We start from the raw sequence: 138,855 nt of genomic DNA, 5'->3' as shown, positions 1-138,855 counted from the left end.
TTAATTTCACGACATCCGTTACAATGGCAACAATGCCCAAAACGCAACTTCGACCATTGTAGGGGAACCTGACGGCGCAAACAAGACTAGTCTGGCGGGAGTGGGACTAACCCATTTCGGAGACTTGATCGTGTTTGACGATCCTTTAACTTCTGACAACAGCCTCCGGTCTCCACCTGTTGGCCGAGCACAAGGGTTTTACTTGTATAACGATAGAAATCAACCAGCATCATGGCATGCATTCTCCATGGTTTTCAACTCCACAAAATGTAACGGCATTATCACCTTTGCTGGCTTGAATGTTATACTAACCAAAACCAGGCATATTCCTGTAATTGGTGGGACTGGAGACTTTTTCATGCACAGAGGGATAGCAAGTTTTACTACTGATGCTGTTGAAGATTAGGTGTACTTCAGGCTTCGTATCAAATTAAATCGATTCGAGTTTCCTAAAGTTAATGTAAAACTACACCACTGCCAAAATTTTCTCCCACTTGTCTGGATTGGAAAATTTGTAGCATGAACGAAGTCTTGTTTGTAAAATGAGGAAATCGGCATATTGGAGATTTTTATGTTGTAATTTGAAGTAGTGGAAAGATTGAAAAAGAAAACCATGGTACAAAATAGTTAAGATAAATTTTTAGAAATGAATATACAATGAAATTAGATTATAAAGGTTAGTTTTCTTTTTCTTTAATTAAATTGATAGTGATTTCGGTTTATAAATTATAAATTTTTAGAAATTCACATTAATATTATAATCTTACGTTTAAATCATGAACTATTTCATTGTATTTTAGTGCATGAATTTGCTCTGTCGAGGATCCAGTGAAAACGAACAAACTACATATATCCCAAGAACAGGTCCATGAATCTCATCTTCTCAGTCTCGACAGGAGGGAATCGATCGTCTGCTCTATATCTTTTCGTCGATGCAATTATTAATGTTCTATTTCTTTACTTAGCTCTACCTCATCACGAAGCAAGTTTCCGTCATACTTCGGATACATGTAGGCGTGCTTCTGGTTCACTGGTTAATTGATTTATTCTTCTGTTAAAATAGATTGAATGATGCAAAACAAGATAAAGAGAGTTCTTCAACATTTATATGCATGATTCTTGGATATCGCCGTACCGGCATATACATTTGAGCTGATCATTGTATTATTCGATATATAGTTAGGCTCGTACATGTTTTTATGTGATTTTTGTTATCGTCTTAATTCGGAGCTTCTGTTTTCATTCGCCAATCCGAAAATATTTCGACATTAGGTAGTAGGAATGGAAGATGACATATATGATACATAGATGGTTGTGATTCATCAGATTTTTTTATTTTTTTTTTTGATTAACTCTTTGCATGTTATAAAATCAGTTCTTAAAGCAGGTAAAAATTCCCAAAAATTTGCACCATCAAACACAGTTTAAACTACCTGAAATGGTTAAAGAATACAGATTCAGCTAATCCTTATAATGTGCATCCAACATTAGAAAACCATATATGTAACAAAGAGCAATTGAGTGGTGAAATTAATACTCTCCTACCATCTCCTTCTATTTAAAAGCCCCACGTTTCACCACCAAAACACCTACACAAAGCAAATAGAAACAACACTCACAAACCAATGGCACCATACTCTGTCATACTCATATGCATAACCCTCAGCCTCCTAGCTGGTAGCTCAGCCACCCAAGACCCCTATCGGTTCCATGTGCACCGCCCATGCAAAAAAATGGTTGTATACTATCACGAAATCCGTTACAATGGCAGCAATGCCCAAAACGCAACTGCAACCATTGTAGGCGAACCTGACGGGGCAAACAAGACTAGTCTTGCTGGACCAATCCGTTTTGGAGACTTGATTGCGTTCGACGATCCTCTGACGGATGACAACAACCTCCGGTCTCCACCAGTTGGCCGAGCACAAGGGTTTTACGTGTATAGCAATACAAAACAACCAGCATCATGCATTGCATTCTCCATGGTTTTTAACTACACAAAATATAAGGGATTCTTACCTTTGCTGGATTGAATATGATACTAACCCCAACCAGGCACATTTCGGTAATTGGAGGGACTGACGACTTTTTCATGCACAGAGGAATAGCAAGTTTTACTACTGATGCTGTTGAAGCAGAGGTGTATTTCAGGCTTCGTATCGAAATAAAGCTGTACGAGTGATGGAAGCTCTTGAATCCATAGGCCATGTATGGCCCCCTGGATGGGATTATGATGCATACATATACATGTACACGTCCATTATTGCATAAAACCTAGTACTCTGTACAAGGAATTAAATATAAGCTTCAAGCTTCGATTTTTATGTCAAGTAATGAGCATATATATGGACTGTCTATTTGTAAAATCATTAATATAAATGAATAAATTACGTGTGCAACCGCATAGATGTAAAGCTTAAAAGGGCCCGCAGAACAAAAATTGAAAGCTAGCTATCTCCGTGATAAACAAAAGTTCCCAATAATCAACTCCGGTCGAGGCTTTATAAGATCTTGGACAGTGGGACAGGCCAGGTGCAAACCAGTTTTACTCCATTTTCACATTAAAAATTTCACATTTTATTTATAATTTTTCTGTAAGTTTTATCCCCAGACGTAATTTTCCCTGACTAAGCTGGTATATGTGCTCTGCACCAGAATTTTCTTGAAAAGGAGAATTTTAAAAATAAGCAGAGAGAATCAAGGACAGTGAGACATGGCCATAGACATCATCCAGTTTCAAGATTTGACAGAGATTGGGAGATGGCTATTTGATTTGCCTGGTGATATTAGACTTGCCTAAAATATTGGTATGGGAAAATTACTATTTAATTCATTATCTTTAATATTACAAATATTAAAATCTATAATTTTGCTACCAATTAGGCATTTTTTAAAAATAATTAAATATATAATAATAAAAATTTTATATACGTACATTAAATTTTTTTAGCTATATCAATATAAATATATGTTCAAATTTGAAACTACTAAATCAGTATTTAAATAAATTTATGTCATGAAGCACCTTGATTTCAAGGTGATGAAATCAATATAATTAATTCAATTATATAATTTAGTTCCGAATCATTATTTTTTTAAATTTTAGATTATATTACGTCTTACACCAATTTTAAGGAAAATATATCATAAATATGTAAAAAGTATTTAGAAATTGGTATAAATGAATAATAATTTAAGATAAAAATGACTATATTTATTGTTTTGCTTATTAAAAAATATAACAACAATTTTAATATTTTAAATTTCGGTGTATAAAATGTATTATATGTTTTTACGATAAATTATCAGGGTCTTCAACATGGGTTAGCTGGAAAAGAAAAAGTGTTTTATTGCAAATTAATGTCATTAAAATTGATTGAAGACATATAACACCTATGCATCAATTCGATTGTTTAAATTTCAACGCACGCCAGTACACAGAACAATGCCAAATCACGCTTAGATGGATACTTTGAAATATCGATGATATCATCCAAAAATTGGACATCACGGATTATGCAAAACTTTCCCAAAAAGGAACATTTTGTCTAATGGTGCTTACTGAGCCAGCAAAAGAATAGTGAGTGACACGTCGTCGCCTATGCAGAATTACACAAGCGGCACATACCCGTATAGGTGGCACATGATGACGAGCTAAGTTAAACTCCGTGGGTAAACGAATAGAAAAATAGCTCGCCAAATGAAAATTTTACTGATTGAAACAGATACTAATTAAATATCTGTCAAAGAACATATTGATAAAAGAAAATGGTTAACAAAAGATTTTAATTTGGTGGCAAAATCATTTTTTTTTAATTTCAAATTTAAAATTGTATCAATTCAACCATCAAAATAATAAAGCCAAAGTAAGTGTTTACCCTTAAGACTCAAGTCTCGAAAAAAGTGGATAAAGTTGAGGCATTTAATAACAGAGATGCTTCGGCATTTTTGGTGTGATATATGACAATATTTGTGACAAGACACAGTTCATAAATGGCTAAAACGACACCTTGACATTCCGAAGAATAAAAACTTGGATAAAACCAAAACAAATCACAACACAGTCCCCATCAACCTACACATATTCCAAAACCAAGTCTTAAATCCATAAAAGGTCGCAAGATCTCAACTCCAGTTTGTTTCCATCACACTTCCCTCCTCTAGTCAAATGACTCATCATCGTCATCTGGCAACGGCTGACTAGCAGCTTGAGCAAGCTCAGCTTCATGTCTGCAAAAACAAAACAAAAAATTTACAAATCAAAATACATCTTCATGAAAGAGTTTAAATTCACAATTCAGATCATTTAGTCATGCCACTGGATTAGGTTTTATGTGGATGTGTATGGAACTTTAGCCATGTATGGCCGGGTGTGAGAAAGAGAGATACTTACAGTTGCTGTGCAGCGATATCAATGTGAACTTCTGGCGGAGCAAGAGCAGGTGACTCGACAAAATGCAAACTAACATCGCTGCAAACAGAAACAAAGCAAACAATCCAATTCTTTAAAATAAATACAAATATTAAATTAGATGATAAAGCGAAATGCATGGTTTCTCGAAAATATTAATGTGTACACACCCACCCTGCAAGTTTTCTGGCGAGATACAGGAAGGGCTTCTCAAAATTATAATTACTCTTGGCTGATATTTCATAATACTGTAGATTCTTTTTCCTGTGGAAGGTAACCTGCTTTGCCTTGACCTGTCTGTTCTTAACATCAACCTTGTTTCCGCAAAGCACTATTGGAATATTCTCACAAACCCTGAATATGGATAGCAGAAAATGTAATATGTTATTATGCCATCAGAAATTTTAAATCCAAACATCACACACAACTTAAATAAAGAATACAACATACCGACAAAGATCACGGTGCCATGTTGGGACATTTTTGTATGTAAGTCGAGCTGTTACATCAAACATAATGATGGCACACTGTCCATGGATGCTACAACAGTCCAACAGCACAATATAAGCATCATTTTCGGATATTAAAACAGTAAGCCAAAGACAAGACAAACAGCGATAGCGTACTCAAGGAAGTCTAAAGTATATCCACATCCAACCAAGTTGAGTTAACGAAATGGACCTTTGTTTTTTCTCATCAACCAAAGTTACTCACAATACACCATCATTTGAAACCCATAAAGAATCATTTATATTTATATTGATAATATCATAAATCTCTACACATATATGGGAAGAATACATAAGACAACCTATCACGAAGAAGCACACGATTCAAGAAGGTGTCAGCCATGAATTCTATCAAGACACTAATTTCGCCTTTAATCAAAATCATCTCTAGAGTCGTCAATTAAATATTTCTAACACAATCATTCCTTCCCAAAATTTATCCAAATACTGAGCAGCAAAATCACAAGAATCATAGCAACTACAGTGACAGTTCATAAGATCAAAAAACAAAATTCACTTACTAGTATCCATCCCTCAGGCCACCAAATTTCTCCTGTCCGGCTGTGTCCCAGCAGTAAAATCTGATTTTCCCGCAGTTAGTATGGAAATCTAGTGGATGAACTTCCACACCAATGGTAGCTGCACAAAAACAGAGGCTCTTTAGAAAACAATCATACAGAAAAGAGTATTCTGAAACGGGTGCGAAAGAGAATACATCCAAATGAAACTTACGCTCATATTTCTTCTCGAATTCTCCAGTCAAATGCCTCTTCACGAAGGTGGTTTTCCCTACACCAGTAAAAGAAATTTATAAAACCAAAATGGCCAAGTTGCAGAAAGAATCCTTAATCATGTGCTCTTTTTTCTAGAGCAATTTCCTTTACTCCAAACTCAGAAACAATCATAAGACAGTAAACTCGAGGTTATAAGATTGATAGTAGACAAGAAATTACAAGAATTTTAACATAGCTCTATCAAAATTACTAAACTAAGGCGTGTAGAACTGCATAAATGATAGAACAGACAATTGAGTACGAAATTAACCATAAAGCAAAATGCAATTGTCATCACAAACCCTACCACCCCCTAATTATTAAATCAATTATTTTGTCCAAGGCTTGAGCCAGTCTAACATTTTAATCAAAAAGTAAAAGTGGAAAAAACTAAACCTAAATCCGAACTAAATACTACCGATACACCTTCGAACATATAACATGAGTTGCCGAAATCATCATAAATCTTTTATCGATGAAATAAACATAGCAATAATCACATAGTCGGCTAAATAAACACGCAAAAACAAGAATCAACATTTGAATAAACCTAAAAATTACCAGTGCCACCATCGCCGACAATTACGAGCTTGAAGCTCGGGTAATCAACAGTTTGTTGGTTCGGTAAAGCCTGAACAATACCAAAACGGGAAAAAAAAAAAGAAGATAAGAAGAATCAAATTAAAACAAATACAAATCTGCTGCACGGATCTAAGAATGAACATTTACCATGTGGTTTTGCTGCGGTTTTGAACAAAAGATGATACTCGAGAGAGAAGGTAAGCGTAAAATCTGCGAATGGTGCGTTTGTAAGCGCGCGTATATATATGGATTCGGAAGCCCTAATGCGGAGTAGATTTTTGAATTTGTGCTAAACCGAGTAGCTTTAAGCTGACGCGATGATCTGAGCCGTTGGATCACAAATTGTAGCGGTGTCACATGCTTGTCGCGTGTTCGGGGTGGGGTGACACGTCTTTCTTGAAGTGGGCTTAATACTTGGGCCACATAGCCCCATTAAAGAAACAAGTTACGGGCCAATAAACAACTCTAACAAAGCCCATAAACAAAACTGTGGTGACCTAAATCAATAATTGTTTCTACTTATGAAAGTAATCATGAAATTTTAAAATTTTACATATTGTTTTTTTCTTAAAAGAGGTTGACATACGACAATACTGCTCTAATTTTGAAATAAGGATAAATAAGTGTCCTTGAAAGAATATTGAATTATTAAATTTGCTCATGATTAATTGATATCAACCTTGAATTGATACGTGCAGTCTGCCTTTGATTTTTACTTTCTTTTTCTTTTGTTTTTGTTTTTTTCATGTAAACGAGATAAGCTTGTGATTCATCCCAAAGTTCATCTAAACGTAACAGAAGTATGCAAACATAAAATTCGAAGAAATTTACGTTGAGTTGGAATTTGAAATGTGGAAAGTAAACAATAGTGTAAAAAAGTACATCCAAATTTATTTAACTTAAATAGTAGCATGTTACATATGATATTTCAAAGCACACTCTTCATACATAGTATAGAAGTAGGAAGCAAAATAACAAAAACTCTTTGCACTTCCCCTCACACGATGTTTAGTATGGTACTTTAACCAAATTTCACTCAAAACTAGCTTAGAATCGCCTCAGATTGGGAACGCTAGCCAACTTCACATCATCCACAACAGGGCCACAAAGGGAAGCATAGTCGGTGCTCCTCGTGTGATAGTACGTGCTGAAAAACATGACTCGAGTCTGAGTAGCTCTAGCCACGAATCTTAGAACAGCCCTCTTGTACCCGCCTCTTCCCTTGGACTCGTATGGGACTTTTAGTGTCTCCCTGCCCGCAAAGGCCTCCACTATCATGGATCCCTCGCAGGAATTGCTGGCGTCCCCGACCGCGAATGTGAGCTCGTATGTTTGGCCAACGACGGTTCGGACGTCTTGCCCTATGGCACTTTCTCTTCCCCCGATCAGCTCGATGGCTCGTTTGCCGTGTGGGACGGAGAAGTGAGCCGAGTCTATGTATTTGACAGCTTTCAGGGAATCGACTTTCCAAGCTGGAAGAGCAGAGTGATCATCTTCAGTGATTGGAGGTATAAGGACTCCACTACTTATGTTGGGAAACATGTACGCACCTTCTTCAAAATCTCCGTTTCTTATTAGATTGTCTGCAAGAACGAGTACAAAAGGTCAGCAAATTCTGTATGGTGCTGAGATATGAAATGTGCAGTAGCTGAACCAGACTACAAACTAAGTATACCTTTGGTAGCTTGAGGAGTCTTCAAAAGCCGGATAGCAATCGAATCAATCAAAGGCCCGCAAGCCGGATCCTCTTCTCTCCCGGGATTATGAAGTAGTATCTCAGTCACATCGAACACTGCGCGAAATGCAAACGCGTACAAGTCCCAACCGTTGCTACTATACAAAGTTTGGATTGGTATGACTTCAGAGTCTGGTGCCACCGACACGTTTAGTCTCTCGTCTTGAGCACAAGTCCGAGCAGCACTAAGCGTTATCGCATAAGATGCTCCTTTGGTAACATTTATGAGTTGCTTGATCGACGCCTCGTTGCCTAGCCGTACGGCTGCATACCCCTCAGGAACGACTAGCAGCATGTCGCCTTGTTTTTGCCCGGCTTTTACGTACTCGACGAAGCCCGAAATGTGCCATTTCGGGATGGCGTGGGGTTTCAGTACCACTGTTCCTTTGAGGTCTGAGGGGTTGGGAGGCTGCTCAAAGTTGCCATTTTGTAGTGATCCTGCATTTTGTGCATGTTGACATAGGTTCAAATTACAATATAACAAGATTTAAATTTATTTGATCATTATAATTAATACATTTGCCAGCAGAAAATGGATAGGACCATCTACATATGTGTGCTGGTGGTAGACCCACAGATGTGGAGGCCATTTAATGCACTTTAAAGTGGTAGAATCAGCGTCTAAAGAATTTAGAAAAATAACATTAAAATAAATTAGACGACTCCTTCAACAAAATTTACACACAGTATCCTTGCTCAAAAACAAATTAACAAGAGAGTATATTGCCTTTTCAGCGCACAGTAAGGAACATTTGTCTTGTCTTTTAATTAAAACTCAAACTGATCAGGATTGAAAATGTTTTCTCATCAATGCATATCTCAAACCATCATGCCAACAGTTACAAACTCATTATGACGATTTAAATTTTAAATTTGTATCAGAATCTAGGCATTAATACACTACTCTACGCCCAAAATTACATTCTGAAAAGATGCAAGCAAGAGGAGCGCCATTGGAAGGCAGTCGAACATGCTTGGGGAGCTTACCGTCGGTGAAGGCATCGGCAATTCTGCAAGTGAACAAACAAAACAACACCAAAAAGACAGTGAAAATGAGCCTCATTCCCTGAATTTGAAGTGAGAATTGATAGAAGAATTTATGGCTTTATTCCTTGTAGTTCAAAATGGGATTTGAGTGAAGGGGCTACTTATACATGCCAATGGGAGTAAAAAAAAATTGGGCAGAAAAAATTACGGCCCTTGAATATATCCCTGCAGGCACTGCCTGCAAGGGTAGGATGGAATAATCCGTAAATGACCTTGGTTTTGGTGTTTAATAATTAGTAGTGTAAATTTATGATCGGACGGTTCTTGATTGATCATAAATAATGCAAGCTTCACATGGGATCATTTAATGCCCACATTCCCCTCCCCTCCCCTCCCATTTGTGTCTTGTTTTGTTTTTAGAATGTTTATCTATAACTTATAAATTATTTATTTATATATGATATTTGAAGGGATGACTATCTTACTCATGATTAATATTTTTTCTAATTAGTTTGGTTTATATTCAAATAGTATAATATTGTAGTTGTAAAAAATTTATGAAGAGTTATACTAACGTTTGAATGGATTATATTTATATGAGGAGCATATCATAATTTTAAAATTTAAGAGATTAAAGCACAGTTGAAATGTTGAAATAAAAAAAAAACAAAATTATAACATGTACATCATATAAAGGTAATTTTGGAAGAAAAAAGACAGTGTTAATTTTTGTATATTATATTGTTTGGTTGGTGTGATATTATAAGTAAATAATAATATAATATATAGTACGAGTGATTATAAAATGAAAGGTAATGATAATTAAGATATTGTGATAAATTATATGATGTTTGATGTGATTTTAAATTTTTTGATTATTTTTTAAATTATATTATGATTACTTAAATGCGCTCATCATATATTATTTAGTAATATATTCTTAACAAAGTTGAATAAATAAATAAAATTTTTAGAATTAATTTATTTAAAATAGTTATAAATAAAATTAAAATATTGTATTAATTATTAAATTTTCACTTATTTCAATTTCTAAAAACAACTAAAAAAATCAATTAGTATTATAGAAATTAATTAAAATTTAATAATAACAAAAATATGCACTTATTGTGATAATTAAAATAGTAATACAAATTTGAAAATTAAATAACGATTAGTAAAAATATAATATCACGATTAAAAATAATAATATAATAATAATAATTAAAATATGATTAATGATAATTAAATTAGTTATAATATTAATCAAATTATAAATAATATTTAAATATTACTAAATTTGTTGAATTTACAATTATTTTAAACGGTAAGATACTAAATGAAAATATAAATTAATCAAACATCATATATTCTCCTATCATACAATCATCAACAAGATTATAATAATGCCTACAGTGCGAGTCGGGTGTGGGCTGAATAAGCCTATCACAATCTTTAATCATGAACACCAAACACATGATAAGTAAATGATTAAAAATCAATAATCTCTAGTATATACATCAAACAATGCATATATATTTATGTTCTAAATGAAATCTAAATCATTTTATTATCTATATAAATAAATGTATCCATCATCTTATCTTTCGAATCAAATGATCGTTCATCTTGTTACTTAGTGATTATATTTAGATTTACATGTTACGCTACTGATTTTCGGTTATAATTATTCGAATTTTTTGTAAAAAAAAATTAGACCATGAAACATCTTCCATGTACAAAATGATCAAAGGCACGTGCTGTTTGATTCTCCTTTGAATTTAGTCAATGATATACCCATGAATCACTCTTCATGGACGATGTTGAAATCAGGATAAAATGAGATTTCATATTTGAAAAAAAAATGCATACCCTTTTAATATAAAATAAAAAATAATTAAAATACTGTTTTAGTCGATTTTAATGTAGTTCGTCGGGAGCAAGACTACATGTACAACGAATAATTATACATCATTTTGTATACCACAAAAAATTCAATACAAAAATATTATTTATCAAATCTCAAGATCATTAAATAAAAAATATCGTGAAATAATATCAAAATTTTAATATATAACTTATGTAAATATCATTATATAATATTTAGTATTATTACACTGTCGGTACCAAATTTTGTGACCAAGTAAATTAATGGATTACGAAATGCCAAGATACGCAATCAGTGCTTGCACATGTATTATCACACTATCGAGGGACAAAGGGGCAACCCCGTAGAAATTACATGGATCAATCATGGAAATCAACATGCGACACATTGTCTATTTTCAAGAAATTAGTATCGTAATTAAATTTTAAACACGTAAACGTTCATTATTTATTTTTTTTAAAAAAATTATATTATTTATTTTTATCAATAGAAAGAAAATGAACAAAATCAACTTTTTAAAACATTTTTTGCTTCATGAGATGGATGACAAGTAATTTATGAAATGTAAATGATAAATCATTATGTATATATACATATATAGTAAAGATAATGATTCATAATTTTAATAATTTGTCGAACGTGAATCAAACGTTGAATGAAACAAATATGTATAATCAATTAATATCCCATCTTTCACATCAGATGATGTCTAAGTGTTTTATTGATGGTCTAACATCATTTTCAGTAGGCAGCCAAACATGGCGCAAGAGCTGGAGACCTCGTTAACCGAAATGGGCCCACTACATGGACCAGATGTGTAGGTTCTATTACACCTAATAAGAACTTTGGATCATTAATTGTTCTTGGGCCTGAATTCACGTGGGCCATGTAATTAATGATATGGATATGAAAGAATATCAGCAAATTTTTTTTATACCGAAATTAGATAAAATTATAAAAAAAACATGAAAAAATAAATACACATTACGCAGTTTTTTTTTTTTTTTTATAAACTAGATATGTAATATTATGAATCAAACGTTTGTCGTTTTATCAAAATTAAAACCGAATCTTATGAAGTTGTATAGAACATATACATCCATATTCCATATATCCAGAATAGCACCTGAAAAATTATTGATAGTGAGGAGAATTTTTTTTGACAAAATGCGAATCTACTCAGGCATAGAAATTAAACATGAATAGCATGTAAAATTATAACTGCATGTTCTGCTGCTGTGACATTATCCTATATTTATGAGACATTCAAGAAACAAAATGCAAGTTGATGTATCAACAGAGGAAACACTTGTTAAATCATAGTATCATGCAATCACATGGGATGTCCACAAATAGAATACTACCAATGATGATAAGAGTCGAATACAAAAAATTGGTTAAAGTTAAGAACAATTATGCTATCAAATATTGAACAAAAACAGACTTACTGAATTGTAAATAACACAAATTTGTTTTTGGATATTCGAAAATTTGAATTACTCATATGTCACCCATTTTTCCTCGTAGAAGGATTTCACTAAAAGACTTTGATAATTACAACACTTTGAAATAACTCACTTCAGCAAGACTTACGACAATGTCTAATTGAAATTCTTAGTATATCGGATTCTTAAACAATTTGAATATTAAGACTTCTGCCTCGCAATTATAATGATTTCTCGAAATAAATTCTAAGAACGAATTGATCCTTAATGATCATATTACGAAGTGTCAGCGTGTGCTTTCAAAAATTTTGTTGAACTCGAAGAACTTTCTTAGACAAATTACAAATAGAATTGTTGAAGCCAAGAGAGATCTTAAGCATGCCGACTGATTTATTTATAGGTATCCCATATAATGATCTTCTTTTCGAATTTTGAAATCCGTTACAAATACATATCCCATTGTACCATGTCATCGTCATTTCCGAAAAATAGTACATTCGGGTATTTCGCATGTACTCTGATATTCAACAGATTTAAAAAAAACTGCTATGCGAGATCTTATTCAATCATCAGCTGGGCTCTGCTATTCAGAAATGATTAGCAGATGTTCGTGTAATGTCCGTTGTTTAGACTAACTGATCTGCTGAGGTATACTGTTCTATTACTTGTTCTTTGATCGACTCAGCTTCCTTCAACGACCCTTTATTTCAGCTCGACTTCTATCAGTGATCCTTTGTCGTCGAATAATTCACTGACATTTTCATTAGGCAATAATATGACTGATTAACGGTCTTGCTCTGGAAACATATCTACACAATCAGGCTTTGTTTTCAATTTAGTTCGGCTAGGTTCTGTAGTTATCAATTGAATCAGTAGTCTTATTAAATCATCAAAACATAATTGTTCTAACAAATTCATTATAATTATTTGTATTCGTTCATATTACTAATTATTAGTTATTTTTATTCATGAAATATTAATAGGAGACTTACTTCATTCATTATACTCATGAATATCCATCCAAAATAGTTATTGTGCGAAACTTATGTGGCGTTCTTAAAATAACAAAGGAATGAATGAATCGATAACAAAAATAACAAGTTTAGTCAAACATAATAGTAAAATTAGATTGGGTTGTTTCAAATTAATCAAAAATCATTTTAATTCCATCCGTTTGAATCCGTTATTGAACTAGTTTAGAATTGGTTTTGTACAGCTATATTGGATAACATGCATATACAATATAAATAAAAAAATAAATAAATAAATATATATATATATATATATATAATTAATAAATAAACTAAAAATTGAGAGGAGATTTAAATCTAATTTCCTATTTCTTTATATACATAATAGTTTCATAAAATATTGATTCCAATTCGGTCTCAATTCGTTTCAATTTGATTTAACCAATTTTAATTTATTTTAGTTTTGGATTTAGTTACACTAAGTTCCACTCCGGAACCGATAATTCGGTAGCGTCGTTCAAGTTTGTTTCCTTCTGTTTTTTTTTTTTAAATAAAAAACCAAGATTAGACTTTACTTAGTAAACTAGCGTTTAAAGATCCTCCGAAGAAGCTCATCATAAGGAATTCCGCCATCTGGACGTACGGGACTACCGAAAGGAAACTCGTGATTTGCCGCAAAAGAAGCACAAGAAAAAGTACCCGATGAGGCTGTCTCACTGGAAAACACATCGTCCAACTGTACAAAAATCAGAGAAAGAGAGACAGACTCAATAGCGAAGAGTCCACAACAACAAAAAACAGCCACGGAAATGGAACAGAAACCATTATATCATTGATAAGACAAAGAAACATAAGAAGGTGGCCAAGAAGCGGATTCGTTCGTGTGGGCAGAATGAAGCACATGTTTGGCAAAAAGCCAATATTAAATGGCTCCATGTGTGGAACGAGAGAGATAGATGATGAAATCGAATTAGTCTCGAAAGATGAGAAATATTCTGATGCCATTTCGAGGGGCATTCTTCCTTCTCTCGGCGCTCACAGCAATCGCAAGGTCAAGCTTCGTCGCTTCATTGTCTCCCCTTTCGATCCTCGTTACAGGTACGCGGTACGCCGACTCGATATGTTTTGGAGATCGGCACGCATGTGTGTTATTTTGCATGCAGTTTTTTTTAAAAAAATTTTAAAGTTTTGGGAAATAGCAAATAATTTTTAGTGGTTCGTGTCATCTTCTGTGTTTGATTTTGCATGCATATTTGGTCGTGGACCAAGATTTTTTAAATGGATTCTTTATTTTTTATAATAATTATGTGATCACGTTCTTGGTTCAGTTTTCTGTATCATAAAGATGATGATTTGATTGCAGTTTCTGGGAAAATCTTGAATGGTGACTTGCTAATTAAATTCAGCTTAATGGTTAATTTTTGTTTGTATGCACGTGTGTGTTTGTTATCAATAATCAAGATTTAATGCAGCTTGATTTTTACAGTCTTAAGTTTGTAAAAAATCTTTGGCCCTATAGGTGCAGACCCTGAATTGGTTAAGGTCAGGCTAGTGAACCAAGTTTTCTAAAAAATATTACTCATAAGACATAATATTGGACATGATGATATTGTTTAATCTGTTCGATCTTTTCAGAGCTTGGGACTCCTATCTAGTGCTATTGGTCTTCTACACAGCATGGGTGTCCCCGTTTGAATTTGGTTTCATTAGAAGACCTAGAGGGCTTCTCGCCATTACAGACAACATCGTAAACTCATTTTTCTTCATCGACATTGTCCTTACATTCTTTGTCGCTTACCTCGACAAAGAAACATTTCTTTTAATCGACGACCAAAAGCTAATTGCCTTGAGATACTCAAGAACCTGGCTGGTGTTTGATTTGATCTCCACTATACCTTCTGAACTTGCTCGGAAAATTTTACCCTCTACGACGGAAACATATGGATACTTTAGTATGCTTCGCCTCTGGCGTCTCAGACGAGTCAGTGCAATGTTCAAGAGGTACTATATTTACATGTTGCAAAGTTCATTTGGTTAAAATGAAAGTTAATATATGATATAGGCAAATTTGTTGATATGATCTAATTTTGTCTCTGCAGATTGGAGAAAGACAAAAACTACAACTATTTCATGATTCGAATCTTGAAGCTTACTTGGGTAAGAATCTTAAAAGGCAGGTGGTTGCTTCACTTATCGAATATAAACTTAATTGATCGAGTGTATGTGCTTTGTGTAGGTCACTATTTTTGCGGTTCATTTCGCCGGTTGCATCTTCTATTTTATTGCTGATAGGTACCATGATCCACAGAAGACTTGGATTGCACTTTTCATGGAAAATTTTCACGAATCCCCGATATGGGATCGCTATGTTATGTCTATATACTGGTCTATAGTTACCGTCACAACTACAGGCTATGGCGATTTTCATCCCGTGAACAAGGATGAAATGATATTCGACATTTTCTTTATGCTATTCAATCTCGGGTTGACTGCCTATATCATTGGAAACATGACCAATTTGATCGTTCAATCAACCTTCAGAACCAGAAAATTCGTAAGTTCACTCTTGTGTCGATTTAAAATCTTTTATCCAACTACTTCCACCGAATGGTGTAGTCCAACTTCTTTTGCAGAGAGAAACTATAAATGCAGCCTCAGGATTTGCGAAAAGGAACCAACTGCCTCCTCGACTGCAAGATCAGATGCTTGCACACTTGAGCCTCAGGTTCAGAACTGATTCAGAAGGGCTGCAGCAGCAAGAGACTATGGATGCTCTCCCGAAAGCTCTTCGTTCGAGTATATCACATTTTCTGTTTTACAGTCTTGTCGATAAAGTGTACTTGTTCCATGGGGTATCTAGCGACCTGCTCTTTCAACTGGTACAGATTGGTGTTCTTGTTATCCATTCGATTATAAATAGCCTCGTATAAAATAGATCTTCTTGATGGTCTTAACTCTGAAATATTGTAGGTCACGGAGATGAAGGCCGAATATTATCCGCCTAGGGAAGATATAATTTTGCAAAATGAAGCTCCTACTGATCTATATATTCTGGTTAGCGGTGCAGTGGTAAGACCAAATCGAGCTCTCTCGGTGTGAGCATATATCAATCAGGCAATTATATTCGCATTTTTCAGCAACAATCTAATACTGTGTTTACGGTGATATAGGATCTTATCACGCATACAAATAGAACAGAACAGGTAAACTAATACCATTTCCTTACATCAGATTTCTATAAGGTGGTATAAACATAAAATTGATCAGAACAAATGCTTTTCTATGACTCGTTAAGGAAGTTGGGGAGTTGAAGACTGGAGATGTATGCGGTGAAATTGGTGTTCTTAGCTGTAGGCCACAACTTTTTACGGTTCGTACGAAACGATTGAGCCAGCTTCTGCGGTTGAGTCGTAACGCACTTTTGAACATTCTTCAAGCTAATGTTGCAGATGGGACAATAATCATGAACAATGTACTTCAGGTACTTTGAAAAAAAAAAATTGCATTTCGCTACTTAAAGTTATTTCTTGGTCGCCCTTTGTTCCATATTGTCATTATTAGATGAGTAAGTCCCGGAACAATTTTTCGTCGACTACATGTATAAAACATATCGTATTAAATTTCTCCAATATAAAAATCAAAATTTTATACATTTTCGAAATTTCATAAATCAACAATACCATGAGATATGTTGAAACTGATATGGGTTACTTGGTTAAGTGGTGTGCTTACACCACCACACAAAAATTATAGCCACTAACAATGATGCGTTGAAATCTTTTAAGTCGTGTATAGGCAAAATGTCATATTTCGATCTTTAATTTGTCTTCGAGAACAACGGTTGGAAGTATAGCTATCAACCATAATGGATCTCTTCTTAATGGCTTTGAAATAATTCATCGAATTTCTTTGCAGAATCTGAAAGAAAGGCAAGACCCTCTGATGCAGTCGATTTTGATAGACACTGAGCACATGCTTGCTCATGGGAGAATGGACATGCCACTCAGCTTATGCTTTGCAGCCGCCAGAGGAGATGATTTATTATTGCAACATTTGCTGAGACGAGGCATGGATCCCAATGAATTAGACAACAACGGTCTCAGTGCTTTGGTACGAGATATCTTCGTTACGCATTGTTTTATGTTTTAAGTGTCGTAATTGATAGCATCTTCGTGTTCAACTTTCAGCATATTGCCGCATCGAAAGGAAGTCTAGAATGCGTGCTTCTGCTTTTAGATTACGGAGCGGACCCTAACAGAAGAGGTACCAATGTGAGAGGCTACATGATTTTACATGAAAAATATTCAATATTATAACTAAAGAGAAGAATTATCTTGTGTAGATTCCGAAGGAAATGTCCCATTATGGGATGCAATCTTGGGGAAGCACGAGTCTGTGATAAAACTTCTGGTAGACAATGGGGCAACGTTAAATTCTGGCGACGTTGCTCATTTTGCATGCTACGCTGTCGAGCAAAACAACATACAGCTACTAAATGAAATAATAAAGTTTGGAGGAGATGTCACATTGCTTAATAGCTTGGGAACCACAGCTCTTCATACAGCTATATCTGAAGAAAATGTCGAAGTCGTGAAGTTTTTGATGGAAAAGGGAGTCGACATAGACAAACCAGACGTCCATGGATGGACTCCTCGAGCCTTGGCCGATTACCAAGGTCATGAAGAGATCAAAGCCTTTCTTCAAACCAGGAAAGAGCCTGAAAACCAAAACACACAACAGAAAAATGGGAGTTTCCCATCTCAGTCCAGGGACGTGCCTTACCTTAAAAAGCACTCAAGCGAACCTAGCATGCCTCCTTTGAGTCCAGAAGAGAGAACTTCATATTCCAGATACGTGAGATTTTCTAACAGCTTTGCGAGGCGCAGGGCGACCACTTTCCAGAATTCGCTTGCAGGGATCATCACAGCTGGCTCTAGACAAAATGCAGGTGAATTTTTACTAAAGTCGATTTGCTGTAAACTCCTTATTAGAAGTTATTTGTGATAATACTAACCATGCAACTCAAATATTTTTAAATCATATAACATCCCAAACAACTTTATAACATAGTGGCGGCCACATAAGACAGATAATGTGGCAATTTGTGATGAAAAAACGAATCATTTATGTTGTTCACATGTTTTCTTGTATCATGAACAGGAGCAAATTTGATGTTTCAACCTCGTGTCAATGTTGCTCCACCTCAGCACGAGGCAAGAGTCGTTGTTAGCTATCCACAAAGGGGTGATGCAGCTGGAATGCTGATACTTTTGCCTAAATCTGTGGATGAGCTACTCGATTTTGGGTACCAGAAGTTCGGTATTCGTCCCAACAAAATCACGACGAAAGACGGAGCATTGGTCGAGGACTTGGCTGTAATCCGAGATGGCGATCATCTGGTTTTGGCTAGCTCTGACATTGTTGTGAAGTTCTAAGGTGAATGCAACCAGGGCGGAGCCATGATCATCAGTGTGAACAACAATATACTATAATTAATAAAGCAAAAAAAAAAAAAAATCGGTTAATCAACACCCATAAATAATGTTTCTTAAGGTTCAAAAACAAGCTACACAAGATCAAAAGCAACTGTTAGTTGATGGAAAACGTCAAAAAAATGAAGCAAAACAAAACGTACAAATCTGCAAACAAAACAAAATCTGATTATAAATACAAACTCTATGGTCGAAAATATACATGAAATCATTCTCGATCGCAAAAAAGAAACAAAATTTAAAACAATTGAATAATCGATGAACATTGAATGAAAAACGAACCTCAAATCTGATGAAATCATGGATTTTGTAAGAAATATGGAAGAGGAAATAATAGATAATATGAATTAGAATTACTATTAATCAAAGCATATGAATTATGTGACTCATGAGAAAAAAACTATACAAAATGTTACATACTATCTATATGTGTATTAATATCAAGTAACAATTTAAAATATGAATCTTAAAGAATTTGGGTCTATAAATTATCAAGGAAAAAAAATTTGTTGTTTTTTGAGTTTAGTGTGGGGAATTATTAGTCATGCAATGTTAGAAGATAAAAATTTTAAAAAAAACTATCTAAAAATTATAATATTATATATGTATATACTTATGGGCCTCAACGGGCCGCCCATAAATGCAATTACGATTATATTCGGATGTACATCTTGTGTATTATATAGATCCCAACGAAGAATCTTGAAACTAGATTTAAAGTTGGTTCGCAAAATTTTGATAGATTTTTGTACGTGAATTTTTTTACATGCTACTCGTATATCAAAATCCAGGCACACTCATGGTTATATTTCACACTTTTCTGTCAGATTCAACGGTCCCAATGCATTTGAAATCGTGAGATCCATGTTTTAACATGTAAAACCCCGACCTTGAACGCACTATCTCCATTGGTCTGAGTCGCATCAATCCTCTTCGACACATAAAAACATTGTATTCTCTGGGCTACATACTTAAAATGAGTAAAGTCTAAAACATCTAGTGTTTTTCTTTATATACTATGATCGAATTTTAACATTTACATTCCCGTGCATTATGAGATTTTTCATTGAAATACGTGCTTTATTTAACTTTGGGGTGCACATGCTCGACGCTGCTCAAAATAGTAACATGGCACGTTCCTCTATGTTCACCAGATGATGTTGAAACCAATATATTGGCCATGTTCCTACATCATTGCCACTACCCGAGTATCTCGAGACGATCACTGACTTTGGGACCTTAAGAATATCCTAGCACAAGTAAAATTAAGGAGTTCATTTTTATTCTCATAAATAATCTTAATATTCACTTTAAAGAATTTTTTTTTCATTTGCGGGATAATTGATTTACTTGAACGTCAGAGTGGCCACACCAGAAATCATTTTGATGCCCCACTAACCCCACTAACGTTTCTTGTTTACAAGTGTGCGGACCATCCAACTCCAATTCATCATACCCCGTCACAAGCATTCACAGGGAAGAACCCACCCACCTCACATAGTTTTTTCAGGTCACATCATTGGCGCCGCATCTGGGAAGTCAGATGTGTAGACGTAGATATGATTTATACTCGAAAATCATCTTAAGGGAATCCCTCTATAAGAGATACCACAGACTCAAGGGTCCCATTGAGTAATCTGCCAACTACAGGTCCCCACAACAAACCATCATTGTTGCTCTTGAAATGTTGGACTAGTGGAATGCGGAAGTTGTTCAGGAGGCCGTGACAGGGAAATTACCCAAAGAAAAGCTACGAGCGGGAGAATGAGGAATATGAAGACGAATCACATCCTTAAGAAAAGTCCAAAAAGAAGGGTGTTCTTAGGTGGGCTCAAAGGACCATGGATGCAGAATTAGAAGAATTGAGAAAGAAGGTGAAGAAATTAGAGAGAGAATCCTGCTCTTCCAAGACTTACCGAACCAAGTTAAGGGGATGTTCTTTCTGTGCCCAGATAGTACATGAGCCCTTGCCCATTCACTACAAGTCAGCCAAGATAAGAGATTATGATGGAAATACGGGTCCCGATAAGCATTTGACCTAGTTTGAAAATATGTTCATGTTGCATTGTTACGAAGACAAGATCAAGTTTAAAGCTTTTCTTACCACACTGGTGGATTCAACCCAACGCTAGTTTGAGAAGCTTGAACCTCATAGCATCCATTCTTTTGAAGATTTCGAGATCAGATTCTTGCATCACTTCAGTAACAGGAAGAAGTATAAGAAGAATGACTTCAGTCTATTTGAGGTAAAGTAGATCGAGGACATAGGGGAAACCCTATGGGGCATTTCTCCAAGTATACGCCATTCAAGGTCTCGGGAGATCGAACCATACACACGTGCGATGAGGACAGGATGCCTCGAAGCCCTCACGACCCCAACATGAATAACAGAAGAAAAAGAAATTTTGTGCATACCACCAAGAATGCGCATGATACTAGAGAGCTCATTCCAGACCGATCTCGACCGAGGTCGGTCTTTTAATGAAAAAGGACTGGGGACTACCGTGGGTACCCCATAGCCCAAGCCCCGTCTTTCCCTCCTGCGCCCATGGTTTCCAGTCAAGACAAGGAGTTCGGGATGACTCCTCCCAAGGAGACATAGTTCGAGAAGAGAAGGATCGGTGAGAGTCACCTACCTTGGGCGTGATTAATATGATCTTGGGGGATAAACCAATGGGGATTCTAACTGGGCTCGAAAGGCTTGGAGTCGGAGAGAAAGTTTGGAGTGGATGGTTCTGCTCGGAGAAGGACCGGTGATTAGCTTTGACCTCGAGATTGATCAGTTGGTGTATTCCACCTTGAGGTATGAGCTCCTTTGTTTTATGAATGCTTATCAGGGATATCGTCAAATTCCATTGCTAAGTCTTGTTTCATCTCTAATCTTGATGATACATTCTCGACTATACGGGAGTATGGGGTGAAACTGAACCCGGGGAAGTGTACCTTCGGGATCAAGAGTATGAAGAAAATATAGAAGTTACAAAGGAGATGATTTCCACAAAATCTATCTGGGAGGTGCACAAAAATTTATGTCAAAATAAGTTATATTAGAAATTATAATGAAAACTATTTTATATACAATGAAGGTTATACACATGCACAAAAATTTTCGTGAGACGGTGTCTTGAGTCAATTTTGTGAGATATATATTTTATTTGAGTCACTCATGAAAAAATATCTCTTTATGCCAAAAAATTACTTGTTATTGTAAATATGAGCATGATTGACCCGTATCATGAATAAAAATCCGTGCGACCATCTCACAAAAGACGTATTTCATTATATGTTAATTTTGAGATTATAAAATTATCTAATATACGCCGATAAAAAGATCTTCTCATTCAGATACTTTTTTAATTTTAAAAGTAACGTGTAATCATATATACGTATGAGTTTCAACGTAGATAAGTTTTTTTCTCTGTTTTAACTAAAACTTTTTGTACTGATATCGAAAGTAGTCGACAAAATAAAACCGAATTTCCAAACTTATCCGAACCAAAATCCTAAATTAAATCAGTTAGACCCGTAATCGCACGGACAAATATCAAGCTAGGACTACATCCAAAGCACGGATCCAAACAGCTCGTTAGCTGTTCGTGGAAAGAGTAAGTAGCACTCGATTCCCTTGTCATATGCTTCTTCTTCAATGGAATTCAATTTTGTTTGTTAGGTATTGAAACTTGTAGATCAGAAGAATGTCAGGTAAAGGAGCGAAGGGATTGTTGACGGGGAAGACCCCAGCTTCCAAAGACAAGGACAAGGACAAAAAGAGGCCAATTTCTCGCTCTTCTCGCGCTGGACTTCAGGTTTCTTTAGTATTTTTCTCTGTTTGGAGGAATGATTTCCGATCTTACCTTTTGCTCTGAGTATTGATTTTTTTTTTTCATTTTCTTTTGGGTTTTTGATTTTATGCATTTTTCGTTGTGATTCCTTATTTGTTGGGGGATTCTAGAGGCTTTTCTTTGGGTAGTTTGTCGTTTCTTTCTGTACAATCTGCTTGGTCAACCGTTTTTTCGGTTATTTATGTTGTTCTTGCGTAGAGGATTCTCTGTGCAGATTGTAGTTTGTGTATCTAATAGAAATTGGAAGTGAAGTAAACATTTTTTTGAATTAGGTGTACCGTAGTGTATCATAAAAAATCAATTCTTCGTTTCTCAACTCGTGTTAAGGATTGTGATTAAAGTTCATGTTTTTTTATTGGGTTTAATAATAGATGGTTTCAAAATGATTTTGCTAGAGCACGAACTTCTCTAATTTATTCATGTTATCCAAACATTGTATGGAAAAAATTTACTGCACGCGGCATGTTTTGATGGAGTGTACTAAATATGTGAGGTGTTGCATACATATTCTCGATCTTAAAAGTGTATTTTTTAAAGACGGTAGACAATCAGACAAGACTGCTGTACATGTCATTAAGTTGAGGCCTGTGGAGAACCAGCAGCGTTGAGTAATTTTTCTTTAGAAATAATGAATTACTCGAGAACGTTGTGGTTGTCCTTTGAAACCACATGGTTTAATAATCACTGCATTTTTTTAATAGTAAAGAGGCTAAAATAAAGATAAAGATTTCATTTTTTCCCCCTATGTAATTTTTCGGTTACATTTGTTGTAGAATCGAAAATAGATTTTCTTGGTTTGATCGATTCATGATGTAAACTTAGTAGATTCTCTTTTACTCCATTTCAATCATGTAGTTCCCTGTTGGACGGATTCACCGACTCCTGAAGGAGCGAGCTACTGCTCACGGACGTGTGGGCGCTACAGCAGCTGTGTATTCCGCAGCGATTTTAGAGTATCTAACCGCTGAGGTGTTGGAGTTAGCTGGCAATGCAAGCAAGGACTTGAAAGTGAAGCGTATTACACCCAGGCATTTGCAGCTGGCTATACGTGGTGATGAGGAACTTGATACTCTTATCAAAGGAACAATAGCTGGTGGTGGTGTGATTCCACATATACACAAGTCACTCATCAACAAGTCCTCCAAGGAGTAGGATTCTATTGTTTTCTTGTTCTTGAGTAAGCTAGAGTGGCTAACAAATGCTGTGGATTTGAGGACTTGGCTTAGAATGTCTACACATCTGTTTAATTTGTTGCATGTTGAACTGGGATTCAGAAATTTGTTTCTGTCCTAGAGCTTCAGGGAAGCACACTCATGCAACATGGAACATATCATTTGTCTAATAGATGTGTTGTGTTTATGACTTTGTTGCCAGTATCTACGTGTTCGTTGGATTGGAGGATGAGTACAATGTAACATGATTTGTATCGTTCAAAATGTGGCTTCGTTTGATTCATCCTTGTACTATCAATCCAAGAAATACAGGCAACACTAGTATAGTTAAATCGATTCCCAATCTTTAGGAAGATACATATGAAATAACTTAATCGGTTTCCCTATCTTTAAACAATCAGTACCCACCAGAGTTCATCCACAGGCCGTGAACAAAGAAAGAGAAAAAAATTGAAATTTACAACCAAAAGAAAAAAAAAACCCTGTATATTACAGTGGAGATTTTGGAACCTCCACAGGAAACTGGTGAGTCTCATAAATCCATGGTTCTCCATTCCTGATCCTTCCTTCGGCTTCTGCACAAGTTAATTCTTGCCACAGAGAGCTCCTAGAGATGTTACCAAACCGGTACAGAGCTATCCTTGACTGCATCTTGTGACACTCCAACAACTGAAAGCTCTTCTCCAGTTCATCCAGCACCACCTTCCGCCAGCAAGGATTCAGAAATGCTCGAAAGCCAGTTCAAATTCAGGGATATATGGCTTCATCTTCATCTTCAACTTCAACGCGGTTTTCAACGCCAAGTTTGCAAAGAGAGTTCCCATATGTGGAGCATAAAAGAAGCTAGAGTCATTATGTTTGTTTTCAAGGTATCACCAACCACTGCCATCAAATCTCTGAACTGTGCAACTCCAACACTCCCGCTGGGATCCTCCATTTGTGTTACGCAGGAGAAACACTTATTGTCCGAATACTTGGATCTTCAGTACTCTGATTTTTTATTGCCAGCAGAATCCCAACAATCCCCATATGAAATAATCCATTCACGACAACTGCAAATTTCTCATTCGGAGTAATACTCTCCATGCTGATTACTGGAGCACAAGCTTCTGGATGGACCTTGAAGTTCTTTAGCAAGATCAAAGGCGATTAAATTGGCACTACACACCATTCCACCAATACTCTAGCTTACAATGTTTTTCTTGAGCTTGTAATGATTTAAGATCACAACGCATAAAGAACACAATCCACAATCAAAACCCCAATGTCCTTGGGCTTAAGAGACTTTCTTCTCAAGAAGCGTTTCAATAGCACCACACAGAATAGTTTTTACTTCTTTTCTTCTGAGGTCATGCATGGATTTGGTGGAATTCGTAGCACATTCTCAGGAAGTTTAACTCAACTCACCAAGGTCAGACCTCCCAAGAATTTTCCCTCGGAAATCACGGATCACATAGGTAAATTAACTAGTCAAGGTCGACCTCAATGAAAACATGCCTAGGGCAGTTCATCACGTCATTTCACATGGCACACAGGACGAGGATAGAAAGTCGAGCACAAGATCACAGATATGAGAATGTGTTTGAGAAGGTAACATAACATACACGAAAATTTCCAGAGGCAATATAACCACCAAAGGCGCAAAAACAAGATCATTCCATGGGTTATGAGGTAACTGGATCCAAGCTTCACACACTTCAATTTGACAGATGGTTTGGAATCAGGTAACTTTCTTGAAGAAAATGGTGGAATCAGGGTGTGCTTGTGTTCAAGTCACTCGTATTCTCCACAACTTATTTTCGAAGTTCAAGAATATGATTTACTTTGATCTTGGGAACGACTTAAACATCAAACAATCGCAACATTAACGATAGAAAACATACAAATTCCACTCCCTGAATACCAGCTTGAATCTAACAGAGGGCGATTCTCCACTGTTATTTTAAATTTTACATTTTCTTTTGAAATTGTTACACTTTCGAGACAACAATTTTTAAATTTAAAGATTTAGACAAGAAAAAAGAAGTTCAGGAAAAAGTTAGTTTTACGGCTGCACTGTCAAAACCAAATCTTTGTCTAAAAAACTCAGCTTCCAACACTTCTCCTGTAGGAAACTGCAGCTCAAATCATGGAGCACAGGTCAAAATCGTTGTTTAAAGATGCGACTTTAGGAGTAATTGATACTGAAAAAACACGGCCACTAGTTTTCGTCTCCCCACCTTTCCTCTTATCCGAGGATTTCATAACAGCCGATGACCGAAATCCGAGATTAAAATACGATGGAAACGGTGTGCGTTGGCTCATCTCTGGTCTATGCACCCTCACACTCTTCCAAACCTTTAAGCCTACGCTTTCGAGCGTGCGCCGCCGATGTCCCTGACTTTCTTTCTGCCGACTGGTATTGTTCTTTCTTGTTTTTCGTTCACAATATAATAGGAGACGAAGTCTTGATCTGATTGTGAAATTGACGTTTTTTGAGTTGTGCATGCTTGTATTTTGTGTTTATATGTTAACCGGGATAATTTTGAAAATTTTCAATTGCGGATTGGATTTTGATTAGCGGGGTTTCATAGGTAGAACAATCTCTACTGACAAATCATATTTTTAGAATACTTTTTCATTTGGAGGAAGTCAATCGTCTAGTTACTCCAGCTCATCTGCTCCTTGCTTCTTTCTGGTCTACAATTACTAAGAGTCATTTCCATGTTCATTTGCAGGCTCGAGCCTCGTAGGAAAAGACCATTTGGGCCAAGATTGAGTGTAACATTTGAGCTGAAATCTTGGACAAGATATGTTTCATTACCTCTTCTTGTAGGAAGCTAATTGTGTTTCATTTTCCATGTTATAGTTTAGTGCCGAAGAAGCTGTCACATACCAGCTCGATGCTTTGATGTTCAATGACCAACCTCGGGCAGATTATGGCATTGAAATAATGCATAGGTTAATTCGTGAACTCTGATTCGTTGTTTATTTTGTCAAGTTGCACTTGGTTGGTAATCTCAAGTAATTTTTGTTATCGGTACTGTGATGTTAAATGCGGACAGCTTGCTGGATTTGATCCGTTTGAAGATCAACATTTTTGGCCCCTTCTTTGACTTAGGACAGGTGAGTCTGTATTTAGGCTTTGGCAATTTTAGCCCACATGTTATTTTCGTATTTTTAGTTACTTAGTGCTAAAGTCGGTACTGAATGGTACTTGCTTGAAATTAATAATAGATATATGTTATGTTAATTATATCTTCTGTAAAAACTGAAGGCGCTTTATAACTCTGGTTATTGGTGCAGTTTGAAAGATTCAGGCTGATCTTTCATCACTCGAGCTACAGAGTTTTACTTGTTCGCGTGGAAAGAAAGATCTTGAGCAGTTTAAACGTTAATGAGGTTACGTCCCTTCTGTGCACTGATCATAGCTACTCTGCGTATTAGCTTTCTTTATTCTTTGAACAATTAGCATATGCTATACAGAATTGCTGTAAGCAGCGAGTGTGGATACTAGGAGCTCGGCCTGAGGAAGAAGAAGTATTTCAATTTACGATGGTTCAGGTATGATTATGGCTCCTTTTTCATTGACTACATTTCTTCTTCAGATCTCTTTGCTGAGGTAGGAACATGGAGTATTTTTGTTATGTAAGTTGAAAATTGAGTTGGGATACAGATGTTTTAACACTTCAACTGATGGATGGTATTTTCGTTTATAGAGGATGGGTGGTTCTTGGGATGGTTATTGGCTAATTGAATCAGTCCTTCATGGTGGCATACTGAAACCATTTCTCGGAGATGGCAGGCCATTGTGATTGGGTCTACAGAGTTGATCTGTTTGTAAAGATACTGTTTTTCTTTGTACAGGAATATGATGTATTACAATAATTTACAACTTCTACGCGAATGAGGGTCCATGTCCTGAAATGGTGAACGTTATGGTCACTGGCATGTTCTTAAAGGTGCGCACTGCACAATAAATCCACGCTGCGTAAGATTTAGAGACCTTTCATTCAATACGACAACTGCCGATGCTTGGTGCTTATTGGGCACGGCTCTTATCTTACACACAATGATTAATATAAATATAGTATCTTCGTTGAACAGCAAATGTGTCCTTGAACAGTGTGAAAACCCCGTGGTGTGAATCCTGTAAGATTTCAAGCGACGTAACTTTGCTTGTGTAATGAGAGACATTTGGGTGGTTGTGCACGAGGAGGGGTGCTTTATTTTTCAAAAACCATTTTAGCAACCGTGCCAATACAAGGAAAGCAAAGAAGATTTCCATATGTGAACTTGATACATAAAAGCCATTTGCAGTTTAATTTTTTGAGTCTACAATCACGTAATTTAGATGTTGAAACTAAACCCGATGTGCTTTTTCTTTCTGTCTGGTTTGCGTCAGGAACATTATTCTAGTTAACTACTTAACCGTGCACATGTCATGAAAAAGTCATTTTGCCCAGAAAAGACGGAGCATTTTGCTTGAACCCATGATAAAACTCTGTTAAATAAGCACCTATACAACCTTGAAAGCTTCACACTACTAAAGCTGAAACATCTTACAAACTACCGACTTAATGGCTGAAGTGTCGTTTATCTGTAAACGAACTGTGATTAGTGCTAGACCAGTGCAACCAGGCAAGTTCGTCCCTCTATCAGTTTTGGACCGCATAATGGAACATAACAATATTCGAATTGTGTTCTATTACCAAATTCCAGTGGTAAGAAAAGTCGGAGAGCTGACTATGAAGCTTCGAGAATCGATATCAGAAATGTTGTCTTCGTTTCCTGTAGTTGTTGGGCGGCTTTTAAAGTCCCCTGAAGGGCGCTGGATGGTTAAATGCAATGATGCGGGGCTGAGAATGGTGGAAGCGAGGTCGAGAGTGACACTGGACGAGTGGCTGAGGAATGTGGATAGGGAGAAGGAGCTGAAGCTTGTTCATTGGGAGGAAATGTTTCACAAACCATATTTTTGGTCTACATTTTATGTTCAGGTAAAGAAACATCCGCTCCTGCCATTGCTTTTTGAGAGGCATATGACTCATAGAAACTGTTTACCCAAAAATCTATTCGAAATTATTGATTTTGAGACCGTAATTTAGATTTTTAATGTCTGCTTGTTTTGGAGATGGCCCAGATAACAGAATTCGAAACTGGAGGACTAGCAATTGGTTTGAGCTGTACACACCTTCTTTCTGATCCCAAATGTGCCACCATGTTGATAAAGGCTTGGGCTGACACAACATTGGGAGGAAAGATCATATCTCCACCCTCCTTCCAACCCTTGCCGCCCCGAAAACAAGAAGGCAACACCCCCAACCACCGGCCTTATTTTCAAATGATCAACCACTACAAATCAGTATTTGGGAAACCATATGCAGTATCTGATGTAAAACAAACTACCTTTACTCTAGAATTCAAACATGAAATGGTAAAGAGATTCATTGAGATGTCTGAAACAGCACTTAATGGACAGGAACAAGAGTTGAAACTAACACCCTTTGAGGTCTTGAGTGCTTTGTTTTGGACAAGTATCAGCAAGGCAAAGGGGATTAAGGGTTCCTTGATGGACATGAGTGTGAGCTTGGACGCACGACAAAAGCTTCAATTGGATAAAGGGTTCTTCGGAAATTGCACTGTGTATAACTTGGTGAAAGGAGATGGATTGAATGAAAACGAAGTGTCTAAAGCCGCAGCTGCTATAAAGGAAGTGGTCTCACAAGTAAATAAGGACAGAGTTATGGATTTGATAGAGTTCTTGGAGCAGGAAAACATTGAAAATCCTCCATGGATGACAGACTATCATCTGATTTGTGCAAATTTAGAGAATGCGGATCCATATTCTGCCATTTTTGAAGGTAATTCAAGCCCAGTTCGTGTTTCTTACTACCTTAATCCAGCTGTTGGACCGGGGCAAGTTCTGATCTTTCCATCCCCAGGAAGCGATGCCAATTTTGGCAGAGTAGTTATGGTCACACTTGAAGAAGACGAAGCTGAGAATGTTCTTAATGATGAATTAATCCAACAGTTTAGTCCAACCATATTGATGAGGTTGAGCGAAAATAAGTCCACGTGAACTGCAAGAAATGCATTCACATGTTCTAGCAAGACTTTGTAGAATGAATTACGACTGCTATCTTAATTTGAAAATATCTAAACAGAGATAATGTTTGTTATTACGTTTAATTTTTTAACATTTGAAATCTCAAGTTTTTATTTTAAGCATAAAACCCACATATCATTGAAAAGACATCAACTTCTCTTTTATAGCATAAATTTAAAAAGACGCAAGCAGAAGTTAAAAACATACCTACGAGTCCTTCAAAAATATTTTTAGTATTTTATGAGTGGAAAAAATGAAAGTATGTATTTAGATAAGATTTTTGTAAAACAAAACTGAAAAATACTTTTAAAAAATTGTTCTTCAGAAAACAATATAGATACGTTTTTTTATGTTTTATAATTAAAAATAATGATGAAAAATAACTACTTTTAAATTATAAAATGTTTTTATAAAATAGTTGTTCAAACATATATTTATTTTTAAAAAATATATTTTAAAACATTTTATAAAAAAATTTAAAAACATTTTAGAACAATATAATGTCAGTAAATTTGTATGGAACGATATATTTTTGCGTTTATGGGCTAGATCAGCTCACTTTAACAAAATGCTAGAGTAGGTCTCTTGTGATATGATCTCACGAGTCTTTCTCTGTGAGACGGATCAACCCTACCGATATTTACAATAAAAAATAATACTTTTAGTATAAAAAGTAATATTTTTTCATGGATGACCCAAATAACCGTGTAATCGTCTCACACAAATTTTTGCAAAGATGCTAATGCTCACATTTACTTTATGGATAAAATAAGTTCACTTTGTCGTAGGATATCCAGATATAAAGTACACAGATTTGCTTTATTTGACTAACATTAGTTCTAGAATATTATATTAGGACGATGACTTATCTCATATCCATTGAAGGACATATTTGCATATTATCACATTAATTCGAACATAAATATTTTTGTAAAACGATCTCATGGATCACAAAAAATCTAATGTGATAATCTCATTAGTTCGAATCAGTTAAACCATGTCATGAAAGATCTAATGTCGTTCGTTGGGGTATCATATTAGGTAAAGAGTACATAATTTGCAGATTGTCACATTAGTTCGAATAAGATAAATCATCTCATAAAACATGTACTCTTTACCTAATATGCCCCTAACGAAGACCACATATTTCATCATTGTAAAAGAAAATAGATCGACAAAAAGAAGAACAAAAAACACCTTAGCCCTTTTACTTTTTTTCAACAAAAAAATGGTTAACAAACCTCCCTGGAATAGCAAGGAGCATTTTTCAGTACAAAGCAAGTAATAGGCCACACCACAAACTCAGTTAACAGAAGCCCAAGATGGCGCATTTATGATAAAACCGTGCCCCAGATGGGGTAACCATCTACTTGAATAAATGGAAACATATTATCTCAGATGTCAAAAGGACAAAAATCCTCGTGAAAAAATAACATAAAACAGGAAAAATGACACGCAAAAGTAGAAAACCACAAAAGGATGTCTCGACGCCGCATATGTTACAGTTGTAAATTACATTCTCTCCCACGAACCAATTAAGGAGTAAATTTTAAAAAAAAAAAAAAAATTCTAGAGAAATTAGGAGGGAGAGAGAGAGAGAGAGAGAGAGGGGAAAAATGTTTTCTTCATCGTCAAGTCTTCTCTAAGCCATCCAAGAAGCTTTGCAATTCCTTCAACCCTTCCGCAGAAACGCTCCGATGAACTCTTCCGCGCGGAACAACCAAGTTTGGAGGTGGCTGTAGCTGGAAACACACGACGACCACTGCCAAATTATCTCCACTCCTTCTCTTCAAGGCCTCTTCCACAAGATCTTTGCCACACATCATTGGATCATTGTGTTCTTGTAGTTTTCTTCGAGCAAAATCAACAGCGTTTTGGCTCCTAAAAACGTCCCACAGGCCGTCACAGCCTATGATGAGGAACTCATCTTCTTTTGTTAACCTTGTGCTCATAAATTCAGGTTCTGCACTAAGGGGGCCACCATCTTGACGTTTTAATCCTTCCATATGCCAATCTCCCAAAGCACGAGAGACGTTTAGTTGTCCATTGAGATACCCATCGTAGATGTAGCCTCCAGAAGCTTCTATTCGCATTCTTTCATTGATGCAAATAGGTTTATGATCTCTTGACATCTCAATCGCTTTACCCCTACGACAAAGTACTGCCCGGCAATCTCCAGCATTTGCCACAACTAGAGAGCTGCCTCCATTTAATGGACAAAATAAGAATTGTTTACTACGTTCATCATTTAAAATGCAGGTATTCGGGTGTTTGCAAACAAAATTACTTGCAACTGCATTGAAATATAGTTTGATGAGCAAAAGGTTCTTGAATGTGAACTAACAAGTCACACAACAATACCATCCTCACGTTGCCTACTCCACTACTCACATTTATGTTTACAAGAGCATATCAACTCAAGATCAAGTTATTTATCCATCTTTGACCAGAGCTTTCAAGAATAGACCCATTAATCCATTATCCATACAAGGCTGAAACCTGATAGTAGAATGAGAGCATAAAATCCACAAATGGCAGAAGTATGACAATTTCCTTCAACTTATGAGTTTTAACGTAGATTACAAAATTTCCGAGAAAAAAAGGTGAATTCAAACACCACACAACAAGAATAATTTCAGCACAGTTTCATCGCTTATAAAACACAAATTCCTCATGTTGGGAACACTTAAACTTAACTAAATAAATTTACAAACTCATTCAGAAAGCAATCAAAAACAAAATGGAAACCATACTGAAGACTGTCAACTGGAGCATGCTACTCTAATCTCTTCCCACCCGACCTGACAAAATTTAAGAGTCTAGCATATATGGTGGCCAAGCCCAATATCTATGGGTTTCGCCTAATCAGAATCTGAGATGACATTGGTCATCGAGAGTCTCAGTACCTCATTCAAAGCCCAACCTGATGACTTGCTCATTCGGAGCCCGCGAAATGGAAACTTGCTTGGATGTTCACTGTTTACTTTTTGAGACCGGTAAATGATAAATTTGATCGTTAATTGTCAATTTGTCATGGATTTTAAATTTATGTTCAATTTTACTTCTCTTTGGAAATCATGTAACCTACACTACAGTTATGGAGTTACAATTTTTTTATGATTAACGAAATTATATATTGATATATGATAAGTCCTTGTTTTAGGGAGCTCAGCACAAAACCTGAATAATTGAGCTGGGTGTGAATTTTATAGGTGTGAGTTTTATAGGATCGAGATTGGGCCAAAGGTACTAATTTCCAAAACAGAGTAACTCTGTCTCACCAAAACCCTGATTTACAGGGTCAAAATACATGCCCGGCCACTTACTGTGGTGACCCGTAGGGCGTAGCCTACTTTGGAGCATTAGATAATGGGCAGATCTAGTAGTACAAATACCGCTATTGCTTTCCTCAAGGCTGAAGACTTACCAAACTGCCCCATCTTACATCTAATTCTTTTAACAGTTCCTTAACGACTTAACTCGAGAAATATAATAATATATTGTTTGCATTTTTAAACTAAACACTGGTTCATAAAGTTGCTCATGAGTTGCAAGAAGTATAACCTTCCAATGACAACAGCTGCCAAAGCAGTGGTGCCAGAAGCAAGATCAGCATCTAAAGTGCATGCTTCAGCAAAAGCAGTATCCGTCTGCAGAAAAGCTGATGCAATGACGCGCTCAATATCCAGAGGAAAATCTTCGTCCTCAGCAATGAATCTTGGTAAATGGTAGCAAGCAAAATCAGCAGCGTGCTTTCCTCCATGCCCATCAAAAACCTGATCCAACGAGCAATGAACTAAGCTATGAGTTGCGAGCTTTTAATATTGAAGAACGAAGAAAAATTTTTGGTTCTACAACTATCAATATCATTTCACATACCCACGTCACGTTGGAAACCTAAATAGTATACTAAAAATGTAATCATCCATGCAAAACCAAAAATCCCAAAAAGATCAATATCACGTGAATTCACGATTGTGATGCACTGCTCACTAGAATATATCCATCAACAGAAAGGGTAAGAATATGACGTGGATATTAGGTGTTAGAAGAGAGCAATTACCCCATAAAATGCCCTGGGCCTTTCATCACCATCATTTTGCCCATAATCATTCATCATATTGTCTGCACAGGCATACGAATCCTCCATGCTTGAGCGAGAACCAATGTCAGCCCACGCACCTGAGCGAAGTTGGGGAACAAATTCAGTCTCACCATCTTCTCCATTCAATGTCTGAACAATTGCAATATCTGAGGACCTGGTCATGACCTGCCAAAGCTCAAGTAAAAAACTATCATCCATCCAGTAAAAATAAAGAAACTCCAACATCAGATTTCAGATGAAGTGGAACAAATGCTTACGACATACAAGTAAGTTGAAGTCAAATTCATATAACATATATTTAATACAAGATAATCAACTAAATAATATTTTCCGATGCTCCAAATGTTGAATAGATTGAATACCAAAAAGAGAGAGATAGAGGTTACATCATAGTCAAGAAAGCACCGCACTTCTACTAGTGCATGCAATCAGTTCAAATAGCCAAATAGTCACATCTATTAAACAGTAATCAATGTGTAATAACTTTCACATGAATTTAAAGATTTTTTTATCACTTCCATGTGCAGAAAGAATTCCTTCCACAACCTTTTCCTATCAGTTTGGCAATGAACACATTCACTTACGTAAACATGGCGCATATATAATATCACCAACAAGTGAATATCTATGAGCAACAGACAAATTTGCAACCGTATTTGCTTTTTTCGGCATAACTGTATACAATAACAATGTTTCCATACCCTACCTTGTGCTAACCGACATCATGTGACACATTTAAGCCCTCTAATTTGACTTTAAAACCTCATTTCTGTTGTTTTCTGTCTTTGTTCTCACCTCAAACAAATCATTCAGCTCTAAGATATGTCATTTTACGTCCCATCCATTTCTCGTCCGTATATATATTATAAAAAAAAAAGATTACGATCAACTACACTCTTCCTCTACTCCAGAAAGCCAGCCACTCTAATAATCAGAAGTAACAAGGGGTTTAATTTTAGGATCAATCGCAGGAAACTTTTCAAATAAGCACGACTAACTACCAACTATCCTAAACAATCATCCATTTCTTCAATTCAGATGCAGCATGTGAACATAACAACAATAAAAGTGTAATCTGGGCATGAAGAACATACAACCAAATGCAGAACGTTGACGCACAAAACACCGGGGATGAACTTACCAAAGAGGGATGTCGAACCAGAGACGTTACACACGAAGACGGCGAGTCTACAGAGCTCAAACAGCGTCGGTATGGTGAACCCGACCCAAAGGCGTTGGGAATCGGCGGTCGTTCACCGCCGGAGGCGCCATTCTCTCTACTACCACTGACATTGTCGATAACAACTTTACTGCCCTCCATTATAAATCTCAACCATCACTACTCGAAGAAAATTCCAAGCTGTTGACTAGAAAACTGAAAAAACAATAGCCAATACCATTCCAACGGTGGGCTTGAGGTGATTCGACAGCTTAATTTGGGGATTAGGGTTGCAAATGAAACAGTGGGTAGATAGATACAGACTCGTGTGTGTATAGAAAAGGCGGAGATCTTCGACGGAGAGAGACGACGCGTAGAAATTTGGTTCAGTTTTTATATGCCGTTTGTTGAATTCCTATATACTGTTGGGATCCCTCAAACGTCGTCGTCTGTTTGTTACAATTGATGTGTGTTGGTTTTTATTTCCACGTGTTGACGTTCATTGTCACATTTTACTTGTACATATACATATACTAGTTAATCTACACACACTATACGTGTATACAGTTTTTTTTATCATTTTCAATGGACTAAAGTGAAATTTGACAAATTATAGAGGGACTACATTGATATTTGAATTGTTGAAATAAAAAAATAAAAATAAAAGTGTGTGTTGAAATTTAAAAAAAACAAAACAAAAAACAAAAATTTAATATTAATATCATATAAAGGTAAAGTTGGAAAAAAAAGTTGGTGTCTTTTAGGTGATTACTATCATGTCATCATCCTTAATAAAATAGAATAGAATACAATAGATATGTATCAACCATCTAAAAAAAAAATTCATATGTATTTGAAAACACTAAATACATTTGATAATTTTTAAAAAACGAAATTTGACAAAAATTATTCACTCAATTATCTATATACATATTCGGACGTTAATACTTTTTGTAGGATAAAACATAGTTATAATTTGAATCTCGAATTTGAAATATTATTTTAAAACGGAAAAAAAAATATAATTCTAATATTAATTACTGGTCAAATATGATCTAAAATTTAATTTATACTAATGTCATTTGCACTTCACACACACACACACACACGCACACACATATATATATATATAAATTTTTATATTAAGTAAATATCGTGTTATTTCAAAATTTTCGATTAATTAAATATTAACAAGTTGAGATAAAAATAAAATAATTTTAAAAAATAGATAAATTATAAATACGTTAATTATTTAAAAACATTAACATTATTAAAATATTGAAACATATTTATTTTCCAACTAATAAATTCTAAACAATTTAGTTGATTTATCATAATATTATATTATAATTGATAAAAAAAATTATAAAAATAATTTAATTTAATTTAATTTATATAAACAATAAAAAATAAAAATAAAATTGTGTAAATATTATATTATGAAAATGGAATAGGGACAGTGATAACACATCCGACGCTTTTAGCCCGTCTGAATACGAAATGCGGTTGCTCCAAATTGACACGGAACTCAACTTGGAGGATGTTAACAAATATATTCAATTAAGGAAGCAACAAAGTACACGCCAAGTAATTATTTTACCATATTTTATTCATGACATATGGGTTCTTAATATTATTTATATATTTTATTATTATTTTTAATTTTATCAAATAATATTAAACAATTAACACAAAATTATTTTTAATTTAAAAGAGTTGTTTGTTTAGATTTTTTTTCCATGTAAAATATGAAGTGACTTGAGAATGTTTTTAGTACGGTAACAAAAGTAATTATGAAATTAAATATTTTGGTATCCAGTAATGTAATTACTCTAAGATCTCACACTTAATAATATAATATAATATATATAAATATAATAATTTTTTATATTTTAAAACGTATTTCGAATTTTTATATAATAAATGTTTAAATAAATTAAATAAAAGAGCTTAAAAGATAAATATTGTGGATTAAAAAGAATATGGTCTGCTTTGAAAATAATATCATAAATAATACTGAAGCTGAATTCCAGTTTAATAAAATAATGGATATTTTTTGAGTATATGGAAACTATTAAATAAGTAATTATTTACTTTTTCGGCGATTTTTTTTAGCGATCAAATGTGTGGTCGTTCGTGTATGTAGGTGACATTTTATAATATAAGATATTTGTGTCATTGAATTGTTGGAGATTATATTTAGAATTTAGCTACTTTTGGTGGGATATTTTGGTGGGACAGTGTTCCTAAAACATTGTAATTGTTTATTATTAATAGAAGTGATTTATTATCGAACATATTTTCGATTTATTGTCTTGAATATCATAGCAAAATCTCTAATTTATTGGATGTAATTATAATTTTAATATGTATAAGCGTTATATATATACAAGATGATTAAATTATGAATAAAGAACTTAAATTAAGTATGTGATGAAATTAATTAAAGTATGAGATTTTTAATTAAAGTATCACTAATGCGGTGCTGAACATTATAAATGTGGCAGTCTTATTTGGATCGTCGATGTGGAGACATCTAGATGATGACATTTATATATAATGAAATTATGTAAGACTTGGATCAGAGCAATTTCATATTAAAATGTATTTCATAAAAAATTTCATTTTAATATGAAATTCTAATTAAATCATGATATGACCATATATGGACAAATCTTAATCATGAAATGATTATAGACTCAAGTTTATTTCAAAATGATTCTTAACATGCTTGTTTAAAATTTGCAATCGTGCACTGTGAATACTTGTTTTTTAGATTTATATTTGAAATGAATGACTGAAAATGTGAATTTACAAACGTGAAATTCATTCCTTCTCGTGGTAAATAGAAAGGCGGTTCTCTCTTCTTCTTCTTTTTGTGATTTTGGTCATATGTGTTATTAAATTTAAATTTTAGTATATTATCTTTTGATTTTTGGCAATATAATTCATTTTACTACGTGACACTGACATGACAACAATATATGCAGCAGACATGTGCAATGCTACATCGATTTCATTTTGCAAAAAAATCATTAAAATTGTCAATCATGCATGAAAAACTGAAAAATACAGGACAAAAACTGTATTAAGTTTCGTGCATCGTTTTTTGCCCGTTAATGATAAAAATAAAAATGGACACCCATTTTTTAATAGGGGGGAATTTTCATTATTCTATCACCTTAGAAAATCCAACAACACAATACAATCACACAACTAGGCATTCAATGAGGTTTGAGACATTAATTTGAGATGTAAGAGTGAACGACAAGTGATAGTACGTTGAATCACAAGACGAATGAAATGCATCTAAGGAAAATATTTAACTTTAGTCTATTATTTTTTTTTTATAATTTTTCTTGATTTATTGAAGAGATTCTTGAATATGTCTACATGTTTGATCATTTCATTATAAAAGTTATTGGTTGGCCCTGTAGATTGACAGATCTTGATTGAATTTATGTTTTGAATATTATTTTCTGTATTATTATTTTTTCTTAAAATTTATTTGTGTATTTCTGTTTTATTTTATTGATAACAATTTAAATGTTAAATTTATTCAAAATCTGGCAGTCGGATGAGGGAATTTTACATAAGATAGTAGGAAAACACAACATATGGTATGTATAGAGCTCATGAGGCTTACAATTTCTTTTCAGTTAACTGAAAAAAGAACCATATAACTTGATTAAATTATATTGATGCTTAGTTTCTAATAGCGATGTCGAAATTGACTTTAGAATAATAAGATTTACTCACTCTCTCCAGAGAAAGAATGAATAACACTTAAGGTTTATTGGTCTATAAATTGGAATATTTGATATTGGATCAATTAATATGATTTATATGAATGAAAATTGAGTGAAATCTTGTATCTATAACCCATCTCAAATAGTGTACACAAAGTCATCTTTGAAATCCACATTATTTAATCTATTTACTTTATTATAATCTTAAATCTTAATTTTTTAAATAAAATTGAGATTATTTTAATTATTGTACTTCATGTAAATCTAATTTTTAATCCTTATATGAATAGTATTATGTTAACCGTATATTAAAACTTGATATCGTACGGTTGCGAACGAAAATTGCAGGACAATGTACATGCGGTTCCCCCAACGACACGTCGCCGTGTTGACAATTTTGAGTGAGTCAATTGCTATGCGCGGGAGCTTCACAGGTACTCCAAAATACCCCACTATTATAAATACATTATGCTTAGCTACTTTTTGAGACATTTAGCACTTACATTCTACGAATTAAATAAGATATATATATTTATATATACGTCTTTGTATTTCATAATATATAGTATAATGTGGCGAAGTACGAAGGTAACAGGGTGGATCTGATGAATAAAACGAAGGTCTGATGATTAGAGCATTGTCGTCGACGGGGTCGAAAACCATGGGACGATCATGATATTAACCTAAAAATACATTTATTGGATAGGTACGGCTATCATAATATCTCACAGGTCAGTAGTTAAAATTTGTTTTTGGATTCAGTACGTTTTCCAAACATTGATATTTAGTAGCATACATGTTCGAATGGTTGAATGCGAGTTGATAATTTGGAGGAAGGTTTAAAAAGTCTATTGATTTTTCTTTCCCAAATATATCCATTGTAAAATGTGATAATCTCCATCAATAAATGCCACATCCTTCTGATTAGATTTGAAGTGGAATTCTTATCCCTTTTCAATTTCAAAAAATATAAGTTCTTATCTTAATTTGGTTTGAAAAATTCAATCTAAAATCTCCATTATAAAAACATTGATGTTCCGCTAGCATCCTCATGCAATAAAATGGGTGATGGCCGAAAAAACTAGTAATCACTAGTTGGCGTTCGATATATTCTGGATCCTACCATGGTTAATCCATCTATTTCTTTCTATTCCGACTATCTTTTTGTCAAGAAAACATTTTACTTTCCCTACAATTTCATCTACAAATGGAGAAGGTACTTGTTCACATAACTGAATTGCGTAACCAGACCAATCAAGTAATTGAATTCGAGGTCGAAAACCGGTATTTCCATCTCCGGGCCTCGCCACCGGGAAAGAAACGACATGTCAAATTATGGAAAGTACTACAAGCCTGCCGCAAGCACAACAGCCCAAAATGGAAGATACGATTTATGATGAATAAAGAGTTCTCCGGATTGGAAATCAACGCGAATCTACTATTAAATTATGCCAGAATCATTATCAAACTCGAAAGCGTCGGAGAGGGTACTCCGTATTTACCTTACTTGGAGGCTATCCCAGAAAAGCCCATCGACCGCTGGCTCCGTCTCAAGTTGTGATTTTTGTTCTTCTTATATATATATATATATATGTACATGTATATATATTTAATTTTGTATCCAGGTTGATTTTTTTAGTAGTTATTAAACAATAGAAGATTTTGCCATAAACATTTGTTTTCACCGATTATTGTACATGTGTATATTTGGCTTTGAATTGCGATTATTTTCCCTTATTTGAAGGTATATCGGGTGTCCGAGGGATAGGTATTGGGACAAACGATCTTCTTGTCGGATATGGCCAGACCCAACATTGACCAAAAATTTGAGGTATACATGTTTTTTTAGTTATTTGTAATGGCTCATTCTATGCTACACATATAAAACAAAAAATGCGGAATTTATCAGTATTTTTTTTGAATTCAGATGTTTATATGCATATCTTGTCTAAAAATACATGAAGAATAACATTCTAAATTAATATAACATAGACCAAACATAGTTGTACTATTGCCGATTCATTTTCACGAATACAACGGAAAAAAAAAATTAATTTAAATATAACTGACATCAATATATGTTTATATATTCTCATAGACCCAAAATATATTGGCCAAGATCAGGGTTGCGGAAGCTCAGTCGCCGCTGCAGCTGGTGGTTCCAGTTGCAAACCCAAGCTTATTTTATAACTCCGTACTTCAAAGGTACGGAGTTATAAAATAAAGCAAAGCACGGTAGAAATTTAAGTTGCCAATTGATGAATTTCGTGGTGGATATATATTTTCATTTACAACTAGATATTTATTATAATATCTTCGCACGCAAATTAAGCTAGCTAGCACTACATAATCAATGCTGCTGCTTCTTCTTCTGGGATGAAACGCAGGGAAAAGAAGGTGATATCATTACACATGAACGATGAGAAAATAATCGTTACTTCTCTTCCCGCTGCTGCGTTTCAGCAAGAGGAACACGGCCCTACGAAGAGAGAGAAGATTAGAATGTCGCCGGACAGAGAGGTTCGGGTGGAAACATGCCGGAGCTGCCACAGCAGAAGGAAGATGATGATTTGCGCAGCTCAATCAAGTGTAAAGACATGGAGAAAACTGTTCAACTCATGCTATTGGTTATTGCTTTCATTTGTGTGCTGATTTTTAAATTTCTGGTTTGGAACAGGCGTGCGTGATCCATGAATTTGAAATTATAGGATTAACAAGTCTCCGCCTCACAAATATTTACATTTTTAATTTGATTTGTGAAAATTAAATATATATTATTTGTAATTTTACAAAACATTTAGCAAATAGAAATATTACATTCGTATATTATTCATGGTTTTATAATTCCATTTTCTCATCGTTGGGGATATTTTATTGCCTCGCTGTGCATTTATGATAGACAAAAATTTGTGTGAGACGGTCTTATGAGGTCCTATTTTGTGAGACGGATCTCTTATTTGGGTTATCCATAAAAAAATATTATTTTTTATGCTAAAATTATTACTTTTTATTGTGAATATCGGTACGGTTGACCCGTTTCACAGATAAAGATTCGTGAGACCGTCTGACAAGAGCCCTACTCTTTGTGATAAAAATAGTAATTCATTACTTGCATTAAATAGCAAAATACTTATATTAAAGAGTATTTTATTGCCTTCGAAAATATTACTTCGATATTAACATGTTTATTTTTGTTTGAGAGGACGTCAACGTGTTATTGGCTATATACAAAAAATATAAAGGGAAATCACTTCGAAGCTACATCAATATAACCCAAAAATAATATTTACTTATTCCTAGAGTTGCATATTTAAATATAAGAAAAATTCAAAAAACAACACAACCAGGGGAAAAACTATTGGAGAAATAATTATATATTTTTATTAACAGAACATATTTAAATATGGTATTTGGCTTCAAATTTTAAAATATAAAAACGTATTTTTATCAACTTTAATCATGTTTATACAATAATAAATGCTTTTAATTGTAAGTCAGAGTTTGATCCACAAATAAATTTGTGTAATTATTAATTGAATATTGTTCTAGAGTACTAACAATTACGATGCTAAAAATCAATCGAAATTAAACGCTCCGCAATTTCCATGAAACAGCGAATCCAGACGCGTCTGCAAACTGCCAATAAAAACTAGAACCTGTGCCAAAAGAAATGCAAGATCGGTAATGGCGTCTACCCAACCAGAGGGAGACATAACATCACAAGAAACCGTTACCATGGAAGAAGGTACGAATCTGCTAGCAGCACCACCGGCAGCGCCCTCTCATGTGGTCTCCACGTGCGCTGGTTGCGTTCTGTCCGCCAGCGAAACAATGCACAACCTTCAAAAGGAAGCTTTCCAGCTGGCAAATTACTATTTCTTGTTCCAGGGCGTGATTTTCACTGCATTTTACAGCGCCCCTTCGAATCTGAAATGCGAGTATCACTGGCTTCCGTTTACCCTATCTTTTATCTCCGGTATTCTCAACTTAATCGCTCTTCTAACCATCGCGTTGAAGTACAAAAAAATTTTAGATGAGAAAGATTGTAAAGCGACAACGCTGGAGCTGGAAGATTTTTCGCCAGCGCCGTCAGGAATGAGGTTTTCACCGGAAAGGAGTGTTCACGAACCAAGTGATCAGAGGAGAGGAGGTAACTCGCCACCCATTATGGTCAGTTGCGTCGGAAACTGGAGAATGCTCTATGTGATGGTTTGCATGTGTCTCTTTGCTGGGTTTTTCGTTGTGACGCTCGTTGGATGCATGACGATTACCTGTGCCAAGAATTAGAGATGTAATCGGCAATCAATAAATATTTTCTTGGTTTAACTTTAATTTCAAGTTCTAGCATGAGAAATCGATATTTTGTTAGAGTATGTTTCTTCTGCCACGGTCTCACGAATCTTTATCTGTGAGACGAATCAACCTTACCGTTATTCACAATAAAAAGTAATACTCTTATCATAAAAAGTAATACTTTTTCATGGATACCCAAATAAGAAATTCGTCTCACAAAATACGACCCTTGAAACCGTCTCACACAAGTTTTTGCTATTTTGTTAACTGCGGTACTGGTATTTTATTCAACGAATTATATACCTCGATATATAATTTGTTTCATTAATAATATGAACAACGTTTCTAGATCACAAATGTACATAGTACCGGCTTATATCGAAGATACAATTCTATAAAATCAACATGGAAAAGTATAGTGGGAAAATAAATAACAAAATTTTTTTATAAAAAGCAGAAGCTGAATGCATGCTTCGCTACTCCTCTGTTCAATCTCAATATAGTTTAATTTCAACTTAAATTTACGACACTAAATAATTTTAGGGAGAGATGAATTTGAAATTCATGTATTTTGATTATGGTTTTATTGTTTACAATAAAACAATATATCAAATCTTAAATTTTATTTACACATTAGTAATATTTCAAATGACGCTATTATTGGGTGAACTTGAAATACATCATAATTAACAAAAAATAATATATAAACATGTATGGTGTAAACTTGATCGATTTATTGTCTTACTTCTTTAAAAAACCAAAATACATTTGAAATCCATAGATTTCAAATTCATCAATCCAAACGCAATTTTATTGCATGGAATGATAAAAAGATTTTCAAATATTCGAATGTAGTTATCATTTTTTACATCTATAATTATGAATAAATAAATTAAAAATTATTTTATCTTATTGTATAGTAGGAGTTAGTTGAGAAAAAAGTTGGCAGAGACGTCGAAATTACTAATGCATATCATATATGATTTTGAGGCAAAACTCATGAAAATATGATTATCGTCTTAAGTGAACGAATCAAAATACTCATATCGTATTATATATGTTTTTTTCTTAAAAATATTTCTAAATTTTTTTACCAAAGAATCTAATCTAAATATTAAAATATATTAATTTTGTTTACAAAACAATCGCAATTTATATAATAAATAAGTCGCTAAAAATCTAGTCATGTATTTAAATTTCTATTATATATTAGAAAAACATCAATTGAAATTCCATTTTTTTCATCAAAATTAGTATATCTGACTTTTGGCCATTTCAAATCAAGCAATCTTTAGAACAGTTAAATAAGGGTTAAAGATGCGTTGGCATTTTTTTATATGATTTGATATAATACAAATTTATTAAGAATCATTGATTATCGGAATTTATGCTGATAAACCAGCAGCGTCATGCACAATCAATATATCTTTTATAATATAAGTCATTAGAATATATAAATTTAGATTGTGTTTTCAAATGCTTAAAAAAGTGATTATAAATTTTTCTTATTCAAATTTGCAAATTTTTAAAAGTAAAATTGTATAATCATTTTTAAATATTATCTTAGCATGCAAACTGGGGAGCTAAGGAAAACCGTTTTTTTAGTCATATTTGTTGGCCTATTTAAAATTTTAATTTGTTCTTTTGTGTTGTTAAATTGCAATTTTAGTCGGCTATATTTTTCTTTATGCAAATATAATCATTTTTTGATATGATATTGATGTGATACTAATTCAATGTTGATGTGACACTATGTTAAGAAAATATTATTCCCAAGAATTTTGGTATATGACAAAAATCAGACAGCTCGAAAACAGCTGCGGTTTGTATATGAGATATGCATCAGTTCAACCGCTCGGCTCATCAGCTGGAATATCTTCCTGACCGGCTAAAGCTCAAAAAGAAGTCTCAACCGCTTACTTCAGACCGATAGAAGACTCAACTTGGATTTAAATGATTCTCATAATCGGATCATTAAAGAGAAGCATTTATTGCTCAAAGACATTCTCTGACTGGCTTAATACATTCAAAAGTATTACACCTCCTGGAAGTCAACGTATACATTCACCAGTTCCAAGAATGATCTGCATTTATATCTTTATCCCAGAAAAGGTAGACCAAGTGTAGACTTCAAGTTCTGATGAAAGAAGACAGTTACCATTAAAAGAACTCCTCAGGAAAAGCGCTTCAGAACTACGCTAAGTAAAAGGAACATTAAATGCTTTTTTGAAAGATCATTTAATACTCAGCAACATCTATTCAGTGGATCATGTTAACGTTGATGTGTCCTTTCCAATCGTTAGAAGATCGTATATATTAACGAAGGAGTGTGCTAGCTGAGATGCCTTCTTGATCCACAGCTAAAAATCTCGTTGCTAGCATACACAAAGATCTCAGAGCGCTATCAAAAGCATTCATACTTCATCGCTCTTTCAGCACGCTAAAACATCATTACATTCGATATCAATTTCGTGCTACTCAAAACAAACTGATTGTTCATATCAGTAACCTTTTGGTTATTGGATTTAGTCTCAGTATCTGGTGAACTAAGTGTTCTTAAAACCCATAAATGTAAAGTGATCACTAAAAGTTCCAAAACAGGCAGTGTGATAAGTCCTGATTGGAGTGAGCTGTTGCAAAAAGTTTGTAGAGCCAAAGTCTTTTAGTGGAAATCTTCCTAAGAAGGAAGAAAGGGTGACGTAGAAGTATTCATTCTCCGAACATCCATAAAAAACCTTGTGTCACTTTACTTATTGCAAGCATTTTATTTGTTTCCAATTGTTGAATAAGCTTGTTAACGTGTTCAAATCTCTATTGAAAATTGTGAACCGTCTTGCACTAAATAGTGGTTCACGTTTCCAATCGTTTGAGAAGAATTGTTTCAATCGCTTAAAAACGGTCGAAACCAACTTTTTACACGAGAAAATCTGAAAGAGTTCATTTACCCCTCCTCTAAACTCTTTCCCGATCTTAACACGCTAACATGTGTTTTGTCTCATCAACAATCTCAATAAAAAAATATTAAAATTATCAAAAACCAAAATATACATTACTAAAATTGAAATTTTATAATATAAATTATTAAAATCGCAAAGAGACAAACTTATATGACAAAAAATAAGAAATTCTCTCTTTTATTCATGAAATTTAAAGCAAACTTGTTTATTCTATGAATCAGAGAGGCCGAACGATCTTGAAAATTAGGGCTTACAAAACCTCAAACAGAATAACAAATTATGTTGGTGATGTTTTTTTTTTTTTGGTTCGATCAATATTGTAGTTGACTTTGGCCATTTCAAATTAACAAATCAAAGGAATAAATTGAAATCCAATATATATATATATATATATATATATATATATATTTATATAATATAAATAATTAATGAATTTTAAATGATCAACTTGAAATCAATGGAATTTCTTTAATATATCTGTTAAAAAATAAATTAACTACAAGAAAATACCTAAATCAAGTTGTTGTTTAATTAATTTTAACTACTAAGATTAATCAATTTTCTAAAAGACAGCTGCGTACGTCTCGATTTTTTGAATCACCTAGGCTGCCACCTAATTTAATATATAGATTTTTTTAAACAAATTTAATTTTTTTAAAAAAAGATTGATCGACATATTTTTCAATCAATTTGTATCGGATAAAAATGAATAATATGTTATTGATTTTGAGATTGAATCTGATATAAAAAAATTAATGTAGAAATATGTTGATTAAAAAGAAGAAAAACCGTCTAGATGCCCGTCTATACACTAAGAGGAGGGTGGGTAGCTATCCACTGCTGCCTACCGTTTTTTAAGGTTAATACATTCCGTGTTGAGTTTATCGCCTTAGAACAATTCTCTCCATTATGACAGCAAACCTTATAATAATAATAATTCGTATCAATTTTATATTTATTTTCAGGTAAGGCTGCCGCATCGGCATTGACGTCATCATCATAAATAAAGACTTTACGATTTCATTCGGTCTATATCACAAATTAATCATTTATTTAATTAACTGGGAAAATTCCCTTGCCGTTTCAAAAAAATAACAACAATAAAAATAATTGCCTTGTTGGGCCATCGAGATACATACATATATATATATATACACATATATATACATGCCCATTTGGCCCCATCGAACGTGAGCATAAAATTGCTTTAAAACTAATAGAGAATTAGAGTAATATATTTTAATCGCGACCTGCATATTTTTTTATACGACGGGGTTGAGAGATCTGTACCTAATATATCAGATTCCTGGACATTATGGGTCAAACAGATGAATTAATACTACAATTAAATCTAGTATCCGGAATGGCGAAACCCGTTATATGGGGTAGGGAGAAGGATATCATAGTGTCACCGGATATGCACGACTAGGTATACAAACGTCCGTCGGGTTGACCAACCTGTCAACCAAATTAAGTGGTTGGGTTGGAAAATCTTAACACATTTAAAGGCGGGCCGCGAGCTTAGGCGGGTTAATTTGAGGCAGGTCAGGTTGACTTGCCCGCCTAACCTGCAACCTACTTTAGATTGTACTGAGTTGCCCGTCAAGAGGCGGTCAACCCATTTTAGGGGTGTTAAGATCAGACACGACTCATCAATCTGACACGGTTCAACCCGAAAAAAATCAGGTTTGGGTTTGAGTTTTCGGGTTCGGGTCAGAATGGGTTGGACCCGATAGCTGATCCGAAAAAAAATGAACGAATTGGGTTGAGTTGGGTTCCGGTTGACACGAAAATTTTATTTTTTTTAAAAAAATATAATTAATAAATATTAACTACATTTTTATATATTGTATGTCTGAAAAAATATTTATTGTATATTTATATCATAAATTTTCATAATTTAATATTATTTTGAACATTTTTTATTTTTTAAACAATTGTTTATTTGATTTAGTAAATATACTTTATTTTTTTACAATTAGACTTTCAAATTTAAAATATATATATGAGGGAGATTTTGTTATTATGTGTTCAAATTAAAATATTTTTATTTGAATTTTATTTTATTTTATTTTAAAAAATTTAAAAAATTCAAAATTGGGTTAATTGGGTTGATCGGGTTGACTCGAGTTCATGTTGAGAGTTTTCGGGTTGGCTCGGGTTTATGTTGGACAATTTTTGAATAGTACTATTGCTCAACTCGACCTAACGCACTCGAATTGACACCCTTAACCCATTTGACAGTTCTAAACAAAACAAACCAAAATTTTAAATTTAATAATAATAATAATAATATAGTCTATAATCAATTATAACAAGAAATGTTTTACTTTAATCGACAAAACCCATAGTTCACAATTAAGCATTTGACGGAAAACGTGGTAAAAACAATCCCAAATTTAATTCAAAACACAATGAATTGGTTCCGACTGCAAATGATGATGATGGTGCAATTTAATTATGCTTACCGCTCGATTATGCTATATAATCACACACTTTAGAGATTGTAAATTCTTCCTTCCTTTTTCGTGTTAACAAAGAAATAATTTTTTTTAGATTGAAGAATTTGGATTTATGGGAGGATTTCATATTTGAAATCCATGAATTTGAAATTACAAGTTTGACGAATGAATTTGAAATTAAACAAAATATAGCTAACATAAAGAATCCCAAATCCTTCGTTCTAATTTTACCCCAAATGTATATATATTTCAACTTCATCTCCTCTAAACTCAAGGTCTCATTTTGCAATGAGTTTCAAATTCATCCAACTAACTAATCAAATTATAATGAGTAGGTCACTTGTGTATGGTCTCACGAATTTTTATTTGTGAGACGGATCAACTCTACCGATATTCACAATAAAAAGTAATATTTTTTCATGGATGATCCAAATAAGAGATCCATCTCACAAAATACGACTCGTGAGACCGTCTCACACAAGTTTTTGTCAATTATAATTATATGCAAACACAATCATAATTTTATCCTATACATACGAGACTCAAATAAGAAAATAAATTTTTTGGCTCACTAAATTTTTCTATTTGAGTTTTAGTACATTATGATTTTCAAAGTTTGATTTATTTTCCCAGACTCCAATTATATACATAAAATTCAAGTATGATTGAGAAAATAATTATGAAAATGTTTACATAAAAAGAATTAGCGTACTCAATATATCTCAAACCGCATACGATGACATTTAGATTTGAAATTATAATTATTTCACAAAAATAGAAGCTAAAATCATGAGTAAATTAATGCTAATAAACATTAATTACATCCTACCTATGTGGGCACTAACCTCACTTCATTTCAACGGTTAAGATCTTGCCACACATATAATTTTAAAAAAAAAGTGGGTACTATATATGCATGGGCAAATCTTGGCCATCCATTCTATCATGGGGGCAATGCCCACATGGGTAGGATGAAATAAACCCATTGTTAGCAATGTGCGAGCCCTCGTACTCATTCAACTCCACCAACATGAATTTATTAAACCATAATCACATTCTCGTCTTCTTGAAATATATAAATATATATATATATATAGACACACTCTAGGTTCCTATCCAAAAATATATTTCCTAAATTATTTGTTTAAAAAAGAAAAAAAATTTATTCCAAAAAAAAAAAAAAAGCATGGCTGCGTCCAACGAGGAAGCCAATGCAAATGGAATCCAAGACCCAAATAACCGAATCATTGATCAAGAAAGATTCAAGGAGTTGAGGAAATTGATCGGAGAACAGGAAGTTCGGATCCAAACCCTACAGAACAGTGCCTTCCAACTAGCAAACTATTACTTCGTTTTCCAGGGCGTCATTTTAGCCGCAATATCCAACACTACTACCCTCGTGTGCTCCGATGCCTGGTTCGTTTTCTCACTCTCTCTTATGGCTGCCGTTCTAAACTTTTTCGCTCTCCTTTCGATCGGAAAAAAGTATGTCCGGGTCATGAACGTGCATGATGAGACCTGGTCCGAATGCAATGCTTTGGAAGGAAGATTAAAGGACATGATAAATAATAACGTCGAAGATCACCATCATAACCCGTTGGAGATTTGGAGAGACAACTTTTCTCAGGGAAAAAGATATGTGGTTCTACTGTTGTGCCTGGCAATCTTTGCGGGGTTTACAGGGGTGATGCTTTCGGGTCCATGGCGTATAATATGCAAGCATGATAAGGTTTCGAGGCGAGACCAGGAGGGTTTAGAATGTTTCAATCTTTGCAACGCCTCAAAATGCATGAAGTTTTGCTACGCGGTTTAATATCTTGTTCCATGCAATTATTGGAATGTTACTTTTGCGTTGGATTGATGGTAAATTGTTATGAAATTAATTACTATTTTATATTTACTCATTTTCTTGTATTCTATAAATTAAATGTTCCATTAAATGTGTGTATAATTCATTACACTTCTTTATCCATGAGATTGATCTGATGTAAAATTGTTTTAAAATCCTTAATTAAAAATATATATTTCATAAATCTTAAAATTTCACAATCACATTGATGCATGTTAGGCTCGTGGTCCTATATACACGACTTCACCATTCAGTTATGTATAAAATCTACTCCTACTTTAAAAAAGGATGTTGGATAAATGAAGTATATATGGTAAATGATAAATTTTTTTTAAGTAGGATGGATAAACGTGATATTATTGTCAATAAAAACATTAATAATCAAAACCAACTCAATCTTATTTGGTTTTAGGCAAAATTATATAAGTTACATTTAACTCACCACTGTCCGTTGGATAAAGTTTCATTTGTAGAAAACATTTCTTGAAAAAATATATTTTTTAAAATTGAATTAAGAGAGGTAATGAAATTTGTTTGTTTTTTTTTTAATTTTGAAATGAGGACATTTTTAATAATTATGAAGTCATTTTATAAATTATTGGGTTGCTTAAATTTTGGATAAAGTGCATATTTCAAAAATAATGAGAAAATTACTTATGAGTAATGACAATTGAATTAAAACAATGATCATATAAGATAAGTTGAAAGTGTAATTAAAACATAATTTTGGAAAGAAAAATTGTAAATGAAATGGGTACGTTTGTTTGTATTTCTTTGAAATAAAAATATATATTCAATAACACCAACAAATAATAGTGTAATTAATATATCATTTTTTTGTTTTCCTTTTTAAAATACCCTTACTTTAAAATTATTTTTAATAAAATATTTTTTTTAAAGAAAAATTACCTGAACGTAATCGTAATATTACAGTTCATTATTGATGATGCTTCATCACATATACCCGATATTTGTTCATGGGAGAAATTTGAATATCGATTATACAGTTGACTCCTCCCAATGTACAAAAAAGTGAGATATACAAAAGGAAAAATAGCAAAGTCGTCATGTAATTTGGTGTTTTTTGGGTTTTGATCTACTAAGTAATTAAAGTTGGGAATTGGTGTTTATAATTTTTTCCCCGAATCATTACGTACATGCATGCTAGAGAAATTTGTAAAACAACGGTTAAAAAAAAAAATATCCCCGTCCATGTCATATGAAATTGTTGATTTACCACCTTATATTGCTAAGGTGTTTTTGATTATGTTAACACTCCGATGAGACATGATTAAAACTCTCTTTCCTAAGAAAAAAATAAAATTAATTCACCAAAACTCAATTCCGACGAATCAACACACACATATATATGTTTTTTTAATCGATGGGATTGTTTGTTTTACCTATACAAAATACATTTAACTGGTTTTGATTTGATTCAAACCGCAAATGAGAAATCTCAGGCTATAAATAAAACTACATCTAGCTCTCAAATTCATCGGATTTCGATAAAAAAAAAAAAAAATTCCCGATTGATACAATTAAAATCATAATGACGCAACTCGAATATCGTGAGATCAAGTTACCTCCAATATATAATTAACAAAAAAAGCGTCAGCTCCCGATGCGTTTACTTTTTGCGAATGATTAAGAACTGAACTTGGAATCATTCAGAAAAAATTAAATCAATAATATGGTACAAATATGGCTTTTGATATTTCAAATAGAATTTGCACCAGTTGGCAAATATTAATAATTTAAAAAGAAGAATAATGGTAGTAAAAAATTATAAACCAAAATAAAAATATCGACACCTAGAACGGTCTTCCTAGCACGTTCCTTGCACGTCGAGAGAGACAATATAATATCCACAATATTCATGCATTTTCTTCACCATATCAGTAGCAATTTTCCTGAAATGTCCTCTGATCTTCCACGAGGGACCTCTTTTCTACAGATATATACACATATCACCATTTTTCAAGTCCGAACTAAACAAGCACAATTAGCTTGCAATTATGTTGGATACAGCTCTAAAAATATGTAGCCAAAATTACAGAGAACTGACAATGATAATTCACAAACAAGAGAAACAGCTCAGGTTTCTTGAAACAAAAGCAACTTATCTTTCCATGTTTTATTTTGCATCCCAGTTGCTTATCTACCTTTCGAATTCGAACCCATCGGCCTACCGCTGTAGAAATTGGTGGAAACTCTTCTTCGTTTCGGTTTCGCTCGCCGTTGTTTTCGGGCTAAATTTCACGACCACCATTAGTAAGTACCTCCGAATAAAGTATGAACAAGACAGGAACTACATCGATCAAAGTGAGACTTATGTTCAAATGGCGAATCTCGAAAATTATGCAGAAGAAGCTGCAAAGGGTAGTTCAAGTAAGGAAACAGCAATCTATATGCTAAAGGCCTGCAAGGTGAGTAATGAACCAGATATGTTTGCTGTGTATTTACGGTACGCACATATTGGAGTCACGGTCTCTGCCTTAACAGCATTTACGGTTCTAGTTTTGCATACTTGCACACTATGTGGTCAGACCCTCTAATCGGAGTTCAGCGCACAAAAAACCTCCAATGAATAAAATATTATAATATCCATGTGTTTGTTTCGTTTTGTATGTATATTCTGTTGTACAGATTTGTTTAATCGTTTTTCATTGAAGTAATGATATATTGTCGGAAAACGACGATGCATCGGAAACTGTTGACATATCCAGTGTTACGTTAATATTCCGATAAAAAAAGACTAAAAAAGTGCAAATTAGTGGAGTATAACCACGAATTGTTCGACGATATAAAAAAATAGAATATAGTAAATGTAAATTGTTATTTAATTTGTACTAAATACGTAAATAAAGACAGCTTCAAATAATATGTTAATTTAGTTCTCCACAATTGCTTCCTTTCCATAGCCTCCCGCATCAACATCAGATCCACCTCGTTGATATTAATTTTCTCCACGTGCTTCATCATTGGCCTTCACATTAATTCTCCACCTATGGCATACGTCTGGTACCAAGTTGTCAAAAGACAAGTAGATTTTGAGTTTACGTACAGAATTAGTAAGTTACACTAAAAAAAAAAAGGCTAACAGCTGTCATAGACTTCTAAAGACGAGAGTGAAAAACGGTTGTCGTAGTTCTTGTAAAACCGTTGTTAAAGACCCTGTGGATAAAGAGTGCGTTCGAACACAACGGTTATTCACTGTTGTCATAGGTTTTATTTGCGACGGATTTTCGAAAACTGTCGCTAATTAGCGACGGTTTGCATGCCGTAGCTAAAATTAGCGACATTTTTCAGGCTAAAATTAGCGACAGTTTTAAAATCCGTCGTTGTATACAAACATAATCCGTCGCTAATATTTTCAGGAGAATAAAAAAAATTGCTTTATAATTTAATAAATCCAAAAAAAAATTAGAATATGACAATGCTAACAATATTATTCATGATCCTGAATAATACGTAAAATTTTACAAAAAATTGAAGCACAAAACTAATAAAATCGTATAAGAGAGAAAAAGTTTAAGTATTTTGAAGAGGTGCGGGAATATTAATAAACAAATTGCGACGGAGTTTGGTAAAAGCGTCGCTATTAGCGACGGATTTTGTTTTAACCGTCGCTATGAGCGACAGCTAATCGGATTTTGTTTTAACCGTCGCTATGAGCGACAGTTAATCCGGTCTTAGATTTGGATTGGTTCCAAGTATTTCAACTTGGATCCGGAATCGGTTTGGAACCGGTTCATTATCGGTTCATACCGGTTCCGAACTCATCGGACCCAGAACCAATAGGAACCGATCCGAAACCAGTTCGATGGAACCGATAAGCATGCCTACCTGACGCGTGTGTGTTAGAAGGGTGGGGTCGTGTCTAAAAAAAATATATATATATATATATATAAACGGGTCTCTAGGGTTTTTAGTTCCACTGCAGATGCTCTTAGAATTCCACTTTGATTAAAATCACCGATTGATTTCTCACTCGAAGTTAAGCTCCGCGATGTCGTTGATATGTCGTCAACTCGTGCTGACAAACAACATCAACAGAATCGTCTACTTGAGGGAGGCCCAAAGGGCCGCCCCTGACGGCCATTACGGCCACGAGACACGGCTGGATCCGTATAGCGTGAAGCGCGACTTCCCAGCTACAGTATACAAGGACCGCAATCCAGATTCCAGCCGTCCATTTAGGATCGTCATTTTTGTGGGCGAAGACGAAGCCCCTCGAAGCCTCACACCGGATAACTTTATTCAATTCGTCGAGCTAATTTTCGAGATGGATGAAGCGAAAAGCGAGTTGATCGTGCGCGGAGTTCCAGCACGGGGGGCGGATGATTTCTTACGCTTGGGGTACGTCTTCCAATCCGTCGCTCTCTCTACTTCCTTTTTTCTTTTTGGGAGCACTGAGACTGATCATCGAAATAAGAATCTATGTGGTTTTGTGCTTGTATACTAATCAAATCAAATAAAACCAAAAGGGATCGGAGAAGATGGGAAATTAATAATAAATTACTGGATACAATTTTCAATTTATATCCAAGAGTATTATATCATTCACTAACTGATCATATATATTGTATATCTTAGAACTAAAGGCCTAACTAATACTTCTTAGCACCCAGGATTTCTAGTCTAAGTACTAAATTTTATGTTTATTGATAAAAAATCGTATTTATCCGTAATCTTTTGGTTTTTTTTTTTGAATACTAATCTCACCAATAATTATACAGAAAAATTAATTTTTAGTTTAGAATATTCTGACTTTTATTATCTCGATGATCTTTAAATTTAAATAAAGTACATTAGGCTATAATTTTACGTACAAATAAAGAAATATCTATACACATAAATATGCCCTACCTGTTGAAGATCCGCCCCTTCTTCACACAATATATTTCAATAGAATTCTTGCATTACAATTCTGTTGAATATGGTAATGAGAATTTTGAGTTCCATACTTGGCAGTATAATTAAATTAAACCAAGCAATGCATTAAAAGCCACCTCAATTTCTGCATGCGTGTGTGAGGATTTGAGTTCCACACATGAATTTTTACCGCGGTAAGGATCGATGAATTAATAGCTTTCGCTGTGGGCTTTAGGGGACTTCCTCGCAGAGACTACAGCGACAGGGAAAGGGTTACTGTTTCGAGCTGCAAATTCCAGGATGCAAACCCATAACTGAATATGAGAGGTGTCTACAATGAATATGTTTTTTGTAAGTCTAAATAGATTAATTTCAAAGAATTTAATATTTTATTTTGAACGTTAAATTGCTGTACTATTTCATATTATTGAAGGTAAAACTTACGTACACCCAAAAATACTAACGGAAAAAATAAATAATGAAGTAGTTTTTTTCTAAAATTTTACAATAGAAGTTATAAATTTTTTAAATTAAAATGGTATGAGATAAAATAAAATATAAAGAGAGATATTATTATAATATAGTAAAACGATGTAATTAGTTTGATAAGTGGAGGTTGTTTTAGGCGAATCTAAAATTACATCATGACTCCATAGAGTTAATATAAAGAGCTCTTGTATTTCTAACATGTTTTATATCATATTAAAACACTCATGAAAGCTTGTTTTTCCAGTTAATTTATTTTCTTAATATATGTGAAAATATAGTTAAGCATAAATATATGAATGAAGGGAGTAACATAGATTGAAAATTAATACTAATATTAGAAAGATGTATTTTCTAGATTACGAAAGATTAGTGTTTTAGGAAATAAGAAAAGTAGCATATCAAATCAAATATATCAAAAGTTGACATCAAAATAATACATGCCAATAAAACAAAAATAGAAAAGGGATATTTCAAGAAAGAAAAGAGCCACATTAGATCCAAAATTAAGTTTGTTTAGTCATGATATGCCCTCTCTGTATATGCCTATACCATAAATTGAAGGGAGATACGCTAAGAAATTCATGCGTGGCATTTCTACTATTCTATTTATAGTTTAATTTTTAATAATGCAGGTACGAAACTCTCTCTGAAAAATTTATATCAACCAAAGATCGGTACACTGGGATATTTCTTGATGAAGATTAACAAAATGGAAAGAAACTTTGATATAGAAATTAGGTTTTTAATAAATCGGGAAAATTTAATTTTTGTCCTTATATTTAGCTCTTTGTGATTTTGCTCCTCTATGTTTATTTTTTTTACTCTTCGGGCTAAGGGGTGTCTCAACAATAGGAATAAAACTTTGAATTTCTCCTATTTGAGAGAGGGATCGGATGGTGCCATTAGATCAAAGTATTAGTTAGTTAATTATCAGTTAGCGGTTAATTGTTAGCATTAGTTAGTTAGCTAGTAGCATGTAGCCTTTGCATATATCTGTACATAACTGATCCAAGTTTTTTACTGAGTAATTTTTTCCTCTCTCAATTCTCGCTCAACATGGTATCAGAGCTCAGCTTTCACCGTTATGTGTTGGACTGCCTATAATTAAGCCACTCGTTCTGCTCATAATTGGGTCATTTGTAAACTCCACGCTCCAGATGTTCATTCTAGGGCGTGAGAGGGGTGTGTTAATTGTCCCACATCGGTTGGATAAATAACCTGGGAGTTGTATATATGGGCTTAGACAATCCTCCCCCCTTGAGCTAGCTTTTGGGGTTGAGTTAGGTTCAAGTTCCAATCTTAAATCGGATTGTTTGCAATATGAATGGCAGCATGATTGTCACAGAAGATGGTGGCTGGGGATGTCATGGAAGTCTTTTAACAGTTGCAATATCCAAACAAGCTCACTAGTGGTTCTCGCCAGCGCTCGATATTCCGCTTCAGCAGAAGATCGAGAAGTGGTGGTTTGCTTCTTTGCTTTCCAAGATATAAGCGAGTCGCCAAGAAAAATGCAAAACCCCGTGACAGAGCGCCGAGTATCAGGACAAGATGCCCAATCGGCATCTGAGAATGCTTTAATTTGAAAAGATGAAGTAGCAAAAAAATAAATGCCTTGGCCTGGTGATGATTTAAGATATCTTAGTAGGTGATGGACAGCTTTCAAATGTTCAGAACGAGGTTGAGCAACGAACTGACTCAACTTATGTACAGTATAGGTGATATCAGGTCGGGATATGGTGAGGTACAAAAGGTGACCTATGAGGCGTCTGTAGACAGAGGAGTCTGGAAGCAAATCCCCTTGATCAGCTGATAAATGGAGGGTTGGATCCATGGGGGTAGTAGTTGGTTTGCTAGCAAGAAAACCAGTATCTTCCAAAAGTTGTAATGCATATTGACGCTGACAAAGAGAAATCCCATCCTTAGAACGAGCAATTTCCGGCCCGAGAAAGTATGTTAAACACCCTAAATCCTTCAGTTTAAATTGACTTTTGAGGAATGTTTTGAGGGAGTCAATGAGATGCCGAGATGGTCCAACAATGATGATACAAAGGGAGCTAGGTTAATTGTGTGTAAATACTGGACTTGCCACACAAATATTTGCTACCTCTTACACTCTTAAATCCTATGTCTATTGCTATATTTCATTTAAACCATCCATGTTCTTTCTTAATTGTCATATATATATATATATATATATATATATATCTATAAATATTATGATAAATGAAAATGATGAGTACTGGAAAAATAAGAGAGATGGTTACCCATGGTCTTGTGGAGTTGATGCCAAATGGGAAGTTATTTTAGTTAATTTGACTCCTGAGATTTGCGAGACTCTTGGTTTGAATGGATTGGAAACTCGTGATTTGCCAGCAATAGAGAGTTATATATAATCCATGCATTCCCCATTTACATATATACTAATTAAACTCATGATCTTTTGGCAACTATGTGTATCGTAACAGGCCTTTGCTGCATGTAGAAAGCTATTGTACATGGAGCAATACTACTACAAAAAAAAGGCGACTATGTATCGTACCAGGTCAATGCTGCATGTTTGTGGAGAACTTTTTGTATCTTTGTTCTGCGTGGAGAACTTAATGATATGCGTGAGTTGTGTTTATTTATTGTTGTTTGTTATTTGTACTATTTGTTTGCTTTGATGTGGTTAAAACTTGGATAACAGATAAAAACAAGTTTCCTATTATTCGAAATATCTATCATATATATGATCATGATTTGCATGTTTTTACCCCAATATTGATCTTGAAATATTCTAATTTTGACGTGTATTGGTGATCATCGAATAAGGTCTTTATATGCATTATATGCATATTATTAGTGTATGCGAAAGAGTAAATGGGAAGACATGTGATGTTGGCAATTATTAGTAGAAACAGATGAAAATTTTCCAAGTTGCAACAGAGAAAGGAAACATGTGGTCGCGTCTCCTCCAAAATACATTCACGTTCTATTCCGAAAATGTATGTGCAAGTTTGATGAAACAATTGTAGCTGGAGCTTCCTTCTTTTCTGGAGTTTTCTCGGTTATCAAAGTAGATTTGTGATAAGTTTTATCAAAAAAATGTGTTTGTAGTCCCTGGTTCAAAAAATAAATAAATTTCTGCACTCCATGGCCTACAAGTTTTTTTCTGATGAAAATCGATACAAAACATTGAAAATTGTTTGTTAGATCTAATCGATGGATATTTATATTGATCTAATTTTCTCATGTAAAGGAACAATAAAAAAAAAATTGATCGCCCCTAATCAAAACAAAATGAAACAAAACATTAAGTATTCAAACATGCGCTAGCTGTATAAGCGAATTTACATTTGAAAAAAACACATGCACTTGCACAAGAAGATTATAATACGACGTGCCTCTCCTCGCGCATAATGTAATAACGGAAATATGAATAGAAGTGTTAGAAGAATATTTTGTAAGCTCAATTAAAACGAAACTCACCATGAATTCGTATTAGAAGGTCCGACCGCAACCAAAATCGCTAGCTAACAGAGACCGTGATCCCAAGATGCGTAGCAAACGTATCTGGCTCATTAATCTCTTTATCATATCATTTTCTATATCCTTACCTGAATTATAACTCTCTGCGACATATTTTTCAAATCTTTCGAGCTTCACCATTTCTCGCCTTGATCAATATAGCTCATGTATTGTTCGTACCTAGTTCGAAGGTACTACTTACCAACGTCGCTGTTGATGCTGAGAAGAAGAAGAGTGTCCACCACTGTCTGCGTGGGTGGCCCGATGGTTATGAATTTGACATGTAAATATAGCTAACTGGAATTCAATATTAAACATGGAAAGTCTGTTGCTTTTGGAAACCTCATGATCAGTTGTTTCTCTGGTTTGTACAATCAAGACAGCAGGTGGGTTATGCAAAATCTAGTTCTTCAGCGAAATCAACTGTAATGGCGAAAAAAAAAAGAAACATGTTAAGATTGAAATTTGGATTTAACTCAACTTTAAAGTTAGTTCAACAGACAATGATTGTTCAAACCTATATATACAATTCTCAGAAATTTTATCTGACCGATGTGGATAACAAAAAAAATATGAATATCGTGTTTGTGATTTCTCTACATGCAAGTGAATAAAAATGTGTCGGTCTTCTCAAGGTGGTGTTATTCTACAGGTTCGTATTTAATCTATGTAACAATAATTATATATTATATTTGCTAGTACAAATGCACACGCAACTATATATTTTTAAATTAGTGGTTGAGCCATGCACGTTATTTAACATAACATGCGAATATTGATATGAATGTAATATATTTATAATTTAAATAAATTTAATCTAAATTATGTTTAATATCAAAGAGTAATTATCTCAAAATATTATATATTTGGTATAAATTGTTTGAAATTATAGGAACAAAATATTAACTCCATTAATAAAAAAAAAATTATTTACGAACTCGCGTGTGACACTTACTCTAGTGCAGAATACACATATTTGTCACCATTTTGGAGAAAATGGAAAACTGATATTTAAATTTAAAACTGATACTTAAATTTAAAAATATATCCTTGTGCTTATTTTATTTTTAAATTGAGAGGTTAAGGATATAACCTCGATTTATTTATTTTTGATATCTCAAAATTTGCTTTTGATGTAGTAATTAACTTTGTTTTTTTTTGTTTTGTTATTGGATCTATTTCATAGAACCGTTGGAGTGACACCAAAAAATATTGATGTGACGTTGAAAAATTCTCACTGAAATCAGAAATTGCTGACTTGTTGGACGTTATGTCAACAATTGGAAAAAAGTATCCAATAATTAAAAATTACCACACCAAAACTTAACTTTGACTAATAAGTAAAATAAACCCAAGATGAGAGAAATGAATAAAAAAACATAAAAAAATTCCTGAAAAAGTTAAACTAAATATAAAAGAACTCTTCATTCTTTTTCTTGTAAGTTAATAAAAATATTTTTTTTGCGTTTGTCCTTGTCAATATTATTGTGCTAGAGAATGTTGGCTCTTGGGGGGAGTAGGGCAGGGCTACTTTGTAAACGTCTCATGAATCTACAAATGTGAGATGATTGATCTGATCTATATTTTTAATAAAAACTATATTTTTTTCTTAAAAAATAATTTTTTCACTCAAATAAATATATTACACAATATTTCACCATAACATAACTAACAAAAAAAAAAAAGATACTAGCGAAAAATAATACTTTGAATATAAAATAATATGTTTCATGGATCGGGACAGATATTTGTCTCACAAAATTAACATGTGAGACGGTCTCACGTTAGTTTTTGTGTTATTTGGGATTATTTTTTTTAGAAAGTCTTCTATGCGACGGTTATAAATGGGTCGACTCGATTCATAACTGCAGTGAAAAGTAATAATTTTGACATAAATGTATTATTTTTCATAGATCATATCGGGTCAAAGATGCATCTCATAAAATTGACATTTGAAATAATATCATAAATATTTTTATGTTTTTATACATCTCCATTTTATCAGGATCATGTTGTCGTAACCATAGAGGTCAGAGCTTTGGTACCAAATCAATGTCAAAGTCGAGGCTTTTTGTTTATTTACAAAATATCGAATTAACATGTAATTAATCACAAAGTAAACAATTATTGATTATGACTATTTATTTATTTATTAAAGTATATGTTGGAATAAACAAGTCATGTGAAATTTCCGATCTTTTTCTTCATTTACGTCGGCAATAAACAAGTTAATTACATATGTTTATTTCATTCAACGTTTGACTCAAATTCTACAAAAGATTAAATTTATAAATCATCATGTCATCTATATATATTGATTTATATATCTACTTTATTCGAATAGGTTGTGGAACGGAACTCTTGAAAGCTATTTTTTATGTCAAAAGTATTATTTTTCGTAGCAAATCTAGATCTGGTCGACCTTTCTCTAATAATACATACTCTTTAATATATATTTCCGACGATCGTTTGAATGCTAGGGTCAATACAACAAAAAGATATCCGAACACAACCAAGAAATTAGGACTAATATTATAAAAGAATGAGTTGGAAATACCATCTTTCATTTATTTTTATTTTTTTGACAACATCATCATCATTTAAGAAAGTTATTTGCAACATGTCCGCTCAAGAAGATGTTATTTCCTTCCTACTATTTATTAATTTGGGTTAGAAATCACGAAATTGGAATATAAAGGGAAATTTAATTAATTTTTCTTAATTTCTCATTCTTTATTATACGAATTACTGATAGGAAATGATATGTTTATTTTTATCATTCATTTCTTACAATGAGATTCGCGATACTCTGTGGTTTGAATGGTTTGAAACCCAACTTCAACTTTAGTTATTTTCCAGGGGAGGGCTGTACGTGAATTAATGAGATTTGCGAGACCTTTAGAGTTATTCTCTAGCAACTTTCTTATACTATGAAACAGATAGGTCAAAAATTCTTGCGAACGAATAACAAATTATGTCTGGAGAATTTTTTTTCTTCAATTTTTTATCAATGAGATGACACTCACATATTAAATATACAATTTGATATGATGAATCACATTCAATAAATGAGTGTCACCTCATTGGTAAACACAAAAGTAGATGTGATTGGTATACAGCATAACCAAACTATATATATATATATATATATATATATATATATATACTAGTAAAAGATGCACATATATTGCATGTGTTATTATTATTTTTAATTTGATCAAACAATATTAAATGATTAACACAAAATTATTTTCAATTTAGAAGAGTTGTTTGATTTAAAAAAAAAAAAATTTTGCCAGCTATCGCAAAACATGCGTTTACTTTTTGCGAATGATTAATAAGTGGACTTTGAATCATTCCGAAAAAATTAAATCAATAATATGGTACAAATATGACTTTGATATTTCAAATAGAATTTGCACCATTCGGCAAATATTAATAATTTAAAAAGAAGAATAATGGTAGTAAAAAATTATAAACCAAAATAAAATTATCGACACCTTGCAAGTCCAAGAACTTTCTGACATATATAATTTTTTTTAATAATCAGTAATATATATCATAATAGCATGTGCATGTTCCTTGCAATATTCATGCATTTCCTTCACCGTATCAGTAGCAATTTTCCCAGAAATGTCCTCTGATCTTCCACGAGGGACCTCTTTTCTACAGCTATATACACATATCACCATTTTTCAAGTCCGAACTAAACAAGCACAATTAGCTTGCAATCATGTTGGATACAGCTCTAAAAAAATGTAGCCAAAATTACAGAGAACTGACCATGATAATTCACAAACAAGAGAAACAGCTCAGGTTTCTTGAAACAAAAGCAACTTATCTTTCCATGTTTTATTTTGCATCCCAGTTGCTTATCTACCTTTCGAATTCGAACCCATCGGCCTACCACTGTAGAAATTGGTGGAAACTCTTCTTCGTTTCGGTTTCGCTCACGGTTGTTTTCGGGCTAAATTTCACGACCACCATTAGTAAGTACCTCCGAATAAAGTATGAACAAGACATGAACTATATTGATGCTTCGGTCTATCAGTTTCTTAAAAAAATAATATGTTTCAATTTCTATATTTCATTCCGTTGAAGTTAATAAATTATCAACAGTGGGTCATCATATATTGTACCGAGATGAACAAATTGGAGATAATGTAACAAAATATGTTAAAAAAATGTATATGCTTGGTTAGCTTCTTATAAAAGTTTTTGTAGGAGTTTGATCCATATCACTATTCATTGATTTTATTTTGTGTCGGAGACTTATTTGTTATTTGCTTCTTTTGGGACTATTGATAACACTCATATTCCAACAGTGTATGGGAAAAATACTAACAGTTATCTATCAAAATCTTGCAAAAAGTATACAAAAGTCCATGGATTTCTGATTACAAATATGTGGAATTCTACAAGAGTCAATAAAAATCTATCAAATCCACGGAAATCTATCATTTAAAAAAAGTAATTGAAAGTCATTAAATCTCTACATTGAATACACCCACTTAATCGTTTTTCATTGAAGTAATGATATATTGTCGGAAAATGATGACGCACAGGAAACTATTGATATGTCCAATGTCACGTTAATATTCCGATAAACAAAAAGACTAAAAAAGTGCAAATTAGTGGAGTATAACTACGAATTGTTCGACAATATAAAAAAATAGAATATGGTAAATGTAAATTTTGTTATTTAATTTGTACTAAATACGTAAATAAAGGCAGCTTCAAATAATATGTTAATTTAGTTTGCTTCCTTTCCATAGCCTCCCGCATCAACATCAGATCCACCTCGTTGATATTAATTTTCTCCACGTGCTTCATCATTGGCCTTCACATGATTAATTCTCCACCTGTGGCATACGTCTGGTACTAAGTTGCCAAAAGACAAGTAGATTTTGAGTTAACAGAATTAGTAAGTTACCGGCCTGAGAGGTGACATCCCTCATTCTCAGTTTCTTCGACTTTGAATCCGCATCCCTGACCGTTTATTATTTAAGTTGATAAAGGTATTATTATTATATTGGTATGGCAGATTTTCAATTTAAATATTTTTTACAACATACTATTTTTAACCAATTTTCCAGTAGGTTTGAGCTTAGAACTAGTTAAGCAACATAAAGAACTGATAACAATGTTTTCTCGAACGAGCTTATCAGATAGAGTTTGCCAATACACTTCATCTAGTTAGCGTGATTTTACCTAATATGCACGGAAAGAGAGTCACTTTTGAACCAAAAAAATGGGACGATTGATTCGTGAATGACAAGCCCAAATAGAAGCATATCGGGTCAAGAATGTGTTGCTCAAAGAATGCAAAAATAAATGGCATTTTGTAAGCCCAAATGGGATGAAGTCTTTACACAGGCGAATATTTCTTAGGCATATGATTGAGGGGAAATACAATAATGACTAACTGTGCAACGCATTTAAAAAGGACAAAACTCACAATATATTTTTATTTGTCTCATGTGTATTTATAGATTTTATTCCTTTTCTGTTTTATATATATATATATATATATATATATATATATATTAAATTGTTGAATTTATTCGATTGTGTTGAATTTTTATTTAAAAAAAAAAATGAATGAAAAACATATCAAGAACTACTGAAATGATTCGGTTTACATAACAATTTAAGGAAAAAACAATTGGTTTGGTTCAGTTTACCTATTTGGTCGGTTTGATTTTTGGATTTTCAAAACGCCAAAATCAAAACCAAAGGTACGTACCTGATTTTATAGTCTAAAATTGTCCAAACCGATCCAAGTCCACGTAAACTAAAACAATGGTGTAAACAAAGGGGTGGGTTAATTATAAAACTTGTATATTTTAACACGATACGGTGGCGTTATTATTGATATACCTGTCCATAATGGTCTGCTTTCTAAAAATGTTTTCTCATTTTGCTTCGGACATAGGACTACGACTTGAATTGTCAATAATGGAACCCATGTGTCATAAGTCATCAGTGCCCCTAAATTAAGAACAAGGATGATCTACATTGCAGAATATGATGATGCTTACTCTAGAGTCGTAGAGTAATTATGTTTGATATCATACACACCGTGAAATAACAGGTTTTATGTTTGATATCATACACACCGTGAAAATAATTAACAATATTTTTTACATATAAAATTAACAATATCTTTTGAACAATACGAGGTTTTGCATGAATGAGAGGAACACGTCGCTACGTATTAATTAGCAGTAGTATATAATTTGGAGATTCGTCACAATCAAGTTATTTTTATAAATATCTATAAGAAAAAATGTAAATTTTAATTATTAAAACTAAATCTATTATTATAATTCAGCATGTGTATGCTTCATTATTATATATGTACGTATGCGCGCATGCACACACACATCGTCTTTGTGTGTGATCAAGTTGAAGAAAAAATTTTAAAATCTAGTCCTCTTAAGTGTCATAAGAAATTTTGATGTATAAAATTTTCAGCTTTTAAAATTTCTTTCAACTTTTCTATCAGATGTTTGATGGCTAAAAGTAAAAAAAAAATCATAAACTACACAGCCAAAGAGAAGAGGTACAAAGTGCGAGGGAAAGTGATGTGTCACAACTGGGCTGGAATTCCAGACACGATCAACGTATTATATTATTGTACTTGTGATCTCATGAAATATTAGCTCAAAGTTTGTGATAAAATCATGTGGTATGAGGCCACCAAATGCCTTGTCCCGTAGTTAATTTTCGTATTTAGTAGCTGGGAAGTTGTCTGTGATGCTGTTTGGATCCAGCCGTGTCTCATGGATGCAAGTACCATGAGTGATCAGCTTCTTCAAGTAGAGGGTTCTGTTAGTGTTGTTTCGCAATCGAAGTCGAAGGAGGAAAGACAACATATTTGTGTATCCCTGACATAGAAATATTTGGAATAAGTATCTTGTGAGACGGTCTCGCGAATATTTATCTGTAAGACGGGCAACTCTACCGATATTCACAATAAAAAGTAATAATTTAGCATAAAAAGTAATATTTTTTCATGGATAACCCAAATAAGATATTCTTCTCACAAAATACGACCCGTGAGACCGTCTCACACAAGTTTTTGCCAAATATTTGTATGCAAAGCTTTAATAGTTTTATTTACATATAAATGCATCTTATCTTTTTAGTTCAAAAGAGCTAAAATATGTCTTAGATCAGAACAAAAACTTAATACGGGTTACGCATGGTTTATGGAGTAACAAATAGCTAGTATTTAGATAACAAATTTTGAATAATTGTAAATTTTAATTTCTAGACATATCAAGATTATGGACTTGAATATCACCACACCTCAAAAGCTAGCTAAAAGATAAGATTTTCAAAATTTATATATTTAATTCTCAAGAACTTAATCTAGTCGATGTGAGACATCTATCTTTACAATATTTATGAACACGAGATCCTTTAGAGATATGGAGACAGGAGAATTTTGGTGTTTGGTGTTTTGGTGTTTTCCATCCCGTGGTCTATATGTATATACACACATGTATCAAACTCCAAATAGGTAAATAATATTTGTTTAAATCAATGAATGTTGTGACCCAAAATTCTGAAATTCAAAACTACTTTTAAGAGGTTGACGCGAACCCGAATGGGTGCAAGGGGATTGTTCAATTGAGTAGTTTATATTTAATTATAGTGTGACATGAAAATTGAGATTTTTCATTTCAATGTTTTGATGTTTATTTCGCAAAAATAGTTTGAAATAGTTCTTTTTCTCCCTCGATTTTTATATCTCACGTACACATGATTTATAGCGAGGGTGAAGGAGTGAGCAATCGATCAAAATCGAGCCAATCGATTTTTTTTACCAATTGAACCGATCGGTTAAATATGTTCATCCGTAGGATGAAAATGTGCGAAAATTGAAGGTTTGAAATGAAATGACAAAACAAGTCTCACAGTTAAAAAGGTGTTCTTAAAGCTGGAGACCAAGTCTATTGACAATTCAACCCTCAATTTTAAGCAATCTCGCTGGATATCTCTCAAGGCCTATTTTGGTCAATTTCGTTTTCGCCATCCTGCAAGAATGGTCTTAAACAGAAAATTTGACCAACTGAAAGGGACTTTCGGGTAAATTTCCATTGATAGGCATAATGATACTTGCAAGACGGCAACAGCTCTCACAAATCCACCAACAAAGCTTTAATCAGAGAAAATAATTTTTTTAAAAAAATAAGAATCTCTTTGCGATATTTTTTTTTTAAAAAAAATGATGCCCAAGTTAAGGAAAAATATAAGAATAATTGCTGTTTTGGGGTGGGTTTTAGGTAATCTCTTCGCGTCTTTATTGTTCGTTTCCAGTTTTTTAATCCAACTAATAATACAAATTTGTTGTATTTTTGAAGGAATGTTTGTGTGTGCATGTGTATGATGTTGATGTTTAGTGTAATAGTTATCTTTGTTTTTCTGTTGTGGTTTCAAGATTTCCTGGTTTTTCTTTCCGATTGAACTTTAAAGTGTCTGGCTTAGATTCTATGTGCTACTTTGTCTGCGGTATTTCAGCTGTTGAGAATATCGAAACTTTCGTATTTTTTCTTATATTTTGTGGGCTTGATGTGATGAACAAATTTCAGAAGCTTAAGCGGTGGAGATCCAAGGAAAGGTGTGTCTTTTAGTCGGATTATTTTATTCTGAGCAACTGGATTGGAAAACATGTCTCAAACCAACTGGGAAGCTGATAAAATGTAAGTTTTTTTTGTTGGTGCTGTTTTTAAGCGTGTGGATTTTTTTACTGTAAGAATTTCGGTATTATAGATTTTTCAGAGTTTCTATTAAACTTTCGATCCTTTTTTTGTTGAAGGGATTAAATTTCGTTCCTGGGTAAGTGATTCCCTAAAAAAATTGTTCGATTTCTGTATGAAGTTTTGGTTCTTGAATCTTGTACGTCTCTGTGCTTGCTTTTTCTTTGACCCATTCAACTAGGACGGTCTGTTGTTATTTTTCCCCCGAGGTTTCAGTCTGTGCGAAGAACATGAGGTTTTTTGTTTGTATTCTAGGGTTATAATAAAAGCTTCGAAGCCATTTTTCTCTTTGTTGTTTATTTGTTTGATTTTTTTATTTTTATGATAGACAGACATGAGCGGCCTCTAAGTTCGGTGAAATTCTTTGGGTCCTCGGCCCTTTGTGTCTTAATTTGATACTGGGTTCTCTTTTGGTTCATTCTCCCTTTTCCTTGAACATTCTTCTTGTGCTATATAATTAAGTTTCTTCGACCCGTGGTACTCTATTATCATGTACTGATGCATTTTGATTTTTTTTACTTCTAGGCTGGATGTCTATATACATGATTATCTGGTGAAAAGAGATTTAAAAGCCACTGCTCAGGCATTTCAAGCCGAAGGAAAAGTATCGTCTGACCCTGTCGGTAAGTCTTCAAAACCAAGTTGTGGATAATAGGGTTCTTATTTAAGGAGTTTTCCTCTGTCAATGTTTATTAAATTTTTGTGCTCGCTTCAGCTATTGATGCTCCTGGTGGTTTTCTCTTTGAATGGTGGTCTGTGTTCTGGGACATATTTATTGCCAGGACAAATGAGAAACACTCTGATGTTGCTGCTTCTTACATTGAGGTTGGCTGCAACTCTAAAAATTAGTCCGATCAATCACCATGCATTTACTTCAATCTTGTATTTAATGCCACAAATATAATTTTATCCAATCAGCATGAATTTGCTTAGATAATGTTGTCTTTTGATTGAAAAATTTCCTAGCGAATTGTTTTATTAAGAGTCGAGGTTGCTAAGCTTACGTGTTTAATTGAATTCCGAGTGAAATGAATTTCCATTAACTTCCATACTGGGGATATCCTGGAAGTTCCATGTAAGACCACAATAGTGTATTCTTCCGTTTCTTCTTTTCCTACCTATGCAAATTTGTTTGACATGTATGGTGTTGACATTTGATTTATAAACATTAGTTTCCGTTGCCTTATGTGTTACTAGTATGAATATTTTTCGTTCTTTCTTCGATGCTGAACACAATGTCATTTGGTATATTTACACCTAACAGAAGGTGCCGATGTTTTTCTACAGAAAACAGTTCCCTATTTTCTTACCTCAACTATTTTCAGAATTTTACGCTCTCATCACTTGAATATGCACTAGTTACGAGGAATCACCGATAAGAGAAATGGTGTTATTCGTTTAACAATTTCACCCTGTGCAACATATTTTTTGCTCATCTCCATGAACCTATTATTTGTTCCAGAAACAAAACGTTTAGGTGTAGGAATGATATAATTCTTGAGAAATTTCAGATTCTACCATTCATTGGAAAATCAAGACTTTCCAGTCTGGTTTCTAGCACCATTGTAGTGCTGAAATCTATTTTTTGTTCCACTTATCTTACAAAACAGTCTCAGTTGATGAAGGCAAGGGAACAGCAGCAACAATCACAACAGCCGCAACACCCACAGCAGCAGCAGTTGCAGATGCAGATGCAGATGCAGATGCAGCAGCTTTTACTGCAGCGGCAGGCTCAGCAGCAGCAGCAGCAACATCAACAACATCAACAACAGCAGCAACAACAACAGCTACATCAGCAACAGCAACAGCAACAGCAACAGCAACAGCAGCATCAACAACAGCAACATCAACAACAGCAACATCAACAACAGGGACCTCAGCAGCAACGGCGTGAGGATGCCCCCTTCCTGAATGGAACTGCTAATGGCATCTCTGGAAATGATCCTCTTGTGAGGCAGAATCCTGGTACTGCAAATGCATTGGCAACCAAGATGTATGAGGAGAAATTAAAGCTCCCTGTTCAGAGAGATTCATTGGATGATGCGGCTATGAAGGTACAAGTTACATATAGGGGCATGCTGGAAATAAAAGTTTAGTTCCAATTGCTAACTGTGCAATGCTTAATTTCAGCAAAGATTTGGCAATAATGTAGGACAGATTTTGGATCAGAATCATACTTCAATATTTAAATCAGCTGCAGCAGCTGGCCAACCTTCTGGGTATGCTCATTATGTTCGATAATAAGATTGTCTTCTTTTTTCTCTGGTGTAAAAGTGGATAAGGGGGTTTAAGAGGGTGTAAATTCTTAATTTTCATGAGAACGAACTTGTTAAGCTTCCTAAATGGCGCTCTTAGCTTGGTATGATTTTAAAGCCCAGATGTGAGCTGTATCCCCTTAGGCGAATTTTGTCATGTATGCTTTTGTCAACAATCAAAATCCATTTTCTCAGGCAAGTGCTGCACGGTACAGCTGGTGGATTATCCCCCCAAGTTCAAGCACGAGGTCAGCAATTTCCAGGGTCTACACCAGTCAGTATCATCCTCTATTGTTCTCTTCTAAAAATTTTCTAGTCATGTTTGTACTTGCATGGATGTTAGTCATAGATATCTATAAACAGGACATCAAGGGTGAAATGAATCCCATCTTGAACCCCAGAGCTGTTGGCCCTGAAGGATCGTTGATCGGAATCCCAGGTACACTTTTTGCAGATTGGTTGGCTACGAGTAGTTTATGTTTTTACTCTAAACACATGCAGTATGACGTTTCTTCTTCTTGTTATGAGTAATATTAAGTCGTGACTGTGAGTATTATCTTATATCAAGATGAGAGTGTGAACGCCAACAACTCTGGCAGAGATGGAACGTATTAGTGCCATTTGTTTGATAAATTTATTGATTTGTTTTGTATAAGCTGCAATTATATGATTCTTATTGCTGTAGGGTCAAATCAAGGTGGAAACAATTTGACGCTAAAAGGATGGCCTCTTACAGTGAGTATATTATGGCTTTACCTCGATGTTTTGTGAACATATTCGACTAGGCCACTTTTTATGTGAACTTAGCAGTTGTGGAACCGTAGGACATGTTCTTGATAGCCATGGTAGATTTTCCTACTTGATAATTTTTATGTGGTTAGATGGGTTCTTAACCTTAAAGATACCCGTTGAGATTATTATATTTCGGTGGTTTGGTTCTTAGTCAACAGACCGTGACATTCTATATTAATTAACCCAAATTAATAGTTCGTCTAGTTTTTAAGTTCAAGGTCAATTTTGGCATATGGTTTTAGGCTTTTAATTTGTCAAGCTGCATTTGCGCCTTGGTTTTGTTGCCAGAACAACCTATTCCTTAATCATTTGTTATTTTATGTTAGAATTTGAATGAGATTAGCGAGGCTTTGCAAATTAATGTTGTGATCAACTTGTTTCCTCGATTATCATCTCATCTTTCATTTAATATTGTGTGCCTACATTGATAGGATCTTGATCAGCTCCGTGCTGGACTTATCCAGCAGCCAAAGTCATTTATGCAGGGTTCTCAGCCTTTTCATCAATTGCAGATGCTGACACCCCAGCACCAACAGCAGCTTATGCTTGCACAGCAGAATATAACTTCCCCATCTGCCAGTGACATAGAGAGCAGAAGGCTGAAAATGCTTCTAAATAACCGAAGTTTGTCCATGGGGAAAGATGACCATGCTAATTCAGTTGGCGATATAGTTCCTAACATTGGAGCCTCATTGCAAGCTTTGCCTCGTACAGATCCAGAGATGTTAATGAAGGTTGCTTTTCCTCGATTGATAATTGGTTTTACATTTATGGTTGGTTGTTCATGTTTTTTGAGAGATTGATAATTGGTTTTACATTTATGGTTGGTTGTTCATGTTTTTTGCGAGAGAGAGCAATGAAATTTATTTCATGATACTTGGATTCTATATATCACTGTGTTTGTATGTTGTGTAGTTGAGAATGGCACAACTGCAGCAGCAGCAGAATAGTAATCAACTGCAGCAGCAGCAGCAACAGAACAGTAATCAAATGCAGCAGCAGCAGCAGCAACAACAACAGCAGCAGCAACAACAACAGCAGAACAGTAATCAACTGCTGCAGCAGCAGTTTCAACAGCATGCTCTCTCAGGTCAGCAGTCTCAGAGTTCAAATCACAATCTCCAGCCAGAGAAAATAATGGGTATCGCCAGTGTCACATGTGATGGCGGCATGTCAAATTCTTTTCGTGGAAATGATCAGGTTCATCACTTTTCACTTATTTGAAAATATACTCATTCTGTATACCTGAAGTAATATGGAATATTTATTCCCTTCTCCTTGATGCAATTTCAAAAGCCATGATATGTAGAGGATGGTCTGGTTTGACTGTTGGAAAGTTATACATCGTGAAAGCATATCAATTGATGCACCTTTTAGATTTGTAAATATTCTTTATTAGAAATTAAAATTGCAACATGCAGAATCAGTCTTTAGCCATTTTCGATCAACTGGCCAATACTGACAATGTTTGAAAACTGCTGGCCTTGCACTGACCAGCTTATTAGTGTTCAGTCTAGTTGTGCGTTGTTGGGCTCGAGTATTTTATCCTGTTAGTTGAGTTAAAATGTCACTAGCTCATTGTTAATTTTTTGTACGATAATTAGTTTGTGTGTTTTCATGAATACAGAAAATACATCACAGTTTAGATTATATCCAGTTAAATTTAATTTGATCTGATAATACATTGCTAAAAGCTCTTAAGGAACCCTCATCAGTGCTTGTGTTGCTCTTGATGAGTGTTTCCAGGGTATGCATCTGAAGTTTCAAAATGGTGTAGTTTCCTAACATGGTATTTCATGCATTCTAGGTTTCAAAAAACCATGGTGGAAGGAAGAGAAAGCAGCCTGTGTCATCTTCCGGCCCTGCCAACAGCTCAGGAACTGCCAACACAGCTGGTCCATCTCCAAGTTCAGCTCCCTCAACACCCTCAACTCATACACCTGGAGATGTGATGTCAATTTCTGCTTTGCCACATAGTGTCAGTTCTTCGAAGCCCCTGATGATGTTTGGAGCAGACACTACTGGTAGTCTTACATCACCATCAAATCAATTGGTAAGAGTATCTCGTGTCTCATCTTTGACGAATGAAGTTTGAGTTCAATTTCTGCAACTTCTTCTTGGAATCTATCTTTGGCAGTGGGATGATAAAGATCTTGTTCAAGCTGATACGGATCGTTTTGGGGATGATGTTGAAGACAATGTTGAATCTTTTTTGTCTCATGATGATGCCGACCCTAGAGATGCAGCTGGCCGTTGTATGGATGTTAGCAAAGGCAAGTAAAAGGATTTTTTATGGAATCTTCTCTAGCCTGCATTCAGATTATTTGGAATTTACAGTTGTAAACATTTATGGTGATGATTTATTGTGTTTCAACTCTATTTTATTACGATTTTATAAATTTTCGAAGTTCCTCTAATCAACAATGATGTTCTCGTGTCATTGACTTGCTTCTTTTTGTTTTGTGTCTGTGTGGGTGGGTGGTTGGTTGGGGGGGTGGGGGATTGTAATCGGCCAAATATGCGGATGGGTTTGCACAATGATGTTTGTTTCCAGACCTTAGATTATTGGTATCATCAAGAAACTATGACTTGGAAATGTTATTTTAACAAGCAAAATTTTTTGGAGATTGTTCGAAACCTGACAACATTGAGTGTACATTAGTTACAATATGAGTGCATTTTTTCAGTAATATGCTGTACAAAAATGAATCTTCGCGTTGATTTGTGTTGTCTGTCATGTGACTACTACTAATTGTGATTTGGTTTTATGAAACCAGAAGCATGAACTCTTTCAAGCTTTTTCTGATGAGCTTGAAAGAAATTTGAATGCGAATTCTTATTTGTAAAAGACCAGTATGTTCTGATTGGACGTTTGCACTTTCCAGGGTTTACATTTACGGAAGTGAGTTCAGTTCGTGCTAGTTCTAGTAAAGTTGTATGTTGCCACTTCTCATCTGATGGGAAGTTACTTGCTAGTGGTGGTCATGACAAGAAGGTGAGTGTTGCAGTTGATAACTATAACTTACACTAGTAGAACAAGTATGTAACAAACTATAGTATGTACTCTTTAAAGGTTAATGTCCCAGAAGAAATCATATGAAATAATGTTTGAAATGATGCAGGCTGTGTTGTGGTATACAGATACATTGAAGCCGAAAAGTACTCTTGAAGAACACTCGTCACTTATTACTGATATTCGCTTTAGTCCTAGCATGGCCCGCCTTGCCACATCTTCTTTTGACAAAACTGTCAGAGTTTGGGATGCGGATAATGTTAGTTGATGATGCTTACATACATTTGCATGGACTTATGCTCAGTTTAGGAATTTCATTTTCCTTTAATTCAATGGCCATGATCCTTTCTGTAGGTTTTCTTCATTATAAGGATACTTTTGTGTATGCCTTTGGCGTTCCAGTTGCATTTCACAGCATTTGTATTTCTTGTGTTCTCGGCAAAGAATTTTTCCTGCAGACATTTAGATTTTCGTGCAATTTCTTTTTCTCTTGCTCATTATTTCTTTTCTCCCAATTTTTTTTAGCTTCCGACCCTTCTGAAAATATTGGCAGAGCCAAAAGTTTCATGCATAGGGAATAGAGCTAAAACTAGAAAATTTTACAGGGAGTACAATCATATTTTTGTATGTATGGAAACATATGTAACACAAAAAAAATAGGTGAGTTTATAGGACAATTTAAGAGTGGAGGGCTATTGTTCCTATCACCTCTTTCAGGCTCAATACTGTCTGAATATTCTTTTATTTGTAGATTTTGGTGTCAGTCATCTTTATTAATGGCCATTACTGCAGCCTAGCTATTCACTTCGAACATTTACTGGACATTCGGCGGGTGTGACGTCATTAGACTTTCATCCAAACAAAGAAGATCTCGTCTGTTCTTGTGATGGAGATGGTGAGATAAGATACTGGAGTATCAATAATGGTAGCTGTCCCAGAGTTTTCAAGGTGGAAGATCGAAATAATTAATTAAGTTAATCAGTTACTTCCTTCCATATTCAAGCTTTTCATTGTTGAATTTCACTTCTTCATTCTTTAGCTCTTTCGGGCTGTGTATGCATGTTATTCATATATTTCTGTTTGGTGTTGTCGACATAAACTTATGTTTAAAATCTCTTGTTGGTTTAGGGTGGCACGGCCCGAGTGAGATTTCAACCCCGTCTGGGAAGATATCTTGCAGCTGCTGCTGAGAATGTTGTGTCAATATTGGATGCAGAGACTCAAGCATGTCGAAACTCATTGAAGGTTTTATTCTCTCATCTCCTTGAAGTTTGGATGGTTCTCTTTGCGTTCCTTGTCATGCTATATATCATACGTAATGAATTGTGAGTTGCTATTTTAACCGGTTTTACCTTATTGTATTGTCATTATTATCGCCACAGGGTCACACAAAACCCATTCTTTCTGTATGCTGGGATCCATCTGGAGAACTCTTGGCATCGGTGAGCGAGGATTCGGTCAGAGTTTGGACGATGAGGTCTGGAAGTGAAGGGGATTGTTTGCACAACCTTAGTTGTAATGGAAACAAATTCTATTCATGTGTGTTCCATCCTACCTATTCATCATTGCTTGTTATTGGTTGTTACCAGGTAAGTTTATTTCTTAATTTTTACCTTTTGAATAATTGTGAAGATTGTTATTAATATTAGGGTTGTAATGAATCGAATCAATACTAACATTACTCACTTTTCCCTGCACATGATAAAGTCTAAATTTAGTTAATAGTATTGTATTTATTTGCAGACACTCGAGATTTGGAACATGTCGGAGAACAAAACCATGACCCTTCCAGCACACGAAGGATTGATTGCTTCACTGGCTGTGTCGTCAGTAGCCGGGTTAGTTGCTTCTGCAAGTCACGACAAGACCGTTAAGTTGTGGAAATAACATTCACTGTTTGGTGTGTAGCTGTGTACTTCTGTGTGCCTCGTTTTCCTGTCGAAGTTCCATGGAATCCTATAAGAATTAGGAACCCCAACTGTTACTGTACTTTTCTTAGTTTGGCGTCGTTCTTTGTTATATTATAACAGTTCGGAAATTAGCAAGAATTGGCTGTCAAGTTGTGCTATCTGAGATCCAAAGTTTTTTGTTACTTTTTAACTTAGAAATTGATGTGTTTTTTTTTTTAAGAAACTGGAGTATGTATTTTTTTTTGTGTGTGTGTCTCGTTATTATGTATTTACCATCTGATTGTTGCCTTTATTATTTTAAAAATCTTTGAGGTTTTATGACTGCATGTGGAGGAAGTCTTTTTTGGAGCTAATGTTCTTGGAGGTTTGTTTAAGAGTACTTGTGTGGCAAAAATTGGTGTCAGGGATTAATATCTGGATGAGATTGTGCAAGCCAGTCGACTTATGTGATACAAAACTAAAGGTTCTCTTAACAGAGTTTATGATGTATGATCTAAAATATTTGATTCACTTGTTTTGAAATGATTGGTTTTAAACACAAGAGGGGTGCTGACTGGTTTAACAAGTGTTTATGTGGGCATCTCTTCGATGCTCAACAGTCACATAATGCAAAGGATAGAAAATAGAGTGTAATTCATTGAATGTCTATTTCAAATGTCAGAATCATTCACCATTGAAAAGAAGCAACCATTTCATTTTGCTCACACACAGATAGGAATACAAGGGGACTCAGATACTTGTTTGCATATCATCAAAGGCTGCTTGGCCATTATGCACGACGAGCGAACCAAGTTATGTGTATCATCATCGTCCCTTGAGGATTCTTGATCATGAAGAACAAAAACCCAGATGAAATTTGTGCTCAAAAAAAAAAAAAACCCCCCAAGAAATTTAGGAAAGAACAGATAAACGCACGCAAAACATTTAGAGAAGCATATGTTGCCTTTCCTAATTGACGACTTATTTATAGACAGAGTGGCTACCATTCTTAATGTTGGTGAGCCATCTTTGTACCGTCCATATTTAAAATTTGAATAAAAGGTCCTCCCTTGCTCACCACGGCTTTAAATGTGGACCAAAAGTTTTGAACAAGTGAGCGATGATATCATGGTCCTGCCTCATAACCTCTGATACCCTTATTCCTAAATTCAGTGATCATCTCATTTTATGCGATTAATCGTCATTTTTTTTACTAACGATTAAACTAACCCAAAGATCACCAGAAATGATATCTTGTTACACAATCGAGGTTAGATTGGAACAAAGAAATTGTCGAAAGTGTTATCGCATTACCACAATTAGATTTGGTATTATGTGTTGTTAAATTTCAGTTTTACTTCGTTATTTTTGTTTTTTTTTTTTTTTTGGTAATTTTAATCGAAAAATACTGATATGACACCTATACAATACTAATGTGATATTGACGTGCGTAATGTCATGAGAAATATTTGCGAAAAAAAAAATGCTGGTTAAATCGAGATTTGATAACATAAAAAGCCAAAAACACAATATTACAAAATTATAGCACAAAAAATTGCAGCTTTCCCTATTAATTATATTGATTGGATATCAAGAAAACTTACTAAATTTTTTTTAATCAAAATCTCATTTCTCTTTCTTTTTCTAAAAAAACCTAAAAAAAAACTCATTTCACTATATTTTCATACCATTAGTCCATAACCTATATTTATCAAATATTTTTTTTCCTGAATTATCCTTTCTTGTTTAATCTTAGAATAGAAAAACTAATTTAAGCTTGTTATTTTTTGTTCTATAAATGTAATATAATTTTTATTTTTGCATAAAATTTAGAATTTGTTGGACAAAATATATATTTATTTTAAATATTCATTTCAAGTTTAGAAACATTTGCACTTGGATAAATTTTTAAATCATAATTATTTCAAAATTTATTTTTAAAATGTTTTAATTAAATTAAATATAATTGATAAAATAAATTGTGTGGATGCAAGTTTGTATTTAAATGTCAAGTGATTATATTAATTTTTATAATATTATTTTGTAATTAAATTCGTTGACTATTAGAAAATAAAAATCTTCACATTTATCCAGAAGTATTTTTATACAAAACTTTGGTTGCACATTCACAATTTTTTTTTAAACGTTAAATCCCTTTTTACATTATTTTTTTCACCAAATAAATCATTCCTTCAATTCTTGTAACCAAACGAGACGAAGTACTGTTAATTTCTTCAAATTTATTTACACAATACGCGAAGTGATGGACAAAGAAGAGGTAGTTCAATCCTTACATATTCGTTTTCATTTTGAGAATTTGAGTAATATTATTCCGAGTTGATTTTCAAGAAAACACGAATGTGAAGATTTGGTTTTCGAATCTCGAACGAGATTATTATTTGCAGATTGAGAAGGGATCACCTGATCTTGAAATTTCTCTGAAAAATCATGAGATACTGGTCAGTTAATGGCAAAAGATTTCACCTTGCAGTTTGATTTTGCATTTGCTGTTTGCTTGAATATGTTATCTTTGCATTTCTGTCTGCTTTAATATTTTATCATTGCATTTTCTGTTTACTCGACCATTTTGTTGGAGTAACCATGTGAAGTGGGTGCCCTGGGGATGTGTGAACTTAGTGGCATATTTGATGAATTTATCGCATCCAAGAAAAAATGATCATCAAGTTTCATAGTCTGTCTTGTGCTTCAGCTTGAGGCGAAGTTTTGGAAAATTAAATCAAACTCCATTTTTAGTTAATTAAATCTCGACCTTACGGATTAAAATCATTTGACTGTGGCATGGATATAATCGGTGATATATTCTAGGGATAAGTTTCCTTCTTCACAGATATCTACTCCTTGTGCAAAGGAAGAAGTTCGCATATCAATCACTTAAGTTTTCATTCATAAAAATCAATTAACAAGATTTCTTTTCACATTTTATATTTGCTTATTATTAAGAATCATATGCTTGAAGTAGGAACGAATTGTTCACAACGGGGTTGTATCTTGGAAGTCGCTGTGTTGATTGGTAGTGATATTTTGCTAATTGACAGAAACAAAACGAGGCTCAAGTTTTGGACGACATTCAAATTCATGAGAGAGATGACAAATATTGTCCGAATTCTTCAGTGTATTCGAGATTGGTATCGCTTTTGGAGTCCTTGGAGGTTGTTTTGCTTTTTTTCCTTTTGAGCTGGTCATTATCTACATTTGTGTTGCTTTATTAAGTGAAAGTTCTTCTTGTTTAACTCTGTGCCAAACTTTTTGTTGTTTACCCTCATGTGTTAATTTCTTTCCAACCAAAAACTGATTGGATTTTGTCATCCGTTTAAACCAGTCATCTGCATTTTTGCCGTTAGATTACTATCCATGTCTGACTCTTTCTTGAAGTTTGTTTAGGGGCTCGCGAGGCAAGAATCGGATTTCCAGTCCCAGTGGGATTTAGAGTGGTCAAGATTGCAGGTGGAGGTTGAGGAACTTGATAAAATTTTGCATAGTCCTACAGATGATGATGAATTTGGTGATGCCATTGATAGTTCGTTTCAAGACTGCAATGAAAAGCTGGGTTTGAGAAAGACGGTTAGTTCGGTAGAACACAGTTTTCTATTTCAAATGAATAAATACTTCATGGCTTTGTTTGGTAATTTCCTCGTCAACGTATTTGATTTTTTTGATTTCCTTCTTTGCATGACAATGAATCTGGCCCAGTTTTATTTGACACTCTCTTCTTTTGTCTTAGATATTTGAATGGTGTTTCGTAGTAATCAAATGCAAATAATATTGTTTAGTACTTCACTTGCTTGACAGTCCTTGAGAATCCCACATCAACCAGCATTTCCTAAAGATTGAACAACGTCCTACTTTCATGGTGCTCCGTGTCTTCTGAGCAGCGTGTTTTCTAGTTGATATTTTGATGAAATGGTTGTCTCTCCTGTTTCTCGACAGGAACTTTCTGCAAAACTAAGATCAGTTGTGCAATTGAAGCGGGAGCTTGATGAAGTGCTGACACAAGATGAACTCATACAGTACACATCAAAGCGTTTAGAATCTTTGCCCTACGAATAGAACTCCAAATTTGTTGGTGGCTTATATTTATATATCGATTTGAATCTGTATCTCATGATGTAGGTATGAAATACGATCTTCTGAACTCGATAATCAGATTCAGGTAAATACATGAGAATCTAATGATTTAAGTGTTAACAAATACAATTTTTTTACTTAACTGAATAGCTGCCCTAGCTGCTCCGGCTATTACGCAGAAAAAGCATAGACAAACCTGTAAGCACTATGACACATATAATGCCTTGATGGAGATTAAGGCTTTAATGCTTAAGGAAATATCCTTGTTGAACTCCATTAGTTTGCAGGTGAAAATTGTTCAACCATTTCTCCATTGTTTGCTGAATTTTATTCAACTGTCATATAATTATCACATATGTTCGAGCAGTCCCTCACTGCTGTCATTTATACATATTGTGTATTATTTCCGCAGTTTCAAGATGCTATTAGCAGTGTTGATGGGCGGGGCAAACTCATCCATTCCCTGGAGGGAATTTTGAAAGGAACCCAACAGGTACCGATTTCCTCGTAAAAAATCAACGAGTTTGACTTTTTGAATTTGAAGCTAATGCATCCGTGCCAATAATAGTTTGTGACACACACGCTTTTAGCATCTATGCATGAAATTATCCAGGAATTTGAACTCGTTGGGCTTAGATTGGGAGTTGGGATGAAAAGAAGGGAAAGGAAATTCAAAAAAAATTTATTGTTTGGGAGAAATTTTTTTTAAAGGCTTCTTTGGGAGATTTTAATGGAAGGAAAAGAAAGGAACATGTATATTATAGATATAGATTTCTAAAGATATTGTCTTTTCTTCCTCGTTTTATAGTAGGTCGAAATATGATAAGAAGCTAATAATCTTTTCCTGTATAGTGTCTTTGCAACTTATGAATTCAAGATTGGTTTTCTTAAATTAAAGCAACTTTCTCCTGACGTCACAGAAACTGGAGAAAGTGGAATTGACACTGCAATCTGAGGAAAAAATATGCGACTCTATCAAAGAAAAGTGCACAACAGCAATTTCAGAGCAAAGGCAGAACTCCTCTCTCTTGAAACTTCTCCAGGTATGGTGGTGATGTTGGTATCTTTTTTTGTTGTTACTGTCATTCCACTAACCACAGTGCGCGTATACTCATATTGCATCCTTGTAAATCCAGGAAGAACGTGCAAGAAACGAGAGGCTCCGGGCTCAGATTACTCGAACATAGATCAATTCCCTGAAATTTGTCTATAACGATTGGTGTGTGTCAAATGAAATCTCTAATGACATTAATATATATAGTGAATGTGCCTCAGAAGATTCATATGATTGTCGAATCTCATCATGAATAAGATATGCGGGAATTTTGTAAAAGTAAATAGAACCAAGGAAGGTTAGCCCTGCATTTTCTCCCTTGTTCGACTTAAATCAATTTTAGTATCTGAAGCCCATCAGCAGGAATGGATCCAACAGGGGCATCTGTAAGACCGAAAAATATTATCTTTCATGGTAGTTTTCTGATCCAAAACTAAAATTTCCCACTCCAATTTTTTTTTACTTGTTCTTTCATCCCAAAGTTTTGGCTCTGCTATTGCCCATATTGATGGGTGGTTCCAGTTAGGATTTCGGAAATAGACAGTCACAGCCTTTCAGAGGTGAGATACCCATATCTGATGATTGTGGCTTCAATAATGTTGGAATTTCTGGTTGGAAAAATAACTTGTGGGAGTTTAATCCCTATGCCCGAACTGGCATGAGTGGAGAGAAAGTTAAAGGTGAATTTCTAATGCGTTTGGATGGTTCAACCTTAGCATTGCAAAGAAATAGAACCATATACAAGTTTTCATTCAAAAACAGGAGTACAAAAAAGCTTAATAACGCCTAATTTCAAGAGAAACAGCAGCATAATCAACAGAATATAATCGAAGATGGAGTCCATTCGAACCATATTTGGTATCCAATGCCATTTATAATTGAAAAGGTGGAATGTCACCATTACTACCCGGGTTTCTCTCCAGCACCAATTTTAGTTTCTTTGAATGAGGCAGTTTTCTCCTTGGTTCTGATGCCCGCTTGATAATTTCCTACATCAACAATGTGGTTTTTCTGCATCAACGTATTAGCATTCGATATCAAGAAAACAAACGATTATACCTTTAGCTGGTGATGTCTTCATGAAAAATAATTTTTAGAAAGTTACGAAAACTGGTTGATTGATGGCACATTCAAACAAGAAATGAAGTACCATTTCATTTCCTCGATTAAGGACTTGCGACCATACGTCATAGTGCAAGTAGCTAAACAAATGGGATAAATAAACATTTTTTGATTACCAGAGCTAAAACCACGGTAGACATCCTCTCTATCAGATGATCTCCCTTCCAACTCCCTCAGTATAGAAATTGCCATGACGTTCTCACCACCACCCGGAATTTGGTTTTGTCCGCTGGAGGGTCTGACTGCCAAATTAGAAGTATAGGCTGTAGACCAAGATCCTCCATTTGATCCAGCCAAAGCCATTATAACATCTGCCTGATATATACACAGAGAATGCGATAAATTTTCAGAGATAATGCCCAGTTATCATAAATGATATCAAACAATGATTTGTTAACATAAAACTATTGTTGTACAACCTTTCACGAGCTTGAGCTTTAGAAAATATGATTTCTGACATGATGATATCAGAATGAAGTAGCAAGTTCAGAATTTTTGACAGGCAACCCTTATATATATATTTCTTTAAATTGGTCTTCAATTTGGCATGATTGTCCGAAACCCATCCGTCAAATGTGTATACCGGATATTAATTTCAGATCTATGCCTTACATTTGAATGAGTGTCAAATATAAAAACTATGGTTAAATCCTCTCCCATAAGCTCGAGCTTTTAAGAAAGTGGTTTTAAAAAACTTTCTGATGATATAGCACTAAAAGAGCTCAATGTTAACAAGCTATAGGGGAGAAAGTAGATCCCTATTTCGGGAAGGGGGGGAAGGGAGAGCGAGCTTATAGTTGCTTCAGATAAGTCCACATTAATTACAGGTGTCAGTTGTCAAGTGTATCCAAGTAAATATTAGCAAGAAATCAAAGCGCACTAGAAACATAGACAATATTCGTAATAACTTCTAAAAGATGTAGAAAAAACCTTGTTTGGATGAATATTGTCAAAAACGTGCGCTTGACCACCATAAAATATAGTCATCTGACGACCAGAAGACTCGGTCCCATGTTGGCTGCCATAAAGTAATAGAGATTGAACAATCAAAACTCATTTAGACTCAAAGTTAATATCCAAGAGTGCATACTCAAGTGTGATCAAATAAAACATGTCATCCAAATTAACCTGGGAGAAATAGAAGACTCTGGTTCAGATACACAAATTCCAGACTTTTGTTCACCCTTGCGTATCAGCACCCCCGAAGGCTGTCTCCCTGAGATACCTCCAACTGTATTAATTGAGCTCAAAATTCCTGAACCTTTTATTCCAGTTCTAGATCCTTCATCAGCAGCTGTCTGTGATACAACAGAAGTACCCACATTTGTGTCTCTAATCTTACTAGAGAGTGCCTGGTATCCAAATGGTGCAACCTGACCGGAACGTGGAGGATATTGTGACCCTGGTCCAAGATTCCCCGGTATAGCTCGATCCCACTTGGGATTGTTAGCATCAGTTCTACCACCATGGGACGACTGCGATATAAATGAGGATGGAATGGGCCTCAATTGGTGCGCACCAAAGGTTTCCTCGTCATGTGGTTGTCTAGGTTGTTCTCCCCCAGAATATCGCATGACCTGAACTTGAACAGAAAATTCATTGTGAGATTAAGTTGTTTCAATGTGAATCAGCCTGCAAAAGGCATCAGAACCTTAAGCACTAATTTCCAGGGGTTGGTAAGAGCTAATCTTCAAGAGAGACAATGAAAAATATAAAGGAAAGAAATAAGAAAGAGCACACCTTTGTCAAAACTGGATTATCTTGCGAATCTGGTTGTCCTTGTGGCAGTTTATCTCTTGACGACACCATAAAGGAGTCAGAGTTACTTCGCTTGTTTCCACCGAATCTGTAGCTAGTTTCAGGCCTAAGTTCGCCCCTTGATCCGTAGAAAGGTATCCCCTCCAAATGATTATTTACATGTCTCTCTGTCATGATTAGTGTAGAAAAAATAACCATTAATTTATCAAGGATCCATCAAGTAATCACAATAATCTTGAGATCGTAAAAGTACCAACAACACGTAGTTAGCTATGGAGCCACCTAGTTAAATGATCTTTAATAAACGTCAACTGCTATTGTGTGCTAAACTTTTGCTACAGAAATATAATTTATGTCCACACGTTTCACATTATTAGTCTTCTTTGAAATCACCGAAATAGATCAGCAACCTTTACACGAAACTTTACGCCTAGCAACTTCGTTTCGATTTTTTAATGTACACAAGACAACAGTACAAAAAAAAACTACTCCATCAATGAATGACCTCAGTACCACAGACAGAACTACTCCGTTGCCAAAAGTACCAACCTCCCAATTCATCAAAATAGTGTTTTGTAAGTAAAGAACTCGAGAATCAACTTTTATGCAAATGTAAAACATATAGGGCTAAATATGCCGAATAAATCAAAAGCATTGGTTGCCAATTGGCTGAAGATCCGAGGTCACTCCATTATTTGAAGATAAAAATCTAGAGCACTCACTGTCACACAATTAAAAATAAAATCATTTTAACAAAGTAATAAAAGGAATCAAAGACAAGCGCTACTCGACAAACACAATAGTTACAAGATACTATAATAAATAAAACAAAGTAAAAATAGGTATTTAATGGTTTCTTCCTACCAGAGGCCTGCTCGGAAGTAGCCGACGCCGAGAAATCCGGAGGCGGCCGGCTTCCCCCGCCGGTCTCCGGAGCAGACTCTTGCTGTTTGCCCTTGTTACCAAGAAAGTCATGAAAAGTAGCTGATTTCACTTCACTATCACCGCCAGCATTAATATTACCATTTGCTTCGTTATTCTTACTATTGCTCTGAGCATGAGCCATATAATATAAACAACAACAATAATAATACAAAAGATTACATTAACAGCAAAAAGGAGAAATTTTTACAACACCAGAATCACCCCTTTTGAATCTCACATCTCAAACCAATTTTCTATCCCCCCAAAACAAAAATCCGAAGATAAAAGTTGTTCGTGGGCTTAGCTTGAGGAGTTTCAAGAAGGTAAAGTTAGAATCTTTGGTAAGAAATGGAGAAAGAAAATAACACTCGAGGGGGATCACAATTTTCTTTTGAGGTAGGAAAGAAAGCAATTAAAAAAAGGAAAAAAAAAACTGTCTTTTATGAGGCATGTACAGATAACAAACGTGCTTTCTTGTCAATATTATTCTTATACATATATACACAGACAGATACATACACATATATGGTTATCCCTATCTCGGTAGGTTTATGTCTTAGAGCACCCACTCTCCAATGTGAGTGGACGTCACATGAGAGAGAGTGTACATATGAACGCCCCTGTGTCAGTTTTTAAAAAAAAAAATTCGAAACTTAGCGACGGTTTGGTAAAACCGTCGCTATTTGCGACGGCTTTTAAAAATCCGTCGCTGAACGCGTGCCCCACGCTCGTGCTCAATTTTACCAAACCGTCGCTATTTGCGACGGCTTTTAAAAATCCGTCGCTGAACGCGTGCCCCGCCCAATTTCCCAAATTTAATGCTATTTAATGTATTAGTTTAAATTTCAAATTTGTATGTTTAAAAAAAAACGGAAATTAAAATAAATTAAAAAATACTGTTAAATGAAAAACTAACTGTTGTTTTTGTTTTTAAAATTAAAAAATTGTTTTAACGGCTAGTTTATTAAAAAAATAATATATTCATCTATAAATATTCACACACTACACAAATTATTTCAAACATCAAAACATATTATTCTTCACTCCAAAAATCTTCTTTCTTCTATTTTCATCATCTCAAAATCTTTTTTTTCAAAAATTTCTTAAATCCTACTTTGTTCCGAAATGGATAAAAATTACCGAGGATTTTTTAGAAATTTCGTGAGTTATCCAAAAAATCCGAAAGAAAATACTTCTTCCCAAAATTCGAAAATTCCACCAAAATATCCATATTTTCCATACCCACCAAATTATCCACATAATCCATATCCATCAAATTATCCTTACAATCCATATCCACCAAACTATCCATATAATTCATATCCACCAAACTATCCATCTAATCCACATGCAACCAGTATGTCATTTATTTCTCCAATGTTTACTCCACAGTCCGTTGATTACCATGTTAGCACGAAGAAGGCAAGGATCTCGGAGTCGGGAGCAAGCAACACCTCATCCAACCAAGATGCGAGTCTACATGTAGACCTAATTGAAGAAGAAAATCGTCCAATGGGTCAGAAGGTAGCAAAAAGAAAGGGAAAAGGTAAAACGAGATTGGACATGGAGTGTATGACAACAAACTTGGACAATATGTTTGCAAAGTTTACTGAATATAAATGAAACAAAAACAACTCGACGTAGAGGAGATGAAAGCAAAAGCTGCTATGGCCAAAGTTCAACTAAAGGAATATGCAATCCTTTCGAAGGATACTTCGCAAATGACATATGAGCAACTTATCATCCACGAACGTCTATGTCAAGAGATTAGGGGGAGATGGAATATTTAATTTGCAGTTATTGTAATTTTCGATTATTGTAATTTCCATTTGTTATAATTTTCATTCATTGTAATTTTCATTTTCGTTAATGTAACTCTCCGATCAATTAGTATTTTATATCTTCTCTTAAGTTTAATTTATTTTCTAATATTTTTATGCAAGTGTTATTTATTATTATATGTTGTACCGTTTTATTTTAGGTTTATAATAAATTTTTAATTTTAATTAAATGACACTCATAAAATTAAATTATTTTATGTACTGAATATATAAAAACAAATTATTATTAATATAAAATAATAATAATTTAAATTTCTTAAAAATTTTGAAATTGAATTTATTTAATGTAAAATAAGAGTAAGATGAATGAGTGGACAGCGGGACCTAGAAATAATGAGTGTGAATGTTAAAATGAATGTGAGAGAATATATGTGTTAATGTAATGTGTATGTGGCATATGGGCCCCACGATTTTTGATGAGGTGGTGAGTGTTATAACACCCACCACTGCGGGTGCCCTTAATAATCAACTAAATTGCAAATGTGAATATGTGGGTCGATTCGTTTGCTGGGTCTGTTTTAACGGAAAGAAATGAAGACAGCCAATGCCATTGGCAATGGAGAGCAGCATGCTCAGTATTATATGATATTTCGTCGCACTTAATTTAATTTACATTATCAAGATATTGTGTTTTTTGGAAGAGAAAACATTACTTCTTTAAAGCTTTAAGCAAAAAGTTTTCGAATACTACACAAGCTTGGGCATGTAGAGTTATTCTGAAAATCAAGAGAAAAAAAAAATTCATATTTATCTATACTACTTTATTAAGTTTGATTCACTTAGAGTATTTGGTATCATGGTCTGTTTTATTAATTATATATTAATAAAATGTTAATATTTTAATGTAAGTTATATGTAGTTCAGTGCATAGAATTATTGTTACTTTGGGTTTAGGTTATATGTTCAATTCTTATTGAGGTCGTTTTTTTATTCTTTTATTTTTCGATTTATTTTTTAATTTATATATCAAAATTATAGTGTAGTCCCTCACTATTTTTTATAATTATATTTTGATCCTCATTTATATTTAAATATAAATCAAATGAATTATAAAAAAATATTATACAATCACGCAACGCGTGCATCGGTGCACTAGTTATTAATAAGTGTACGGGCGTATGGAACAATGACTCCATCCGTTTATATTAATGTCACTTTAATAATTTATCAAAAGAAAATATCAATTCTCATAATTAATATTTTTTGAAAATTAAATTTCTCCCAATATTCTGAAATTATAATCTCTTAAATTTTCGGATATGCTAAGGGGAAATCTGGTAGTTGTAGGCATCAATATGTATGTAAATTAAATAATTCAAATTTTCTCATCGTGTATATATTATATAAATAATAATTATATTTAAAAAACAAACAAATTTTCTCATATGTCATTTTCAATCTCTTGGATATTTTTAGATATGTCAAACCTAACATGCATTGTCTTAGTCCTTGACTTCAATGACATTAGTATTTAATATCACGCACCATCGTAACATATGTAGCTTTTGAAATAGATATTCAATAAATAAAGATTTTATAATTTCAATCAATATGATTTATATATATAATTTTGATACACTGGACATTAATCGTATTAACTTATGTTTGGTATATATGTATTTAAAGGCGTCTTTATTAATCGTGTATAGCACTTTGTTCACCAAAAAGATTTCGTCGTTTTTCCAACACCGAGTTCAAATTGAAGAGATTGAAAACAAATTAAATTTACTCAAATTCAATTCATGTTTTACACCTGTTTAACTTCACGTATAATTAACATATGAAATTCGAGTAATACTTCGTTCCAAATCAATTCGAGAGTTAATATATATATATATTTTTATTCCAATTTGAAATTCATCCAACTTGTTAGATGGCATGTTGAGAGAAGAATGATGACGCTTTTTGAAAGGATTCGCTACAGCTGCTGGAGCTTTTCTGAACCTTCACAAGTTCAATATTGAAGATTCGTGTGAAAAGTTTGTGTGATTGATTCACATAATCACCGCGTTGTTGATTGGTGTCGACGACACTCAAGAACAACACTGGGTGAAATGTTAGGTGAGTAATGGTTTTGTTTGGTTTCAAGCAACACGCCTCTTTTTTTTATTCATCCAGATTAATTTGATTTATTTTGATGATGTTTAATTCCTTGGAGTGTCCAAGAATTCAGTTTTATTATTCTCGCTAGTATTGTTGTATAAAACGATTTACATATTTATCTAGTGATTTTTTGACATGGGGCATTGCACAAGTAGTTGTATTTGTGTAAAATTCAAATTTGGTGTTTATTCATTAAATGTTACGTGAGTGTTCAAACTTAATTTCCGTTGCACGTTGTGTGTTGGTGTTGCCAACACTTGAACACAACACTAACTACTGATACATACAATATTTTAATTTCATCTACGTTTATGAGCAACAGCCCATTTTCAACTTTTACTAGAATCGACTCGAGGATTAAAATTATCATATTATTCTACCATGAATATATATTACATTTTGGAAAATTTATTCTTAAAACTAACAATAATCATCTCCAGATCAAAATGCGTGTATGGACACGCTTAAAATTTATATCTTATGTGAAATAATTAATTGGGATTCATCCCACATTCCACTTTTATATACAGTTACATGCACACATTAAATTAATTGCAAACGTGTTGATTTTAATGTATTATTATTTTTATTATTTTAAGCTATCGAGAGATAGCTACGTACACAAAACCTAAAAACTTCAAGCATTTGGCAGATCTGATTATTTAGAATGTTTCTTTGTTTTATAATATAGTGAATCAGGTCGATAAATTTTTTGTAATACAATTTTATGAGTTATAACTGTAAAACGGATTGATTCAATCCATAACTGTTATAAATAATAATATTTTTTATATAAAAAATATTATTTTTCAAATAGTATTTGGAGTTGATTCCGTGAGACCGTCTCATCATGAGTTTTGTTTTGTTTTGTTTTTTTTTAACATATTGTGTTATAGATAGTATGACATCCTCATTATTATATAATAGAATTTAATATGTAAAATCAATGTTGTAGAATCAGTATTATAATAACCAAAAAAGGTATATTATTGAGGAGTAATTTTAAAATCTAAATATTCATAATCAATACAATCAGATTTGCTTTAATTGAAGAAAATTTAAAAGTAAAAATACTGAATCATATATTTTTTTGACACGAATAAGAAACTCAAGAACTAATATAATAAATTTAAATGAGAGATATAATCTTATACTTCTTTAAAAATAATAATGCAAAATATTAATTTTTTAATTAAAAAATTAATAACTATATGGGGATCCAATAATAATAAAAAAAGGATCTCATGATAATTAATTAAATGTTTTTGAACGAATAATTAATTTGAACATAAACTTTCCCGTTATAATTTTCAAATGTGCATTCATTTATTTCCCTTTCCGTTTATTATTTGTTAAGAAAATTCAGGACAGTTTTGAGTTTTTTGACTCGGCAATCTTAAGATACGTAAACAATTTTAGAAAGAAAATTGATTAGATGATTGGAAATAGCAAAATAGGAGGGGAAATAGCACATTGTTCTTTTTTTTTTGAACTCTGGCTTTCTCCCCGCTCTCCCGCTCCCTCACCCACCCCCCACGCCACCCCCACCCAACTTAAATATACACCTATTTCTCCATTCACACACACTCACTCTATTAAAAAACACACCATAGATAGACATACACTCTTCTGTATCTATTCATTCTGTTGGATGATCGATCTGCTGGAATCGGAACAGTAGCTCAGCTGCCGGAGCTACCGATGAAAATGCTGAGTGAGCTCAGCTCCATTTTCCTCTCGTTTTAATGTATTTGCATTTTAGTTGTACATTTTTCTGCTGGTAATGTGTAGATTTGACCAATTTGGCGAGGTATTATTGTTTTTTTTTTTTTTGAGTATTTTGCGGTTTTTGTTTGAGCTCTGTTTTGAAAGTGTAACAGATTACGCAGATCTGTGAAGTTGAGCTGAGATTTTGATTTTATTTCCTTGTTTTAGTTCTTCGGATGTTAATTATCGATTCACAAGTGTATACGGTGGCATTTGAATTCGAAGTTCACCTAGTAAAAGTAAAGTAGCCCAGATGACATATTTCCCCTGATTTTGGTTCTTGGATCGTTATTTTCGTAGGAAGACTGCTATAAAGAAAAACTCGTCGACGTTAACTATCCATTCTGTCAGTGCGTTCTGGATTTTGGATTCATAAAACGGAACTCTAGTAGTTATTTTCGATGGAAAAGTGTGTTCAAATTTGAATGAAAGATTTTTTAATTGACTTTGGTTCAGATTGTTTCTGATTTATTTTGAATTTGAGACTAAATCGATAAAATATTTAAGGGACATGCGGATATTGGTAGAATTGTCTAAAGAATGAGGTATTCAGATTGCTTGTAAAATACTTCTTGTTCGGTGGCTTGAACAGGGATTTTAACTATATTGTATGGTCAACGAAAAATTTAATTTGACGCACTGATTTCTGCTACTTCCAGAATAAGTTGTAGCTCCTAGAGCATATCGTGAACACCTGGAAGCAGCCATTTTTTTGTTTGCGGCATCTTTTCATATTTCCTGCAATTGTTGGAAGGTTCCAACTTTGAATTAACCTTCCTCTACAGCCATAAAGAATGCATTTTGGGCTCATGAATCAAAATTTGTCCCCTTGCATAATTGCGTCTCTCGTATATTTTACTCAAGCTCAGCGTAGATATTTTGTTGCAACAGTATTTTGCTTCCGTTCATTTCTTTTATGCATATTGGCCATGTGTGATTCATATAGGTCATGATTTATATAGGTCATACATACAATAAAACTATAACATGACAAGAACAAATAATGAGATGGAAAACTGAATGTTGAGTTCATGTTGTATAGATATTGGCATATATTTGAAAGGGAGGCAGTGTGATATTCCTGTCATATCACTTTTTAGAAATATAATATATAAGTAAAATATGGTACAGCTGCTGCAGTTTCCTGCTTGGCAGTATGTGGTCAAAAGGATAGCTTGTTAATTGCTTAACGGTGTAGAACCTCATCCGACGACAATGCAGGTGAATTTCCAATTTCTTCTCAACATGTTGAAGTGCCAATACTTTTCGCAGCAACTACTGTTTCCATTGAGTTCCACTGCTAATGCTGTTATGATAATAAATTTTGACATAATTTATTCATAAATACAGCTTCTACAGTAGATATAGCTTGTTATAACCATTGCATTTATTTTCTACTTGCAGCAATTATGAAGGCACAGCAGTTTGCTTCTACAAACTGTCGTATCATGAGGCAAAAGGGCGTGAATAATGAGAATACATCTTCCAAAATCACAGGGTCAAATCTGCGAATCACACGAGCTCGGGCAAAAGCCTTAGGCTCTGTAGGAGGATTGCCTCCTTTACATCCTTCAGCAAAACATGATGGGAAACGGGCCTTGCGTACGAACTCCAAAAGAGCAGCATCATGTGACAACAAAAATGCATCAAGTTCAGCTGCTTGTCCTCAGCAAAAGAAAAGGGCTATTCTCAAGGATATAACTAACATCACTTGTGATAATTTGTACACAAACTGCATCACTGCAGCTGCAGGACAGGTAAGATAATCATCATCACTAGGGAAGTGTATCATTTATTTAATATATTTCAATTTCAAGAATATTCTTTCATGATCTTCGTACTTCTCAAGTAGTCGACAGCAAATATTCAATTCGTATCTCAAATTTTTGGTCCATGGGATATCACTCTACATTTTGTGAAGTGCTGTCTGTAGCATTCAAAATTTGAACCTGTAAACTTACTAATGCTGAACATGCCTCTTTTATCAGACTAGCAACCAGGAAAGTAAAAGCTCGAGACAAAATATTGGGAAGGTGGTGACTGCTTGTTTTGCTGAAGAGTTTCAGGTTCCTGGGTATAAAAGGAGAAACGTAACAGAGAAAATGAACATTCTAAAGGTGGAGGAATCACAAGAAATTGGTCCCATAGTGAACTTGGCAATTGAACCAACTGAAATAGTCGACGACAAAATGTCGAGTACAGCAGTTCTGATACCTTTGGATACAATGCCCATTAGGCACACTCTACAGCTAACTCCATACAACAGAGGTACGACTTTGCATTAAGATTTTCAAAAGATAAACTTGAGCACTTGGAATATTGTTTCACACCATATAAACTCAACATTGCAAAAGAACAATTTAACTTTGCTAGTTATATTCACGTCTCAACATAAAATGGAAAAAAGTTTCTGAAACCTTTAGATTGACTGTTATTGGGTGGTTTTCGTAAAGAAGTCTGGTGATATTAATCCTGCCACGACACTTTCTTCTGGTTCAATCAGTCTTCTTTTGACAAATGTTATCAATACGTCAGTAATATTCAAGTATGTTTATTGATGCAAGATCGTGTTCAAAATAAAATCTGCACATCCTTGTCTTTGTCATCACATTATGTATCATAGATCTCTGAAGAGCTATTATTCTTGGAAATTGATTACAAAAAATAATAAGTGCTCTCTCTCTAGTTTTTGCTCACGAATTTTAACAGTTTGTGGATTATCATGCAGAGAATGGAAAGTTTTTAAGTAGTATGAAGGAAAACTTGGGTGATAGGGGCATCACCGATATAGATTCAGAAAAGCATCCGCTGATGTGCAGCATGTATGCAGCTGACATTTATTCTAATTTGCGAGTAATACAGGTCCGTAAGATTGCCATAGCTCTATTAAATCATTTTGTCGAGCTCAGTTCTTTATGTTATGATTTGAATTCCAGGTAGCTTGTCACAGTTCGTATTGTTTTCTCTCATCACTACCAAAGTTATAACATATTCAATCAAGAGACTACAGCATAATAGCTGACAACTTGGATTCTTTAAATATTTAAATTTCTGTTGTAACCGTGGAAGCTAAGTAGATGTTCCAAAACCTCTGCTGTTTCTTTTGATTAACCAATGAAGTACTGTTTCGTGCTCTCACTTTATACTTCCCTTCCAGATTTACCGGAGGCCTTCGGTTGACTATATGGAAAAGCTGCAGCGTGATATAACTGAGGCAATGAGGAGTATTCTGGTCGATTGGCTTGTGGAGGTTAGTTTACTCGATCAAATATTACTTCATGAATCAAAGTTTTTGGTTTTGGGGCACCAGCCATTACTCTTTCAAGGTTTAGGGGAGTCTATTTGACCTACATTTAGATTTTCCACTTTCTACTGGTGTCCTGGTTCCTCGTCATTCGAAACCAGCACCTTCCTTTGCGTTTCTTGTCTCCACTCACCTTTTATTCTAACATTTTTCTTTAGCATTTACATCTTGACATTATTGAATAACAAAATTCAGTAAAATAATGTAAACTTAGCTAGGAGAGCGGTCTTAAGTGCTCACAGAAATATAAAATCATGTTTGGGAGGTGAGGGGATGGTATTTTGCTGCCCCAGGGCCACTATGTAACTTTCTTTCTGGTTTTTACTTTTAACATTTTCTCCTAAAATTATTTCCTCAAATTCTATAATTTAATCTGTGCTTGTGATTTCACACGCGTTGTCCTTTTTTTTCCAGGTTTCTGAAGAATATAGGCTGATCCCTGATACACTCTACTTAACTGTAAATCTTATAGATAGATTTCTATCGGCAATCAGTATTGAGAAGCAAAAGTTGCAACTCCTTGGAGTAACATGCATGCTAATTGCTTCGTAAGTTACATACAATAAGTAGAGCACATGTTAGCTTCACAAGTTCATTTAGCTAAATACAACTGTTAACTGTCTTTATAGTCCTTCCAAGACTTATCACATTTATCATGATTATATTTCTGCCAACGATTATCCCATGTTTCTAGTCAATTTTGAGCATGTCGATTCTATAAATTCTTGTGTGGAGATGAAATTTTTTTTATTTTTTCTGTAAATACCACATGGAAAGTAAAAAATTGATCACAGTCTGCGTTCTCATAAATCATAATCTCATCTATCAAAAAGCACAGTTCCTATATTTATAGCTGTAGTTAATCTTCTTCATTTATCAATGGTTTGAAGGAAATACGAAGAAATTTGTGCTCCTTGTGTGGAAGAATTTTGCTTTATTACAGACAACACCTACACTAAAGGAGAGGTACACGCTTGTCTGAAATTTACCTTGCACATATTGCCTGGAGTAATTTAAGACATTTCCCAAGTACAACGGAGCTTGTATTTCCGTTTTGTCAGGACAACTTTTAATCTTATCTGAAGCATTCATTTCTTGTCAAATGACAGGTACTGAAAATGGAAGGGCGTGTTTTGAACTATTTAGGTTTTCAATTGTCTATTCCCACCGCGAAAAAGTTCCTCAGGTACCTGATGCACCTTGCAATCTTTTTTACTTAATGCTGTTTTGCTTAGTTCACCCACCACCTCTTATTTTTCCATACCTTCAATGCTGATTGTAGGAGGTTCATTCATGCAGCGCAGATTTCTTACGAGGTAGATAAAATTGTTGTTCCATTTATGTTTAGTGATATTTGTTAAATAAGGCATTTTCGTTTAGATTAAATCATCCCATTTCCAGATTCCTTCCGTGGAGCTGGAATTCTTGGCGAATTATTTTGCAGAACTAACACTAATAGAGTACAGTTTCCTGAAGTTCCTTCCTTCCCTAATTGCTGCCTCAGCGGTATTCCTAGCCAGATGGACACTTGATCAATCAGACCATCCATGGGTTGGTTTTCTTGTGCCTCTTTCTTTTCTCCTTTATTCACTCATTACTCATGCACTTTACTTTATTCAACCAATACTTAAATTCTGTTAAACCCAATACTTTATTCAAACCCGATACTTAAATTCTGTTAAACCAATACGCTTCTTTTTGCAGAATCCAACGCTAGAGTATTATACAATGTACAAAACATCAGACCTGAAACACGCAGTTCTTGAGTTGCATGATTTACAGCTCAACACCAAGACATGTACACTTCACGCCATTCGTGAAAAATATAAGCAATCCAAAGTAAGATGTCTGATTCCTCTATACGATGTGTTTATAAATGCACATTTCTTATTTTTTTTTATCGAATCAAACTGTGCTAATATGGGATCAATGGCACCACAAAATCCTTCACGATACATAATTTCGAAAAGCATGCTTATGTTTGAAATTTAAACCAAAATCTTGCACTGATATTGTTTTTGGATTGACAGTTCAAGAGTGTTTCAACTCTTCGCCCACAAAAGCCTGTTCAATCATTGTTCTAAGCATAACAGACTCATATTTATTACGACTATGATCGACTTTCTTCTAATCTGGAGAATCACTGATAACTAACTGAATGGGAATGGGAAAGCGTTGTGATTCTTCACTCAAGAATACTGCAACTTCTCAATTGTTTTTAGTATTTCCTGTCTCTTTAGTTTTTGTAACGAGAAAGATTTAAAGAAGTGATTTATTTCTTTATTATGATTATGTTATAATAACCATTTACTTTCTGGGATGATAGGTCCAACTTCCTGGAATTTTATTCAGTTGTATTTGTTCTGAAGAATGAATTTCGCTTACGATTAATGAAAATAATTTGGATGACATTTGATTCTTGTGTTAACATCAAGCTGCAATTTAGAATTTTAATGAGCCTTACACCACTTATGTTGTTTTCAAATTCTAGAAAGAATGAAAAAACACACACTCGATAGGGAGGAGATTAAAAATCATTTAAATTTCAAATGATTAATAAATAGATTCTTTATAATAATTGTCGAATAAAATCTAATAAAAAATTGATATTTTGACACCTTCGTCTCGGTAGTGTGTCAGGTTGTTCGGATCAATTGTTCAATTTAATAACATTTTAAAGTGTACGTTTAAACAATTGGGTTGATTCATCTTAAAAGTCTTTGAATAATGTTAAAACACATGAACGATAAAATTAGACGATTCAGTTTGATTTTTTTTTTCTCAAATAATCAACATATTAAATTTACAAAGTTTAAAATTAATGTATTTCACCAATTGATTGTAATACTAATTAAAACCTGCATCTTCTTTTCTCCTTTCCATTTGTTCAAAAACAAGAGAAACATTTGAAAAAAAGAAAAAAAGAAACATAATTGTTTGCGTTTTTCATTGTCCTTCCTAAATTTGTGAAGTTTCTTAGTTTCCTCGGGCAACTATAAACATTTATCAAGTGTATTTATCATAATTGGATCTCGACTAGTTTTTTGGGTCATGAATTTTTGTCCCACATTGTTATTATATTGAAATGTAAGTTATTGAAATTCTATAAAATGATAATCGTACCCTTTATATCCTACCTCTTAAAATCTTATAAAATGAGCTTTTTAACGAGCTCGAAAATATGTCGAGCTTAAACCAGACTCGTTAAACACGATAAACGAGCTATTAACAAACCGATCTCGAGCTATTTGCAAATTTAGTAATTTTCAAACGATCTGAAGCTCAAACTTGATATTGTTCGATTCATCTCGTTCACATCCCCACAAATGTAATTCAAAATTTCTTGGTTGAGTCCTCCGTCTTCTTCGAATCATCAGAGACCCCACTTGTGTTCTTCTCGGATTTCATCATTTTCTTGATCAATTTTAATTTTTTCTTCTTCATCTAAAAGATGTGAAATTGATTTTTATCTGGTTGTTTTGGATTTAGATGCGCTCACCTCGTTCTTCTGTTCAGAGCTTTATTCTTCTTATTCCAATGTTAAGGTGCTGGGTTGCTAGGGTTTGGGTTTTAAACAAGTAATTGCCATTCGTTTGATGAGAAATAAAAAGAGACTCGCTTTAGTGAATCGTTGCGTCTGGGAGTCCTCATCTGTGGCGACCAAAGGCGAGAGAGGCTCTTGCCTTTGACAATGATATTGACAGAGGCAAGAGTGTTCGACAGTAATCTCGCAAAATACATTCCTAACACTACCATTTCACAACAAAACCCCAGCAGACAGATTAGATTATACAACAGATCTACCATTTGGCCCTGCAAGACCAAAAAACTTAGCATAACGCACAAACCTATTCCAGGACACAAGCCAGACAGCTACAAAGGTCACGGGTTCAATGAGTTACCAGAACAGCGGTATTTCCAACCATTGGCATTGGCTGAAGACTAGCTGTGTTTTTCAGAGGGTCCCAAATTTCCTTCCGCCTTTCAACGGCCAAGTTTGAAGTATCTTGCGCTTCTTGGCAATTAAATGAGCAAGATAAGACTAGGGCATCATCCATATCTACGAGCATCTTTTTCACGTTTAGGGTTAAGTTCAGGACGGCATGGTTCCAGTGGTTTTTCGCATTGGATTCCAGAGCTGGGAATATTATTGGCAGTATAATGTGGCGGTTATGCGTGATTAGATTGATGATTCCGTCGTTGTTCCAAAGAAACAGAGCCCTCTCAGCTACCTGAAATGTAATAATACAATGAATTTATATTAAATTCGGAGTTATTTCGTAGAGAACCCAATTTGGTTTGAGCTCCATGCGACCATGCACTAATAGTTATCGAATACAAACATAATCTCAAACTTCCTAATCTCGTTAAATTCCAAATTCCCTAGAATCCTATAGAAATAACATAAACCCAAAATTCCTTCTATTTACATCCGCACAAACTTGATGTGACTCAACCACATGACAATGAAAATCAATAGCTCAACCAACGGGGGGCTGTTTGATTAATTGCAATTTAACATCCTCCTGTTTTAATATATTTGCATCTAGATATTAAAGTAATCTTGTATCAGCTACCAAATATTTCTGCACATTCTCATGAGCAGTCATTTATCCACCTTGAGAGTTTAATAAAGCTTATTGGGACAGACTCCAAAAGGAGACGCACAAAATCCTAGTCTTCTATAGGTTATTTCAATGACAGATTCCGGATATAAACACAGGGCAATGACATTAGTGATAATTGTGGTTTAAGGGCTCCTGAGGAATTTAGCAAACATACGGACTCAATGGAGCAATTCCTGAAAATTATTGAGAATTCCAGCTTCAAACTAGCATCTTCTTAAACCACTGTACTGATATAAACTGACGTGAAGATTCATATAAGAAACACACCTATGAACGTGTAACATAGTCACAAAAGCTAAAAAGCATTGAACGTTTGCTGGTCAATTTTAATGCCATGACAAATTAAAGATACAAAGAAAAAAAAGGGAAAGTTACCTGAAAATGATAGCTATTAATGCAGTGCCTAATGCGCCAGAACAAAGGAACCATGATTTTTTGAAACTCAGCCATGTTGATCAATTCAAGAATCTCCTCCAACTCACCTAAAAACATCACCTCCTTCTGGCTATTTATAATCGGCCAATATCTCAACAGCCCCTCAATTACACTGCAAGCCAACACAGGTTCCTTTTCAATAAACTGAATCACGCAATATGAGAGCTGCTGAAAATAAACCCCCAATGACTTCGGTTTGTGCAGTGGAATCAATGCTCTACAAAGAAATATCTTATGCTCCTCCTTTAAAGGCAATGCAAATCCCGTGATAACACTCCCAAAAATCTCCAACAATTCAGCAATCCCATTATGCTTCTCTGTCTCGAACACAAATCTATAGAACACATTGCTTATACCCTTTCTTAAAAATGGCCGGTGGGCCATAAACTTCCCATAAATCCTATGCAGAACCGCTTTTAAACAGTCCCTTTCTCTAGGATCCTCCGAATCAAACAACTCAATAATTTTCAAAATGAAGGAATGATTAATGTACTTCTTTCCGGCCTTAGCTTCCAACGAAGTGGAAGTCACAAACTTGAGCAAGAAATCATACACTATCTGCAAGTGTGACCAAGCGGGCTGAAATGTGGGCTCATCATCGTTATCATTCTCACTTGAACTTTTATTACTCAACCGACGATTAGGCGGGAAAGCACGGAAAAAATTTATGGAGCACATTTTGCAAGAAGCTAAAATTGCAGGCTCCGAGAATTTCGGTGGATTCTGTGACACAAAATCCACCAGCTCAAGCAGCGTCGCTTGCTTAATCTCCTTTTCCTGAACACTTTTGGCTGGATCCGTGAAATCAAAGGCCACACAGCAAAGACTTACCTTACTAATGAAAAGATTCATTTTTTCGGAACTTGAAACATCCTTGAAGGCTAGCAGTGGCTCAATTCCAGCAATCACATTAGATGGAAAGATTGCAGCAGCTGAGGCCCGTTTAGCAGCAGTGTTCGCTTCATTGGCCTGGCTCGAAGCCTGAGATGACACATTAGCGCCCAAGCTAGGGTTCCTAGATGAATCTTGATCTGGCTTCTGGGATTTCCGGGGGAGTTTATTGAGAATTTGCTTCAACATTTCGGGGTTTTCAATTCGATAAAGATTGAAAATTTGGACAATAAAAACAGGAAGTTCACGGTTTCAATCTAAAGGCATGATACTTTTTAAACTTGGGGATCTGGAAAAAGAGCCCCCTAGGATGAGAATCCCCAACCATAAATTACAGCATAATGTACAAAAGTGAGATCTTGAAACAAGTTCCTAACAAAATTAAAAAAAAAAAGATAGATATAAACAAACACTAGAAATCACATTAACGCATGCCACACTTTTCAGATGGATCAAGCAAAATCTACCAACACCCCACCATTTTAGGAACAATAATTAACAAAATAAACCTTAGACATTTACGCATTCGTCTGAAAGCCAACCAATCTACAAATGGCTATTAGAGCATGAGGAGCACATGAATGAAAAATCTTAGATTCCTCGATATAAATATAGAGAAAATGAGATTAAAAAAAAAAAAAGAACAACACAAGGGAAAAATTAGAATCTTTGATTGTGCCTGAGGCGATTGCACAAAGGATTGATAATGCAAATTTGACACTAATGGGCGTTGAAATGTTGGAAAAGAGAGATGGGCTGAAGCAATAAATTTTCTTGGATTTTGGGTTTGGTTGTGTGTGTGGATTCAGATTGAAGATCCCATTGACATTTCAAGAGATTTTCATCTGTGTTTTCAAGCCAAAAACTGGGTTTACTTGACCCTATCCTGCAGGCAGTGTCCGCAAGTGTGGATCCAAAAGTTTGAATTTTTTCGAATCAAATTTTTTTTTTTTTACGTGTAGTTGGACCCGGATCACTCCACAGGAGTGATCCGAGCCGTTGCCTGCACGGGCAGGGTGAAACAATCCGAGACGTTGAAAATCACCAACCGGTAAAAATGTGTCGCTCAACAGTGAAAATCACCAACCAAACTGAAGTGCTGGGTCCTGATTTGTCATGTCACCACTATATTTGGTAATTTAAAATTCAAAACTGTGAATATATTCTATCTATTCTATTTTATTAAGATTGAGCACATGATAATAACTACTTATGAGGACATCAATTTTTTTCCAATTTTACCCTTATATGATATTAATATTACACTTTTGTTTTTTGTTATTTTGTTTTTTTTTTAAATTTCAACACACACTTTTATTTTTTATTTTTTGTTAATTCAACAATTCAAATATCAATTTAGTCACTCCATAAATTGTCAAATTACTCTTTAGTCCATCGATAATGATAAAAAAAATTTGTACACGCGATGTGTGTGGTTGGTAACGAGTATATATAAAGATTTAGAGCTGATTTAAAACTAAGGTCATCCATAATAATAAAAATATTTCTTTCAAATATTTGTGGACCCCATAATCCACATCATCAATCAAATATTTCTATACTCAAATATCTCATATTTCACAATCAAATATCACACCAACCAAATATTTATGGGTCCCACTGTCACAGTCAAATATAATTAAATAAATATTTCACAATCAAATATAATTAAATAAATAATAAAAAAAGTGAAAAAAAAAATAAAACTGGTTCACCTCGACCCACCCAAACTCCTCACAATTGTGAAGAGCTTGGGGACCCAAGCTCCCGAGCTCTTCACAATTGCTTCACCTCGACCCAACTTGATCAAAAAAAAAAAAAAATCGACCAAAAAAAAAAACTCTATCCATCTCGACCCAAAAAAAACTCGACCCAAAAAACAAGCGCGTCTCAATCACTCTTGTTTTAAGAAATTAAAAAAAAATTATAATATCCGGTTACAAATTTGTAACTGGATATTATTGTGGCACACAAATCAATGGTGTGCAATGGTGAATATTTCAACGGAGAAGATATCTGGATGGCATGGCTCGGATAATACCCACCGTTGTGGATGTCGTAATAAACTTTCGCATGTGAAGAAGAACGTGAAAATGGAACTATTTGATTTTCACATTTCACAAAATTGATTCGCCAATTGTGATGTCAACCATGATTTGGCTGTTGCGGCTCTCGATTATTCACCTTCATATTTTTATTCGGACTTCTCACTTTAATTTTATTTTCGTAAATATATCAACTAATTAAGCCGCAAATATTTTATCTAAAGTAAATATTTTTATATCGAATCGAGCCGATTGTATTTATCTTTCTTTATCTTATTAATAATATAATCATCTGAGACCGGACTTGTAGCCCTGTTGTCTCACCCCCTATCAGATTAGCTGATTTCTCGAGTTCGAATCACCCGCGTGTCTTGTGATAAAATAATAATAATAATAATAATAATATAATCATATAATAGTGAGAATCATTAACATCTTTGAACGATCGCTTATTATGATTTTGAGAATAAAGGCTTCGACTTCTATCCAATAAAGTGAGATTGCTGTTTTTTTAAAAAAAAAAAGAAAAAAAGAAGAAAAAAGAAATAGTCTTCTTTGTTCATCATCTTATAAATTGTATTGACAAAAAAAATCTAATTCTAACAACTAAAATGTTGTTTACATAAAATGATTCGAAAGCCAAACAATTAATTGAAACTAGTGCACTGACGCACGCGTTGCGTGCTTGTATAATATTTTTTATAATTCATTTGATTTACATTTAAATGAGGATCAAAATATAATTATAAAAAATAGTGAGGGACTACACTGTAATTTTGATATATAAATTAAAAAATAAAATAAAAAATAAAAGAATAAAAAAAATGACCTCATCAGCGAGAATTGAAACTATAACCTGAACCCAAAAAACAATGATTCTATCCACTAAATCACGTATAACTTGCATTAAAGTTTTAACATTTTATTAATATATATAATTACTAAAACAGACCATGACACCAAAGTTAGTTACTTTAAGTGCCTCAAACTTAATAAAGTAGTATAGATTAAAATAAATATCCAAACTTAAATAGAAACAATTCGACCTCCAAATAAACAATTTATTTATCATAATACATAGTTAAATTACGATAATTTTAGAAACTTAATTTGATTGTAATTTAGATAGATTTGACATTCGGGTAGCTCAAGTAAAATATTTTTATTTCCGTACTTTAGAAATCAAAAGTTAATTTGATTAATATAGTAATATATGATACAGTAGATCTCTTGTGAGACAGTCTCACGAATCTTTATCTGTTAGACGGATCAACTATAATGATATTCATAATAAAAGTAATACACTTAACATAAAAAGTAATATTTTTTAATGAATGACTTAAATAAAAGATCTGTCTCACAAAATAAGACCCGTGAAATCGTCTCACATAAGTTTTTTTTTGTCAATATCTTATTATTGTTATCAAATTGATTCAATTTTTATATCAAATTTTTTTGTTCTAAACACATGTTGAATTTATTTTGAAACACTTCAATTTTCGTAATAACGAGAAAATAAAATATAATAAAATTTTCAAATATAGCTAAAGATATTTATAATAATTATGATATGAAAATTTTATTTTTAAAATAACTATTATCCATAATTTGGAAATAAAAAATTATAAAGTTTAAAAATTATCCCAATATTACATTTTTCAGAAAATAAAAAAAAAATGAACCCCTTAAAAATAAATAAAAATAAAATTAAATAGATGATAGTGAGGTATTCGCATTTTGTGTAATAATATTTCGACAACAATCTAAGAGTCTTCGAAATGAACGATTTAGAGCTATCTTTTAGAGAAAAGCTTGACAGATTTTTCATTTGGTCACTCAAATCTTCGATTCATCGAAACATTGGTCAGAATCATGAATTTTGTTCGCTTGAATGTGTATAATTTATCTGCAGAATTTTCAAGTTACGTCTTTTTTAGCTATTTTGTAAATAATTTTATTTTGTTTTGGTTTGAATTTATTTGTGGACTTTTCATTTCAGAGATTTTGTTATTTATGACGGACGCGTATGAAATGCTTGCTCAACGATTTATTGCTACTAGGGATTTTGGTTTCCTGAGTTGTGGAATTTGGAAATTGTTCTCAATTTGAATTCCAAAATGATAGAATTTATTATGAAATGATGTGTTAATTTAAATATTAAGGTTTTGATAAGAACATGTGACTGATGCTGCTGCTCATATGGGTGTATTGTTTGTAGATTGAATTTATAAGCACGTGATTTTCTGTGTGTTGGTATTAGTATTAGGCTACGATTTTTGTTGTTTTGATCTGTCCTTTTGCGTTGACGGATTATTATTCTTGAAGAGGTGTAGCTGTTTGTTATCATGGTAATTGTTCAGTTTCCTGAAAATGTATTAAAACGATAAGAAAAAATATTGTGAAACTTTTGTTTCCTTTTCAATTGAGGAAGGTTTCATTATTGAAATATCCTGACTGAATGAGGTGGTTTTCAATATCCTGCCTTGTGTTACTTGACCAGGGTCCTGGAGAAATGATTATGTATGCTGGGTGAAGTGTCGGAATCCACGGTATTTGAGTGACTTAATCCTATCAGGCATTCAGTTTTGGCATTGATAGGAAGGGGTCTGAAGATATTTTCACTAGCCTATTGTCCCATGTCCTCGGTTTGTTGCCGTGTCCGTTCGATGGACTTGGATGGCTCTGCCCTTATTGGGAATTCAACATAAAAGCCAAGCCAAGAAAGTCTTTATGTTAATGGAGCGAGCCGATAACCACAATGATAATCAACATGTTATTGAAATTACTAGTAGCAGTGACGCTTCTTCGTCTAGTTTCTCCCATGACAGGCCGTTTGGGGCCTTGGAGCTGCAACATAGTGAGAATCAACCGAGTGCTAGCTCAAGAGTTCCTGTTTATCAAACCCCGATTTTTACTGCCAATGGATCAAACACAAGGAACTCATCACAGATGCGAAGAGGAAATAATCGTGGCCGCCAAAGGAGTCCACTGAATTCTGGTTTATGGATATCAGTTGAGCTACTGTTGACTTTAAGCCAAATTATTGCAGCTATTATTGTGTTGTCTCTTTCAAAGCACGAAAAACCAGGTGCTCCTTTGAAAACATGGATATTGGGTTATGCATCTGGCTGTTTGGCGATTCTCCCTCTTCTATGTTGGCGTTTTAAATATCGGAACCAGGGTTCTGAACAGGTTTCATTTCAACTTCGTCAGGATTCTTCTCAGGGAAACTCTATGACTGGCTCTTTGACGGGGAGAGTCGTTGGAGGAGAAGATCGCCGGTCAACTGGTACAGCAACCAGAGGCACTCAAAGTAATGGTTTACCAAGTTCTAGGTAACTGCTGCATATGCATCACCAAATTATTCATGTTGAACTTAATGGTTTGGGACAGTGAAGTTGATAATTACATTGTGGGGAACTAATTTTCCATTCTTATTTTTGAAGGCTTAAGGTGTTCATCGAATACTTAAAGATGGGTTTGGATTGTTTCTTTGCTGTTTGGTTTGTTGTTGGGAATGTCTGGATTTTTGGAGGGCACTCTTCATCCACTGAAGCCCCAAACGTGTACAGGTACTTCTAGAATACGCTACATTTTCTTAGCATACTCACAATGAGATTTGTTTCTTTTTAAATTCACACTTTTTTTGGAACTTTTTCACTCGCAGGTTATGCATAGTATTTCTCACATTTAGTTGTATTGGCTATGCAATGCCTTTCATTCTCTGTGCTACAATTTGCTGCTGCCTTCCTTGTTTATTTTCGGTCCTGGGCTTCAGAGAAGATTTGTCTCAGAATAGAGGAGCTACTCCAGAGTCTATTAGTACTCTGCCAACTTATAAATTTAAAGTCAAGAAAAATAAGAGCAAGGACAGCGTCTCTGGTGCAGGTGAAGGTGGGACAGTGGCTGTTGGAACAGAGAACGAGCGTGCAATATCAGGAGAGGATGCAGTATGATTCATTTTATTCTACTGAATTATTAAATTTTGTCGATGAAAATGGCTTGATTTCAATGATTGACTGCTTTGTCCCCCCATTTTCTTCGTTAATGAAAATATGAGGTTGGAGATCATTTGAAATCTAATTCATCTCCGTAAACTGTTATGGATTCGAGCCTCATTGCTTCTACTTCTGTCAACCACATCTGCATGTATTCTGAAGTACATTATCTTCTTGACTCATTTATTTAAATTGCATTATGTTCCTGCCGTATGTGGCCCTTCAGTCGAACCCTGAAAAGTAACTTTGGTTTTTCTGATCAACAGGCATGCTGTATCTGCTTAGCCAAGTACCTAAATAATGATGAACTGAGAGAGCTGCCTTGCTTGCATCTCTTTCACAAGGAGTGTGTCGACAAATGGCTGAGAATCAATGCATCATGTCCACTCTGCAAAGCCGAAGTTGGTCAAACCATTTCGAGTTCCCTTATCGAAGCAACTGTCAATCTGCGAAATAGCGCCGTATAAAGTATGAGACTTCTACGAAGAAATATTCTGCCTGGTTTCATTACCAATGGAGGGAGCCTCACTTTGTGTATGCCTCGTTTTATTGATACCTAAAAATTGGTCCCCTTCACTTTTTATTTAGATTATACTTTGTTACCTTTAATGATTTCGCATATGGCAAATAGTTTTCAGTATGAGACAAATTGCAGCAAGTTCAAGTGTTCGACACCACATTCTTGATATGTGATATGGGTTGAACAAAATGTTTTCTTGGTTACAATTTGGTTGCTTTAGTTTATTGATTCTATTGCTGGAATAATATGTAAACGTTAGATTTTCCTTTTTTTCATGCTGGATACCAATCAAATCAATGTATATGGTGTCAATTTATTATCACGTATAATTTAAACCCTTTTCTCAACTTTTTTCTTTAGCAAATTAGAATTATCCATATCTATTTTATTCAAAAAATTTAAACCTAATATGTAAGAGCAAGGTGCTAAACGGCCTTGAATTTTTTAGATTTATCTCCTATATAACGTGTCCCGAATATACATAAATGTCATTTTGATTAATTTATTAAAAATAACCTTTAAATTTCAATATATTATAAGTTGTTTTAGGAGTTTACATAAATGTCATTTTGATTAAATTTATTTAAAACAACTTATAAATTTCAATATATTATAAGTTGTTTTAGGAGTTTATAAGATGTAATATTTTATTTTGTTAAAGTGTTTGAATAAAATAAGACAATTGAACTTAAATATATTGATTATTTGGTATTATAAGATATTTTTTATATAACAAAAAATGACATAATACCATAAAAATAATGCAATAAATTTTTTTTGTAAATTATTATTATTATAAATATTTTCAGATTTATAAATATTAGTATTAAACGTAATAATTTAAATAATAAATATTTTAGTAATAATCAACAATAGTATTATTACCACTATTATTAATTAAAATTATTTATTATTATTATTATTGTAATTTAATATTATTATTATTGTAATAAATAATAATATAGTAAACGAAGAACCAGTTAATTTCTGTCAGTAACTTTATTTTTTTCTTCCTAGGTGTCAGACATGGTTATGGTAGGACTGCTATAATTAACGTGAATGATGCTAATCCCACTAATGAAATCTTTGCATATCACTTCATAGGAATGCCATTGTTAATCTCTAACTTTGCGTTCTTTTATCATCAGGAAATGGATGAAATAATATAAGCAAGTACCACCAGATTGCAGAAAGGGAGAGAAGGAACCAAATATGGCAATTTGGCATGCATGAACTGCATGACCATTTTGGTACGTATCTTCAGTGAAATGAATTTGTGTGTCCAACTTAAAGAAGGCTGGTGATACATAAGACTTGATCTTTGGTTGTTACATCTTCAAGGAAAGGAAAAGCATGTTTTCGCACTTGTGAAGTTGTGTGAAGCCAAATGAGACTCAAATTGGGGGACAAGCCTTAGCAAGCATATATGCCCAGACCCTGACCCACAGCTCACCAAAACATGGTTGAGTTGTACATTTTTATACAATGTGGTGGTTCAATAATATCGGAGGACCAATCTCACACATTAATTCGATTTCATGACTATTGCAAAGAGTAGTTGAATGTGCCACAACGGCCCTCTCTGAATCCAATAATTGAGCTTGTGTGGAAGTTTGAAAGATTCCTTTACCATCATTGTTGTGAGTTATAGTTGTTTGTCATGGTGATAGTTGCTCATCAATATATTTGGTATACGAGCCAAGTGTTTTAATGCATGGTTATTCCCTGATTTGAATTTAATACCTTTGTGTGCAAACGAACTTGATAGTTGTAAATAAACAATTAGATCAGTGGGATAGCAGTAGCTGTTCTTTTTGTGGCTTATTTCTGGGATTTTCCTGCATATTGTATGAGAAGGAAAAAGGGTTGATAGCTGGTGCTTCGCTAACATACATGTGTGCATGTGTTGAATTCATATGCTTTCTATATTCTTTATGAAGGTTATTGTCATAGTTGTAGTCCTTCAGTGAAACGTCTCTCTCACAAAATTTATGAAATAGTGACGAAATTAATTAAAGCTTTGAACAAATACCAGAAAGGTCAGAATAAACCAACAATTAAAACACATGTAGTCACCAACCCAAGTCCTAAGACAAAATATATCATAAATTAAAACACGATTATATACAAGAAGTTATTTTGTTATCATGTTTCAGTCAGTAACGTTTCCATCTCCCGTCACGTTGGGGCCCAGGGGGAAGCTGATGGGTCACCCACCCGCCACTTGAAGGTGGCCCCTCCCATCCCCGAGGTGGTTGCTGGCTCGGCATGTCAACCATAAGTTGATTTGGAAGGGGCACCTGCAACGGCTGCCTGTGGCTTTGAGCCACCTGATAGGGCTGGTTGTGCAGCTGATTTGGTAGTTGCGGCTGCCACTCAGGAATGTCATCATCATCGTCATTCCATGGTTTAATACCGAGGGGTCTATCATCTACCATGCTCCTACTCGGTGCACTACCACCGCTTTGGCCATATTTTTTAATAAGCTCTCTAACTTGATCTACTGAACGTTGAGCTGAATTCACATCACGATTATGCAAATCTTGTGGTGAAATCCGGGCCACGGATGGGTTCAAATGCCCAGCAAAATTGAATTCGGGCAAGTCATCATCAGCTTTCGCTGACTGGGCAGAAGCTATCGGGCCAAACCCAGGTGGTACATCATCTTCCTCATCGGGTTGAGACATCATTGTGGAGCGTACAACGTTAGTTGAAGCGGATGCAAAAGCTCTAGTCTCTGCATTATCGTTAACTTTAGCATTCGATGAATCTTGCATCTTCTTAGGAGAGTCGAGAGATTGTTTTTTCAAGCTGTGTTTGTTGTATGAAGATGAGTTATTAGGTGATACTATGTTGCTTTTATGAGCCCTTCTCCACACAACTACACCAATTAATAGTCCATTTTCGATAGGGATATCAGTCTCGGATTGTTTCTTGGGCATGTGTTCGTTAATCATATTGGTCATTCTTGAAGTCCGAGGGCATAGATAAAGCTCGACGCCAGCCGATGGTTCGGCATAACCTAGCCTCTCGTCCGCAGCAAAAGAATCGATAGCCTTCATAAAGAATAGAATTACGTTCACAAAATGAAACAGCAACACTTGGCGTAGCCCACATAAATTTATAATAATATGTATGTTACCTCAGAAAGGCTGGTCTGGGGAGTCTTAGATGATTTGTCGCCCAAAACGAACTCCAGAACCTGAAGATAGAATAGTTTTATTAATGAATTCAAGAAGCAAAATGAAATTTATACGTAAGCGTCTACCTAACATTAATGCTTGAAGATGGATTCTTTACTTCTTTTTTTCACTTCCGAAAATAAAATTTAAAATTTAAGACGTCATTCACAAAGCATATTCCGAATTTTCACGTGTTAATTATATGATTCAATTCTTGTATTAGTTTCAACTATGTACGCGTTAGCAGCATTCGGAATTACCATGCCATCCATTGACAGTTTTAAATTGGATTGAAACTACGTCAAATAAGGATGACAGTGTCCATATTTAGGCAAAAAAGCACAAAACGGAAACAGGCTCCAACATTTTATATGATAATTTCTCTTTAAGGGACTTGTGTATCAAAGGTTTTGTTTGGTGAAACTGATATACATTGTCAAAAGAAAGATCGCATCACCTCGCGTCCTAGTTCAAATTATTTGTGGCAAGCACTTGCTTCCAACACACGAGGTTAACGTTATAATCTAATTTTTTCTTTTGCTTAAGCATATATTTCTTTTGATTATGCATAGAAAGGACGCAAGCTGGAGAAAAAATATTTATCCTGAACAACTAGCCGTCTCGCAAATTTTCGATCCAAACTGCTATTGTACATCCACACTAATACGAGATAAACACCACTACACATAACCAATAAGAGGTCATGTGGACCAATACAAAAACATAAGGTCAAAGTTAAGAAAAACAGGTGGCACAGATTAGTTGTAGAGAAGAGGAAGAAGAGGCCTCGGTATACCATGACTGCACGAGTTCGAGACATAGGGAGCTCTCTAAGAAATTTTTCAAACGAGTCAAGTCTAACTCGTCCCTTGATCTCAAGAGAGGTGGCCCACTCCTTGGTAGATGTCTTCTCACCACTGTTGATAGAAAATGAATAAATGAGGGAAATCAATGAGGTACAAAACTACATCAACTTTCTTGATAACTTCAGATGAATTTTATGATCAAACATGCATATCAGGCAATACTGACGTATCTGCATGACAAACGTACAAACACAATGCAATTGGAGAAGTGAAAAAGAGAAGAATCTATTGTTCTAACAGTAACAGTTCACAATTTGTTCACCGAGAATCTAACACACAAAATTTGAACAAACTTGCATCTAGTAGTAAATCACAATTCCTTTACACCTCAACTAAAGATAGACCACAATATAAAGTCATCAGCAATCTTCAGACACTACAAAAAGGATAAGAGTTCAAGGATGGGAACAAAGAGAACTCAACCAAAAGCTTAGCTTACTGTGAAGGAAAAGAGTAGTGTTACACATTCTAAGATTTAGAGACTTGACTGGCTAGACTCGTTTCAAGTATCTTACACACTTTAAGAAAATATAAAATATTTCAATTTAAAGGTTCTCATATTGTATCTTATATTTTATAATTAAGCTCTCAAACCATTTAGATCAAACGAGTTCAAGAGGAATAAAATATGCGACAAAAGGACCGATAATAATGGATTTGAAGATAATTCAGAAAATAAAATAAGATTGAGATTATTTAGAATAGAACTTATAATATGATGAAAATAAATTGGTATGATCTCCACTCTTCTAAAAAGATTTTATAAGATCTTAACAGTTTTTACTATTATTATAAAATAAAATCTTGTTTAAGAGCTTTCATAATGAACTTTCAAATAACTTAGAAGCTTAGCCAAAAAGGCTCTTAATTCTACATTGTAAGTTAAAAAGGGGGTAAATATTTCATAGGTAACTGGAATCGTGCACAAATTACTTGCCAATTTACTTCATGCAATCTACCGTAAAACTCTAGAGTAGCACAGTCACATACAAATAACACAGCATGAATCAATGGTCATTATTTAGGCTGTCCACCTATAAAATAGCAAACCTTTGAAATATGCCACCAACATTGATTGATGTTGATATATTTAGCTGAAGTATGCCCTTCCAGATGTAGTTAACCCTTGATGCATAACTAGGAAGAAATTTATGCCCTGCAGGATTCCCACTTGATTTCGCATTCATGACTTTGAGCTTCTTGACAACGTCTGAATTTTTGGGAGAAGCATCTTTTGGAGAAACTGAAGCATGATCAGGAGCCCGAGAGTTGACAACCTTGGGGCTTTCTTTGTGTGTCACAAGGGTCTTACGTGCAGCGTCTGGAGATAAATTCTCAAAAGGAGGTTCAGAATCTAGAGACTCCATGAACTCATCCAGCGAAACAATTGGAGGTAGAAATTCTGCATCCTTCAATTCATCAACCATCATTCCTTGCATTAAATCAGTCCCATCAGTTGGAATGATCAGGCTACCTGAAAAATCTTGATTTTCTGAACTCTTCTGACCTGCAACAATTTCTTTATCTTTAGGACTTGCCACTGAAGGAGAACCAGTTTCAATCTTCTTTTGTGGATGAGGTTGTGTTAGTACAGTAGTTCCGCCAGAAACTTCAGCAGAAACTCCATCATCACGCTCAATTTCTAATTGATATTCACCCTTGTGTGTTTTCTTAACCAAACGTCTAATATCAACTTCTATATCAGGCAAAACTACCATTTGGGCCATCTCTTCTGCTTTTGCCATGCGCCACTCTGATAACTCCTTGGAAGCAAGCTCTTCTGCCGACATGGAGCATAATTTCTCGGGAGATATTTCACCTGACATGACCTGTTCTCTCAGTTCTGGGTTACTACGATCTTTCAGATTGAACAAAAGAGACCTGCCCTTCTCTTTGTACTTTTTGTTCACACCACCAAATAGTTTAAACAGTTCAGACTCGATTCTAACAGCCACATTCTCCGGTGTTGGAATCTCTACAACACTCCTGTCACTGCGACCCATAATTTCCTCTTCAACAGGCTTGAGCTTTTCTGAATCTTGAACCTCCAGTCCTTCCCTCATCTGGACATCAAAGTCGAATGCCCAAGAAAGTCCATTTCCCTGTAAAAGGTCATCTTTAGGAAAGAAACTATCACCAAAAGGAATGTCCTCATCGGGTAAAATGGAGCCATACTGGAAATCCTGGAAAGCCTGACCATCATCCCCCCTGTTTCCACTTGTAGGAAGCTCATCAGATAACACTCGACAATCATTGGTTGCACCAACTACATCTCTTTTTAATGAAAGTTCCTCAGAAGAACAGCCCACGACAAGCCCTCTCGTAGCCAAATTGGATTCAGAAACTTTCGAATCCATAGGCATCTGATGTGTGTTATGTGAATTAATTTGGTTTTCCTGGGTATTCAAAACCTTGTGTTGGTTCATATCTGCCAAAGATAGTGCAGCAGTTAAAGATTCCCTCATTTTGGACCTTACAGCTTCAGAGCCATCCTTGCCGGTTGTCGATTTGCTTTGCATCAGTTTTTTATCCACCAAAGGTTGAGCTCGCAAATCAGGAGCCCCCAACTTCGCCTGAATTGTTGAAGCTCTCTTTTGGGGTGCTGATGGCTGAAGAAGTCTTGTCGAACCAACATTAGCTCCCATGTGTGATGGGAGCTTGCCAGGCGGCAGCGGTTGCTGTGCAGTAGAATTGTTCATCAGAGGTTTCAGGTCAGCCTTTCGTTTAACTGGCAAAAATGCCTTGTCTCCAGATACATGACCTACCGTGTTCGATCCGCGATTATAACCTGAAATTGCATGATGTCCAACTTGGTTGTTTTGCATAACTGATGCATCGAACCCAGGATTATTTGGTACTTGCACCACCAAATCCATTTGCTCTTTTGATACGAAGAAACAATTTGATACAGGATTATTCGACACAGCCATCAGACTGCCGACGCCACAGAAAAATGAAACCCTAGCAAAATCGGTTATTTCCGCTTCGTAGTGTGTGTAGCGAATTTACACACAATTTTTGGGGCAATTTCCGAGTGAAGTGTATTAACGTTTTTACTAAGACTAACGACTTCTGACTTTAGCAGAAACAATGTTTACAAATTCTGTGTTTTAGATTTAACAAATTTGTCATTTAAAAAAGATTATTTATTATTCATCATTGCCAAGATATTAAATAATAAAACTCTTACTATCCTCCATTATTTATTAAATTATATTGTGTTTATAGATTAAGAAATAATATTCATATCTAACTTTTAAAAATAAAATTAGATATTTCAGAATCCTGATCGACTTAAGTCAAATTATATCCCGAATATATACGGTGCATTTGTTTTTTAACTCTGAAAAAACAAACAAGTCTATAAATTTGGGACAAAGACAATAAGCATAATCGTACAAATTAAGTTTCATTGATTTAAAATTTTAAGATTATTCAAAATATTTGTGTAGCAACTTTTGACTTTAGCCCAGTGAAACAAGGATTACAAATTCTATTTTAGTTTTGACTTTAGCTCAAAGATTACAAATTCTATTTTATATATTTACAAATGATATATTATGTTAAAAAAAACCCTTCACGTAAATTGCTTTGAATGGGTAAATAAACTTTTATTACAAATCAACTCTTACAACTTTTGGGTTGTTTTATTATGTCTTTTAGCTGTATCATTTGATTCCAAAATGTATCTATATCATTTATTTATTAAAAGTTGCATTGTTAATGAATGCATAATTCACGGAAAGACACATTCATTCACGAAAAGACACATTCATTAATAGAAAGACACAGTGATTCATGAAATCACACAACTCTTCGTTACAATTTTTGTCTATCTATAAATATATGTTCTGCAATACAATATGATTGCTATATCATTGTATTGAAGGGATTGTTGTATCTCGTGAGTAATTTGCTGCCAAAACTCATTAGCAAACTTAAACAACTAAGAGTAAATAAAACCTTAAAAAGAAAGTATTTTTAATACGCCTCAAACCCGAGTTTTTCCCTACATTATTTCTTTATTCTCGTAGAAAATTAGGAGCATATAAATACATAATGTCAGAATATTCGATGCTTCATCCCTGACATGTTGGACCCATTGAAAATTTCAGGGACGCATACCGACCCCAACCCGTTAGAACATAAACTATACCCGAAGTTGAATGGGTTGAACCCGTTAGATCCTTCAAAAATTCATATTAATATTATATTTTGATTTATCTAATTTTAATCAACAAATAATAATAAAATTAAACAAAGTAATTCAAATTAAAACTCTTATTACAAAATCAAATCAATCTAATAATTAATGAAATAACTTTTATATGTGCGTATATATATATGTACGTATATATTCTCATAAACATTAATATGTACGTATATATTCTCATAAACATTAATATGTACGTATACATATGTATGTAAATATTCTCATAAACATTAATCATAAGATTCATAACGTGGTTGGGAACCGTTCAAATATTACATCATATGTATATATATATATATATATATATAAATATATATAAGATATAGGTGATGTAAGTTTTAAAAACGTGCGGTGCGACATCTGGTTAAGTGGGATTTTATTTTGTAAAAAATCAAATATATGTAAGATATCGGTGATGTAAGTTTTAAAAACGTGCGGTGCGACATCTGGTTAAGTGGGATTTTATTTTGTAAAAAATCAAACATAATAAGATTTAATTTCTATTGGGTAACATGCGTGTCTAATAGTGAAAATAATTTTAAAGGTTTTAATTATTTGTGACTAAGTTCTAACAAAAATCATTAAAATATTGTGCTCACGATTTCCAAGAAAAAAATAATTCTTTTTTTATTCTCCTAGTTTACTCTTCATAATCATGCCAAGTTTGTGGTCGATACACCCGCCCTTAGAAATGAATCAATGTACCATGCAAATATAGAAGTTTCAATACACAAATATACCATCTTCAAATAACGGCATAATGTATTTTCTAAACAACATAAATCCACCAAACTTAGCATAATGTCCTGGTTGATTCCTCCATGGACCCCCAGCGTCAGAAGTAACACTAATTTTTTGTCAAAATCTATTAATCAATTGGAGAAAGTAAGACCAAGTAAATAGCAAGGAAGACCTTTAAATACGGTATTGCTGATCTTAGCATGTTCCATGTGCTTTAAAGCTTCCTCTCGAGAAGCAGAGTTCAGAAACAACTGAACACAGCAAAGCCCAGCAGCAAGATGGTCCTTTTTTTATCACCTAAAAACAGTTGACAATTAGTAACTTAATACAAATCTATACAAAATCTGATATGACTGCCAGTTAAGAATCATATCAGAGAGAAAGAGAAACCTAAGCATGCAACCATACGCATATGAATAGGTCTCTATAGAGAGAGATGATATCTGAATTTCTGAAAGGAGACATTTAACGAATACTGTCTCACCAGGGTTTAGAAAAGTAGCCATTTAAGAATTAATTTTGTCGGCCATACAGGATGCTAAAGCCCATCCCTGGCAGTCAAGAGAATAAGGAATCTCTTACAGCTATAAAATTCTAACAATTGAAAGTAATATGGTGCTCCTAGTGACATTACTCAGTTCAACACTTTTTTAACAAAGAACAATCTCTATCTATTGTCTGGATACTTCTAGGTCCTACTTCCGTTTTATTCCACCGAGTGATGTGGGTATATTCCTGATGATTCCAACATAAAATGTAAATCACATATTGCGAACTCTTTTCTTCAAACTGGAAAAGTAAGTGAACAGATACTTCATTGAACAAAAAATCTAATTTACAGGTGCAAAAGAATAAGATCAACAGTGAAATGCATGTCCCAGATACATTTTAGTGGTGGGCATCTATCGATCTTTATTTTAATCCCTTACGGTCTATGGCTCCTTTCAAATTAGAAGTCATACATATGTCAGAAACTGGGCTAGGTCTTCTGGTGGCGGGGTTTATGTAAATTATTTTTTAATAAAATTTATCTCTAAGAAACGGAAATGCGATGCAAATTCTGATGCATGAAATCATGAAAACCAACTATAAATTTTCTAGAATCGTGTTGCAACCAAAACAAGAAGTCAAAAAAGGGAAGTTGAACATAAAGAAATGTGCGTACCTGGAATTTGTACAGATAATTGAAGTACTTGTGAGTTTCACGGTAGAGACAGATGCAGGAAACTGCTGAGCAGTGTGCTGATTCACGGACTGATCTTGTGACATGGAAATCCTTGATGATATCACTTCCCCTCTAGGACAGGAATGGGGTCATAATCAATGCACAGACAAAAATCATCGATTGTTCCATAATCAGTTGTTAAAGGATCTGGTCGTTGAGAGGAAGAAGACGAAGTAACCACGACCAGGGAAAATGGCTGAGGTGGAATAGGAACATAATTGACAGGAAAAAACAACAGGCAAGCCTCCTTATATCGGCCATGCCTAAATATAAAACTGAGCAAATGCTAAAGAGCATACTACAATTGCAAAACATATGGTATCAAGGACCTATATATACTGACAGGTCGTAATATCTATGAAGTTGATTTAAAAAATAGCATACAGAGCACAGCCAATAAGACAGGAAGTGAATCAAAGGTAAAAACAATGACATAGAACGTGGAAAAGATACAAAGTAGGAAAGCCGAAGACAAACAGATTGAACACATACTGGCATGCAAAATAGATGAAAACAAGAATCAAAACCATTACTAATTAATTGACATTGATATGAGTAGACAAATAACTAGCACATCATGCTTGCTGCTTTAATTCCTCGAGTTGTTGCTATAAAAAATTAAATAATCCATGTCCAAATGAGTTGGAAATATTATAGATAAATTGGATATGGATATTAGAGCCAGATAATAACAGTGATGTTCTAACTTAGAAAGCATGCAAGACGCGGACCTAAGTAAGAAACAATGCCAAACAAAAAAGAAGAAGAGAACCGAAATCACTCTAGAATGCCTTTAACACCAAGATATTAGGTCATAATAAATCTGAACACTTCTTGTAAATATTTAATATAGAGACTGTTGTCTAAAGAATTCTTAGCACAAGGTCGGTCTCATTCAAGATAAGTCAGATTCCCTGACTACAACATTTTTTTCTATGAAAGAACAGAAGACACAGAAACACAAAAATGTTAACCCTGGACGTTTAAAGTAATAAATGCTGGAGATATATTGGAAATGATAAGCTTTCCAATTGTATTATCTCCATTTCATACCAACTAAACTAGAGGTCTCGAAGCAAATAAAAAAAATCAATCAATCTATTCTTTTCAATTAATTATGTCATATATAAAAATAAAAAAAGTGTAATATATCTGAAGACCTAACTTGACTCACCATGTTAGTTTACTTCAAAGGTGAAGTCATTCGAGAGAAATCCATACGCAATTTTTGACGAGCCACTCTGGAAAATTCAGTAAGAGAATAACACCACGACTTTTCACAGAACCAAACATAAACTGATAGGCTTAATGAAATTACTGCTGATTTTCTGGATTGGTTTTCATTTAGAATTTGAATCACATGGTTTTTGTTAAATCCTCTGCTACATGTTCCAAACTTTGATACACTTTACTCAAACAAATCTCGTTTGCAAAAGTTATTAAAAAGTCAATGTACTAAACACCATGCATGAATAAAATAAAATAAACAACAAACAAAATATTTGATTCATCTATTTTTTAATTAAAAATAATTAATATATTATTTTAATCATTTATCATTGCTGAGATACAATTTATTGTCGATTTAAAATAGATAAATTGAATGTTTTATCAATGTTTAATTGTATTTTGTTCGTACATGAAGTTTAGTACGTTTAATTTTTAATAATTTTTGCAAATGAAGCTTGTTTGAGCAAAGTGAATCACGGTTTGGATCAACAAGTATAACTGAGAATTTCGTCCCGACTTATATGAGTTATCACAAATAGAAAGTTCACTTCCAAAACTTTGAAGACTGACTTCCACCAATAGAAAATTTCCATAAGTATTTTCAAACTTTTATTAAATATCCAAACTACAGATATGTTGATTTTTTTTAGGATGTCATATATGTTGAATATTGAAATACTTATAGAATGGAAATAAAATTTTACCTGTGTAAAACATTCCATTAATAATTCAGAAACTGCATGAGCCTCTGATACCTGCATCTCCAGCCCAACCATGATCTCAGTGAGATATCTGGAGGTTCCTTAATGAAGGTAATAAATCCACCTTTTTGCAATCGACCATTACGTAATCTTTCCCACACGTTTTCCTTTCATATTGTCCAAGTTGCCACTCATGACAAGTTCAACAATTTTTAAAGCTCTAGGGTAATTCCTCATCCAACCGTTTCTTGATGCTCTTTTCAAAATGCCAAATGAACCTTCATTTGGCTCACAGCCATCCATGGCCATATCTTTAAAAAGTATGATTATTTGCCAAAACATTCCTTTCTTGAACATTGCTTCCAGTATAGCATTGTAAATAAAAATATTAACAGAAATCCCATTCTCAAGCAATTGGTCCCGAAGTTGAAGGGCAAGTGATATCTTACCTCCCCTACAAAGACTATAAATGAAGCAGCCATAGGTGCTAGCATCTGGTTTTAGATTCTGGCGATGCATATCCCTTGATAGTTCGTTTAAGAGTAAATCATTGTCTTCCCGAACTGAAGCACGCATCAGAATATTATATGTAACTGTGTTGGGTGGAATCCCAATGCCTTTGACATAGTTGAATATTTTTTCTGCCATTCCAAGTAACCGATTCTTACATAGGCCAATAAGGAGAGTATTTAAGGTGACTGTATTTGGCGGAGGACCATCACTGATCATAGACTCTAACAGCTTCAAGCTTTCAGAGATTTGCCCAGTGGCACAGAAATACTCAATCAGACATGTCGAGCTTACAACATCAAGTTTTATTCCTTCAAACTCCATCCTGTACAAAATCCGCCGTATCATGGATGAATTTCCCTGTTTACAAGCTGCAGACAAGATTGTATTGAAGGAAATCAAATCCGGTCCATTGCTAGGCCAGTTGGCACTGTCCAATAATTCTAGAGCTTCATCGACTTTATTTTCCTTGCACAAACCTTTCAGAATTGTATTGTACGACACACTTGTTGGTTTAAATCCCTTGTCCATCATACTTTCCATCAGCGACAATGTTTCCCTCGAATTACCATGACAGCGTGTCGAATGCAGATATATATTGTAAACTACATCATCTATAGAAGAGCTCCTCAAAACAGTATCAACTAACAGCCTATTGGCAATCTCAACCTTGTCACTTTTCAGCATGCCTCCAGCCAAAGCAGAATAAGTAAACAAATCTGGAAAGAAACCCTTTTGATCAATAAGGCGAATAAGTTCACCTACTTCAACCACCCTACCTTGATGGCAAAGCTCACGGAGAACTATATTGTATGTAACCAAATCAGGAACACATCCTACCTTTTCCATTTTACCCACATACTTCAATGCCTCGTCAACTTTCCCGTCATCACAAAGAGACTTGATAACTATAGTGTAAGTTATAAGATGAGGCTTATAGTTATCATTTTCCATCTCATTTAAACAATTAAAGGCTTCGATCCACAGCCTTTCTTTACTAAAGCCATAAACTAGAGCAGTATACGAGCGAACAGTACGTGCAATTCCCTTCTTTTTTAACCAGCCAAAAAAAGCCAATGCGAGGTAACTCTGCTCAGACTTGCACAAAGCCCATAATATATGATCGAAGAGACAGCCACGTGGAAAGTGTTCCTTCTCCAGAATTGCTAAGAAGAAAAAATATGCCTTTTGAACCATTCCAGCTTTACAAAGACCCCAAATCAAGGTACTTACATTGTAATAACTAGGAGTGTAATTGACATTCAACATAATCTCAAGCACTATTACAGAATCTACAACATTTCCAACTTTCAGCAGCCTCCTCAACAATTTAGATATAACCGTGAAGGAAGGCAGAAACCCACAATTTATCATATCTTCAACAATTAAAATTGCATCTTTTAAACTACCAACAAAAATAAGCCCGTTCAAAAGGGTGTTATACGTCAACAAATTCGGGGTTGGACCGAATCTTTTCATTCCAACATAAACCTCAAACAACTCATCAAGCACGACACTCCCCGATTTGAAATAACGATAAAAGATCCAATTGTAGTCAGAAACAGTTGGTTTCCCATGCCTCGTGAAATTCAAAGTTCTGAGGTCATTTATAATGCTACCTGTGGTTGCATGCTTCTGCGTTCTCTGTTGCTGTTCGGTGTAACTCAAATCCAACACCACATTATCATCTGATGATGAGTAAGCATCTTGTGCAGCACAACACAAAGTGGACAGACTCGTGAAAGGGGAGTAAGAACAAGATCTTTTTCCACTGAAGCTTTTTGGTGAAAAATACAGGAGGATAGAATACATTCTTTAACAAACCCATGAATTTTGCAGCGTCCCAGTAAAGCTGACCGGTAAACCCGTTTTATCTGTGCATAACATTAGCTAATTTCAAACACAAAAGTACACCAATTAACTGCAAATGAAAATAAGATTTAACGCTTACAACGGTTAAAATTGGGAGAAGATGGTCATCTACAAGCAATTTATTAAGTAATTATGAGGATTAAACATCTTGGTGTTCCGGTTCTTTTTTTTGTCCGCCAGTTTGGACTGGGAGGAAGATAAACCCTAGAGAGATGAACAAACAAGAGAGAAGACACTAAATTTACAATGAAAATTTTCGTTTTACCCTTGAGGTTTAATTAATACGACTTTGCACCATAAATATTCAAGGTGGAATATGATTTTTAATTTTCACAAAAATTATGCGAGACTCTTGCCCGACATGATTCATAAAAAATACATTTTTTCTTAGGATGACCCAACAAAGTGATCACATTATCAGTAATTTATGTGTCAAAGAACAAATAATCAACATGGACAACATTCAGTCTTTCAGAAAAAAATGGGTTAATAGCCATGATATACAGGAACCACAAGTAAAAATTAATAAAGTAGTCAAACAGTTGTCATATCAGGCAATAAGAACATAATGGCAAAAGATGTGACAAAAATAAACACAGTTCTATGAATGCAGCAACTTTAATAACATGAAACCATAGAATCAATCTGTATCTATGGAGAAAAGTTCTCAAAGCACTAGGCTAGAATGTAATCATCATCCTACAATGACAAAAATAACTTCTTTGCACATACAACATCAAGGAAGAGAAAGTACAGAGCCAGACTAGGACACACACAGTACATAGATCTGAACATAGCCAAATCTAAGGGGGTGTATTCAATATAGGAGATTTATTGACTTTTAATTACTCTTGTAGATTTTAAAAGTCTAGATGTATTCAATTAAGACTTTTACATACTCTATAGAAGTCTAGTGGTATTCGAAATAGACTTTCATAGAGTTTTAAAAAGTCAAGTGGTATTCGAAATAGACTTTCATAGAGTTTTAAAAAGTCAAGTGGTATTCAACATTGATTTTTAAAAACTCTATAAAAGTCTATAGGTATTCAAATTTTCCATAGACTTTTAATAACTTCATGGATTTCATTAACATACAAACATTAAAGTCTAAGGTACAACTATAAATTGTAAAAAATTGTATTTAGTTCAACCCAAAGATTTGGATGTATTTTTAAAACTTTTAACTCATACACAAGTTATTTATTTTTCTTTATGTCGCTTCACATCACCTCTCTTCTTATCTTCTCTCCTCTCATCTATTTCTATCACTCTCTCAAATTTTCGAAGTATATCTCTATATATATTTTCATATTTATTTTTCAAATTTTTCATTTTTTGGCCGATTGTTCATTTAATAATTTTTTATTTTAATATCACAAGAAATTTTGAATTCTAGAATTGATTTTGTGATTTTTAATTTATGATTTATACAAATTAATATAATATTCAATAATAATAAAAGATGATCCAAAAAAATGTTGCTTGATTCTTAATAATTGAATAGTCTCGTAACAACTATGAATTTTTTTAAATTCATTTTAGCATTTTTAATTAATATCTAAACTATGATATTTTTATACAAAATTATATTCACATAATAATAAATAATATTATTTTCACATGTATATTATCAATTTAAAAATAAGGTTACATGTTAATCAATTGATATATTTTAAAAAATTTACAAACATGCATACAAACCCACGTATATAAACATTTAAAGATTAAATGATTTAACTTTTAAATAAGTAAATTTATTTATTAATAAAAATATTGAAAATAATTTCAAACTGAATATGTTATATATGTCAATTAATTATTGGTTCAAATAAATTAATCAAAAAATAATATAGTATAATTAAGTACAAAATTTATAAAATTCTATAAAAAAAAGTCCACAGAAGTCTATAAAAATCTTGCAAAAAAGTCTATATAAATCCACATAAATATGTTTATAAATCTGTGAGATTCTGTAAAAGTCAATAAAAATCTATCAAATCCATAAAAGTCTATCATTTGAAAAAGTCATTAAAAGTCATCAAAACTCTGAATTGATACACCCCACTAAATTCGGGAAAGCCTCTCACCATTTAACCATCACAAACATGCACCAATAAATAAATGCTGAAGAAAAATGAAAGCCACGAACTTGTAAAACAACCATTAACATTTGACAAATAATTTATCAAAAAAATCTGAATTCAATTTAAAAAGAGAAACCACCCACTTTCTCTGATTGGAACATAAGTTTACAGAAGCCAAAATTAAATTTACTACCCAAACATAATTATTCTAAACTCGAAACCTCAAATCACTACCTTGACCATAAAAAGAATCTTCTAATCCAAAACTATTGAAATCAAAATCAATTCAATGACACCAATCCGATAACACAAAAAATCCACAAACGTAAAACCGCATCTATGAAACATGAAGATAAGAATTTTACCGATCGATTGAAGAAATCTTGAAATCCACTAGTAAACAGTCATCACACTGCCGACGCCACAGAAAAATGAAACCCTAGCAAAATCGGTGCACATATTTCCCCTTCGTAGTGTGTAAGGCCCGAGAAATTTATCCTGTTAATCTGAAATAATTTAGTGATTAATTGATGTGATTATAGACGGAATGAATCAGACCGAGAAAGATGAGAAAAGACGCGAAATATGTGCGAGGGAGATGCCATCCGCGCACATGCACGATCTGGTGCGCACACATGCGCGATCTGGTGCGCACACATGCGCGGGTTTGGCAGAAGACCTCGCGCATATGCGCGGCGTGAGGGCGCGCATATGCGCGAGGTGCCCAGTAGCCAAGGGGCTGGAACAGAACATTGCGCGCACATGCGCGACGTGAGCCGCGCACATGCTCCAGGTAGGCAGAGAGTTGTGCGCACATGCGCGACGTGAGCCGCGCACATGCGCGAGGTAGGCAGAGAGTTGGGCGCACATGCGCGGGGTGAAGTCGAGCATATGCGTGAGTGGGAGAATGCACGAGACAGTAGGTCTCGCGCATATGCGCGACGATGGGGCGCGCATATGTGCGAGCTGCTGTGATGCTAGTGAATGTGTGTGTGTGTGTGTGTGTGTGTGTGTGTGTGTGTATATATATATATATATATATATATATATGTATGTACCTTGAAATTCTTCAGAAGAAAGAAAGAAAAGAACCGAGGAGGGAAGCTCCAAATCCTTATGCCTTTATATTTCGATCCGTCCGTTATATTTTAAATCTGAGTACAGTAACGAGTTCCTAGCGACGACAGCTACAACATGACGTAAGTTTTATTGAATTCTGATATCGTTGGAAATTATGATATTGGGGGAATTATGATTTGACTGATATATTGTGTCCTGGATGTACTGCTCAGTATATAATTGAAGTCAAATCGAAGAACATACTTTTTATGTAATTGTTATGATTTTCTGAAATGATATGACTGAGATTGTACAGATTTGAGATTATGATCTGTTATTGCTGGGAGTATGAGTTGTATCGATATCAGATATGTCTCATGATATTTTATCTGTGATATTGAAATTGACGGGATTATCGAGACTGAATATGTCAACGTCGGATGATGACTGTTGATATTTGAGGTTGAAGATTGAATATAACCCTGATTGAAATTACCAGATTGATAGGAGATGATAGTATTGATTTGTTATAAGTTGTTAATTGGTATATACGGATGTTGTATAGCCAGTATTGTAAGATTGATTCTATCATCAGTTATTCGAGTGGTATTATGAGATTATACTTCTTGAAGCATTATTCCAGAGGGAAATCAGAATCAGCAGAAGAAAGATGATTCAGGATAAAACTATTTCGTTGTTGGAAGTTCAAATAAATGGGTAGGGTAGTGAAGAAACTATTTGCTGAATGGAATCTGAAATGAGATAAAGATTCTGGAAGTAGTTCATTAAAGCGAGTTTTCTGATTAACTTCCGGTATACATTTCTTCCGGGTTGATATGATTACCTGTGATATGATCTGATTGCCTATGATTTCGAGGACGAAATCGAATCTTAGGGGGGGAGAGATGTAAGGCCCGAGAAATTTATCCTGTTAATGTGAAATGATTTAGTGATTAATTGATGTGATTATAGACAGAATGAATCAGACCGGGAAAGACGAGAAAAGACGCGAAATATGTGCGAGGGAGATGCCATCCGCGCACATGCGCGATCTGGTGTGCATACATGCGCGGGTTTGGCAGAAGACCCCGCGCATATGCGCGGCGTGAGGGCGCGCATATGCGCGAGGTGTCCAGTAGCCAAGGGGCTGGAACAGAACATTGCGCGCACATGCGCGACGTGAGCCGCGCACATGCGCCAGGTAGGCAGAGAGTTGCGCGCACATGCGCCAGGTAGGCAGAGAGTTGGGCGCACATGCGCGGGGTGAAGTCGCGCATATGCGTGAGTGGTAGAATGCACGAGACAGTAGGTCTCGCGCATATGCGCGACGATGGGGCGCGCATATGCGCGAGCTGCCGTGATGCTACGCGCCGAGATTTTGTGTCTCGCCACTTGCCTTGCATGCGTGAATGTGTATATGCCTTTATATTTCGATCCGTCCGTTATATTTTAAATCTGAGTACAATAACGAGTTCCTAGCGACGACAGCTACAACAGGACGTAAGTTTATTGAATTCTGATATCGTTGGAAATTATGATATTGGGAGAATTATGATTTGACTGATATATTGTGTCCTGGATGTACTGCTCAGTATATAATTGAAGTCAGATCGAAAAACATACTTTTTATGTAATTGTTATGATTTTCTGAAATGATATGACTGAGATTGTACAGATTTGAGATTATGATCTGTTATTTCTGGGAGTATGAGTTGTATCGATATCAGATATGTCTCGTGATATTATATCTGTGATATTGAAATTGACGGGATTATCGAGACTGTATTGTTATACCGTCGAAACATCAGTAAATTGATATTGATCAGATTCAGTAGTGATTTCGATTATATCGTGATATCGTCGATATTAATTAGATTGTATCTTGATTCGATATTGATCAGATTATGTTTGATTTGAGTATTGATCATAATAGATTTTGAATTGAGTTGCATATTGAGATTGTGCCTATGCGATATTGTATTTCAGATTGATATGGACAGATTTGACTTCGAGACTTCGACTTCGTCAGACCGCGAAGACAAAGGTATAAATTTATGTTGATGTGGGATTGCACAACTCGAGTCCGATTGACTTGAGTTTCCCAAAATCACATACTTTACTTTATTGCATCAATATTTGCAATTGTATGAGATTGATATATTTGATTTATGGATTTATGTATTGAGTCATTAAGCGGATACGCCTAATTGTGAATGAGTAATCTTGTGACAGTAGTGCCGGATAGTGATGGAATCGTCACAAGCACATTGCACATTGTCACAGGATAGGATATTGGTGAAAATGCCAAAGTCTGTGACGGTTAGGTCAAGACACCGGACGTTTGGCTATATCGGAGTGGATAGAATTTGAGTTTATTCTATTACTGGTGTTCGATATGGAAAGAGCCAAAGTCCGTGAATAAGAACATACCACCACCCCGATCGGGAGTGTAGGTGGGTGTATGTTCTTATTCCGATTGGGATCCCTAGATTAGGACTGAGTCGAGTATGAGTCTGAGAATCACGGAGAGTGATTCATTGCTTGATATGGAATTATGTTCCTGATGATGGTATATGTTTAGAATATAATTTATTCTTGATATTGATTCATGTGTAGGATTATAATACATGTGATGAATATTTGATTCATGTTCGAATTTTGATACATGTTATGAATGTTAATTCATGCTTTTATATTGTTTATATGAAAGGCATGTATACATGATTTATACAGTGAATATAATTCTCACCGGAGTTATCCGGCTGTTGTCTTGTTTGTATGTGTGCATGACAACAAGTGGGACATGATCATGGTCAAGACAAGAAGAGAGAGAGATCATGATTAGAGTGGAGACTACGGACTTGGATTAAAGATAGGGTTGAACACTTGATAATTAGTTGTTAAACCTTAGTTTTTATTGAATGTAGATAGTACAAGACTTGTACTTTATTTATACGAATCTGTATATTAGTTAGATTCCATTACGTTCCGCAATTAAAGAAATTTTTTTTTATGACCCAAATTACTTGAATTAATAAATTGATCCTAATGATGATTAAGAATTGAATTAACGTCCGGGTCTCCACACGTAGCGTGTGTAGCAAATTTACAAACCATTTTTGGGGCCATTTGTCCGGAACGCAAAATCGTATGTACGTGTCTCATCTAGTGAAGTGTGTTAAAGTTTTTACTGAGTAACGACTTTGACTTTAGCAGAAACAAGGACACATTCTATTTAATAGATTTAACAAATTTGTCATTTAAAAAAGATTATTTATTATTCATCATTGCCAAGATATTAAATAATAAAACTCTTGCTATCCTCCATTATTTATTAAATTATATTAGATTAAGAAATAATATCCATATCTAATTTTTAAAAATAAAATTAGATATTTCAGAATTCTGATCGACTTAAGTCAAATTATATCCCGAATATATACGGTGCATTTGTTTTTTAACTCTGAAAAAACAAACAAGTCTATAAATTTGGGACAAAGATAATAAGCATAATCGTACAAATTAAGTTTCATTGATTTAAAATTTTAAGAGTATTCAAAATATTTGTGTAACAACTTTTGACTTTAGCACAGAGAAACAAGGATTACAAATTCAATTTTACTTTCGACTTTAGCCTAGAGAAACAAAGATTACAAATTCTGTTTTGTATATTTATAACTTTTATTACAAATCAACTCTTACAACTTTTTGGGTTGTTTTATTGTGTCTCTTAGTTGTATTATTTGATTCCAAAATGCATATATATCAGTTATTCACTAAAAGTTGCATTGTTAATGTATGCATAATTCATGGAAAGACACATTTTGTTCATACATGAAGTTTATTGTCGATTTCTCAAAAAAATTGATGAATTGAGATACAATTTATTGTCCATTTCTTTAAAAAATAGATTAATTGAATGATTTATCAATGGTTAATTGTATTTTGTTCATACATGAAGTTTAACATGTTTAATTTTTAATAATTTGTGCAAATGGAAATTGTTTGAACAAAGTAAATCACAATTTGAATCAACAAGTATAACCGAAAATTTCGTCCCGACTGATATGAGTTATCACAAATAGAAAGTTCACGTCCAAGACTATGAAGACTGACTTCCACCAATAGAAAATTTCTAGAAGTATTTTCAAACTTTTATTAAATATCCAAACTACATATCTGTTGATTTTTTTTAGGACATCACATCTGTTGAATATTGAAATACTTATAGAATGGAAGTAAGATTACTTGTGTAAAACATTCTACTAATAATTCAGAAACTGCGTCAGTCTCTGAGAAAAAACTTGTGTGAGACGGTCTCACGAGTCGTAATTTGTGGAACATATCTCTTATTTGAGTCATCCATGAAAAATTATTATTTTGTATGCTAAAAATATTACTTTTTATTATGAATATCGGTAGGATTGACTCGTCTCACAGATAAAAATTCGTGAAATCATCTCACAAGATAACTAATCCAGCCTCTAATACCTGCATCTCTAGCCCAACCATGATCTCAGTGAGATATCCTGGAGGTTCAGTAATGAAGGTAATAAATCCACTTTTCTGCAATCGACCATTACATAATCTTTCCCACATGTTTTCCATTCCTGGAGGTTCAGTAATGAAGGTAATAAATCCACTTTTCTGCAATCGACCATTACATAATCTTTCCCACATGTTTTCCATTCATATTGTCCAAGTTGCCACTCATGACAAGTTCAACAATTTTTAAAGCTCTAGGGTAAGGCAAAAACTTGTGTGAGACGGTCTCACGGGTCGTATTCGTGAGACGAATTTCTTATTTGGGTTATCCATGAAAAAGTATTACTTTTTATGTTAAGAGTATTACTTTTTATTGGGAATATTGATGGGTTGAACCGTCTCACAGATTAAGATCCATGATACGATCTCACATAAGACCCACTCGTAGGGTAATTCCTCATCCAACCGTTTCTTGATGCTCTTTTCAAAATGCCTAATGAACCTTCATTTGGCTCACAGCCATCCATGGCCATATATACTCAAATATTATTTTTATTTTAAATATAGATAAGATTAATCGTTCTCGTTTCACAAAATAACTACTCTTTAATTTTTATATATTATATTACATATATATATATATTATATTTTTATATATTTTAGATCAGATTAATCGTTTCCCATTTCACAAAATAACTACTCTTCAATTTTTATATATTATATTACAAATATATATATATATATATATATATTATTTTTAATTTTTTTATTATATTTTATGTTTAAAATATTATTTTTATTTAAAATATAGATCAGATTAATAGTTTCCCGATTCAGAAACTAACAACTCTTTATATTTATATATTATATCACACACACACACACACATATATATATATATATATCATTGAATGATTATTTTTTTTATTTTTTACAACTTTTAGAAAAATGAAATGTTAAAGGTAGAGAATCTTCAGGTTCAGGTAATAAATTTCTCTTATTTCAAAGAGCATTAATCAAATCCTAATGGGAGAAGACTGAAGTTAATTCATATATATATATTTTCTAGTCTCTACAATAAAATAAATATTATCATCTCATTTTTATTTATTTTTCCATCATTTTTATAGACGAGTTGGATGAAAAATTTCAATAATGCCTAAAATTTGCCGTATCCACGCTGTCTTATAATATATTTTTTAACAATTAATCTTATAAATTTTTTTAAATAATTCCATGAGATAGATTGATATGGTCTATACTCAGAGTGAAAATCAATAATTTTGACATAAAATATAATAGTTTCATTGGACGGGTTGGATATAAGATCTGTTTCACAAAATTGACTGGTGAAATTAATGTCTATTATATTAAATACAAGCAAAAACTTGTGTGAGACGGTTTCACGGGTCGTATTTTGTGAGACAGATCTCTTATTTGGGTCATCCATGAAAAAATATTAATTTTTATGCTAAGGGTATTACTTCTTATTGTGAATATCAGTAGAGTTGATCCATCTCATAGATAAGATTCGTGAGATTGTCTCACAAAAGACTTACCGTAAAATATAATATTCTCATATAAATTTTTGTGATATTTTAATTGAAGATGTTAATGTCTATTTAATGAATTAAATATTTATTTACATATTAAAATTTGCTAGAATTAGTAATGGCATAACCAAAATAATAGAGATGGAATATATTAAAATTAATAACAAAAATACCAAGCCCTTAGCAAGCAAGAAAATCAATAAATTTAAAATCTGAATATCTGCGGTTTTCAGGCATGTGATGATTGATGAATGAGCAAGGAAGCACATAAATCGTTAATAATACTACATGATTTTTTCGTTTTACATATAACATAAATATATATATATATATATATATATATATATATATATATATATATATATATATATATATATAGACACACACACGATAAATTAACAGTACTCACAACATTTTACAAATGCATATGGATTTAGATAAATATTTGCAAGTGTAAACTATTTCTACATAAAAACTTCGAGAAATTCAGATATCAATTCCAACATTAATGAAATGACTATGTAAATGTCATTTTAAAACCGGGACAATTTATGGATTTGGTATAAAAAATGGTAAATTTTATTTAAATCTCCGAACCCGAACTTAGGTTTAGAGTCGATCCTGATAAGGAGAAAATATTTCTATTGTCTCTTATTAAAAAAAAAGTGAAAAAAATAAATACAAAACATTGAAAATATAGTATTATTGTGTGACACTTGAGTAACAATTATTACGGATATGTTAAAAAAGGTTTTGAGTATAAAATTGAAATAAATTTATTAATATGAATACTTACCATACATGTTCGGATATCACTTTAAGCAAGTTTAGGTAAACAAATATTAAATCAACTTATTGATTTATATATTTATGATACAGTTTATTCAAATTGGGTACAAAACCATGATTTACACTTTTCATTTTAGAGATATATATATGTATGTATGTATACATTAAGAAAACATTTTCTTCCAAATAGATATGGTTGGATTTCAGGATTGAAATGCGATTTTCCTTTTAAAAAATATAGGTATTAATATAATTTGATTTTCCAAATCAATACAAAAAATCGATCACACCCGGGCCCGGGCCCCTGGACCGCTGCCAAAACCGGTAAACCTGTGCACACCGGACATCGCGCGTTCTCGCCACGTAAAACCACTGGCCCAACACGAGTGGGTGTAACGGTAATTTCATAACCCTCCTCACTCTCGGAGGCATTACATTCACCATTTCCTCAAATTTCACATATACTCTCGAATACACACACACAGCTATCGTGTTCCTCGGATTCTGAATTAGATCTCGAACCTCAGGATTCTGGTATCGAACCGATCGATCCATTTTTTTTGTTTTCATTTCGTTTGTTATCCCTAATTGTTGCATTCTTATCATGGATTGATTGCTATTTAAATTTCCAAGATTTCGATGGACGAGCAGTGGGGTTGGTAAAGCTTTAGGTTATTGACCATAAAGAATGGCTTCGATTTCAGACGTCGGGTTATTTGGGGAAGCGTCGAACAAAAGGCCATTGGAAAATGGTTTTGTGCCCAGATATAAGCCCAGGAAAGTATCTGCGGTCCGTGATTTTCCTCCTGGATGTGGTCTCCATGATGTACCTGCTGATTTCAAGCATGAAGAGAATGGCAGTAGTGGCGCTGGTGTTTCGGAGTCTGGTGGTGTTAATGATTGTCACGTGGCCCACGCTGCGATAGCTAATGGTGTCGACAGTTTCTTAGCGCCCAGTTCAATGGAGGCTGATAGAGTCGACATTCCCAAATTCCTGAAACCTGATGTGATGAAGAATTCTGAAATTGTAAAGGATGAGGGACCCAGTGGCGTTAACATCGAGGTTGATTGTGGGTCGCGTTGCATCAATAGTCCTATCGATAAAGTAGTAGCTGAGTCGGTGGATGCGTTGGTGGAAGATGTTACAGCCACAGCGATAGATGTCACGAGTGTAGAGGAAGTGATGATTGAAATCGGACACATATGCGACGAGTTGCCAAATGAGGTTGAAGTTCAAACACTCGAAGCATTAGATCAACCCGTTGAATTAGATGGAGCTGAATCGTTGGATGCATTGGTGGGGAAAATTAACACCATGGATGGTTTCTCGAATGGTGTTGCAAAGATTACAGACTCTGATTCTTCTAAGGAAGAGATTGAGCCTGAAGGTCAGACAACGTTGGAAAAGTTAAGTGAGGTGGAAGCATCTGTTTTGATTCCAAATTCCGTCGCAGGGGAGGCAAAATCCGTGTTAGATGCTGGTGCTTCAATTGATGAACTGCCACTGGTTGGTTTCTCTCAGCCATCAATTTCATTTCATGGCAGTTTTAAGCTAGGGGCTTCTGCTATGGTGAAGGACAAATACCATCCGAGAAGAGTGTCAGCTGTTCGTGACTTCCCTCCAGGTTGTGGGACTAACAATTGGGTTCCTACTGAACAAAAGCAACACACTGTTATTACTTCAGGAAAAGACTATCTCGATGGAGTAAAAAAAGTTGAAAAAAATTTCGAGGAGATGAATGAAATCAGTACAATAAAAGCAGAGGACATGAATGAAACCGATACTACTGAGAACAGAGTCAGTGTAACTCGAGAGCTCGTGAGTTTTGAGGAATGTAATGGAGGTCCACAAGATAGCAATATGGAGGAAACAGATGCAAGACAATCTACTGTTGTATCGGCAACCTCGGCCAAGGCAGTGCTTGATAGCCGACATAGTACATCAGTGATGACAGAAACTGTGGTTCCCTCACTAAAGAGAAGTGCTACAATAATGCCTCCACACAATGATTTTGGCTCAGACGACAAATCGCATAGACTAGTTGTTCATGGCCTAGCTGCTGCACCATTTTGTCCGTGGAGGAAGGGAAAACTATCTTCGAATGATTTACCTGGTGGATCACCTGCTGGAAAGTCAAAAAAACTTACTTTCCGTGGGAAACGTAAGTCTAAAGCTGTTCCTTCAAATAGGAAACTTCCAGCAGATTGTTTAGGAAATTCATCTACAAAAAAGATGGCAGTTCCTGGTTCCTATGATGCAGATGGAAACCCGGGTTCATCAATGGTCTTTCACAAGGAAGATCATGATGTTTATGACGAAGATTTACCCTATTTAACACCTGTTCCCATCCAAGCAATTCCCGGGGATACTCACGAGGATATTGCAGGATCAGTTGGAAAGGAGATTGTTGTCTATGCACAGGATACGTGTGATGATATGAAGTCTTTGCACAGTGGTGTCAGCTTAAAAGATGAAGTGGAGAGGGAGGTAATGCATGGTCTGATGACAGCGCCTTATTGCCCATGGACTCAAGAGAAAATAGTTTATGAAAACTCAGATGAAGGTAATAGTGGAGGAAAAGTGAGGAATCAGAAATTGTCTTCGAGAAAAAAGATAAAGTCTGTTTCTAAGAAAAGTAGTTCTGAATTGAAATTTCCGCGAGGACCATCTGTGAAGCAGAAAGACGACTGTGTGGTTCATGAAGATGGTAGCCCCAAGGGATTTATGCAAACGGATGAAGCAGGTTCTGATAATCATGGAGACTTACCTGCAAATTCTTTTGCCATCCGTGAAATGCAAGATATTGGAGTCAGTTTGCCTCCTTTTGGTCCTAACTATTCAAGTCAAGGTGATGCCCGTAACAGAGTGAGGGAAACACTAAGGCTGTTTCATGCTATTTGTCGGAAGCTCTTGCAAAAAGAGGAAGCGAATTCTATACCAGATGAGGAAGGAAACTCAGAGGAATCTGACAAAAAAATGAGAAGGATCGATCTTGTCTCTGCAAAGATAATTAAACACAAAGGAAAAGAAGTGAACACAGATAAGCAGATGTTTGGACAAGTACCAGGAGTTGAAGTGGGTGATGAGTTTCAGTACAGAGTGGAACTTGCGATTGTTGGTATTCACCGCCTGTATCAGGCTGGTATAGACTGGATGAAGGTCGATGGCGAACCAGTTGCCACTAGTATTGTTGCTTCTGGGGCTTATTCTGATGATTTAGAGAATGCTGATGTCTTAATATACTCGGGGCAAGGAGGAAATGTAGTTGGGAAGTCTAAGGAACCTGCAGATCAGAAGCTTGAAAGAGGTAATTTGGCTTTAAGGAATAGTATATCAGCTGAGACTCCGGTTCGTGTTGTCCGTGGGTGGAAGGAAACAAAGACAATTGATACTGCTGATTCAAGACCTAAGACAGTCAGCATTTATGTTTATGACGGTCTATACACTGTGAAAAGATATTGGACAGAAGTAGGGCCTCGGGGTAAGCAGGTTTTCATGTTTGAGTTGAGGAGGAATCCTGGTCAACCTGAACTTGCCTGGAAGGAATTGAAGAATTCAAATAAATCCAGAACTCGGCCAGGTGTTTGTGTCAGTGATATTTCAGAAGGAAAAGAGCCTGTCCCTGTATTTGCTGTCAATATTATAGATGATGAGAAACCACCCCCGTTCATCTACACCCCCAAGATGATATATCCTGATTGGTTCTTTCCTATTCCCCCTGAAGGTTGTAATTGCACAGGGAGATGTAGTGACACTAAAAAATGCCCATGCACGGTGAGAAACGGCGGTGAGATTCCATACAACCGCAACGGAGCTATTGTCGAAGCAAAACCTCTGGTATTCGAGTGTGGCCCTTCTTGTAATTGTCCTCCTTCATGCTATAACAGAGTCACCCAACGTGGCATCAGATTTAAGCTTGAGATATTCAAAACAGATTCGAGGGGCTGGGGTTTAAGGTCCCTAAATTCTATCCCTTCAGGATGTTTTATTTGTGAGTATGCAGGCGAGCTTCTTGAAGACAAGGAAGCAGAACAAAGAGTTGGAAATGATGAATATCTCTTTGATATTGGTCAAAATTACAGCGACTTTTCCCTCAATGCAGAAGAACGTGGAATTCCTGTTGAATCTATGGAAGAAGCTGAAGCTGGATATACAATTGATGCCGGACAATATGGAAATGTTGGCAGGTTTGTCAATCACAGCTGTTCACCGAATCTCTATGCTCAAAATGTGATATATGATCATGATGACAAGAGGATGCCCCACGTAATGCTTTTTGCCGCTGAGAACATTCCCCCTTTGCAAGAGCTGACTTACCATTACAACTACACAGTTGACCAGGTACGTGATTCAAATGGAAATATCAAGATTAAGAAATGTTACTGTGGTTCTGCTGAATGTACTGGCAGGATGTATTGAGTTGTTTGAGACTTTCAATACCTTAAGTCATTGATTTGCTTTAATTTTAATTATTTTATGGTTGATGTAAATTTATTGAAGTTTGAATCTTAGGTAGTAGCAACGCACGAAATAATTTGTTACAGTTTTAGAAATCCATCAAGGTTAAAAATTATGGATAGTTTCATGTTGCAGCAAAATAGCTGGTAATTTCTTGAGATTATTAGTTCGAGCATTAAACAAGAATCAAGCGCTTCTATTTTTGAGTAAATCAAGCATCTAAAACAAAAATCTGGCTTTCACATTACAACCATGGGAAATGAATCACAACTGCTTGAGGTACAAATCCATACTAAGAACAACATGGTTTTGCAGATCTTGAAAATGGTGATCTTTGTTGAATCCCAATATGATCCCCAACTTTACAATCTTCTCTAAGTTCTTATTAAGACAATTTTCTGACCTCAAATCGCAACAAATTCAAGAATGTTATTATGCTTTACTATTGCAGTACTTGAATAAAAAGAAAAATGAATGACATTCCACAAATTTAACATGAAGAAGAATTAAATAGGAGGCCGTGTCCAAATAACCATCTATCTGGCCATGTAATTTACCACTATTTTTTTTAAAAAAAATTTATTTATTTTTAAACTTGAATTTCTTGCTTATTAAGATAAACTTATTTTATGTAGTGATAAACTTATTTTATGTAGTGATGAATGATAAAATGAAAAAATCATTGGTACATTCTGTACTTTCAAGTTGTTGGTCGCTAAGCGATGAAATTGCTTCATGTCATGGAAAGTTAAATGCATTACCAAATGGACAGTGAAAATCTTAAGACCAGGGACTCCTTTGAAAATGTAGCTATTTTTTACTGTAATACGAAAGAGATGCTAAGCGATGCTTGATCTTATTGCTTTAGGTAGGTCCTCAATAATTTCTCCTTTCTGTGGTTCTGATGCATTGAATTCTAGTTTTACATGTGCTAGCATCTGAGTCTAATGTGTGCGGTGACACCACGCCACATTTTTTTAACCAAGAATCTGTTGTAGAAGAGAAGCTAAAGCTGATACAATGTATAAACCTTAACTTGCTCAGCCCGAATTTGAGTAACCGTGCTGAGTTATGGTTTTTGTCCTACTGATTCACGATGATGAACTGTGGTGGTGATATTTCACTGTTCAGTGTTCATTAGTAACTCCGACATCTGTCTGGTTTCTATATCAAAATCTTGGTTGGTCAGTGGTTCTACAAATACGTTTGCTCCGAACCTTTCCTGTGATTTGTGCATTGGACATTGAAAGAAGTTGTAATTCTGCAAGGGCAGACGGCGGCTTTGAACGAATTGCTTGCTAGAACTGATACTCTTTTTACACTTTACATTTAGGTTCAGTCAACCACTCTCAGCATTAGTTCAAGTATCTAATAATTTACATTTATTTTTACGTGTGAGATCTATGAACTGGTAATGTCCAAAGATGGCATCTTGTAAAGCGAAAAACATGATGTCATTGTGGAAGTATAAAACTGGTTTCCGGACGTGGGAAGACCAATATAAGTGCTGAAGTAAATGGATGAATCATTAGAGCAACTCCAATCCTTGCTCCATTGTGGAGCAAGGTTTTTCACTCCAATCCAGCACCAAAAATGGTGCTGGACTGGAGTTCCCCCATATACCACTCTACATGAGTGCTGCGCCACATCTCTTTTTTTTTTTTAAAATTTTTTTATTTGTTTTTTAATAATTATAAATATTTAATATTTTATTATATATTAATTATATAATTAATATTTTTATTTTTTAAATTTTTAAAATAATTTTTTCTTGAAACTTAAATATTAATTTAAATTTTTTTAAAACTTTTTTAAAAAAATTAAATAGATATTAAATTAATTTAATAAACAACAAAATTATATTACTAGTACATTAAAATAATACATTTTACAACATAATACGAAATTATTTTATATAAAATAATTAATCGATTTTGTAATAAATAATGAAATAATATAATTATATCTATTATGTATAATTGTGTAATGTAATTATAAATAGTTATTATTGAATTAAAATTAATATTATAAGAATATTCTGAGAATATTCTTTTTTAGTGTAGAATGTAGTGTAGATAGGTTGGAGATGAATTTAGTGTTACACTTTTGTAGTGCAGAATGTAGTGCAGAATGCAGTGCAGTGGGTTGGAGATGGTCTTAGGCCATCTCCAATCCACTGCACTACATTCTGCACTACATTGGTGTTACACTAAAATCATCTCCAACCATATTACACTACATTTTACACTACAATAGAATATTCCAAGAATATTCTTTTTTTTTTCAATATTAATATTTCTGTTTTATGTTAATTATTTATAATTTGATAATATAATGATAATTAAATATTATAATTTATACTTTGATGTAGATGAATCGTGCAAAAAATACTGTATGCGCAAGAGAGTAAAGATAACAAAGCATTTCCATTCGATCATGTGTGGAATATTGTTAAGGATTGTGAAAAAATTGCAGGAGACAAAATCCATCCAACCAAGAAATCTAAGACGCGTGCTACTTATCTAGACACATCACAATCTGATACTCCACTAGAAGAATCGCCCCAATCAGGTTCACCTATGTTCTCTACATTTCCTATAAATTTGAGTGATGACAATATCGGTGACAGTTCTGAAAGACCAATTGGAGTGAAAAAATCCAAATCAAAAAAGAAAAGAGATGAAGACATATCTCAAATTCAACGTACAATGGAAGAACAACATCGCGAGTTATTGAATGTTTTGAAACAAGGAACTGCCGAAAGACAACAAAACTACGATCTTCAAAAGATTAGACTTGAACAAGAAGAAAAAAAAATGGATGAAAGAATTTTATACAAAGATTTGAGCAAAATTACTGATCCAACTCTGCGTGAGTTACACTAAAGCTCAGCAACAAAAAATATTGCAAAAAAGACTTGAAGATGAACGTCGAGAAAATGACAACTTCGGATCTTATTTTGGAGATATTGGAGGATCGGAGTCTGGTTTACCGCATTACTAAAAATCTTTTTTTGACGTAATTTTTTTTATGTTTCGTAATTTTATGGTTTGTTAGTTGTCGTAGTTTGTTTATTGTTTCGTAATTTTTGTTGTTTTTTTGTTCGTAATTTGTACCATTTTAACGCATTATTAATTTAATCTGTGTTTTTTTTATTTTTTATTTTTACACTTAATTAATTTCTAATCAAAATATTAAAAATTTTATAATTAAAATTTCAAAAAAATATTAATTAATTAAATATTAAATACTTATATTAAATTAATCAAATTAAAAACTAAAAAAAATAAAAAAAATAAAAAAAAAGTTTAAAATAATAGTTTATTTACTAATAAGATATTAATCTTCATTATCTG

General features: G+C 34.2%; 17 protein-coding genes, 1 long non-coding RNA gene and 2 pseudogenes across 42 annotated transcripts; 12 read left to right on the top strand and 8 right to left on the bottom strand.

The window, feature by feature from the left end:
- LOC142504449 (disease resistance response protein 206-like) overlaps nt 1–523 on the top strand; it is a 644-nt pseudogene extending 121 nt beyond the window's left edge.
- Nucleotides 524–1,572: 1,049 nt separating this feature from the next.
- Nucleotides 1,573–2,330, top strand: LOC142556625 (dirigent protein-like; annotated as a pseudogene).
- A 1,557-nt stretch (nt 2,331–3,887) lies between these two features.
- On the bottom strand, nt 3,888–6,656 carry LOC142555533 (GTP-binding nuclear protein Ran-3). Its single transcript, XM_075666445.1, has 8 exons — nt 6,423–6,656; nt 6,255–6,324; nt 5,653–5,709; nt 5,442–5,559; nt 4,862–4,951; nt 4,586–4,765; nt 4,394–4,471; nt 3,888–4,230 (listed from the first exon to the last, which is right to left on the bottom strand). Exons 1-8 carry the CDS (start codon nt 6,423–6,425, stop codon nt 4,161–4,163), a joined length of 666 nt encoding a protein of 221 aa, XP_075522560.1. The 5' UTR covers nt 6,426–6,656; the 3' UTR covers nt 3,888–4,160.
- A 488-nt stretch (nt 6,657–7,144) lies between these two features.
- On the bottom strand, nt 7,145–9,177 carry LOC142555532 (BIIDXI-like protein At5g11420). The gene is made up of 3 exons (XM_075666444.1): nt 8,998–9,177; nt 7,951–8,448; nt 7,145–7,858 (listed from the first exon to the last, which is right to left on the bottom strand). The coding sequence occupies exons 1-3, from the start codon at nt 9,071–9,073 to the stop codon at nt 7,323–7,325; spliced, it is 1,110 nt and encodes a 369-aa protein (XP_075522559.1). The 5' UTR covers nt 9,074–9,177; the 3' UTR covers nt 7,145–7,322.
- Nucleotides 9,178–13,891: 4,714 nt separating this feature from the next.
- LOC142555530 (potassium channel AKT1-like) lies at nt 13,892–18,863 on the top strand. The gene is made up of 12 exons (XM_075666442.1): nt 13,892–14,396; nt 14,934–15,299; nt 15,398–15,455; nt 15,535–15,852; nt 15,932–16,177; nt 16,269–16,367; nt 16,469–16,501; nt 16,594–16,779; nt 17,214–17,408; nt 17,486–17,561; nt 17,641–18,246; nt 18,459–18,863. Exons 1-12 carry the CDS (start codon nt 14,191–14,193, stop codon nt 18,731–18,733), a joined length of 2,664 nt encoding a protein of 887 aa, XP_075522557.1. The 5' UTR covers nt 13,892–14,190; the 3' UTR covers nt 18,734–18,863.
- LOC142555531 (uncharacterized) lies at nt 18,560–21,955 on the bottom strand. The gene is made up of 2 exons (XR_012822427.1): nt 20,895–21,955; nt 18,560–18,937 (listed from the first exon to the last, which is right to left on the bottom strand). It is a non-coding gene; the product is annotated as an uncharacterized LOC142555531 (long non-coding RNA).
- Nucleotides 21,956–22,251: 296 nt separating this feature from the next.
- Nucleotides 22,252–23,991, top strand: LOC142555529 (putative histone H2A variant 3). 3 transcript variants are annotated; one of them, XM_075666440.1, is made up of 3 exons: nt 22,252–22,395; nt 22,482–22,596; nt 23,488–23,991. In XM_075666440.1, exons 2-3 carry the CDS (start codon nt 22,486–22,488, stop codon nt 23,782–23,784), a joined length of 408 nt encoding a protein of 135 aa, XP_075522555.1. In that variant the 5' UTR covers nt 22,252–22,395; nt 22,482–22,485; the 3' UTR covers nt 23,785–23,991. The 3 variants fall into 3 exon arrangements, with proteins under 3 accessions (XP_075522555.1, XP_075522554.1, XP_075522556.1); XM_075666439.1 differs by having other exon boundaries at nt 22,256–22,395; nt 22,461–22,596; XM_075666441.1 differs by having other exon boundaries at nt 22,273–22,395; nt 22,485–22,596.
- A 1,055-nt stretch (nt 23,992–25,046) lies between these two features.
- Nucleotides 25,047–27,704, top strand: LOC142555527 (uncharacterized). Of its 2 annotated transcripts, none has more exons than XM_075666438.1 (7): nt 25,047–26,202; nt 26,522–26,564; nt 26,653–26,744; nt 26,849–26,909; nt 27,090–27,185; nt 27,270–27,347; nt 27,651–27,704. In XM_075666438.1, exons 1-7 carry the CDS (start codon nt 26,084–26,086, stop codon nt 27,669–27,671), a joined length of 510 nt encoding a protein of 169 aa, XP_075522553.1. In that variant the 5' UTR covers nt 25,047–26,083; the 3' UTR covers nt 27,672–27,704. The 2 variants fall into 2 exon arrangements, with proteins under 2 accessions (XP_075522553.1, XP_075522552.1); XM_075666437.1 differs by having other exon boundaries at nt 25,050–26,202; nt 27,503–27,704.
- A 267-nt stretch (nt 27,705–27,971) lies between these two features.
- On the top strand, nt 27,972–30,002 carry LOC142555526 (protein ECERIFERUM 26-like). Its single transcript, XM_075666436.1, has 2 exons — nt 27,972–28,780; nt 28,924–30,002. The coding sequence occupies exons 1-2, from the start codon at nt 28,364–28,366 to the stop codon at nt 29,860–29,862; spliced, it is 1,356 nt and encodes a 451-aa protein (XP_075522551.1). The 5' UTR covers nt 27,972–28,363; the 3' UTR covers nt 29,863–30,002.
- Nucleotides 30,003–31,259: 1,257 nt separating this feature from the next.
- LOC142555525 (putative protein phosphatase 2C 22) lies at nt 31,260–35,570 on the bottom strand. Its single transcript, XM_075666435.1, has 4 exons — nt 35,136–35,570; nt 33,953–34,159; nt 33,454–33,665; nt 31,260–32,088 (listed from the first exon to the last, which is right to left on the bottom strand). Exons 1-4 carry the CDS (start codon nt 35,313–35,315, stop codon nt 31,521–31,523), a joined length of 1,167 nt encoding a protein of 388 aa, XP_075522550.1. The 5' UTR covers nt 35,316–35,570; the 3' UTR covers nt 31,260–31,520.
- Nucleotides 35,571–39,885: 4,315 nt separating this feature from the next.
- Nucleotides 39,886–41,726, top strand: LOC142556623 (uncharacterized). 2 transcript variants are annotated; one of them, XM_075668099.1, is made up of 3 exons: nt 39,886–40,456; nt 40,647–40,733; nt 41,290–41,726. In XM_075668099.1, the coding sequence occupies exons 1-3, from the start codon at nt 40,110–40,112 to the stop codon at nt 41,552–41,554; spliced, it is 699 nt and encodes a 232-aa protein (XP_075524214.1). In that variant the 5' UTR covers nt 39,886–40,109; the 3' UTR covers nt 41,555–41,726. The 2 variants fall into 2 exon arrangements, with proteins under 2 accessions (XP_075524214.1, XP_075524213.1); XM_075668098.1 differs by having other exon boundaries at nt 39,886–40,459.
- A 25,558-nt stretch (nt 41,727–67,284) lies between these two features.
- Nucleotides 67,285–76,956, top strand: LOC142555524 (transcriptional corepressor LEUNIG-like). 6 transcript variants are annotated; one of them, XM_075666429.1, is made up of 19 exons: nt 67,285–67,434; nt 67,938–68,048; nt 68,631–68,728; nt 68,821–68,930; nt 69,716–70,159; nt 70,236–70,324; nt 70,556–70,634; nt 70,724–70,799; nt 71,046–71,095; nt 71,584–71,886; nt 72,068–72,352; nt 72,960–73,205; nt 73,290–73,425; nt 74,038–74,147; nt 74,275–74,424; nt 74,958–75,113; nt 75,294–75,410; nt 75,548–75,754; nt 75,909–76,956. In XM_075666429.1, the coding sequence occupies exons 2-19, from the start codon at nt 68,017–68,019 to the stop codon at nt 76,050–76,052; spliced, it is 2,832 nt and encodes a 943-aa protein (XP_075522544.1). In that variant the 5' UTR covers nt 67,285–67,434; nt 67,938–68,016; the 3' UTR covers nt 76,053–76,956. The 6 variants fall into 6 exon arrangements, with proteins under 6 accessions (XP_075522544.1, XP_075522543.1, XP_075522546.1 ...); XM_075666428.1 differs by lacking the exon at nt 67,285–67,434 and adding an exon at nt 67,450–67,631; XM_075666433.1 differs by lacking the exon at nt 67,285–67,434 and having other exon boundaries at nt 67,658–68,048; nt 72,068–72,097; nt 72,158–72,352.
- A 1,245-nt stretch (nt 76,957–78,201) lies between these two features.
- On the top strand, nt 78,202–81,423 carry LOC142555522 (uncharacterized). Of its 3 annotated transcripts, XM_075666425.1 has the most exons (10): nt 78,202–78,332; nt 78,460–78,513; nt 79,111–79,224; nt 79,457–79,636; nt 80,003–80,082; nt 80,186–80,225; nt 80,320–80,427; nt 80,553–80,633; nt 81,061–81,183; nt 81,277–81,423. In XM_075666425.1, the coding sequence occupies exons 1-10, from the start codon at nt 78,318–78,320 to the stop codon at nt 81,325–81,327; spliced, it is 846 nt and encodes a 281-aa protein (XP_075522540.1). In that variant the 5' UTR covers nt 78,202–78,317; the 3' UTR covers nt 81,328–81,423. The 3 variants fall into 3 exon arrangements, with proteins under 3 accessions (XP_075522540.1, XP_075522541.1, XP_075522542.1); XM_075666426.1 differs by lacking the exon at nt 78,460–78,513; XM_075666427.1 differs by lacking the exon at nt 79,111–79,224.
- Nucleotides 81,424–81,890: 467 nt separating this feature from the next.
- Nucleotides 81,891–85,423, bottom strand: LOC142555521 (protein TIFY 8). Of its 2 annotated transcripts, none has more exons than XM_075666424.1 (6): nt 84,939–85,423; nt 84,057–84,241; nt 83,445–83,893; nt 83,247–83,334; nt 82,433–82,631; nt 81,891–82,205 (listed from the first exon to the last, which is right to left on the bottom strand). In XM_075666424.1, exons 1-6 carry the CDS (start codon nt 85,138–85,140, stop codon nt 82,189–82,191), a joined length of 1,140 nt encoding a protein of 379 aa, XP_075522539.1. In that variant the 5' UTR covers nt 85,141–85,423; the 3' UTR covers nt 81,891–82,188. The 2 variants fall into 2 exon arrangements, with proteins under 2 accessions (XP_075522539.1, XP_075522538.1); XM_075666423.1 differs by having other exon boundaries at nt 81,891–82,183; nt 84,939–85,422.
- A 5,058-nt stretch (nt 85,424–90,481) lies between these two features.
- On the top strand, nt 90,482–96,424 carry LOC142555520 (cyclin-A2-2-like). Its single transcript, XM_075666422.1, has 13 exons — nt 90,482–90,656; nt 91,841–91,930; nt 92,114–92,466; nt 92,698–92,977; nt 93,438–93,571; nt 93,867–93,959; nt 94,428–94,561; nt 94,904–94,979; nt 95,123–95,199; nt 95,296–95,329; nt 95,415–95,564; nt 95,718–95,852; nt 96,044–96,424. Exons 3-13 carry the CDS (start codon nt 92,119–92,121, stop codon nt 96,095–96,097), a joined length of 1,515 nt encoding a protein of 504 aa, XP_075522537.1. The 5' UTR covers nt 90,482–90,656; nt 91,841–91,930; nt 92,114–92,118; the 3' UTR covers nt 96,098–96,424.
- A 1,304-nt stretch (nt 96,425–97,728) lies between these two features.
- On the bottom strand, nt 97,729–101,081 carry LOC142555519 (serine/threonine protein phosphatase 2A 57 kDa regulatory subunit B' kappa isoform-like). 2 transcript variants are annotated; one of them, XM_075666420.1, is made up of 3 exons: nt 101,017–101,081; nt 99,017–100,832; nt 97,729–98,245 (listed from the first exon to the last, which is right to left on the bottom strand). In XM_075666420.1, the coding sequence occupies exons 2-3, from the start codon at nt 100,154–100,156 to the stop codon at nt 97,904–97,906; spliced, it is 1,482 nt and encodes a 493-aa protein (XP_075522535.1). In that variant the 5' UTR covers nt 100,157–100,832; nt 101,017–101,081; the 3' UTR covers nt 97,729–97,903. The 2 variants fall into 2 exon arrangements, with proteins under 2 accessions (XP_075522535.1, XP_075522536.1); XM_075666421.1 differs by having other exon boundaries at nt 99,017–100,841; nt 101,039–101,077.
- A 2,668-nt stretch (nt 101,082–103,749) lies between these two features.
- LOC142555518 (E3 ubiquitin-protein ligase At1g63170-like) lies at nt 103,750–106,803 on the top strand. 4 transcript variants are annotated; one of them, XM_075666419.1, is made up of 6 exons: nt 103,764–103,875; nt 104,012–104,360; nt 104,513–105,347; nt 105,459–105,584; nt 105,680–105,962; nt 106,277–106,803. In XM_075666419.1, exons 3-6 carry the CDS (start codon nt 104,689–104,691, stop codon nt 106,475–106,477), a joined length of 1,269 nt encoding a protein of 422 aa, XP_075522534.1. In that variant the 5' UTR covers nt 103,764–103,875; nt 104,012–104,360; nt 104,513–104,688; the 3' UTR covers nt 106,478–106,803. The 4 variants fall into 4 exon arrangements, with proteins under 4 accessions (XP_075522530.1, XP_075522534.1, XP_075522532.1 ...); XM_075666415.1 differs by lacking the exon at nt 104,012–104,360 and having other exon boundaries at nt 103,750–103,875; XM_075666417.1 differs by lacking the exon at nt 104,012–104,360 and having other exon boundaries at nt 103,765–103,933.
- A 1,767-nt stretch (nt 106,804–108,570) lies between these two features.
- LOC142555517 (uncharacterized) lies at nt 108,571–113,546 on the bottom strand. The gene is made up of 4 exons (XM_075666414.1): nt 111,629–113,546; nt 110,509–110,629; nt 109,673–109,732; nt 108,571–109,586 (listed from the first exon to the last, which is right to left on the bottom strand). Exons 1-4 carry the CDS (start codon nt 113,506–113,508, stop codon nt 108,687–108,689), a joined length of 2,961 nt encoding a protein of 986 aa, XP_075522529.1. The 5' UTR covers nt 113,509–113,546; the 3' UTR covers nt 108,571–108,686.
- Nucleotides 113,547–115,694: 2,148 nt separating this feature from the next.
- LOC142555515 (uncharacterized) lies at nt 115,695–123,627 on the bottom strand. Of its 9 annotated transcripts, none has more exons than XM_075666410.1 (3): nt 118,692–121,138; nt 116,698–117,055; nt 115,695–115,829 (listed from the first exon to the last, which is right to left on the bottom strand). In XM_075666410.1, the coding sequence occupies exon 1, from the start codon at nt 121,008–121,010 to the stop codon at nt 118,830–118,832; it is 2,181 nt and encodes a 726-aa protein (XP_075522525.1). In that variant the 5' UTR covers nt 121,011–121,138; the 3' UTR covers nt 115,695–115,829; nt 116,698–117,055; nt 118,692–118,829. The 9 variants fall into 9 exon arrangements, with proteins under 9 accessions (XP_075522525.1, XP_075522520.1, XP_075522522.1 ...); XM_075666405.1 differs by lacking the exon at nt 115,695–115,829 and adding an exon at nt 123,520–123,627 and having other exon boundaries at nt 116,543–117,055; nt 118,692–121,072; XM_075666407.1 differs by lacking the exon at nt 115,695–115,829 and adding an exon at nt 121,150–121,299 and having other exon boundaries at nt 116,543–117,055; nt 118,692–121,072.
- A 7,792-nt stretch (nt 123,628–131,419) lies between these two features.
- LOC142555513 (uncharacterized) lies at nt 131,420–135,540 on the top strand. Its single transcript, XM_075666402.1, has 2 exons — nt 131,420–131,574; nt 131,674–135,540. The coding sequence occupies exon 2, from the start codon at nt 131,729–131,731 to the stop codon at nt 135,458–135,460; it is 3,732 nt and encodes a 1,243-aa protein (XP_075522517.1). The 5' UTR covers nt 131,420–131,574; nt 131,674–131,728; the 3' UTR covers nt 135,461–135,540.
- The last annotated feature ends 3,315 nt before the right edge of the window (nt 135,541–138,855 follow it).

This window comes from Primulina tabacum, chromosome 9 (genome assembly GCF_025594145.1).
Source record: "Primulina tabacum isolate GXHZ01 chromosome 9, ASM2559414v2, whole genome shotgun sequence".
NCBI lineage: Eukaryota > Viridiplantae > Streptophyta > Magnoliopsida > Lamiales > Gesneriaceae > Primulina > Primulina tabacum.
Note: the sequence above shows the minus strand (reverse complement) of the source record. Positions and strands in the feature narration are given on the sequence as shown.

What these genes read in the sequence shown, in the direction of transcription:
- LOC142555533 (XM_075666445.1), bottom strand. An exon ending in TGTCGGCGATGGTGGCACTG is followed by an intron (nt 5,710 to 6,254) that starts GTAATTTTTAGG and finishes TTACTGGTGTAG; the next exon opens with GGAAAACCACCTTCGTGAAG. An exon ending in GATATCGCTGCACAGCAACT is followed by an intron (nt 4,231 to 4,393) that starts GTAAGTATCTCT and finishes TTGTTTTTGCAG; the next exon opens with ACATGAAGCTGAGCTTGCTC.
- LOC142555532 (XM_075666444.1), bottom strand. Translation starts at nt 9,073, where the DNA reads ATGAGGCTCATTTTCACTGTCTTTTTGGTGTTGTTTTGTTTGTTCACT. An exon ending in TGCCGATGCCTTCACCGACG is followed by an intron (nt 8,449 to 8,997) that starts GTAAGCTCCCCA and finishes CACAAAATGCAG; the next exon opens with GATCACTACAAAATGGCAAC. An exon ending in GACTCCTCAAGCTACCAAAG is followed by an intron (nt 7,859 to 7,950) that starts GTATACTTAGTT and finishes TCGTTCTTGCAG; the next exon opens with ACAATCTAATAAGAAACGGA.
- LOC142555530 (XM_075666442.1), top strand. Translation starts at nt 14,191, where the DNA reads ATGAAGCACATGTTTGGCAAAAAGCCAATATTAAATGGCTCCATGTGT. An exon ending in TTCTGGTTAGCGGTGCAGTG is followed by an intron (nt 16,368 to 16,468) that starts GTAAGACCAAAT and finishes ACGGTGATATAG; the next exon opens with GATCTTATCACGCATACAAA. An exon ending in TGGCTCTAGACAAAATGCAG is followed by an intron (nt 18,247 to 18,458) that starts GTGAATTTTTAC and finishes TATCATGAACAG; the next exon opens with GAGCAAATTTGATGTTTCAA.
- LOC142555529 (XM_075666440.1), top strand. Translation starts at nt 22,486, where the DNA reads ATGTCAGGTAAAGGAGCGAAGGGATTGTTGACGGGGAAGACCCCAGCT. An exon ending in CTTCTCGCGCTGGACTTCAG is followed by an intron (nt 22,597 to 23,487) that starts GTTTCTTTAGTA and finishes TCAATCATGTAG; the next exon opens with TTCCCTGTTGGACGGATTCA.
- LOC142555527 (XM_075666437.1), top strand. Translation starts at nt 26,084, where the DNA reads ATGGAAACGGTGTGCGTTGGCTCATCTCTGGTCTATGCACCCTCACAC. An exon ending in GGCATTGAAATAATGCATAG is followed by an intron (nt 26,745 to 26,848) that starts GTTAATTCGTGA and finishes AAATGCGGACAG; the next exon opens with CTTGCTGGATTTGATCCGTT. An exon ending in CCTTCTTTGACTTAGGACAG is followed by an intron (nt 26,910 to 27,089) that starts GTGAGTCTGTAT and finishes TTATTGGTGCAG; the next exon opens with TTTGAAAGATTCAGGCTGAT.
- LOC142555526 (XM_075666436.1), top strand. Translation starts at nt 28,364, where the DNA reads ATGGCTGAAGTGTCGTTTATCTGTAAACGAACTGTGATTAGTGCTAGA. An exon ending in GGTCTACATTTTATGTTCAG is followed by an intron (nt 28,781 to 28,923) that starts GTAAAGAAACAT and finishes GAGATGGCCCAG; the next exon opens with ATAACAGAATTCGAAACTGG.
- LOC142555525 (XM_075666435.1), bottom strand. Translation starts at nt 35,315, where the DNA reads ATGGAGGGCAGTAAAGTTGTTATCGACAATGTCAGTGGTAGTAGAGAG. An exon ending in GGCCCAGGGCATTTTATGGG is followed by an intron (nt 33,666 to 33,952) that starts GTAATTGCTCTC and finishes TCGTTGGATCAG; the next exon opens with GTTTTTGATGGGCATGGAGG. An exon ending in GCAGCTGTTGTCATTGGAAG is followed by an intron (nt 32,089 to 33,453) that starts GTTATACTTCTT and finishes AAATGGAGGCAG; the next exon opens with CTCTCTAGTTGTGGCAAATG.
- LOC142556623 (XM_075668098.1), top strand. Translation starts at nt 40,110, where the DNA reads ATGGAGAAGGTACTTGTTCACATAACTGAATTGCGTAACCAGACCAAT. An exon ending in CGCTGGCTCCGTCTCAAGTT is followed by an intron (nt 40,460 to 40,646) that starts GTGATTTTTGTT and finishes CCTTATTTGAAG; the next exon opens with GTATATCGGGTGTCCGAGGG. An exon ending in ACATTGACCAAAAATTTGAG is followed by an intron (nt 40,734 to 41,289) that starts GTATACATGTTT and finishes GATGAAACGCAG; the next exon opens with GGAAAAGAAGGTGATATCAT.
- LOC142555524 (XM_075666429.1), top strand. Translation starts at nt 68,017, where the DNA reads ATGTCTCAAACCAACTGGGAAGCTGATAAAAT. An exon ending in TAAAAGGATGGCCTCTTACA is followed by an intron (nt 71,096 to 71,583) that starts GTGAGTATATTA and finishes CTACATTGATAG; the next exon opens with GATCTTGATCAGCTCCGTGC. An exon ending in CATCACCATCAAATCAATTG is followed by an intron (nt 73,206 to 73,289) that starts GTAAGAGTATCT and finishes TATCTTTGGCAG; the next exon opens with TGGGATGATAAAGATCTTGT.
- LOC142555522 (XM_075666425.1), top strand. An exon ending in AACTCGATAATCAGATTCAG is followed by an intron (nt 80,226 to 80,319) that starts GTAAATACATGA and finishes GCTATTACGCAG; the next exon opens with AAAAAGCATAGACAAACCTG. An exon ending in TTTTGAAAGGAACCCAACAG is followed by an intron (nt 80,634 to 81,060) that starts GTACCGATTTCC and finishes CTGACGTCACAG; the next exon opens with AAACTGGAGAAAGTGGAATT.
- LOC142555521 (XM_075666423.1), bottom strand. Translation starts at nt 85,140, where the DNA reads ATGGCTCATGCTCAGAGCAATAGTAAGAATAACGAAGCAAATGGTAAT. An exon ending in ACAATATTCATCCAAACAAG is followed by an intron (nt 82,632 to 83,246) that starts GTTTTTTCTACA and finishes TGTATATATCAG; the next exon opens with GCAGATGTTATAATGGCTTT. An exon ending in CTACCGTGGTTTTAGCTCTG is followed by an intron (nt 82,184 to 82,432) that starts GTAATCAAAAAA and finishes TTGTTGATGTAG; the next exon opens with GAAATTATCAAGCGGGCATC.
- LOC142555520 (XM_075666422.1), top strand. Translation starts at nt 92,119, where the DNA reads ATGAAGGCACAGCAGTTTGCTTCTACAAACTGTCGTATCATGAGGCAA. An exon ending in TCACTGCAGCTGCAGGACAG is followed by an intron (nt 92,467 to 92,697) that starts GTAAGATAATCA and finishes CTCTTTTATCAG; the next exon opens with ACTAGCAACCAGGAAAGTAA. An exon ending in CTAATTTGCGAGTAATACAG is followed by an intron (nt 93,572 to 93,866) that starts GTCCGTAAGATT and finishes CTTCCCTTCCAG; the next exon opens with ATTTACCGGAGGCCTTCGGT.
- LOC142555519 (XM_075666420.1), bottom strand. Translation starts at nt 100,156, where the DNA reads ATGTTGAAGCAAATTCTCAATAAACTCCCCCGGAAATCCCAGAAGCCA. An exon ending in TTAATAGCTATCATTTTCAG is followed by an intron (nt 98,246 to 99,016) that starts GTAACTTTCCCT and finishes ATTACATTTCAG; the next exon opens with GTAGCTGAGAGGGCTCTGTT.
- LOC142555518 (XM_075666415.1), top strand. Translation starts at nt 104,689, where the DNA reads ATGGCTCTGCCCTTATTGGGAATTCAACATAAAAGCCAAGCCAAGAAA. An exon ending in AATGGTTTACCAAGTTCTAG is followed by an intron (nt 105,348 to 105,458) that starts GTAACTGCTGCA and finishes TTATTTTTGAAG; the next exon opens with GCTTAAGGTGTTCATCGAAT. An exon ending in GAAGCCCCAAACGTGTACAG is followed by an intron (nt 105,585 to 105,679) that starts GTACTTCTAGAA and finishes TTTCACTCGCAG; the next exon opens with GTTATGCATAGTATTTCTCA.
- LOC142555517 (XM_075666414.1), bottom strand. Translation starts at nt 113,508, where the DNA reads ATGGCTGTGTCGAATAATCCTGTATCAAATTGTTTCTTCGTATCAAAA. An exon ending in GTTGGTGGCATATTTCAAAG is followed by an intron (nt 110,630 to 111,628) that starts GTTTGCTATTTT and finishes TTCTATCAACAG; the next exon opens with TGGTGAGAAGACATCTACCA. An exon ending in CCCAGACCAGCCTTTCTGAG is followed by an intron (nt 109,587 to 109,672) that starts GTAACATACATA and finishes TTCTTTATGAAG; the next exon opens with GCTATCGATTCTTTTGCTGC.
- LOC142555515 (XM_075666405.1), bottom strand. Translation starts at nt 121,010, where the DNA reads ATGTATTCTATCCTCCTGTATTTTTCACCAAAAAGCTTCAGTGGAAAA.
- LOC142555513 (XM_075666402.1), top strand. Translation starts at nt 131,729, where the DNA reads ATGGCTTCGATTTCAGACGTCGGGTTATTTGGGGAAGCGTCGAACAAA.